At 34.4% G+C, this 144,179-nt stretch overlaps 1 protein-coding gene across 3 annotated transcripts; it reads left to right on the forward strand.

Moving 5' to 3' along the window:
- The first annotated feature begins 5,078 nt into the window (after window positions 1–5,078).
- On the forward strand, window positions 5,079–109,253 carry LOC143256662 (uncharacterized). Of its 3 annotated transcripts, XR_013031431.1 has the most exons (9): window positions 5,079–5,198; window positions 74,322–74,527; window positions 81,728–81,863; window positions 93,864–93,997; window positions 98,099–98,309; window positions 99,679–99,821; window positions 103,632–103,863; window positions 105,945–107,730; window positions 107,776–109,253. XR_013031431.1 is itself a non-coding variant. In XM_076514162.1 (8 exons), exons 1-8 carry the CDS (start codon window positions 5,156–5,158, stop codon window positions 106,025–106,027), a joined length of 1,188 nt encoding a protein of 395 aa, XP_076370277.1. In that variant the 5' UTR covers window positions 5,079–5,155; the 3' UTR covers window positions 106,028–109,253. The 3 variants fall into 3 exon arrangements, 2 of the variants coding, with proteins under 2 accessions (XP_076370277.1, XP_076370278.1); XM_076514162.1 differs by having other exon boundaries at window positions 105,945–109,253; XM_076514163.1 differs by having other exon boundaries at window positions 98,099–98,279; window positions 105,945–109,253.
- Window positions 109,254–144,179: the final 34,926 nt, after the last annotated feature.

Consider the following 144,179-nt stretch of genomic DNA (forward strand, 5'->3'; position numbering starts at 1 on the left):
AGCGTAATTGTTTGTAAGGTTATGATGTATATTTAAGAGCGCTCAGCAGGTAGTTTAAAGTAACCTTACTTTTTAAAGCTGTATTTAATACCAAATGAATTCGCATAGAGCTAGTTTACTGTGGTTAGTTATATGTACCCAGCGTTGGGTTCACATCAGAAACTACTGACTTTCACTTTGCTGGGTCCAGTGTTTGGTTAAATTAATGCGTTAAAACCGACTTTCACGCTTCGATGATATAATAGATTAAACCTTAACGAATACCTCTGCCTACATAGGTTTATATTCGTATGATAACATTTAAGTGCACTTTACCTAAAACAACATCTTTAAAGAAAATCTCTGCTTTTTTTTTGTTTTCAAATCAAAATGATATTTGATGTTAAAACCGCTGATATTTTGCTGTTAACAACAGATTTTATTTAAATTAGGTCTCATTCACTCCCTTTCTTTTAAAGAAAAAATCAGTTAAAAAAAGAAAAACAAAAATGTTGGAGTTAGTTTTTCGTGTTATGGTTAATAATGTAGAAATAGATGCCGTCACTCGTACCTCATTGAATAATAGCTTCCAAACTGTTAAATACGAAAAAACCTGAACAATATCCCTACTACAAAAGGATATAAAACACGTTATTAAACCGAAATTTTCATCGTAAATGGATATGATGTGCGACAATAGTTCGAAAGTGTTTGAAAAGCACAACAACTTTAAAACACATGATTTTGTCATTAGATTCTGAAAAAAAAATTACGAAATAAGAACAAGAAGTTATAGTTTTTGACATCACACAGTATTTAGCTCGTGACAGAAGGTGCATAATCACGTGGTCTGGATCCATATCTTTTATAGAGCTGATGACGTTAGAATTCTACCATATGTATTCTGACAGAAGTCAGGAAGTTTGTCCCTCAGTCACTTGTCGAGGTTGTTTACTCACATATCTCTTCTTTCATAGGGTTAACAAACCGATTCTTCTACATATAAATCTGATGGAGGTTCACTGTGTCACAGTGGTGCGTGGTAGAGATTATATACTCACATAATATTGTCACTTCTTTCATAGGGTTAACAAACCGATTATTCTACATATAAGCCTGATGGCGGTTCACTGTGTCACAGCGGTGTGTGGTAGAGATTATATACTCACATAATATTGTCACTTCTTTCATAGGGTTAACAAACCGATTATTCTACATATAAGCCTGATGGCGGTTCACTGTGTCACAGCGGTGCGTGGTAGAGATTATATACTCACATAATATTGTCACTTCTTTCATAGGGTTAACAAACCGATTATTCTACATATAAGCCTGATGGCGGTTCACTGTGTCACAGCGGTGTGTGGTAGAGATTATATACTCACATAATATTGTCACTTCTTTCATAGGGTTAACAAACCGATTATTCTACATATAAGCCTGATGGCGGTTCACTGTGTCACAGCGGTGCGTGGTAGAGATTATATACTCACATAATATTGTCACTTCTTTCATAGGGTTAACAAACCGATTATTCTACATATAAGCCTGATGGCGGTTCACTGTGTCACAGCGGTGTGTGGTAGAGATTATATACTCACATAATATTGTCACTTCTTTCATAGGGTTAACAAACCGATTGTTCTACATATAAGCCTGATGGCGGTTCACTGTGTCACAGCGGTGCGTGGTAGAGATTATATGCTCACATAATATTGTCACTTCTTTCATTGGGTTAACAAACCGATTGTTCTATATACAAGTTTGACGGAAGTAAATAAGCCACCTTGTTTCATTTGTCTCTGACAGAGGTTATGAACTCAATTGACGTTGTCACAACTTTCGTCGGTTTCATGAAATCAGCCTACCTGACGTTTTCTGACTAAATAAATGAGATCACGCTGTATCACGCAGATTTCTGATAGAACGTGATGTTGTCGCGTCTTTCACAGGGTTCACAAATGTACATCTTTGTTTATTAACTGCAGGTTAATTTATGTCTTCTGAAAGTTAACACGGTAGAATGTAGTCATGAAACTAAATTATGTGTCGTGAAGTGTTAGATAATACAGAAAAACTATGGGAGTTATATGCATTCAAAACAGCTTCCAAGGATAAAAGGGTTGGCAATCAGTGTTTCACCGTACAAATTATCCTGTCTTGATTTACATTGTAAATATAGTAACTTAAAGTAGTTCTTTACTCTGAAGTACAACAGAAACGACTTAGATTTTGGTTAAAATGAAAGAGAGCAACGAACTTTCTCCTCATTGGAATCAAGATAAAACCATAAGACCAAATCAATACCTTATGTGTCCATTACGATCTTGGTTACATTTTAAACATTTTCAGTGTGAAAGCCGTGTATTCTGACATCGCAGGTAAACAATGGGCCAGTGAACTAATTATCTTTAGGTAAAATTATTTTGTAATTTTCAAAATGGTTACTGTTTAATCCAACGACGAATTTCAACAATAAACATAACTTGAAGCTATAACCGCAATCCCACTAATGGTTCGATTCTAAGTTACGAAATCGGTTGATACAATACAGAATCAGAACTGTATCATCCATATGCCCATTCACATATGTATACATAGAGAACAACCAATATATTGGGAAAATGTGAGTTTATTAGGTTCTTAGGTTTTTCACTGGCCCACTTAACAATACCTGACCTTTGACCTCTTTCATCACTCGCCAGTCTTGGTTCCTATCTGGAACGTTCAGCAGTGTAGCAGTCAAAATAGTGTTCGTTGCTCAAACAAGCTGTGAGGTCGTACATTTTATATCTTCTTAGCAGATGCCCTAAATTTATATGTTTTATGTTTCTAACAAAGACCATGTGGTAACATTGTCTTTCTTTATGTTTTTAGAGGGACAATGGGGTGACAATAATCTTGCTGTATACTCTTACAGTGGCCATGCAATCGTATGGTTTTGTTATATGATCTTTCAGAGAACATGGGGTCGCATAATCTTATTATATGTTCTTACAGAGACTATTGGGTAATATAGTCTCGTTGTATGCCTTTACAAAGACAGTAATAACTACGGTGTTATACAGAATAGTCATTTCTAAAGTGGACGATGTATTATGCACATGGGGGCGGGGTTGAGCGACGAGAAGAAAGACACACCCTTGAATTAAGGTGTAGCTGCTGTGAATTTTGATCTTCTTACCAGACGAAAGTCTACCAGCACCATTCACTGTCCACAAAATTTTTATGGTCTTTTGAATTGAAAAACAGGTTTGACTGTCACTTTTATTGCGCGCCCACAGCTGAAAGCGTGCATAGTTAAAAATGGAATCACGTCTGGAACCCTGGACCTTTCAAACCGCACTTGAACATGCAAGACCACACCCGGACATTTCCTGACAGAGATCTTGAGCTCATTAAACTATTTCTTTATGTTCTTGACAACGCCTATGTTTAATCATCGTTAAACTGTTTACTTTAAAGAAATATGATAAAACCGTACTGTAGTATACTCCATTAAGAGTTCAGTTTTGGTTTACAATCAATAGCTATTAACTGGTCAAATAATAGTTATAGAGGGTTGAAGAACTGACAGTTTTCCATTTTAGTTGCTTTACTTTTCCTCATGTTATTTTAACTTTTAGCTTATCAACAGCCTTTTCTTTAAAAAACAGGCTTTATTTTCGTTCTTGCTGTGTGTACTGTTTGTAACAGGTAACCTTCGAAACAAACCGATTCTTTCTAATAACTAATGCACCTAGTGTTTGGCTAGATGTTCAATGGTTCTCTGTTTATTAGTTTCTTTTACACTATAAAAGTTTTCTTGGTGTAAACGTACACAAACTTGATACACGCACACACATTTTCCATGGTACAAACTCTTTAAAATACAAAGCAGTTTTGCAAATTACAACGATTTCTGGTTGAAGAAAAAGCAAGTTATTTTAGCGATTGCTTTTAGAGAAATGATAGGAAAAAAAAATTGTTATTTGATTGTATTATCCATCGTTATATTTGGTATATGAATCTGTGGACAAGATTGTCTAAAATTACACATACAAAATAGATTACATTTTACCTTATTCTTTGATATAAACCACGAAGAAACTCATGATTAGCGACGTTGAATGTGGTAGTCTTGCTTAGATGGAGAGACAGATCTCTGTAAATGGTTTGACGGTAATTTTTAATTCTGGGTATATAAAGAACAAAGAATGATATATACGAAAACATATCAAACAACAACAAATATGGAACAGTTAGTACCTTAAATTTGAATAAGATTAATGAGGAAACGTAACGAGTCCAGGTTAAATGTGTCTTACAGACAAACGAGTTCATATTTCTCCAATATTAAAAAATATATATATATAGTACTCGTATTATTCTGAGAAAGACGAATCAATGTATTACGTTTTCAAAACTTAAGAGAAATCTATAAATGCTTGATTGTTAAACAAATTCTAAGTTCTTAGAAAGTAAGAAATTGCATTTAATTCAATTTTTTTTTGTTTAATTTGGAAAATGAAATTAGAAACGTTCATACTCCAACCCACAACATGGCTTTTCAGTTCAGTGTCTGTTTCTTATGTATAAGTTCAGACTACTACTGTGTTTGATAATTAGTGCATAGGACTTAAACATAAGCACGTTTTCTTATGTTTGGGACGATTAGACTGTATTTTGTTTCGAACTTAAGTTACACCCAAGAATTTGATAATGTCCTTTAGCACAAATGAAAAAACAAGGTAAGACACGCTATGCTGGATCTTAATGTTGACGCATGGCATACAGTTAAAAGCAACTTGAGGGAAGTCAAATACTGATAACAAAAGTATAAGTTGTATAAAGATCAGAATAAAATAATTAACTGCTCAGAGGTTTATTATTAACGTTTAACTCGTGTAGTTAGTCTAAGTTCGAGAACTGGATTTATAATTTAGAAGCTTTCTAAAAGTGTTTTAAGCCTAATGTCAAATAAAATATTTCTAACTTTTACTTTTTACCCCTTTACTTGTATTGCAATAATCCCTTATTGAATAATTGTTTGCTAGATGGCGCTGTAAGACAAAATCATCTCGGGCGCACAGAACTAGCTGTTTTCCACTGCCGGCAGACTGGAAGTTAGTTGAGTAGCGCACACGATAGAGAACAGTTTGAATGTGATTGTTTGTGAGCCAGGCAGTTGAACACTATGTTTACTTTCTTACTTTTGATAAACACTTTCGTTGTACAAGGTAAGGAATGTTTTCGAAACTTACCTGCGAGAATTTTTTAAAGTTGGGAATTAAACATATAATATGTTACTTTATATACAGTTATAGATAAGGTCTTACTTCAAATCTAAATCCCTTGATATCAATCTGATTTGTGTGTTTTATGATCTGTGGTAAGAAACAATTTGTTCTCTGCAACTAACATTGGTTGGTTGAATCATAAAGATGCGCTTGTAAAAACAGCTATTCTGCATGACGTCACATTGCTGTCAGAAAACCATCGACTTACTTCTTAAGTTGTACGAAATATACACCACCTTTAGCGATTCTCTTTTAAACTACACGTGAAGTAAACCTGATTTTACACTGAATAAAACTAAATAAGAGAGGCTGAGTCTTAAAACGATGTGATTTTAGTAATCAATGTATAATAACACTCCATTCTAGACGAATTAGAAATGAATGGAACTATAAAGATGTGATATTTATATCGAAGTTTTGTTTTATGCTACAAATTACAAGAATGAAAAACACGATGTTCATAATAATAAGAAATTGATAAAGGTAGAATAAATATTAAAATTATATTAAAATTTAGTAATATCACTTACAAGACACAACCAACTTTAGCTTGACTGGGAAAAAGAGAAAGATGAATATATTTAAGTTGTTTTACCTAATCTATATTAATTTAGTAAGAAAATATTGTAGTCTGTCATTTGGTCGCTAACCTAAACGCTTATACAGGGTGTTTGGAAAGTCACTGTGCACTTATATATTTATTAACAGACATGTTTCAATATAGAATACAGGAGGTAAATATGAATGACAATTATAAACAATGTTGAAAGTGACCCCCGTTAGAATCAATACAGGCCTGGATCCTTCTTATTTTGTTTCTAAACACCGCTATCAGTTGCTGGCTTGAAATAGACTGAATAAAATATGATTACAAAACTGCACAGTGACTTTCCGAACACCCTCTATGAAGCTTCATCATTGTTGTTTTCGTTTCTTTCATTTGATGTATTTGTTTTCTTATAACTGTCGCGTTATTCGCGTGTTTTCATATTATGTATGACCCTGTATGACCCTATTACTTATCAGTTATGCCCAATATTTCCCCCTTTAATAACAAATAACCACTGTAAGTGAAACTTGCCTTAATTTGTTCAATACTGAAAACTAATTCGCTAACATATTTTGTTGTTCAAAAGTGATGCTCAGTAGAAGGTGATAATCAAACCTAGAGTGAAATAATGCGTTCATTGAATCCACATAATAAAATGTTTTCTTTTTTTGAGTAACTGAATTCTCTCCTTTATCAGAAACGTGTGGATTATTCATCTAATTAGAGCAATGTATGCAAACCTATGTACTGATGACTGTAATACATGATGTGTCAATAGGCACACACACATTAGTGTAACTTTTGTATTTTACACAGATATTAGTGTAACTGATTTTTGTTTTTTACAGAGATATTAGTGTAACTTATTTTTGTTTTTTACACAGGTATTATTGTAACTGATTTTTGTTTTTTACACAGATGTTATTGTAACTTATTTTTGTTTTTTATACAGATATTAGTGTAACTGATTTTTGTATTTTACACAGATATTAGTGTAACTGATTTTTGTTTTTTACAGAGATATTAGTGTAACTGATTTTTGTATTTTACACAGATATTAGTGTAACTGATTTTTGTTTTTTACACAGATATTATTGTAACTGATTTTTGTTTTTTACACAGATATTATTGTAACTGATTTTTGTTTTTTACACAGATATTAGTGTAACTGATTTTGTTTTTTACACAGATACTAGTGTAACTGATGTTTGTTTTTTACACAGATACTAGTGTAACTGATGTTTGTTTTTTACAAATGTAGTAAATGCATTTTGCAGCAAGCTTCAAAATAAGATTGCCATAGATCTTTAAAGGATGTAGCATAAATATTATAGTTAATGGTATAAAATATTACAGTTAACGGTATGTAACATTGTAGTCAATAGTGTAAAATATTATAATTAATAGTATGAAATATTATAGTTAATAGCATCAAATGTTAGTATGGAACATTTGTAATTACACTATTAATTATCAGAGATAATAGAAAGGAATATTAAGGTTGACGGTGTTTAATGTACGAGATCATAAAATAAATGTAATTTAATTTGTACAAATATCAGAGCTAATTTTATGAAACATCAGAATTACTGATAGTATGGAATAAATAGCTTAAACTGTGGGATACTGAAGTTAATTGCACAGAATATAAGAGTAACGACATGGAATGTCAGAGCTAAAAGTGTGCGTATCTGAAATACCAGGATTAACAGCAGGAATGTCATACTTATAAAGACGAAATATCATTGTTAACGACAAAGTGTATCAGTTCTAATTGTATAATAAGGAATATTAGCGCTTATGAAAGTGAAAGCTAGATAAGGATAATTATAGTGGAATTATTAGAATATTATGAAATATACAAGCTATAGGTTTGAAGTATTTGAGCTAAAGGCGTGTAATATCAGAGTACCAACTTTTAACTCTAACAAATTGTAATACCAAAAGTAACGGTTGTGATAGAGAGCTAATAATATAAATTATTTGCTATAGAAAAGCAGAATGTTGGTGGTAACGGTGCAAAATATCAAACCTAAAAGCGTAGAATGTCACAGGTAATTATATCAAATATTACCTTTAGCGGCAGAGAATGATTTCGTGTTTTACGTTGTATTCTGCCTTTTTATGTATAGTTGTTTCAAAACTTAGTACGTACAGATATTGATATAGATTTCTGTAATGATTTTTCAGGTTCTGTTATACAATGCGATTTTCACTATGACTTTTTTGTTTGTTTTAGAGCAAAGCTGCACAACAGACGATCTGCACACTGTCTACCACGGGAATCTTAACTTAATATCTGCACACTGTCTACCACGGGAATCTTAACTTAATTACACTGGGATTAAGTAAAAGGACTTAAGAGTTATCAATCGCTTGGGGTTTTCATTGTGATAAAAATTAAACAAAACGTTTAAGAGTCATTTGCTTGCTTTTTTAATAGGCTTATGTTGGTTTATATTTAAACTCAAGGATGAATAGGAAATGCATTCTTGACAAGTACAGTTATATCAGACAGATCGTTGATTTCTCACGTTTGGTAAAATATTCCGAGTTAATAGTTACTTGTAAAACCGCTCTTCACAAAAACTAAAACAAACTGCGAATATAATACATTAATGAGATAACTGAATAATTAACATGGGAGGTTCACCTGATCCATCACTACAAAATAATTTCATAAAACGTTTCTTTCTTTATTTATTTTCTTTCATGATTTGGGATATAGCAATGTTTTTTAAATAAATAAATATACCCTATACTCTGATTATCTTTGTATATATATTGAAATAAATATGAGATATATTCTTGAATGATATCAAAAAATGAATCTAGAAAGGTAAACTTTATATTCCAGTTCAATATTTTTCAAATGTATTGATTTTGACCATTAACTGTTTGATTCAAAGTTCGATTAGGCTCTGCAGTTTTTATTTGGTATATGTTACTTAGAATTTGTTATTCTAAATTTGTTTCTTGATACATGTAAGTCATTACAGATCTGAATATTAGTTTAGATCTATACAGATGTTTCATAAGATCTGAATGTTAGTTTACACCTATACAGATGTTTCATAAGATCTGAATGTTAGTTTACACCTATACAGATGTTTCATAAGATCTGAATGTTAGTTTACACCTATACAGATGTTTCATAAGATCTGAATGTTAGTTTACACCTATACAGATGTTTCATAAGATCTGAATGTTAGTTTACACCTATACAGATGTTTCATAAGATCTGAATGTTAGTTTACACCTATACAGATGTTTCATAAGATCTGAATGTTAGTTTACACCTATACAGATGTTTCATAAGATCTGAATGTTAGTTTACACCTATACAGATGTTTCGTAAGATCTGAATGTTAGTTTACACCTATACAGATGTTTCATAAGATCTGAATGTTAGTTTACACCTATACAGATGTTTCATAAGATCTGAATGTTAGTTTACACCTTTACAGATGTTTCATAAGATCTGAATGTTAGTTTACACCTATACAGATGTTTCATAAGATCTGAATGTTAGTTTACACCTATACAGATGTTTCATAAGATCTGAATGTTAGTTTACACCTATACAGATGTTTCGTAAGATCTGAATGTTAGTTTACACCTATACAGATGTTTCATAAGATCTGAATGTTAGTTTACACCTATACAGATGTTTCATAAGATCTGAATGTTAGTTTACACCTATACAGATGTTTCGTAAGATCTGAATGTTAGTTTACACCTATACAGATGTTTCATAAGATCTGAATGTTAGTTTACACCTATACAGATGTTTCGTAAGATCTGAATGTTAGTTTACACCTATACAGATGTTTCATAAGATCTGAATGAGCCCGGCATGGCCAAGTGTATTAAGGCGTTTGACTCGTAATCCAAGGATTCTGGTTCGAATCTCGGTTGCACCAAACATGCTCGCCTTTTCAGCCGTGGCGGCGTTATAAAGCGACGGTCAATCCCACTATTCGTTGGTAAAAGAGTAGCCCAAGAGTTGGCGGTGGGCGGTGATGACTAGCTGCCTTCCCTCTAGTCTTACACCGCTAAATTAGGGACGGCTAGCGCAGATAGCCCTCGAGTAGCTTTACGCAAAATTAGAAAAACAAACAAGATCTGAATGTTAGTTTATATCTGTGCTGATGTTTCATAAGATCTAAATGCTAGTTCAGAACTATACAGTAATGTTTATTGTTTCTCTCTATTTAATTAACTTAATACTCGAACTACATTTGGATAATAATCGGTGACGTGAAATTTTTGATAAACGATATTTTTCAGTTCTAAACTATTTTGCTATCCAACTGTTACATTATAAAATTACCGAGAGCGAGAAATAGGATGGAAGGAAAGAAACAGGATGGAAGAAATATGCATTATATGAAAGACGATGTGATAAAGTGCCAACAAAGTCAATCCAGTAAGAAACATTTATTCGTTTTGAAGAACAGGTTTTATGTCGTAACATAATGTTCATTTAACAGGAGGGAAAACAAAGGATGTGATTTATTCTGATTAATTTGCACCCAGCTCATTACTTTCACTACTAGGGAGTACCCCCTTTTGAGAGTAAAATCATCTGGTATCTAGCAGCTAAGCCCCATTAATAATCCAACCGGATGTTAGTGGTAAGATATACGCTGTTCATACTAGCTAATTGATGTAATTTACGAACAAAAAGACAGAGAAAGAGAGAGATGTGCACTTCATCATTTAAGCCTTTTGTGGATTGGTAGCTAAGAAAATGTTAGTTTTAAATATTAATTTATGCGAATTAATCTTCTATGATAAATTATTAGTTTATCAAATTATAATTAAGATGACTGTAATTTTCACTTAAGCTTGTCTTCCTACTTGTTAAGATTCTATAAATTCAAATGTAATGAGCTTACTGTTAAAGTGGAGACAGGAAGCAAATCTTAATTTAAATTGCTAGCTGTTGGATAATACGGTAAAATACAATTCGTATTGTGGTTGCTTGGAAGATAATACGTTATATAATATAACTGAGAGAAAGGTTGCAGGTTTAACTTTAATATCACTTACTTATCTGTGCAATCGTAAAAAATATATTATACATAAAGAGGCAGAGATTATACGAATTAATACAAGCTTTCTCATGCTCTGTTAAGCTAGACGATTATAGAAAATGAAAAATATAACTCATAATTATGTAGTTATTGTGAAGACAAGTATGAAACATTTTAACGTTTTCTTTGCGTGTCGGTAGGTAATTCGGTCAGGTTATTTTGTGAACCTATGTGTCTAGTTAATGTGCATAGCTTCTATATACTACGCAATTACTACATCGTTATTTTATATAACTTGTGTTAAGATAAACACTGGCGGTCTGTTTTTATAACGGGGTCGAAGCTCAAAGTCAGTGAGCAGAGCTCATGTAAGCAGAGCAAAAATCAGTTTTTTTTACTCGTTTGTCATAGCTTCAATCTAATGTTTGAAAGCAGTGTGAGGTGAAGCATTTTAAAAATGTTAGTGTAACTTTTTGTGTAATTATGTGTTATATAATTATGTGTTAAATAATTACGTGTTATATAATTATGTGTTATATAATGCTGTTCGTATTCTAACTATTCATTCCAACATTCCTGTTTACATATTAAACAGGCACTGCATGGCCAGGTGATTGTGGCGCTCGACTCGTAATCTAATGGTCGCGGGTACGAATACCCATTCTACCAAACATGTTCGCTCTTTAGGGGGGTGTTATAATGTGACGGTCAATCCCACTATTCGTTGGTAAAAGAGTAGCCGAAAAGTTGGAAGTGGGTGGTGATGACTCTAGACTTACACTGCGCAGATGGCCCTCATGTAACTTTGCGCGAAATTAAAAAATAACACATTAAACACACACAGTAATTTTCGAAAAACAGACGTTAGTATATAGATATTTTAATTACAACAAGATTCTATCATCTGACATAAACCTTTTAGTTTTTTGCATACAACATTAGAAATAATCATGGAAATAGTGAACAAGACAGGTACAAAATTCACATCAGATAGGATTGCTTCCCCTCTATTATATGAAAATGAAATATGCAAAAATAAGTCACGGACAGTTAGTTTACGTCACGTCATCCAACCAATCCAACAGTGCTACACCAGCGTTTTATTTATAAAAGTACAGAAAGTTATACTGTTTTAAGCGATATTACGCTTACAGCTCCAAAGAGAGAAATTCCACATGACAAATTTGCAAAACGTGAAAGATTTTAGATGGAGAGGGTAACATATGTTATAAACTCAGGCAAAAGTGACGTTAAGTAAATCGGGGCTATGTTTGTTTCTTTATCAATTTCGCGCAAAGCTACCCGAGTGATATCTGTGCTAACCGTCCCTAATTTAGCAGTTTAAGACTAGAGGGAAGACAGATAATCATCGCCACCCACCGTCTACTCTTGGGTTACTCTTTTACCAACGAATAGTGGGATTGACCGTTACTTCATAACGCCCCCACAGTTCAAATTATACGGTAATATTAGCAAAAGTACAATATCAAACAGTGTTATTACACATGTATATCTTTATTGTGTTCTTACACATGTATTGTGGTATTATGATATAACTTCAACGAATATCACAACAGAACGGTTAAAAAGCAGTTTTTCCATTAGAGTTGTTTCTGGTTATCTAAAAAGCTTGGAACATGCCCAAAAGGAAAATAGCGAATGCTTGTCAAATTATGGATTTGATCATTGTGCCCTATCAGCTGTAATGAACGATTGTGTTATAAACGCATTGGTCAATATGAAATATACAATTTATAAGAACAGTTTCCTGGTACCTAACATCCTTCTACCATATTTTATTTTAAATAATGCATTTCAGAAATCTGATGATGTCCAATGGAAATCATTGACACCAGATCATCTTTTATCTTATTCATTAGATAACTTACGGGAGCAGGTTCGAAATGAACGGTTGTTTTTGTTTGTTTGAGATTAAACACAAAGCTACACAATGGGATATCTAGGCTCTGCCCATAACGGGCATCGAAACGCGGATTCTAGCGTTGCAAGTCCGCAGATATACTGCTGTGCCACATATTTTATTACAGAAGCTACCATTGCGATATTTTATTCAGAGAAATACGTGAGAGTTGATATTTCATTATTAGTTTAACTCATTTAGTGCTGTCACAGAAATTCGTGTTCGACTCTACTACAAGGTTTCGTACTAAAACATACATTTTTTTTCTTACAAATATCTCTTACTTAAGAATTTCTTTAATGACTTCTTTACTATATGTCCGTATAAGGCACGTACGAAACTCAGTATGTATACGTTAGTGGATATCAGTTTGCTTGAAGCGCCACGACAGGCAAAATAATACCAATAAACCAAGATAACGTGATAACCGTAATACGGCTTCACTAACATTTCATTGTTTACGGTGCTATCGTGACAGTTAAAGACATGAAGTAACCTTTAAGTACGAGTAATAAACAAAAAATAAAACCAATGAAACATAGAATATTAGACAGATCCACGATTCAAAATGTTTACTTCGTAAACCGAGAGAAACTTAAAAAAATACTATCTTCCCAAAACATAAATTGTATATTTATAAACGAATAAGTGTTAACATGTGTATATGTACTAACATACGTCGTTTTAATGAAGGTTTTTCAAGTTTTATTTCAGCTTTTAAACTATTGAAGTCTTTTAAGTATAATAAATAATTTTATGGAGTTCCAAACTTTAGCTTTTTTGCTATAACAACTTTAGAACCAGAGAAATGTGATGACATATTTTTAAAAATATTAACAAAGAAAATAAAGTCATAAAAAGTCTGACATACTTCGCTACGCACATGAGTTAGATATATCTTATTTAGTGCGTTGCAACAAAATTAAAAAACCTTTCGAATGCTTTTAAATACAGAATACTGCGAAGAGGTATTGTTTGTCATGTTTCCTGTAATGCAGTGAAAACAACTGTTCACTCTCATGTATTCTTTGGTTCAGTGGAGGAAATTGAGTTTTTATTATCTGTCTTTTACTGAGCAAATTATACCTAATTAAATAATACAATATCGTAGGTGAGACAAACGGTTATGTGAGATGTTATTTATATATATAAATTGTATAATGCTAGACTCGATTTGGAAGTATTAGTTTTTGCGCCTTTTTTTTAGCAGTGGGGAAATATATGTAATGATAGGCATTTTTACAAACGTATCGATTTTCACTGTATCATTGTAACCTGTCTTATGCAAAATTTATAACTGATTGAAATTAATCGCCGAAAGAAAGATAAATGAAAAACGAAAACTGGATAGTTCGATTATAGGAGAATAAGGTTCGTTTGTATTATAACGAATCAAGATTTTATTTCAATATGATTCCTAATACAAACACAGGTGGCTTTTTAGCATGCAAAGTTTAATTTATTATCGCTTAAATCAGGGCGCCCTCTCTACTGTTTACACAACTATAACTGGTGGGCAGTTAACTCATTCTCCACCATCTATTAAAAGTTACTCATCACCTTATTATTTTTCCAATATGGGTTCGGCATGGCCAGGTGGTTAGGGCTCTAGAACTAGCAACCTGGAGGTTGCAAGTTCGAGTCGCCGCTACACCAAACATGCTCGCCCTTTCATCCGTGGGGGCGATGTAATGTGACGGTCAATCTACTATTCGTTGGTAAAAGAGTAGCATAAGAGTTGGCTGTGGGTGGTAATAACTAGCTGCCTTGCCTTTAGTGTTATACTACTAGATTAGGGACGGCTAGCGCAGATAGCCCTCGTGTAGCTTTGCGCGAAATTCAGAAACAAGTATTTAGAGTGAACAAAGTTTTATAGACCAATAACTTTATTTAGAGAGAATAATGTTTTACTGATTGGTTATTTTGTTTAATTTTTATGAGCTGTTTCAACTGTTATACTACTAAATTAGAGACGGCTACAGTAGATAGCCCTCGCGTAACTTTGCGTGAAATTCAAAAGAAACAAACAAACGAATATTCTCCAATAAAGAGCATCTATACCGTTGCTTGGGTACTCACTATTTGCCTCACATACTGTCATGAATTATTTTCCGGCTGGATCACTTAATAGGAAAACTACAAATTCATAATAATTTATGGTCAGAAGGTCTTTTTCTATGTTTGAGCATTTATAAATAATACTATTCATTTTTCAATCGGTAAAGCTTTTGTTTGTTTGTTTCAAGTTAAGCACAAAACAATACAATTTGCTATTAATAGGTAGAGCACGTTCTTACGAACGACTGATGAACAACGAACTAGAATTCTATGCTGAATATGAATGACAAAATGTTTTTTTTTTAATTTATAAAATACCCCCTTTCTCCTCTTGTAATTATTTGATTCGTATCTACCAGTGAAGAAACTAAACTGAATTATTTTCTTAATGAATACGAGTTTCAAAATTCGCAACCCATCGAATAATTTCGAGTGTTCCACATTGTGATTAATATTGATATTTTTTAAAAGGGTTATTTGTTTGAATTAAGCACAAAGCTACACAATGGGCTATCTGTGTTCTGCCCACAACGGGTACCGACATTCAGATTCTAGCGTTGTAATTCCGCAGACATACCGCTATGCCACTGAATATAAAAACTTAACATTTGTGTCTAGAGGTTACTGTTCTACTAACTAATCGAGCGATCAGTCTTCAGTGAAGAGTCCATGAATGAACATGTTCTGTATTGAAAACGAAAGCTCCAACACATCATTAGCATAGCTACACATATATTTCAAACTAACTTATTATAGGCCAAATTTCTGTTTTCTTATGAACAAAAATACTACAAAAAAAGGTATACTCCTGATGTATTTTTTTATTTGGCTAAATGATGTATATATCTATAGTTTTCAATGACTTCCACAAAGACATGCCTACTTCAACAAAATTTCCTAGTTTGTGGTTTGGTTTTGACGGTCTTCATATTAATGGAAGGCTAAGAAATATGAAATGTATATATTTTTGATTGTTGAACAAAAGAACAATAGATCGTTAGCCACATAGATTTAATATTGTTTTTAGTTTTTATATGAGTTTCACACTTGCTTTTTTACGCTGTGTGACTGTATAACTTTCCAAAAAGAAACTTCAATTTAACACTTGACTTTCACTTTCCTCTCAGAGTCTTTAGCGTGAACTTAATTTCAAGTAATATTACGATCTAGTTAACTAGAAAGTGGTGACTCTAATTGTCCTGTATTTCCACTTTGACTTGACTCATTCCATCTATAGAATGCTTAGACTCTTCCTTTACGTTTCGGAGACTATGGGAACGAGGGTATGTTAAAGGTATTATCGCGTACCACTGACGGATGACTCAATTAAATCTTGCACGTTAGGTGTACGGAGCACTTTCAAACCTCCAAATCTCATTACATCTGCTAGCGGTCCACTCTTCTCAATCTTAATTTTCACAGAGAATTACGTCTCTCCGCTGCAAAAATAGCATGAACACTTGCGTATTGGACGTTTACATGAAGTCAATTATTCCCTTGGAAAACCATTAGCTCTGATAGGCAATATTCACATGCTTTCAATATTTTAGGTCTAACGTGCAGGTGCTTTCCCGAACTTGCTATTTCTCACGGAGGCAATTATCAGAAACTTTGATCCCAGTTCTTTTCTGTTGCAGCTAAAGCTTTGTGGGAACTGTACAAATGAGTTGTTATTGTAAGCTCTTATCGTAGTATTTGACATTGTATTACTGAAACGAAACAAGGCTACAATACAAAGCTGAGGTTGAATGTGGCCTAGTGGTTACTTATGGTGGATAACGTACATAACTGTAAGCAGAAGAAACTTCACAGTCTAAAACAACACCCATAGTATTTAGTTGTCGTCGGTACGTTAAAAGTCTAACAGTCAAATCCCACTTGTCGTTCATAAACTAATAGCCACAGTTTTACTAGCTACATTCCTTCTGTATTATCGGTTCAGAGTTAGGGACAACTATGAACAAACAAACTTTCTATGATTCTGCTCGATTTATTTGGTTTGTTTTCAATTTCCTTCAGAGCTACAAGAGGGCTATCTGCACTAGCCGTACCTAACTTAGCAGTGAAGGATTGATTATAGGAAGGGCAGTTAGTCAGCATCACTCACAGCCAACTCTTGGGCTACTCCTTTATCAACTAATAGTGGGATTGACCGTCACATTACAATGTAACCACAGCTGAAAGGGGTTGGTGGAATGGAGTTTCGAACCCGCAACTTCAGATTTCGAGTCGAGCACCCCAACGGATTTTTGCTCGAAATTGTAAAGTGATAAATCAATCCAATGTAATGCTTGGTGTTTGGAATGTTTCAGGAGTGTTTTCTGTTCTAATTTACAAAGTAACGGTGATCCATGTAGTTTTAAACATTATTCTGAATTAAATCATCACTAATTTCTAGCCAGAAGTGTGCCTGTATAAAAATAATGTTTTATATTTTGTTCTTCACACAAATATGATTTGGAATTTGATTATGAAGAACATGGGAAGTAAAATTTTTCGCTGAGCGTGATGTTTATTACAAACATGAGTTCTGCTGCTTCGCCAGTTTCCCGCGTTTAGCACTACAATATGAAGTATTTTTCTTGTATTACACATAAATTAACCTGAAACAGATCAATGACCATCGTAGGTCAAGCCCAGCTGACGATAATGAACGAAAGGACTAATGATTAGCGGTTTGTGACGGACGAAGGACAACCGTGAGGTACTCCTCGATTTGAAATTCGTAATAGTATAATTAAGAGAAGTATCGAAAAACACATGCATTGAGCAGGACTTTTATCACAAACATTAATGTACTGCAACAATTGTTTGGAACGTTAAACTCTACAACAGTTTATTATATACAGTATTTGTTTAGCTCCGAACTAAACAAACGACAATCAGCACTGTGTCAGCCGCAGGATCAAAGTTTTGCTGTCACTTAGAATGTTTGGCAGTACGTTCAGCTGTACAAGTAATTAGTAGCAACGCTTTCAGTAAAACCACAGTTATCAGTTATTGCACTGTTTAGTTATTGTTATTTGAATTTCACGCAAAGCTACTCGAGGGCTATCTGAGCTAGCCGTACCTAATTTAGCAGTGTAAGACGAGAGGAAAGGAAGTTAGTCATCACCACCCACCTCCAACTCTTGGGTTACTCTTTTGCCAACGAATAGTGGGATTGACCGTCACATTATAATGCCCCCACTGCTGAAAGGGCGTGTTTGGTATGATGGGGATTCGAACCCGCGACCCTCAAATTACGAGTCGAGTGCCCTAAGCCCCTGGTCATGCCTGCCCCTCAAGTAAAGTTACTCAAGGTCTATCGAAGTGATAGATTATAAGAAAGGCATCCAGTCAACACCAACCACTGCTGACACGTGGACTACTGGAATTGAACAGTGGGAGCTGAGCGTCATTCTTATAACACCATGGCCTACAAAGTGCGAGGCGCGATTTGTTTTGGCAGTAGCGGCACTTGAGCCCCGTTTGGCCCTAAGAAAACTCAACTTTTCACTCAAGCCTGCTTCTATTATCTCATAAATAAATAACGGTCTTGTAAGAAATAAATCACTCATTACACTGGCCGAATGCTGTTCGTAAAAGCCAGTGGAATATAAATTTACCACGACCCCACGCTATCCACCAGCGTTTGGTTTTTTTTTCAAGAAAGTAAATTGGATTTCCTTTTTACCGACTAGGGAAGGCGCTATCAAGCTCAAATCGTTTTAACTTTGTCCTGATGGAACCGGTGTTCGTTGAGCCTGGGGGAGGAGGGCTTAATGATCACGTTAGTGAGGTTATCGCTTTCTGAAGACGTTAAGACCCTCCATTGTAGCCTACTATAATCTGGTTATGAACAGTTTCTCCTATCGTGATCAGGCAAACATCTGCATCAACTCCCCCCCTAAGCAGGCTTTAGATAAATGGGAAGTAGTCGCCGGATTTCACCTTACTTTACCTTACTGAGAACAACAAACGGTGCAACACTCATTAATTAATATTGGTTAACTTCTGGACTCTACCAATTTTTGTTCACGTTAATTGCTTTTATCTCTAATCTCTCACACATGCTGCAATTTAAAATAAATCCCTGTTTTCTTACAAAATGGTGTTGTGCACGCTCACACTGCTAGAATATCAGTAGAACGTTCGGTGAAGCTACTACTCTTAAGTTTCTTAGGAATTCACAGAAGGAACTGTAATAGTTCGTATTTTAAGTTTTAACTTTAAAGCTAATGCGATTTTCCTCTACTTCGTACAAACTGTGAATTCTATGAGAAAATATTCAGAATTACTCGTTCAAATAATAATGAGGATCTTGACGGATAACGAAAACATTTTGAAATTAAATATCCATCTTCAGTTGTTTGGCGAACTTTCTTTTGTTTTCTTTAATTTTATTGTACGTCTTACCTCACTGTCAAAAGTGTTCTAGTTTTCAGTGCGATTCGAAGCACAGGTTACCAATCTACTGTGTAACTTTGTGCTTAACAACAGTAGTCAGTTCTAGTTTCGTGGGAGTTAAAACTAAAACATTAACCACCACTTAATTAACGAGCAGATTTTAAACAACTATTCTAAGACACAATAAAAATATTTCAAAGTGAAATAATATATGTTTAACTTACTTTAGGGGTCAGTACAATCTAAAAGATTGTCAAACACGTCTTTCGTTTTCTTTATTTACCAGTAAATGTATCTGCGTTTCGCACGGGCTTTATTTCGCTGGTTTCCTGGGAATGGCGGGACGACGTGCGTGTGAGTGTGTACAAAATAGAGTGATCAACTGAGGAACCCGTGCTACGCACGACATTACACTTCACTTTTGTATGGTATTGGTTTCGGATATAAAACTTGAAATTACTTCCATACTCGGCTGCTTATCCATTCAAACTCGTTATTTGGGAAAGGGGTGGCGCACCTGAGTTCTTACAAAGTTCAGTTCGTCCCTTACAACAGCTTGTGACGTCAAAACGTGGTACGTCAATAAAGTATGAAACTCCAGTTAAAAAACAATCTTTATTTTTTACCTTACCCACAGTAATGATAAATATTTAATAAGATTCATTTTGAAATGATCTTCCTAGGCCTCATTTATCGGTGATTCCAGTGGAAAGTATTAAAAATATTAACATTTTTACAGCTGTAACTCACATTATATAGTATTTGTTTCGTATGAATACGCAGCACCAACATGCTCGCCCTTTCAGTCGTGGGGGTGTTATAATGTTACGGTCAATCCCACTATTCGTTGGTAAAATAGTAGCCCAAGAGTTGACGGTGGGTGGTGATGATTAGCTTCTTTTCCTCTGGTCTTACACTTTTAAATTAGGGACGACTAGCACAGATAGCTCTCGTGTAGCTTTGCATGAAATCAAAAACAAACAAACAATCTATGTATACGTAATATAAGGTTTTTTGTCGTAAAGTAAATATAAATACAAAGCATTTATCGCAACTAGTTTTCTTTGTTTGCTATTAAGCACAAAGCTAAACAAAGAGCTATTTGTGCCCCGATCACGACGGAAATCGAAAGCAGGTTTCTAGTAGTATACACCCGCAGACATATCATTGTGCCACCGGGTGGCCGTAACCAATTAATAAAGGAAACAATGAGTCAGCAATTAAATTTCGGACTCTAAAATTCGGTGTTTCTTTCCCACTGGTGGGCAGAGCAACAGATAGCTTATAGTGTATTTTTGCACTAAAACAAAGAACCATAAAAATCACCTTAACGTTGCTAACAAATAATTTAATTCTGTGTCTTAACTAAACATAATAACAAAGTAAAGGAAAAAATAAAGTTGATCACGCATCTTTCAAACTGCACGAGTCTGATATAATATAATGAGCTATTATTTTCTCACCAAATTATTTTAACATGTTTCATTGTAAGACTTTGTTTAGTTTTATTTATTTAATTTTAATATTAACATATAGAAACAAACAAACTGAGACTTCTCCTTTGTTCCGTCTTCAGCAGTTACTGTTGATTAAGTTACACTATTGGTTTGTTTTTTATATTGATAAACTTAAGGAGTTCTGAAGAATTTAAAATTTAATATTGGTATACAATTTCTAAAAACGTACCAACATTAATTACTGAGTAACTCTCTTATGGCACGTATAGCTAATGTTTGGATACACAAACACTCTCAAACATAATATTAATATATATGAGGTAGCATTTTCTCTAATTTGTTGAAACTAAAATTCATCAAAATATTTTTGTTTTACGTTTTGACGATTGAGTTAATTAAGGATATTTTTGTGGTATTTCTAGTCTTAGCTTAACATCAGTTGAATACAGACTAGTTACTTTAATTGTCCAAACAGCTTAACAGTTTATTTCCCCTCCAGTGGCACAGCGGTATGTTTGCGGACTTACATCGCTAAAAACCGAGTTTCGATACACGTGATGGGCAGAACACAGACAGCCCGTTGTGTGGCTTTGTACTTAGCTCTGAACAAACACTTTATTTTTTTATCAGTATGACACATGACATGGCTATTTGGGAAACAGTCAGGTAGTGATATTGTTTAACCCATAAACGGTGCCCATCATGAAATGATGTTGCTACAAATAACCTTCCCGCTATTTAAGATTTAATCCTTTATTATAAATATGTATATTGATGGACGAAATATATGTACATTTGAATGTTTAATTCGAACAAATTAAACAAGTTGAAGATTTTCGATGTTACTAAGCTGAATTATAATAAAGCAAAAGTTACTTTTACAGGATGTAAGAGATCCATCGTCATTTGGCTCCATTCATGTGCTATAAGAGTGACAGTTAGTTCCATTACTTGAGCAAAATAGATAGCCTAAGAAAGGGCGTTGAGTGTAAATTGATTAGTTGTCTTCCGTCTAGATTATCAGCTCGAAAATAGAAACGTTTTTGCACATTTGTTTATAAATTTTTGTATCAATCTGGTTATCTCATAATTACTACTGCCTCTCCAACACCTGACCAAGGAGAAGCCCCTATAACTTCATAACAGCATGCACACTTTAAATTATTTTTCCTTGAAAGCTCATCAAGGAAATAAAAATTCTGCATACCTTCACAATTCATTCTTTTTTGTAAGTTTTAAGACGAGGTATTCGAAAGACGATAATCGAATGAATGAATTATTACGTCCACTTGAAATATCAAACTTTTCCGGATATTCATCACTTTATGTGAGGCATGAAAAGTTTCATTTAACCTACATAATTTAACACCAAGAATAATGAAAGGTGCAGAGCTGTAGTTGAATGCCATATTGTTCTTTTCTTGGGCTATATCAAGAAACATTTGCGAAATGGTAAACATTTAGACACTATTATTTTGTTTTAAACATACCAGACACTAGTGTGTCTTTTATATTAAGATATACATGGAAAGTAGTTTGATTACTAACTAAAAGGTTAAATTGGATCGAACTTATACATAGAGATAACAGGATTAGGAAATTCAAAATGAGGAGAAATGTCAGTAACTTTTACATTATTTACACAGTATGTCATCAAAAGTCAATCTGTTAAAAAACTAAAATGTGAATATACCTGGAGCAGTATGTCATCAAAAGTTAATCTGTTAAAAAACTAAAATGTGAATATACCTGGAGCAGTATGTCATCAAAAGTTAATCTGTTAAGAAAATAAAATGTGAATATACCTAGAGCAGTATGTCATCAAAAGTTAATCTGTTAAAAAACTAAAGTGTGAATATACATAGAGAAATGTGCGTGCTTTGATCCTGATGTTGCTATTTGTGGATTATATAACTGATTCTCTCGTATATCAGAGTTGATCAGCGGTATACAACAGCACGTACACACAAAGATATAAATCCTGTTTTCTGTTCACTATCGTATGTTATTATCTAATGCTCTAAGATGTATTAGGTTTATAAGAGATCCATCGTGATTGTTTATACTTGCAAAGAAGCAAAATATACGAGATTTATCGTGATTGTTTACACTTGTAAAGGAGCAGAATATAAGAGATCCAACGGAATTGTTTACACTTTTAAAGGAGTAGAATATAAGAGATCCATCGCGATTGTTTATACTTGTAAAGGAGAAGGGTATAAGAGATCCATCGTGATATTTTACACTTGTAAAAAAATCTGGAATGCCATTTAAAATGAAGTAAAAACTTGTTAATAATTCAGTAAATTTGTTTCACTGACAACAGATTAAAATGGTGAATGTTCTAATATAACAGTGGGAGAAGATAGTGTTAAGAGTTACTAGATTTGAAATGCGAGAAGCCAGTTAAAGATTAAGGATAACGTGAAATTACTACAGTGTTTTTTAAATCATGAACTTCTTGCAGAGCGGGTTCTGTGAAATACGAGAACCATAATTTTAGTATGGTTTGACACTAAAGTTCTTGGTTGGCCCCAGCACGCATGCTTAAAAATGTTTTCGCGCGAAGTTTTTTTGACTGTTTGTTTTTAACAAAAATTAATATTTCTGGAGTTTTGAAAATAGATAAGTTAAATTATTTAATGTTCCCCCTGCTAGTGTAGCGGTAAGTCTACGGATTTGTAATGCTAAAATCAGGGGTTCGATTTCCCTCGGTGGGCTCAGCATATAGCCTAATGTGGCTTTGCTATAAGAAAATACACACACACATAAATTATTTAATTATGAAAGGTCGATAAAACTGAGTTAATTTTTTTACGAATTTTGTGTGTGTTCTTTTACAGCCAAGCCACATCGAGCTATCTGCTCAGCCCACCGAGAGGAATCGAACCGCTGATTTTAGCTTTTTAAATACGTAGATTTACCGCTGTACTAGCGTGGGGCTACTTTACGCATTAGTGAAGCCTGCTGTAGAAGTTGACTGAAGAAGTGATATACTTCTAGAATTTTCTGGGTGTAATAGTTTTCTTTGTTTTACTCATTCAACATTGTTTCAATAACTTAATGGGAACATACTACCCCATAAACGTAATTCATTATATCAAATATATATAAGTGAGTGTTTTTAATTGCTGTACACTTACAAAAACTATCACGATGGAACTTCATCTTGGTTATTGCTCACGTTAACGATATAAACTGTTCTTTAAAGTTGGGCCGCAAATTACTTTTTGTTAGTACTGTAAGTTCGTTTTTTCGATACTAAAATCCTTTCATATCCACAAACCCAGATGGTAGGATGTCCGTGCATTGTTCAATGTTTTCGACGTATTGTTGAATAGTACTGTAAAACGTGGCTCTAAATCACTGGTGCAATCATTCTCAAACACAAGTTTCGAACTTCTAATTGAATACATGGTTACTGTTAGCTTCTTTAGGTGCTTGTAATAGGTTGAATTGATTTTGGTTGGTAAATGTTCTTTGGACAAATTTTCTATGGTTTTGGAAGATCATGAGTGTTTGTTGTTGCTAACCCAATGTTTTCGATTCCAGAAAGTATACTTCTAATTTAATATGAATATATAAGTCAAAGATATCCGTTTTTACATTACAGAATATTTTCGAAATCTCTAAAAAGATAATTTTTGCTCGCCGTAACACAAGTATTAAACCCTATGTCCTTTTTTTTTGGCTTGGTACTTGATTCGTAATCTAAGTCACCTAACATGTTTCACCCTCTAGAAGAGACAGTGTTATAATGTTAGAGTAAATCCCACTATACCTTGGGAAAGAATAACCCAAGGTTTGTGTGTGCTTTTTCATATAGCAAAACCATCTCGAGCTATCTTCTGAGTCCACTAAGGGGAATTGAACCCATGATTTTAGCGTTGCAAATCCGTAGACTTACCGCTGTACTAGGGAGGGACTTCGAGGTTTGTAGATAGATGTAGCTGACTAGCTATCTGCTATCTCTCGAGGCTGTCATTTCAATATTAGGGATGGCTATTATAGATGGTCCACCAGTAGGGTTTGTTTGTTTATTTGTTTGATTTTGAATTTAGCGCATAGCTAAGACTAGAGGGAAGGCAGCTAGTCATCACCACCCGCCGCCAACTCTTAGGCTACTCTTTTACTAGCAAATAGTGATATTGACCGTCACATTATAACACCCCCCCGGCTCAAAGGGCAAGCATGTTTGGTGTGACGAGGAGTCAAACCTGCGATCCTCAGATTACGAGTCGAACCCCTTAACCGACCTAGCCATGCCGGACTCACCAGTGGGGAAGTTGAAACAAACAAACAATAATACTCTTGTTTGTCTGTTTACTTTCACAAGAGTTAACAATGACAACACTCAGAAAGAAAAGTCAAAATACGAAATAAATTTAAAATACTGAATATTTTATTCCCAAATGTTTAACATACAAAGATACTTACATGCTCATATAGTAAATAGTTACTCTGACTAAAAGTTACAAACCCACGCGAAACCATGCACGCACACAAGCACGTCAAGCCACCCATCCACACACATTTAAAAGTGTTTAATGTTTGTTTTGAATTTCGCACAAAGCTACTCGAGGGTTATCTGTGCTAGAGGGAAGGCAGCAAGTCATCACCACTCACCGCCAACTCTTGGACTACTCTTTTACCAACGAATAGTGGGATTGACTGTCATATTATAACACTCCCACGGCTTAAAGGGCGAGCATGTTTGGTGCGATCGGGATTCGAACCAGCGACCCTCGGATTACGAGCCGAACGCCTTAACACACTTGGCCATGTCGGGTCAGTTTTTAATGACGTTTCATAACTACGTATTGAAACAGATAGACATGAGAAACAGTTCATTTTAACACTAATGAAATTACTAGAAGAATATAACTTTTAACTGTACTCCATTGTGTATCCTAATCCGACATAAATAACGTTCATTGGATCACTTAGGTTATCAATAATGAAGATAAAACTGTCATAACGTCCATAGTTAAAACATTATTCCCGATCAAATACATAATCTGGTACTGATTTTTATCCAATGAAGTCAACAGAAATCACTGATGTTAAAGCATGCGCAATCGGATGGCTAAAAAATAAAGAAATACATTATAGACAATAATCAGTTAGAATATCTCGATTCTAGATCAGACACACAATGACAGTCACAACGATCTACATCTGAACCCAGCCTTAACTTCAGTCGTACTTCTCTTAGCTGGAATCCCTTCGATCAGTAGATTTATCGAAAACAGATATGTCGCATGTAGTTATTCTGAATTCCCCAGGATAAAGAACCGATTAGTCACGGAAACCAATTTTAGAAGAGTTGTATTTACGAATATATTGTTGTTTTTTTTTTTCAAATTTAATGTACTGAACAATAAAAACAAATCAGAAACCAATCATTTTGTATCGACAGTAAAAGTTTTTAAGCCATTCTAGTTAAATTATCCAAAACACGCGCTATCAGAACATTCTGAAATTCCGTTAATCGGCAGTTTTGTGTTTATTTATCTAATGTTCTTCTTTAAGCTATCGGATTAACAATGGTAATGGCTTAAAGCAATTGTTCGTTGGGGACACAAGAAATGAAGATAACATTTATTTCTCTCTTTCTAAACTTCCATTCTTCTTCTTAATTGTGTGGTAAATAATTACACCAGCTAAAATAGAAATTATTCATTATAATGATGAAATGAATAATAAAATAAATAAAGTCGACTTTTAGATAAATATATGAAATAGTTCCTTTCTCTTCCACCAGAGGGGAAATTGAAAATACAATCTGTATTCTTTGATTGGCCGTGCTCTCTGTTTGTTAAAAATAAAGTCCATTTTTATTTCTTTTGACCTTCTTCGTAATCATTTTAATAAAGTATTAACGCTTGTCTTTTTTTTATTAGGCCTTAGACACATAAACATCTAAAGGAAAGGAAAGATCAAAAGCAGTTCCTATATGCATGACCTTTTAAATAAGGAAAAATTCAATCATATATAACATTTTATTACTTCCAAGGTATGTCGAGTTCTCTAACCACCTGGCCATCATATGCAAACTGCACTGATGAAAACTTAGATAATGTAAAACAAAATCTTGGCCGAATGACTGTAGAAATTACGAGCCAATCATGGTGTATATCTTGTTTTGATATTTCTTTCCACCTATTGATATCAGCTGAATTAGCACAAAGGAGAAGTTAACTTAATCTGATCAGCCACCATGCTCATAGAATGTACATTAATACACAGGCGTATGCCCAACATACCTATGGCATGAAGACATTTTAATAATATTGGGCGCAGTTATGTAATATAATCAAAATGAAACACACTATAAACGTAGTTCGCTTACATTGTTACTATTTAATGACGTATTTATATTTAACAACAAGATTGGATGTAACACGAACCCACAACCTCGGCTAGATAAAGTAATTAGTTTCAAGCTATTTTGCGTTTATAGGCTGTACGGTCATATACTACTGTTACATATCCGTTAGTGTAGAATGTTAACCCACTATCCTATACACAACGGATCTAACTATTTGCCTATACATTCACCAAGGAAATAGAAAACAAAACAAACTTTAACTTTAGTTAAGCAAGAAAACAGAAATATTATATAATACACTTTTAATCAACTGTAATTATCCGGCGTCGAAGACGCTATTCTCCCCCTAAAATAAGTCTCAAAATTTTCCCTTGCGTGTTCCAGGCTGTTACGCTGCTCATAGTCTAGATCTATGCCTAACCTAAGCCTAGATCTATGCCTAACCTAAGCCTAGAGCTACGCCTAACCTAAGCCTAGAGGAACCGTTTCGATACTAGACAGTAATCCATGCTCCTCTCTATGACCCAGAATGAAATGTATAAATTACTTAGTATTAAATGATAAATAAATAAACAAGAACTGGCCACCGTACACAAGGTGCTGTAATATTGGCGCGCTCTTTAATTTATCAGGCTTAGAATTACCACAGATATTCCAGTGATAATACAAGGCATACACTTTCAAAGGTAGATATGACAAGCATATAGCTAAAAGAAACGAGAAGTGGGCGAGAGGATGTATGTACTGTAAGTCATTAAACAATCCACGAAACATCTTGGTAAGATTAGTGGAAGTGCTGCGACCTTATTCTTATGTTTATCTTTTTTTCAAAATTTAGCTAATCAAAATGAGGGTGGGTCTTCGAGGACGGGAAGTACGGTAGTTGCTTCTGTTAAAGAGCATTCATACAATTCAACAGTTATTGCAATTTATTTCAACTGCTCGAAGTTGAAGTACGTTATGTGTAACTTTATACGCAATTTCATCGTAGCTATGTGTAATGTTAACTGTGCAGCCACAAGTTCGCATAATTTAAGTTCGTAGTTATACACTTCACAAAGTAATAGACCTACTTGTGAGGCTTGAATTTTGTATTACCCGTGTGTTGTGACAACCGTTTCTTTTTAGCGTAGGTTTTTGTATCAAACGTTAAAGTACTCTAATCTAAATTTCTCCTGATTACCAAGTTTACCTTACTATAACAAAGCATCATTTAAGTCACTTATGATTGAATACATGACAATAAGATGTGGCTACAAATCTTATATCACGTTAAGATCCAGCTACGATATGTAATGTATTGCCTGTAGCCTCAATGTCGCGTATTCAAGCATCAGGGACTTAAAGGATGCTCTGTTATAGTAAGGTAAACTTGGTAATCAGGAGAGGTTTAATAATAGCGATTCCATGTAAAGCAAGGTGTTCTTTTATAAATGCTACCATAAGTTGGTCTAAGAAACATTTTAGGCTAAATAATGTAAAGACTGTATTCACGATTCTTTGTAATATAACCAAGAAAGTTTAAATTGTACTTTTCATGGATTCAGATTTCAAATAAATCTATTTGATTCGTACTTTGATGTCACTCACTCTAAACTTACAAAACTGTACTAAATGTGATATCTAATACAAAGGCTTCAAGTGTTAGTAACTTATTGAAGTTATATTAAAATATAACATCCAATAGGACGCTCTCAATTGTCTCGTGACTTATTCAGCTCAACTACCAATTACTAATAAACCCTGATTATATAAGGATACATCATTTTTTTCATAGCCTGTAATAAGAATACCGTGTAAGGAGAATTGGAATTAACAATTTTAAAACGGACCGTCTTGACGATCTCAGCAGATATACTCTTCAAAAAAAGAAACGCAAAAGGGATATTTTTTTTATTTTAGAGAGAAATATATGTAATAACGTTACAAGCTCAGAGTATGTGATGTTACACGTGTTAAGGCACTGATTGTCAGACCAAAATGACAATAAAAGTTGCGCACTTTGAAAACGGAGGAAAACATCGGATTTTTCGCCAAAACGCGTTCGTGTCCAATAAATTTGTTTGAGAGATCTGCATGTTCTGCAAGTGCAACATGTGCAAAATCCCTATAAAAGTGACGGGTCTCGGTTTCCAAAGCTCAGTGTTAAGCCACTGACACGCAATACAATTACGCCAAGACTAGTCAGTCTTGAAGCACAACGCAACAACGTCATTGGTCGATTGGAAGCAGGCGAATCTCGATCAGATGTGAATGTCCACCCAAGCACCATCACAAGGCTATGGAATCGTCACCAACAACATGGATCAACTCGTGACCGTCCACGATCTGGCAGACCTCGTGTGACTTCGCCCGCACAAGATCGCTACATCCGGTTACGTTACCTTCGGGATAGGACCACCACTGCGACGTCTGCTGCCTCAACCATACCAGGGCTGCGTAGGATTTCCGATCAGACCGTATGCAACCGTCGACGAGATTCTTAGGCCCCATGTGCAACCCATCATGGTGAACGTCAACGACGTTTTTCAACATGACAACGCCCGTCCTCACATAGCCCGACTCACCACTGTCTTCTTGAGACACCACAACATCAACGTTCTTCCCTGGCCCTTCAGATCACCAGATTTAAACCCCATCGAACATCTTTGGGACGAGTTGGACCAACGTCTGCGACGGCGACAACCTCAACCGCAGACTCTACCTCAGCTTGCAGCAGCTTTGCAGGCTGAGTGGACAGCCATTCCACAGGATGTGATTTGTCATCTCATCGCTTCCATGGGCAGGAGATGCCAAGCAGTTATTGATGCTCACGGGGGGCATACTCGTTATTGACGTTAAACTTCAACTAGTGAGCGTGGACTTCGCCTTTGGAGACTTTGGATGTTCAGCAGTGAATGTGCAAAGTTTCACACATGTCATACAGAACTACCCGGAATAAACTTGTTAACAATTTGTTTCAAATTTTGCCTTTTGCGTTTCTTTTTTTGAGGAGTATATTTAATAGCAGAACTTTAAACTTGTGCTAACCCTTTTATTATATTACTGTAAGGACAAATAAGATTCTTTTTAGAATAAATAATAAAATAAAACAAGTAGTTAGATGTAAATTACGACGAAGATTGACTGAAAGTGAGTACTTTTACTTTCATATTAGCACAATATTTCTAACTGCTCCGATAAGTTCACTTTAATATTGGTACAAAAATGTTTAACTGCTCCGATAGATTCACTTTAATATTAGCACAAACTATTTGTTCCGATAGGTTCACTTAAATATTAGCACAAACTATCTAACTGCTCCGATAGGTTCACTTTAATATTTGCACAAAGTTTATAACTGCTCCGATTTTCTTGAAAACAAAAAAGTATTTATCAAACTTAAAAAAGGGTTGTATTAATAAACCTTTCATTGAAAACTAATGAAACATTGCAACTTTATTTGGAACTAATAATAATTTTGTTGTTAAGTGCAAAGCTGCAAAGTGAACATCTGCGCTGTGACCTCCTCAAGGATCGAACCATGCATTTTAGCGTTTTAAGCCTTCCTAGTTATCGTAGAGCAACGGGGAGAAATAATAAATCGATAAAATATTTTACTTCAATTTTTCATTCCATTTGAAATTCAAAGTAACCTATGAAGAGATTGTTCATTTGCATATACTTATCCATGTGAACTCGTAGCTTTTTTAAAACTTATTTAACGTGTTGAAAGCGGTGCACCTTGAAAGATAGCACCAAAATTAGATTTTGTTTTCATTTCGGACATCAAATAAAACGTGTGATAACCTGAGAGCTCAAGACTATAGGAGCATGACTTATTTCTTGATTCATAACTGCGGAGAACGGCATACTAGACGAACCTGTTGCCATCGTTACGATGTGAATCACCGAAGTATTAACAAAGAAACATGGTATACTGGTTGTAATCATTCATGTTTTTTTTTCTTTTCGTATAAAAGGTTCATCTTATAAATACTGGTTCATGGTATCAAATGAAACTCATTTAACATAGCAAGCCTTTCTTTGAGGCTGCAAGGTGTAATGAAGCGACAAGAGAACTTGAGCAATTTATTTTTACAATTTTTTTTTGCTGGAACTTGGACGAAAATACTAGAAGTAATTAACTTTGCAATTTGTTTTTAAATTTTGCACAAAGCTAGATGGGAGGCAGCTAGTCATCACTACCCACCGCCAACTGTTGGGTTACAATTTTGCTAACGAATATTATAACGCCGCTACGGCTGAAATGGAAAGCATGTTTAGTATAACGGAGATTCGAACCTCCGACCCTCAGATTACGAGTTGAGCGACTTAACCACCTAGCCATGTCGGGCCTCCGCTGGAACTAATAGCCAGCTTTTGTTTTAGGTTGCAAAGTGTAATGAAGCTACAAAAGACACTTGAGCAGTTGTTTCTTTTGCTTATAATACGTTGTTGTATAAAATGTGACCTAAAGTATATTTACATAAGCCTTTTTGTCCTACATTCGTTGAAATGAAATTACGTTCATATATATTTAGATAGTAAGTTGCGCGCGCATTTTCAGAACAGACAAAAATTATTATTGCTATAATGGATAATGCATTATAAAAACGTACACGTTTGTTATGTTAACAAAAGTCACTGTGTAAAAGCTGACTTGGTGAAAAGGTAATTACCAAGACCTTGACTCTGACGAGTGTGTTAGGAAGTAACTTTTAAAAGTTGTTAAGTTGACAAAAAAATGTATGCATTTGCTATTCAGACCTTTCTATATAAAAATTTCGCTTTTAACGTTTTCGTATACACTACAGAAAGTGATGGTACATGAAAAATGTATCTCATAACTAGAGAATCAACATTGCACAGCTAGGCCTTTGAGAGACACATATAACCTGTGCTTGTACATTATTTGATTTTAATTTAATAGAATTAATAACTACCCAGTTTTAACTGAAACTTTTCAATTTACTCTTTCAAAATCCAACCTACCTGTTGTGTGTGATTTGTACAATCCAACCTACCTGTTGTGTGTGATTTGTACAATCCAACCTACCTGTTGTGTGTGATTTGTACAATCCAACCTACCTGCTATGTGTGATTTGTACAATATAATCTACCTGTTGTGTGTGATTTGTACAATATAATCTACCTGTTGTGTGTGATTTGTACAATACAACCTACCTGTTGTGTGTGATTTGTACAATGTGTTGTTCATATAACATGTAGAATATTACTCCACATTTATGTATAGCAGCCTACGTGACTCAGCTGAATTTTTTTTTGCAATTTGCTCATTGTTGTGTGTGATTTGTACAATATGTTGTTGATATAACATGTAGAATATTACTCCACTTTTATGTATAGCAGTCTACATGACTCAGCTGAATTTTGTTTGCAATTTGCTTATTGTTTTTGTTGCTGGCAAAGACATGGCAAAGAAGTCTCAAAAACTGATACCTTGTGAAAACTCAAGGTATATTGTTACTGTACATACATCAATAATTTCTATTTTGGAGTGTAACAACACATATTAATCGGTAATAAAACTAGTTTATTATTTCTGTTTAGCCTTACTAGATTTATAATCGTATGATAGAATATATAAACGATTTAAGTTGCAATAGTTTTGTATTAGTTTGCTGTAGTTTTCAAAACACTTCCTTGGTGATTATGGCTATGTTGAGATGGTGTGTACAGCAAACCTCCAGAGGTTAAATGTTGAGATGGTGTGTACAGCAAACCTCCAGAGGTTAAATGAGACAATACATACAACACACCTCTCTTCCCCTTCCTTACCAACTTAGTTACGATATTGAATAAGTTTCTAAGATTTAGATTTGAAAGTGTATAAAGTTATTTATTTAATGTGCAGATCTTGAAAACGTTTTATTTAAATAATTTTAGAGTCACATCTCGTCATTACAGTCTATATAACGGTTCGGTAACATAGATTTCATCGCAAAAGGCTCCGTCGTAAGGCTGGCACATAAAAAGCACACTACCACTCCTTGCATAATTTCTATAAGTCATTAAGTGTACAAGTTAATTGTAACAATTTCATTAGGAAGGTGTTCGGATAGAGCAGGTTCTTCAGAAAAGTTATATTTGTAAATTATTTTGAGAAAGTTGAAAGCAAACAGGAAGGGTCGGCCATATCTATCAAAACTGGCAAGCAGCTTTCAAATCCGTGCGATGCCACAAAACATTCCTTGCATTTTAAGCTGTGAATGTATTATAAAAATAGCAGTCAATCCCTTAGTGTGGATGGTGGATGGTAGGGTGCTGTTGATTGAATGCCTTCATTCTGGTCAGTAGTTCAAAGTTAGGGACAGAAACAAATAGTGTTAGTAATTGAGATATAAATAGAAAATACTAATACGGATACCTCCATGGTTCATGGCAGTGTGACAAACATTTGAAGATCAAATGTTTTCTTAAACGCATCGCTTTATGCATAACGAAAATAAAATGTTGATTTGTTTTATTTTTTCTTAACATGTTTATGTCCGTACATATGAATAAGATGTTTGATCTCACCCCTGCTTGTCTTTATTACGAGGGATAACGGAGCTCTGCCCAACACAGGTTTCGAATTCCGATTCCTAGCAGCATAAGTTCGCAGACATACCGCTGTTCTATTAGGGAGCACTTATCTTTATAAATACATGATAAACTACACATTAGTGTGTAGACTTCTTTATCCAGGTAAACAGTTATTCATTTTGCTATTTGTTGTATGTAAACACATTCTCAGACAAATCAGCTTATAAAGAGGTTCATGTTCACCTGCACACCTGATTGTCCCCCTAATGTTGTGACTATTGAATTTGTTCAAGGAAACTTGCCATTCTCATAAATCATAGTACGCAATGAAATTTTGTCACGCGATTGACGAGACATCCCGTGATGTTCGACAATACACTAATGTCCACTAGCAACAATAGACGGGCTCTACAAGAGTTAAGGTTGCCCACTATTTCATTGGTTACACCTGCCCTGTTTCCACATCGACTATCTGTGGCGTGATGAAGAAAAAAATTCAGTTTGCTATTTCAGCCAAACTTCCAGATATCGAGGCAGGTTACATTAGGCAATAAATACGCCACACCTGAGTAACTGAGTTACGATCTGAAACCGTTAAAACGAACAATACAAGTTATTATCTGATCTAGCGTAAGTTAGACTGTAATGATGACGTAGCAGAATGAAACCTTCAACGAAAACTTACTTTTATATATTCACCAGACGTTCTGAAAAATATTAGCATCGAACCTTATTTACCTATATTAGTCGTGAATGTTTGGAAAACTTATTATTTCAGTGTCCAGTACATGACTAAAGATCTTAAACTTTAAACGTTTCCAATACATTTTAACAACAGAAAGTGATCATGCTAAAACTACAAACTGCACAAAAATAGGGTGAAACTAAATTAATACTTGTTTCGAAACATTTTGAAACCTTGTAATGAGAAATTGTAGAATAATTTATAATTTTCAGCTTTAATTATATTCAGATGTCATGCAGATAAAATGTAAAAATTCGAAAATAATGCAATAGAAAAAGGCGCTTATTTGTTTCAAATAGCAGTTATTCGTTAGAAACGGCGTTTAAAACTATGGAGGTTAATTACTATAAAAAACTGTGAATAGCTTTGTAAAAGAAAACTATGGCTGTTTCATGAACTTTTCGGGCATCAGCTAATTTAGAGTTTGGCTTGCAAGCAGTAGTTCAAGTCAGTAGTTTTTTTACATGCTTCAGTTTCCCTTTCATCAGTTCTGGGAGTTCTGTTGTCATCAGAGCAGTTGTTTGAAAAATAGTTCCGGGATGATTGGAGAGGTTTTGCTATCTCATCATTTCCTTGTGGTGATTATATTCACATGAAAATCGAGGGCATTGAAACAAGTGAGCAGAAAAGGAAAAAAAAACCCGAATCAAAAGGGAATCAAAAATGAAATAAGGCCAATAACGCTTTAAGAAGAAAAACAAAAGATTAAACTGAACAAAGAAGCAAATAAAGTAGAAGTTACAAAGGCGATAAACAACACAAAGTATACACAACAAGAGTACATACATAAGGAACCAATCAACTTGAGAGTACAGACGGCTTAGAATTCTCGCGGGAACTTTAGTAACGGATTTGTTTTTATGAGGGGGAGGGTTAACAGAAAGAAGGCAAAATCTTACAGTTCAAAGAATGCTGTTCCTTTGGAAGAAAGATTCCGTAAAATAAAGAACATCTGGTTGCTTTTATTGTAGTCATTTTAAGGATTCAAAATTATTACTGGGTTTACCAGAAGGATTGCAGAACAGATCTATCATATAAGAGTGAAAATCTGGATGAAGGACCCTGCATCGTTATTAAATATGGAATACCAACCTGTGTGATCAGATGGCGAGAATTTGAAAAGTTCACTTGCGTGATTAGTCTATCGAAGCGAAGGTAAGTTAGTGAAACTTAAATTAACTTGTACCCCTTAGTAGCATGGGTTGGTTAATGTTAGCTTATCAGTCTGGCAGCTGCTTCTCTGTGAAACATATTACTACTATCTTATGGGTAATTCAACTCTGGAGGTTTTTATCTTTCAATCAGTCAGTAGAAAGCTGAGTTAATTTGAAATGGGCAACGGAAAGTCAGAGAGTAAGTAAGAGACAACGCAAGTAAAACGACTGCTGATAGAATGGAAGGTGATGGTGTAGGATGATGTTAAATTATGTGAAGTTCCTTTCCACTCGTTGATTTGAAGAGGTGTTTATGGAGAGAAAAGAAACTGAGCTAGTTTAGTGATTATTTCTTAGATTTTCCAGAGTGGAGTTCCTCAGGTTTAAAATGATGATCTAAAATCAATGTGCGATGAGTATTGTTTCAGAATGAGCCCAAAACTGAAAACCGTTTCAATAACTTTGGAGACGGATTTTGGTTTCAGACATTCAGATCTAAAAGCACTTAGTGGGTGATACTTATTCGTTTCTAAGGCAGCCTTTTTTTTTAGTTGTAATAAAAATATTCAGTTACGCAATGACATTTTATATCTGGTATATTTTATGAAAATTTGAAGTCAATAGAATGCCAAGAGAGAAAAAAGAAGACAAAGTTATGGATTAATCTGAATACTGTGTTTATCATAGAACACGACACTAGAAGTCTAACATACTGGGTTTGTCATAGAACATGACACTAGAAGTCTAACATACTGGGTTTGTCATAGAACATGACACTAGAAGTTTAACATACGTTGTTTATCATAGAACATGACACTAGAAGTCTAACATACTGTGTTTGTCATAGAACATGACACTAGAAGTCTAACGTACGTTGTTTATCATAGAACATGATACCAGAGGTCTGATGTACATATAGGAATCCAACTATGATCAAATAGCTCCTGATACGTATTGTTTCATACTGTAACGGATTTACTAATGTAATATGAATTTTAAGAGAACGTATTATGTTCAAAGGCTGTAACACCATTCTGTCATCATAAAGATAAGTGTTGCTGCTGTTTGAAGGTTTAACTTAGAGACTGACAGACTATATGAATCAAAATACTGTGAAGTGAGCGTTAAAGTAAGACGTGGGTCGTGGTGACAGTTAACAGTTCTCACATAGTGAATGGTCAAACACTTGTAAAAGAAAACGAAATATATAAAAAACTATGGTGAATGGAAGAGTGTTGCAAAAGTAACTTTCTTCCTAAGGTTCTTGCGCAAGCTATATTTCAAGTTCAGAAAATCAGAATAATGATAGAGAGTAGTGAAAAATTTGCTAATATTCAAGAGAACCGAGAGATAACTTGTAAGTAATTCCATGATTTTCGAAGAGCCTAGCGAGTCAGTATAAGTGTTACATTAGTGTACTTCTTAATTTATATATATATTATTTAGAGAAAGTGAGATCGTTTTAAACCCAACAGTAAATGTAGAATCAGTAGAGGGGATCATGTGAGAAAGTACAGAGCTCAGTAAATTGTAACTAGGCCTAGTCATTCAAACCATTCGTAAGAAACAGGACAAAAGGTTGACTTCTTCAGGTAATTGAAAGAAAGATAGTTATGGGAACAAAACAGGCCACCTTGGGCATGGTTGATTACCGGATTTATCAATATAATTTATTATCAGACTCAATGCAGTTAATATTAAATGGATATAAAGGCCACACGAGGAATTATAAATCATTTCTTTCTAAAAAAGATAACAAAGTCATAAAGGTACATGAGATGTGGCAGTGAATTGAACTGTGCATTGTTGTGGAAGAAAATCAACAGCGATCAGAGGTGAAGAGGATATTCAGAGCAGTTTGTATACAATCAATGAACTGGAGAAGTGCAAAGAGCATATCTGCAGAAGCAGTGCCTTTGATAGTACAAAGGACCCAACATTTTCATCACAGAGTTCTTGATGAGGTGTAGAATAGATACCAATATTTCACCTTAGGTTGCGAATAGAACACCCATCCACACCTAGCTACTCAATAAGATCACGAAGGCCTGCCTGTTAAATTCTTTGAATGTAAATCATCAATGTCTTGACCATCAAAGTGCAAGTTTAATCCTGGTTCTAATCATCTTGGAACTTGTTGTGGAAAAAAAGACAACTCAATATTTCTTCTGGGTTTGATGTCTGACTTGCTAGAAATGAGTATACGACTTTTGAAAGTTTATACCGTTGAAAAGAGAAGGATGTCTGTGAAAGACAGCCCATTGCATCAATAGTTTCATCATGCCAAAGAGTATTGCGCCAGTTTAAGTGTCCTAAAATAATAAAGGAAGACAAAACTTGTACGATAATATTAGGAAGACCTGTAAACGATACAGTCAATGAAGAAGTATGTTGTTCAACCACCAAGTTCTATGATTTTGTCCATCAATCATATTTTATTTTCTGCATTATGAAAACTGTCTAATAGTGACAATATAAACAGTTTTATGAAGGATTCCTTTAAGAAGATACATACAGGATGGTAAGAATTGATCATCGCTTTGATATAATACAAGTTAACACTGAAATCTTGATAGCTCCATTGTACCATTGAGGACATTTTTAGCTAGATTGTTGTGGAAAAACAGACGGGAAAATTTTCTTGTAGCTTTGTGCTTAGTTCCAACCACTAAGTCTTTAATAGAATCATACATAAGTTATAAAAACATATATGATTCCATTACAAAAACATTTAGTTTAAGGTAAGCATTTAGTTTACCGATCATCCCGGTACACAATTCTTCTATTACCCGTTACACTAAGTTTATTATGAACAAAAAGTTGAAACTTATCACAATTATATATCATTGTAAACCTCACATAATGTTGTGAATTTTCAGAGTATAGAGTTTTGTACACTTACAATTTGAACACACTTTAAGTGGAACAAAAATATGAAAACAGACGTAATGATTTACAAGATTAAATATTTGTATCTAGCAGTTGAAAATATTTTATCTGAAACATAGAAAGACGCAGAAGCTAAAAGTTGGTTTTGTAAACCAGTTATAATAACAAGAGTTGAATATGTTATTTTTAAAAGATTTTGAATATGCAAAGCAGCAAGTAACTTGGCAAATACAGCAAATTATTGTTTGGTGAGATTTAGGTAATGCGATGCCAATGAAAATTATTTGCAAATTATTCATGACCTCAATTCATGATGATTTATTCAATTGTGAATTTATAATTTATTATAATTAAAAGATAGGGATTTGTGTATGTTTTTTTGTTATAGCAGAGTCACATCGGGTTATCTGCTGTGTCCACTGAAGAGAATCGAACACATGAGTTTATCGTTGTAATTCCGAAAACTTACCGCGGTTCCACCAGGGAACAAGTAGGAATATTCTTTATCTCTAATAACATTAGAATACAAATGACTGTGGATCAACTTTGGACACCAGGATTATACAATAAGAAACCAGCAACAAGTCGTACCTCAGCTGCGGTAAATAAAGTATGCCATTTTGTAACAGATAAAAATTTACAAACCCAAAATCAGTGGCAAAATAATTTTTATGTCCCAGGCATCAGTACACAACATAATAAATAAAAATCATCATTAGAAAACGAGGCCATCAACGTATGGGCTCACCAAGATAAGGCTTAGAGTCATACCGATGTTCAAGTGTTACATACTTCAAAGAGCTGGAAAATGAAACAGGTATTTATACTATTACATGCACTGGATGCAGTGTTTACAGATGAATGTGACATCAGAGTGTTGAAACTAGGGCTGGGAACCCGTCATCCTTGTACAGTAGATAGATTAGGGAACATATGCAGAGAGATATGTCACAGTCTTACATTAGAGCATTTTACAATTAAAACTACACTGCAGAGCTGTTGTTAAGGTGTAACAACAGAGCATGATTGGACAAATGGACTGAATGACGAGACGAGGTTCCAGATTTATTGTAACTTATCGCAATTTCTGTAGCAGGAAGGGAAATAAACAACAATTAGTCAAAGATTAAAAATGGTTTAATTCTAAAAGTTGCAAGACATAGGGTGGTGACATTTATTACAGTGTTTTCTAGAAAGAACTGACAGTGGCTGGAAAAACATCAACAATTTAAAATGATCTACGTTATTTTGTACTATGAAAAGACAGGTTATACGATTCATGAAAGCTAAGTATCATTGCCTTCTTAAATGGGAGGAAACGTTTGATGTTAAAGTCTTACCTTAGTCATTAGCTCTATTGGAGTTTCGATCTGATTGTTACATAAATTAGGGTTATTACCTAGCAATGGGGAATGTTTTCATGTTTATGATCCATATAAATTATGTCATAAACCATTTTCTTTCCTCCTAGTTATTAAGAGGGCATATATCTATAATACACTATTTGAGGTTTACATACTTTTACCTCCTCTTTTCTCGGTCTCCCCCCCTCCATGAGATTAAAATCAACACAGGTATACAGAGAGTAGCAAACCTTTCTAATACACAGACAACTATGAATTAATACTCTAAAGGTCGGCGATTAAGATAGTGGGTGTGGCTTCTTTATGTGAGATATACATGATTCATAGCACGTACACTTCTCGTGCAGTCTTTATATAGTTGCGACGTATTGAATATCGTTTCTGGTAATAAAATATAGCAAATTTACCGGTGCATGTGTATCAGGCAGCATTATGAGTGTTTCGACCTTTAAAATTCTTTGGTTACAATAACATTTAACTTTGACAAAGTTGAATTACGAACGTGTCATTATCTTTATTTTTTTCAGATATCTCTAATTATTCCTAGATGTTATCAAGTGGTTAGAAACAATGAAAGTATATATTTATACATATATATATATATTCATAAAAACCAAACAAAGCTTAAAAAAAATAAAAAAGGCTGTACAAGTTGAAAGAATCCCCAGGGTACAAACTATAATATGGGATATAAAATTTATCCTTGTATTTTGAGACGACTGAAGAAGTAAATCCACATTACAGTGGGGTTACACTGTCTATCAATCTTAATTTCTGTTCGTGAGCCTCACATGAAACACAATCATAAATAATAATAATAATTTAATAATAACATAATTGAAAGAAATTAGGAGAGAGAGATGTGGGTGCTCAAGCCCACAACGTCATACATTCTTCCTTGCCTGTAGACAGTTATGGGAAGGTGACCGCTCTCCAAAGTAAAGAAGTAATATACAATTACTTGGCAAAAATCTTAAGGCCAATGAACATAAAGAAAAAATATGCATTTTACGTTGTTAGACTCAACCACTTTCTTGAGTATAGCTTTGAAAGATAAAAATAAGAAAAGGGAAAATAAAATTAAAAACCGTTTTTAGCATTTAATAGGGAAAATGTTAACACTATAAAATTAACCTAAATACTAGCTGGTCAAAAGTTTAAGACCATACCAAAAAGAATTCATAAAAAGAGTAGGAAATGCTTAACAAGAGGTCTCAGTAGTGAGTTGTACGGCCGTAATTGTGAATAACTTCAAACATTCGCTTTGGCATGGTCGATATAAGCGTTTGCAGAATGCTGGCTGGAATGTTATTGCAAGTGGTGAAGATGGCTTCACGAAGATCATGCACTGTTTGGAATTGACGTCCATTTCTATAGACTTCCCTTGCCATCCACCCCCAAACATTTTCAATGGGATTCAGTTCGGGCAAACACGCTGGATGTTCCAAAAGAATCACGTTATTCGCCATGAAAAAGTCATTTGTCCTGCAGGCATTGTGGATTGCAGCATTGTGCTGCTGGAAGACCCAGTCATTTTTATACAAGCGAGGGCCTTCAGTCAATAAAAATGCTCTTTCTAACATGCCAATGTAGCCAGCCCCTGTTTGACGCCCCTGTATAACCTGAAGCTCCATTGTTCCATGGAAGGTGAAAAAATCCCAGATCATGATGGAATCTCCTCCACTGTGTCGTGTAGAAAATGTCTTCGGTGGGATATCCTTATCGTGCCAATAACGTTGGAAGCTATCTGGACCATCCAGTTTAAATTTTTCCTCATCAGAGAACAAAACCTTCTTCCACTTTTCTACATTTCATGTTTCGTGCTTCTCAGCAAAGTTTAACCGAGTTGTTTCGTGGTGTGGAAGAAGGCATGGCCTTTGAAGACGTTTACAGTTTTGCCTGGGTTGCCTGGCAAGACACCAGCCGAATCCTCCAGCTCAACGCCGGCGAAATTTTCTTGGACCGACCACTTCTCGTTCCGTATTCCTCAGGGTCTTTTAAGAAATTTGCAACAGCAGTTTTACTACGCCCAATCTCACCAGCGATGGCACGTTGAGAGAGACTTTACGTTTGCAGCTAGACAATTCTGCTACGTTCAAACTCTGTCAAGCTTTTAGCCTTTGCCACGTTTTTACTCAATGTAACACAGGCGATGTCAGTGGGAGATGTTGACAACGGTAATGCTTGAACATAAATGACTAAATTTCGTTACGTGTTTACCGATTAACGCTTCGTTTCAGTATGCTGGCCCGGCATGGCCAGATGGGTTAAGGCGTGCAACTCGTAATCTGAGGGTTGTGGGTTCGCATTACTGTCGCACCAAACATGCTCGCCTTTTCAGCTGTGAAGGCGTTATAATATGACGATCAATCTCACTATTTGTTGGTAAAAGAGTAGCCCAAGAGTTGGCGGTGGGTGGTGATGACTAGCTGCCTTCCCTCTAGGCTTACACTACTAAATTAGGGACGGCTAGCGCAGATAGCCCTCGAGTAGCTTTGCGCGAAATTCAAAAACACAAAAGAAAACACAAGTTTCAGTATGGTCTTATACTTTTTTACCAGCTAGTATTTAGGCTAATTTCATAGTGTTCACATTTTCTCTATTAAATGCTAAAAAAGTTTTTTTATTTTTATTTTCCCTTTTCATATTTTCATCTTTCGAAACTCTTCTCAAATATGTGGTTGAGTCTAACAATGCAAAATGCATATTTTTTTTCTTTATGTTCATTGGCCTTAAGATTTTGGCCAGCAGTGTATATATAGTTGTTGATTATTAAGACATTACATTTTGTTCTTATGTATGGGCCTGGCCTGGCCTGGCCAGATGGTTAGGGCAATTGAACCTTAACCTGAAAACCGCAGTTTCAAATTTTCGTCCCATCAAACATGATCGCCCTTTCAGCCTTGAGAACGTTATAGTGCGACGGTCAAACCCGTTATTCGTTGTTAAATTAGTCTCTCAAGAGTTGGTGGTGGATGGTGATGATTAGCTGTCATTTTAAGGACGGCTTGTGCAGATAACCTTCGTGTAGCTTTGCACAAAATTAAAAACAAACCGAATTCTACGTTTGTTTGGATACACAATAGGCTATCTGTGCTCTGCTTACCACGGGTATCGAAACCTGGTTTTAGCGCTGTGAGCCCACAGACATACCTCTGTGCCACTGTGGGGGTGCGAATTCAGGTACGTCATAATCAACAATGTGCTTCAGCTCGGCATTTCTATGGTATGAAACTATATTTACGTATGCTGTTACCGTCTTCTTCAGGGACTGAGAATAGTGTATTCTTGTGGAACAGCAATAGTTTTATAGAGTTAAAATTCCTAAAATCCAGAGTTCGATTCTCTGCGATGGACACAGCAGATAGTCCAATGTAGTTTTGCTCTAGAACAAACAACATAATAATTGTGGTTTTATTTTGTATATTATGTACTTCGAGCACATCTTTTGAACTCTGGCCTATTGTAATGCATTGCGTTTAGCAATTAGAGATGGGACATCATCTAAGTTTCAGTGCTTTCTCCCAAAAATAACTTATTTTGCACAGGGTTATAACTTTCAATATTGTAGATTACTTCTAACATCACTTTGTTGTAGACCGCTTTTGACACCACATCAATAATTAGTTTCAACGATGTAGTTTGGATGAAACTGTTCCTCTCAGACGTGTACATAATCTTAAGAACTTGCTTATAACAGCGTGCCATCACAAAGAACGTATTAATGACAAAGTTACTTACGCATCTTAAGTGCAATTATCTATTCACAGAGATTGTGTTTCCAACAAAGTTATTTGCGCTTATTAGGTGCCATTATTTATAGAAACTGTATTTAAATCAATATTGCTTACGTTTCTTAAGTGCAATTGTCTTGTCACAGATATTACATTTTAAACAAAATTGTTTGTGTTTCAAAACTGTCCTTATCCATTCACAGAGGTTATCTTTTAAACAGTTATCTGCGAGTCGTAAGAGGCAAGATCCTTTCATAAAAATGTATTTCAATCAAAATTATAATTGCTTAATTAAAGCCTTTTAATTGCACAGAGTTGTCTAAGTTAAGCAATATATAATATCAGCTGGAAGACATGTTCTGTTTATTTTTTATCGTGCATCTACTGAATAGAACGTGATCTCTTTGCTACTTTAAATGTCATTATATTTTTCGTTAAGTATAACGTCTAAATACTATTATTTAATGTACAATACAGTTTTCATCGCTGTCGGCATACTGAGCTGTACAATGTACCTATTAATGTACTCGTTACTAAAATAAGATGTTAACCAAAGTCACGAGAAAAGAAAACACCTTTAGCCAGTAATTTACTAGTGCAAATAATAAGCACTCCTAGTTACTTTACGGTTAAAAGTTTGATTGCTTGTAAGTAATTAAGTGTAAAATCATTGGCGTGTCACACACTTACACTTTGCGAAGCATTAACATTTCACAGAAGTTGCTCTACCGGAAAAATTATTGACTGCTAACAGGTAATTTACCAGATAATCATAAATGTTCAGAGACTATTTATTGAAAAATTACTAATTATTTAGAGAAGCCCATCCACGGTAGCTCAGTGGTAAGCCTGAGGGCTTCTAACGCTAGAAGTTGAGTTTCGATACCCGCGGTGGACAACTTTGTACAGCTTTGTATTTACTTAAGAACAAACAAATAAACAAACATTAAAATATATATGCCAGAGAAGTATTAATTGCGTGCACCTATTTTATTTAAAATTTTATAATTTCTGAAAGTGTTTTACCGGAAAATTAATAATTGATATCAAGTGCTTTATGGAGCTGTGGGGGCGTTATAATCTGACGGTCAATTCCACTTTTCCTTGGTAAAACAGTACCCCAAGAGTTGGCGGCGGGTGGTGATGACTAGCTGCCATCCCTCTAGTCTTACACTGCTAAATTAGGGACGGCTAGCACAGACAGCCCTCATGTAGCTTTGCGCGAAATTCAAAGCAAACCAAAAAACACACACGCTTTATAGAGAACTTAATCTATCTGAATTTGATTTATTTATATTTTCTATACTCTGATGTTGTGGCGAGATGTAGTGATTGCTCTCATTCATGTTACTAAAATTATCGACTGTGTGCAAATATGTAATGGATGGTAGTTACTAATAAGTACTTCATGGAAAAACTAGTAGTGGGGCCGAGAGTAGCCTAATAGTTAACATGTCAGGCTGCGAATCAAAAACACCCAAATTATAAGCTGCAGTATGCTATTGTATACCTTCTGGACTTTTATACTTTATATTCGTGGGAAAATTATAACTGGTATTGTCATTACTTTTCCTTCAGTTAAGAGATTAGTCACGTAGGCGGCGGGCACTACCTGCTTTATCCCTGTTTAACAGTTCTAACTTAAGGACTGCTAAACTTGAGCTCTAGGAGTCTTTGTGATCTGGTCCATGATTATATAAGGTACAGTTTATGTTGGAAATACCAGTGTTCAAAAGTTTCTGAACACGATTAATAGACGACATTGTCACCCCACTTCAAGATTAATAACTGTCATGCTAACCCACTCCATGATTAATATATGACATGCTCACCCCACTCCACGTTTAATAATTGTCATGTTCACCCACCCCATGTTTAATAATTGTCATGTTCACCCACTCTATGATTAATAATTGCCATGCTCACCCCATTCCATGATTGATAGTTCTCATGTTCACCCGACTCCATTATTAATATATGACACGCTCACCCCACTCTATGATTCATGTACGACATGCTTACCCTATTCCATGTATAGTAATTGTCATGGTCACTCACTGCATGATTAATATATGACATGCTCACTCCAGTCCAGTGGCTTGTTCGTTTGCTTGTTTTACTCCTCTGTAAAGCTGCGGACTTTAAAAACGCTAAAAATCGAGTTTCGATACACGTGGTGGCCACAATACAGATTGCCCATTATGTAGTCTTGTACTCTGTTACAAACAAAACGAAAAGAAAAACAAACAACAACATTATTTTTAACCTCGCTGTAATAAAAGTGCGGTAGTTCTTCCCATACAAACAGGTCCTTTGGAATTGATTTTCCTTTGTTAGTTAATGAATACCGTATTCTACTTTCATGTAGTGATTTTAATGTGCCGTATTCTTACACACAAAACGGTGAGCGACAGACTTGTGTATATGCTTATTATTAGTTGCTACAAAGTTATTCTGATACTTCCCTCCCATATTGATTACACAACCGTGTAACTATCATAAGTTGCTACAATAACTATTCTCCTGGTTGTGTAACTTTTGATATAAGGGACAGAGTTATGTCTGTGTCACAGGCTCTCCGTTTTTTATCCACTACGGGCATCGAAACCCGGTTTCTAACGATGTAAGTCTGAATACACACCGCCATGCCACTAGGATGAGGAGTTTTTCGTTTTCTTTACTGACGTAAGGCCAGAATACTTCATACATATGTAGATGTTTATTACACTTACGTAGTTAGTTGATGGAGTATTTCAAATTGATACAGACGTCTAAAAAATTACTGTGAAAACATTTTTTTAATGTATCGAGACCTTTCGAAACGAGGAAATATTCAATAAAACTTTTTTTTTATAATAAAACTCTAATTTTACTTTAAATGTACTTGTGTTTGTTGATTTCAGCGCAAAACTACATAATGGACTATTTTTATGTCCCAACAGCTGGGAACAAACCTTGACTTTTAGAGTACGCTCTCATGCTGAATGCTGAGCTACCTGAAGCGTTTATTTTGTGATAGTTCTTGTCTTCCCTACTTATTTTGTTAAACTTACGCAAACCAACACCAGAACTATTTCCGCTAGTCGTTTTAAACTGATCTACAAAGAAAGCAGCTGCTAGACAACATAACCCATAAACCACCGACTGTTTGGATTACTTTAAATGAAATATCACGATTTGACCATCACTCTTTACCACCTGCGACTGTAAAGTGTGTAGTGCGATCTGGTGCCACCGGGACTCAAACCAGGGACAGCCGGATACACAGACCGACACACTAACCTTCAAGCCACGCCAAGCTAAATGATGAGAAAAGTAACTTAACACACATAAGCAAGGAATTTTTTCGAATTATAGTTTGAAAATATATTTTCAACTTAAAAACAACGAAAAAAAATGTTCCTCGTGTAGCTTTGCGCGAAATTCAAAAGAAAACAACTTCCACATTATCAGTACACAACAGACTTTCAACTGGAGTGTATAATATTTCTAACATGTGCTTACGTACACAATTATAGAGTAATACCTAAAGATGGATTCGTTTGAAGTATTGTATACTGTCATTTAAAACGTGCTCGCATATGTTCAGGGGTAAAAGCTACTGAACTTACACCCAATAATTCTCCTTAGATATATTCAACTCTTAAGGAATATTATCTCATGTGCTTTTGGTTTGGTTTGAATTTCGCACAAAGCTACACGAGGACTATCTGCGCTAGCCGTCCCTAATTAAGCAGTGTAAGATTAGAGGAAAGGCAGCTAGTCATCACCATCCGCCGCCATCTCTTAGGCTACTGTTTTACCAGCGAATAGTGGGATTGACTGTAACGTTATAACGCCCCCACGGCTGAAAGAGCGAACATGTTTGGAGTGATGGGGATTCGAACCCGCGACCCTCGGATTACGAGTCGATGGCCTTAACCTCCTGGCCGTACTGGAACATCTCTTATACTAGTGGCATACAGTTATACTGGAATACAGCGTTGAAATAATTCACAATATTCTAAATAAAGATAAGATTTGAGTGTTATTGAGGCGTGTTTCCATCTAGTTAGAATTGAATATCGTTATTTTGTTTCTAAGGTACATTATAAAAACAAGTGTTAGCGTAAATGAAAAATTACTTAGAAGTTAATCCCCCTCTAAAAAAATTTATGCTTACAATGATGAAAATATGTTTTTAACACGTACTGGATAATTGAACATACTGATAATTATTGCAAAATATAATTAATTTTTTCATTTCTTTTCCCTTGTTTCTAGTTGGTTTTCTTTTGTTTGACAACTTCAGTGTACACGTTATTTACTCGGAAGATGTAAATAAATGTATATCATACACCGTGTTTGGACGAATATCTGAAATTATAATCGAAACCAAACGCTGTTATAAATATGTTTTAATTTATTTCATGTTATGCAGTATGCTAGATAATTCTATCTTTTGTAACATTTTCTCCTAGCACATTTATACAGACTTTGATTTAGTTATTAATCAAAACAGTATACTGACACAACAGTTCTTTTTCCCCATTTTAATGTATTTAATCAAACTTCACTCTGAGAAAAAAAACAAAGGACAGTTTTTTCTTACCAAAACATAATTTCTAAATCATGGAACAAGACGTAATTTACTCTTTTTTTAAAGTTTAAAGTTTTCTAAATCAAACTTGTACTTTTGATTTTTAGATGTTTCCCAGTGTAAATCTCCACGTAGATTCTTGCTTCACTTACTTTTGATTAAAGGGTTCACAGCTTGCTTGTTTGTTTTTTTCAATCTTTCCCAAACATTTCATTATTCATAAATCACTTCGATTTAAAGATCTATCATAAAATAATTAAACTAAACGTCCAACAGCAGCATCTTAGATTTAATAGCAGGATTTCATTTTGGAATGAAGTCTTAGATTTTTCAGTTAGCACACTAATTAATAGTACTTATGCACTAGTATTTATCAATAACTGTTTTAGCTTCACTTATAAACTGTTCAAAGCAAAACTACCGTAATATTTAGGTAACTCCATCTGGTTGCTACGCAGCAGCGCAAAACTAATTTTTTTTTTTTACTCTTTAAAAAGTCTTACTAGCTGCCTTCCCTCTAGTCTTACACTGCTAAATTAGGGACGGCTAGCACAGATAGCCCTCGAGTAGTTTTGTGCGAAATTCCAAAACAAACAAACAATTTAAAAAGTTGGAAGAAAAATTACTGACTATCCGTAGTAATGTTTTTTTATATAAAACATATGACAACAGCGTCCCCTTTTTTCAGTATTCGTTTGTTTTGGTGAATTTCTTTTAATAAAAACGCCTTAAAAATTTAATAGCATATTGAATTAAATTTAAATCACAACATTCTAAGTATCGGAGCAGAAAACTGAAGATGAAATACTCTAAAATCTTAGTTTTCTGTACTGTGATTGGTAAGTTTTTACTTAAAATACCATGACATTTAAAAAACAGAAACTAGTGCGATTTGTACTATATTTTCCCATATCTCATACATTTTAATAGAACTAGAAAAATGCATTTATGTTTTAAAATATCAAACATAGAAGGGAATAATCTTCTATATACATTGGATTTTTGTACTTTTAATCCAAGCTTAAAATCATTAATTTCAATCATTGGTTGTATACTTAAAGAACATTTTTTGATGTAATGTTTTTTTTTTTCTCTGCCATTTTTCTCGATCATTAAGCAAACCAATAACGTAACATTTTCACGACTGGTAGATGGTAAAAACACAAGGCTATTAACCTAACAGGTAGAAAGAACCACAGTTTAATCTAAGGCACAAGTTTGCAATAAAATTTAATCTGTGCTCGTGTTTTGGGACAGTATTGATATAGGGTACTATTATTATTATATTACATATAAATTGTGGTGAAATTAGAAACAAACGTGCCACGTGGTTAATATGGTATGAATTAGACATTATAAAATGTGTCAAGCCATAACTGAATGGTTACTTTATTTCAAAGTCATATTTCCAACTATTCCCCACCCCCAAAAAAAAAAGAACCGTACCAAATATTAGATACATTAGTGGCTACAATAGTTCAGCGGGAAATGTTCTGTGATACCTAATTGATTTGCTATACTTTGATGTGAGCATGTTTTGTTTTGTTTTAATTTGCCTAAAATCGTCAATAATTAGGTTTTCATTTATCGTCTGAAACAAATATTTGTACATGTGGAAAAACCAAATATTGTTAGAAATGCAGGCTTATAGAAATATACTGATGCGGAGCACACGTGAGTAACATTACGCTATTAGGAGGGAATCTCTTAGTTTTCCTACTTTGAATTTTGTCTTTGTTTTCAACGTAGAGTAACGGTAAAACACTGATAATATGCAAAACACACAAAAGAGGGAGAGAGAGTATGGTTTGATTTTGTAAATTTCCTCTTCAGTGTTATAAGTGCTGATGACATTACGTACAGAGATGAATTGGAGAATTAACCCTAAAGACCTTCAAAAACAACTAAAGTTTGAACTAGCCCGGAAAATGTTAAAATAATAAATTTAATGATTCTTTTAATATTTAAAACAGTTTTCACTTGAAGACTATTTTATTATTGTTTAATAACAGTCGACATAGAGCAACTCTGGTAGTTAATAATATTTTATATAGTAAAAATACAATAATATTTTACATAATAAAATCAATAATATTTTATAAAGTAAAAAACAATAATATTTCACATAGTGAAAATACAATAATATTTCATATAATAAAAACAATAATTCCCCTAGTGACTCAGCGGCATGTCTATGGATTTACACTGCTAAAAATCGGGTTTCGATACCCGTGGTTAGCAGAGCACAAATAGCCCATTGAGTATCTTTGTGCTTAATTCTAAACACAACAAAAACAATAACATTTTATATAAGAAAAACAATAATATTCTATATAATAAAAACAATAATATTTTATAAAATAAAAAACAATAATATTTTCTAATGTAAGAACAATAATATTTTGTAAAATAAAAAGTAATGGTTTATATAATACATTTTTTCTTCTGGCTGACAAATACATCTTCTGTTCAATAACTGCAATTATATATATAATCTTAATCTTATATTCATTATTAATGATAGATAATAATTAATTAAACTACACGAAAAACGGTGATGGGTTTGCTTTTGATCTTGTGTTATTTCTTTGATAATATACAGGATTGAGATGTAATCATTCTTTGACGGTTTGCCGAAACCATTAGAGACTTATATACAATACCAAACGTGCTCAGCTGTAAATCTTAGAGCTTTTAATGCTAAGAATTAGATTTCGATAGTTCCGTTTGGCAGCACACAGAACACCTATTGTGTAGCTTTGCGCTTAACAACAAACAATAACTAAGTCTTCCTTTTTACCATAACCAAATACTACGCATGCGCAACTTAATGTTAAATTTGTTTTGCAAATGTTTATGAAAAAAAAAAATAAAATAAAGGTTTATACGCTTCCTACCCGAAGATTTAGTCCGTTTAGTGATATATGGCTATAAGGCTGGATGACTGTTTATTACACCGTGTCTATAATAACATGGAAATCGAGAGAACTACAGCATTTAAAGTATGAAACACCAATTTATTTTCCTTCTTTTGGTCATAATATAGAAACCATTTGCTAGTAAATTAAAAAAAAATGCAGTTGAAAATATATTGCTGAATCAACAACAGAAGCAATTCACGATACTGCGTGAAATTGTTTTTACGCTTTCATAGAGAGCTCTTACAGTTAATAAACCGAATTCGGTTTTCTACGGTACGGTAAAATCCACTGAGCTTAGTGTTAACGTTTCGGAATGATTTCTATTAACTGATTCAAAAATATGCCTTTCTGACAGCTTATAAGTTGCTGCTCATGGATTAAAGAGAGAAAGAGGAAGGTAGCTAACTATACTGCAAGTTCACAACGTAAATTTAACTTTAAAACGGTATAAAAACACAAGTAATTTCTGATACGAATGTTACGCTACCAGAGGGTTAACAACACAGCTGCTATATTTTCACTCATAACGCAGATGCGTGTTAACTACAACAATAACCTCGGTTAGAAAACACCGGACAAATTGATGAAACTAGATCGAATTATCACGAAGCAACGTTTCATAAACTTCATAAATAGGTTTCATCAATTTATTATGTTTTATTGAAAAACTTGCCTTTAAAGTTCCCAGTATTTTGCACTGTAACTTATATAAGCTCCAAATTGTGCCAACACGAACATGCATTCATAAATGACAAATCGAAATAACCTCCACTTCGAGAATGAGTAGAGTAATTGTACCGTTAATTGAAAACCAAGAAATTCATTTTACGAAGTTCAACCTTTGCATCATAAGTACTTTTATAGTTTATTTTTCAAATGAATCAGTATGAGTAAGTACAAGAAAGTGTAATAGAATAATTTTGTGAGTTTTTAGACGAACCACTTTCAAGGTGTTTTATTGGAACAAACAAAATTCATTTATACAGTGTCTTTCAAGTAAACCTCATATTTGTTTCATAAACATACGCGTCATTTTGGTTTGAATGTTTAATTTGAATAAATTTCCCAAGCTGTTTTGTGACTCATGAATAAGAAAACTTCGTTTCGAGATAGATAGATAGCTGTATGTAGTTTACTATGAGTTCGAAAGTTCTTGAAGAGAAAACTCTAGTTTGGTGTCAATTTCGCGCAAAGCTACACGAGGGCTATCTGCGCTAGTTGTCCCTTATTTAGCAGTATAAGACTAGAATGAAGGCAAATAGTCATCATTACCCACCGCCTACTCTTGGGCTACTTTTTTACCAACGAATAGTGGGATTGATTGTAACATTACAACGCCCCCACGGCTGAAAGGGCGAGCATGTTTGGCGCGACGGGGATGCGACCCTCAGTTTACGAGTCGCACGCCTCAACACGCTTGGCCATGCCGGGCCTTTATATTGAAGTGTATTATCTTTATGTTTTTAATTGGCCAATGTATTGGCGCATAAAAATGTTTAACTGTTTATTCTTTCTTGTAGAAAAAAGTTTATGTTTTCTTGAATTTTATAATTTTACATTTTGTTACAGGAGATTTCCTCTTCTAATTTACTCTGATCTATATTTATATAAAGACAAGTATTTCTCCTTAAGACGCGCCCCTAGTGTATAGAATTTTAAATTATCGTTGTATATTTCAGTAAAATAAATATTTTAGACTTAGTAATGACGTTTCAGAAGTTCGTGACTCGGCATGGCTAGGTGGTTGAGGCGCTCGACTTGTAATTTGAGGGTCGAGAGTTCGAATCCCTGTCGCACCAAACATGCTCGCTCTTTCAGCCGTGGGGACGTTATAATGTGACGATCATTCCCATTTTTCGTTGGTAAAAGAGTAGCCCAAGCGTTGGCGGTGGGTAGTGATGACTAGCTGCCTTCCCTCTAGTCTTACACTGTTAAATTAGGGACGGCTAACACAGATAGCCTTCCTGTAGCTTCGCGCGAAATAAAAAAAACACAATCAGAAGTACGTGTGAAGAAGTCTTATATGCATAAATATCCGTTTATATCTACGTATTTGTTATGCGATAAAATACACCTTATATATTGGTGTAGTATAAACTTTACTAAGTTCAGCAGTGATTTGTTTGTTTGTTTTTGAATTTCGCGCAAAGCTACTCGAGGGCTATCTGCGCTAGCCGTTCCTAATTTAGCAGTGTAAGACTAGAGGGAAGGCAGCTAGTCATCACCACCCACCGCCAACTCTTGGGCTACTCTTTTACCAACGAATAGTGGGATTGACCGTCACATTATAACGCCCCCACGGCTTGGAGGGCGAGCATGTTTGTCGCGACTCGGGCGCGAACTCGCGACCCTCAGATTATGAAGCGCACGCATTAACGCGCTAGGCCATGTCAGTCCCCTTCAGCAGTGAAATTGCAATATTTGATTTAAATATAAATTATTGCAACCAAATTATACTTGGTAAAATAGTAGCCCAAAAGGTGGCGGTGGGTAGTGGTGACCAGCCACCTTTTCTGTAGTCTTACACTGTTAAATTAGGGACGGCTAGCGCAGATAGCCCTCCTGTAGCTTCGCGCGAAATTAAAAAAAAAAACAATCAGAAGTGCGTGTGAAGAAGCCTTATATTCATAAATATCTGTTTATATGTACGTGTTTGTAATGCGATAAAATATATCTTATATATTGGTGTAGTATAAACTTCACTAAGCTTAGCAGTGAAGTTGCAAGTTTTGATTTCAGTATGAATTATTGCAACCAAATCATGTTTCATGTCTTTAACAGAAAAATGGGATGACAACTGCTTTGTAGTAGACAACAATAGTTCTTCAAAGTTCCAAACAACTCCATTCAGAGCCAACTGTTGTCGTGGAGACCGATTAACTTTGTCAACCTTCATTATTCAGCGTGAATGATAGGAAAGCCCTTTAACTCCTGTTTTTCTCACACACGAACCTGACAAACACAAAATCATTCACTCAGTTTCAACTAAATCTGTAGAAGAACTAATTCTTTGGAAAATATCTCCCCATTAATGACTAAATGAACCGTCTCTACCTTAAAGTATATTACTTCAGGAAACTTCATTAATATAATCTTCCGACGAGAAATTTTCGGTTAGCCCGAGAAACGCACGTGTTTCTTCCTTATTTGTTTCAACCAAGAATCTTATCAACGGCTATAGAACGTGAATGTCCGTGTCCTTACGTTTTAATATAATATCCAGAAGGAATCCTTTGTTACACAAGAGCTTTTGTTTCTAAATATTCGACTTCAAACTAACATGTACAGCTTGTGCTTGTGAACTGACTGAACGTGGTCACGTACTTTAATTAATATGGTTAATTTAAGCTCGTAGCAAATCGCACGTTTCTACCTTTCCTCGCGCGTTATAAATAAGACATTACTTGAAATTGTATTTGGGTCTAATTAGCTTTTCCTTTACTGTAAAACAAATGAAATCGTATATTTCTTGGTTGTAATTTTAATACCGTTTCCTCAAAATGGAAGTAACTGTTACTGTGATAGTGATTTTTATAATAAAAACAAAATAAAATACTTTTAATCTTGGCCTCCTATTCTAAACGTTCTACGGTAACTCAACAGTAAGTGTTAAGGTTTGTAACAGTAATATTCGGTATTCGATTCCCGAGAGGGGCACAGCGTGATTAGCCCACCGTGTAGCTTTGTGATAAAACAAACAAACGAACGTATTTTGAACTTCCCTCTTAGATTTCAACTGGAGGAAATATCGTGACATATCCGTTCATAAGTACTCAACACCTAAGCTGAACTTAAGGCAGCCAGAGATACAGATAAATGCTGAACTGTGATTAGAAGGTCATTTATGAGTTATAAAAACCATGCTAAGCTACACATGTTTTTTTTTTCTTCTCACTTTCACAAACATCAGTGATAACGATTCTAACTGCCTACTTTACTGTTTTATCCTCTCGGCCTTAGAGATCAGAAATGACACATTTTTCACTGTTGTATATGTATTTCAACAAACTGAAGAAAGAAGGAAGATAAAAAGATACAGAATAACGTATGAGTTAAGCTAAACGTATATCAAAACATGAAGTGTACTTTAGAGATAAACCAGCTGGTTAGTACAAGTACGAATGTTTGATTAAATATGATAGAATTAGTTTTCTAATTGGAATTTTTTCTCATCAAAGTGCAGACAGTTTTAGGAATGTTTGTGTTTCACAAACCTGTACACAATGAACAGATTCCTCGTGTATATATCTACCTGTGTATCGATAGTTTCATTTAATCGGTAAGTATGCGGATTTACAATAGTAAAATTATTGGTTCGACTCCCCTCGGTGGATTCAGGAGACAGCCAGATGTGGCTTGGTTATAAGAAAACATACATACTTTACTATCCTAAAACAATGTGCAGCAAAGTTCATTGTTCTGTGTTTAACAGTTTTCTATCACAGGTTGTTCTATTCATATACATTGTTTTACCTTGATAAACTACAGATATATCTATGAAACATTTGAGTGATTTATAGTACAAATATAAGTTTATAAAGGTCGTACGTTTTCCTTTTGTTATTTTTTGAAATAAACATTTGTAGAAAACTATAGGTAAATATAAATTTACACCAAACTAATTTGTAGAAGTTTTTAGTCAAGTATTATCAGTATCTAGTCCGGGCGTTAGTCACGCCATAATAGAATCAATAAACACTGCGAAATAATAGAATAATTATGAACGACAAGGTGAAACGTAAAGCAATCTATTGTTCTAATGTATACGTCAGTATCTTGTTTTCATGCAATGTTTTCAACAAAATTCACGCGTAAGTTTGTAGAAAGCTTTCACAGCATAGATAAAAATGGCGAAAGGCTTGGATATTTTACTATGTTATTAATATCAAGTGGTCTAATTTGATCAAGTAGTGATTTTTAATTTTGTCATCTAAGATGTTTCTTCGTTTTATACAGCTAATTTACAGGACTAAGATGTTAGAAACATAACGAGAAGGAATCCTCAAAAGCCATAGTTCTTGAAATTATTTTAGGCTGATTTAGAGTAAATTAATCTATGATTCTTCCCCCTAATTTTCTTATTAGGGATATTTTTGTGCGCTAGCAATACCAAACGTGGGGCGCGCGTGTACCTGATTTGACTTTATTACTCATCAGGATCTCTACTATCCCACCCTCAATTTATAAATTATTTTAGGCAGGATTAATCTATGAGACCTTGTATGTGGTTAAATACACCAGTCGAAAGGGTTTGGCCTCTTGAATCTAAAGCTGTATTTATATCTTAAATCGGTCAACGTTGACGAAACTATGAATTAAAAGCGTGTACTTGAAAAACAACAACACAAGAAACAACCAAACAAACTCAGAGCCATTCTTTGAGCGGTTAAAGATTTACTTACAAACTTTGAGTAGCTCATATTTAATAAGTTATTTTCTTTGTCTAGTTGTTAAAAGCAGCTGCCTTTCTACAGTTTGCTGCACAGCTAAATTGTAGCTAAGATGGTGAATATTGAGGACTGGAAAACAAATAGCTTCTCTTAATCTTACCTTTCATATAAAAAGCATGTAAACACTGGGAATTTTTTATCATTATTAAAGTGTGTATTATACATCGGTGGCCCGGCATGGCCAAGCGTGTTAAGGCGTGTGACTCGTAATCCGAGGGTTACGGGTTCGCATCCCCGTCGGGCCCAACATCGTCGCCCTTTCAGCCGTGGGGGCGTTATAATTTTACGGTCAATCCCACTATTCGTTGGTAAAAGAGTAGCCCAAGAGTTGGCGGTGGGTGGTAATGACTAGCTGCTTTCCCTCTAGTCTTATACTGCTAAATTAGGGACGGCTAACACAGATAGCTTTCGAGTAGCTTTGTGCGAAATTCAAAAACAAACAAACAAGTATTATACATGTATTTCTCCCATTAGGATACATGATAACGCCTTCTATACCTTGAGTGATACTTTTTACTTTAAAATGAAAACTATTAATATTTCATCAAAAGTATTGAACCTACTATATTGCATTAGTTAGGATTAGTCTAATTATTTTGCTTGATATGTATATATTAGTGAAATAAAACCAAATAAAACAGTATCCTGTATAAAAGTGCTCATTCTAAAACAAATAAATTAGTATTCTGTATAAAAGTGCTCATTCTAAAACAAATAAAATAGTATCCTGTATAAAAGTGCTCATTCTAAAACAAATAAAATAGTATTCTGTATAAAAATGCTCATTCTAAAACAAATAAAACATAAAACAAAAATAAAACTAAATAAAATAATATCCTATATAAAATCTTCATTTATTTACGTTTAAAAATAATCTTTAACAATGTTCGCTCTTCAGCTAGAAACACTTGTAAAAATCTACAATTCAGAAGATAAAAATACGGCAATTTCAGAAACTCGTTATGGTAAAATGCACACGACATAAAAATGTTAATAAAAATAATTAAAACAAACAAAAACTACACAACACATTAAAGCCAGAATAATACAGTATATTATAACGAGACTACTTGTAGTTGGAATTGTAGACTAATCAAAGAAACACTGACAAGGAGTTTTAGAATAATCAATATAACATATTAAGGTTAAGCCTTTTTATTATTTACATACATCTGCATGCGTTTTAGATTTCAGGTTTTGGCTTCTTTCTTTGTGACTGTTTAAAACAGCTTATCTGACATTTTCTTAATTACGGAATTTTTGTTTTAAACTATTTTTATAGCGTACTTATAAGAGCATCGCAAGTCTATTATCAGGCGTATATCTGAACTGGGAAACTGGACGTGTAATATGGTTCGTGGATCATATATCCTAGTTAAAAAATACGTTTACGAAATCTCTCAGCCAATTAAGAAAGAAAGCTTGATACTAAACTGTTGAGATAGCTAATTCAAAACATTGCGATAATAATCATCTTTGGTGATAGGAATTACGTCGTCTAATAATATGGTTCTGGCATACAAGTCAGTATTATATGAATGATAGGATATTATATCACGCATGTGACTTGACATTAGTATGTGAAGGTAACACGTTCTATAATTTTATGTGTTGCCATTTCAATAAAAACGTTCAGGGGAGGTATTTAGTAGAGATAGTATGAATATGGGTGAAAAAATACCAGGCGTCAGTTAACCAAAGTAAAAGTTGACGGTTCTTATAAATTGTCTGCAGGGTCATGGTGTTATTAAACTAAACAGCCTTTACTGTTTTTCCGTGTAGTTTAAATGAATAAATAAAAATACATGACTGTGTGTATATGCATTTTCCTATGTAACTATTTGTGTCTCTTCAAAAACGAAATATACTAATTAATGAAGCTTGGTATATAAGTATAGGTAAAGAAAAAAAAGCAGATCTAATCAGTTGCTTATTTAAGTTGACTAACGAATGATTAATGTTGATAACTTAGATGAGTTAAGTAAAATAAAATAATTCATAACTGAAGTTGTGTATGGTACTTAATACGCCCTGCTTTATTAGGGATGGTCTAAGTAAGATAAAATAATTTAAATCCAATACTATCTATGATTGTTATTACATTTTGATTTACAGGTACAAGTATAGCGTACATTATGTATTAAAAGTAGTGTTTTTGTGAAGGATTAAGCGTGTATATTGTACCATTTGGTTCAAGTTTCACTTTCACACATTCATTCAACTTCTAAATTTTAATTCTCAATGCTATATTTCATTATGAAACATTACGCTTGAATTTATTGAACATTAAAAGCAGGAAAAGTGTCAGTCATGCTACTCCTATCGATTATATTTTCATTACCTAATAGGACTTTCTTGCGTTTGAGCATATTTCTACACAAATGAATGTGCCCATTGCGAACATCCAACCCCGAATTCTAGCGTTATAAGCACAAGGAGCTGTAATGATAACACAATAATTCATTTGTTTTAGGCCCAACATGGCCAAGCATGTTAAGGCGTGCGACTCGTAATCTTATGGTCGCAGGTTCGCATCCCCGTCGCGCCAAACATGCTCGCCATTTCAGCCGTGGGGCGTTATAATGTGACGGTCAATCTCACTATTCGTTGATAAAAGAGTAGTTCAAGAGTTGGCGGTGGGTGGTGATGACTAGCTGCCTTCCCTCTAGTCTTACACTGCTAAATTAGGGACGGCTAACACAGATAGCCCTCGAGTAGCTTTGTGCGAAATTCAAAAACAAACAAGTATTATACATGTATTTCTCCCATTAGGATACATCATAGCGCCCTCTATACCTTGAGTGATACTTTTTACTTTAAAATGAAAACTATTAATATTTCATCAAAGGTATTTTGGTATGCTCACTTTGTTGTTATTCCTGGTGAGAATGTAACTCATTAGAAAGCAAATGGTGGATCTCCTGCTGTTCACATTTCTGTAACCGTAATCATCTAATCTACGTGTCTTAGTGCTTACATTTTTATGAATCTAGCACACGTAATGAAGGAGTTTATTTCCGTTGAGATATAAACACCGCACGCGCATTACATTAACTGGTAAGGCCATTTGTAAAGTATCTAAAAGCGCTTCTTGCCTAAGGTGATTGCGTTTATATTGGAAATTATTTGTAATAACATGGAAATGGAAATGTGATGGATGCTCTGTTAAAAACGTGCCTTTATGAATGTGTTGACATTTAAGCAAAAAATTCGACGTCCATAATACAACTGTATTACTTAAACTTATTCAGTAAGATAACGTCGAGAAGTTTCTCTTTTTGTTACTGACTTTTTCATAAAGTTAAAAAGATCGAGGGAATTATCCAGCCTACTTGTTATGCTTATCTTATTCCATAGCTTTTTCTGAATAGAACTGATTAAAACTTTTTCTTACGTATCAGTTCACCAGTTGATCTTATTGGGAAAGTATATTGGTTAATACACCGATAACGATATTTCTTGCAACCAACGCTTGAGACTCATTTTGAAACAAACAAACGTATTACGGAGTGAACATAAAACACTTGAACTCACTTTAATACGAAAAAACGTGTTATGATGTAGGAAAGACACTTGAGACTCGCTTCAAGCTGAATAAACGTGTCATGATTTAGCATAAAAACACTGAAGGTTTTCTTAACAAACATGTCTTGATGTATTACAAAACACTTGAAATATGATTCAAACTGAGCACTTGTTTTCAAGCTTTGAATAAAAAACGTGTCATGATTTAGCATAAAAACACTGAAGGTTTTCTTAACAAACATGTCTTGATGTATTACAAAACACTTAAAATATGATTCAAACTGAGAACACGTGTAATGATGTAGTAGAAAATGGGACAAACATTATTCAAAGAGATAGAGTTGTGTGCAGCATTTGTTTGTGTCTAGGGGTCAGTAACCGCAAACATTATTCAGTGTAATGAACAAAACAGCTTTGCTAAAGTCAGGTTCGGCATATCGAGACACAAAATGTTTCTAGAAAGGGTTTGTGTAGATGTAAGTAGTAGTGACGTTGGAATGGTTCACGTACCGATTACAATAGAACAATATAATGTGTCACATGTTGTTGACGTGAGTGTGTTTTACATTTACTATGAGAAAACCTAAACACTGGATAGTTGACGTAAAGAAAACAACTATCCAGTTGTTCACGTTGTACAGCCTCACAATAGCAGATATAATAAATCAGTTTAGTGTTCCGGATTCTGAATATTAAGCTTATTTACCTATTAACACATCTTCTCTTGAATAAGTAGTGATAACTTATGGCTTGTCAAAGTTCACTAGGTGATGTGCTGTTTTTAAGTCACAAAAACTACATTCATAGTTTTGTCTGTTTGGACGTATAAATCAACAATTCAGGTTTCTATGTTAATCCGAATTTGGCTGCTTTTAAAATCATAGTTTTACTAGTTTTATTACCATTCCTTTTTTGCCTACCTTAAAATTAACATTATCCTGATAATCATGTCTTTGATGTGTATTTTCAAGCTAAGAATTACTTTTAGAGCCTATCAATGCTAACAAATGTTGTAATCTAAGGATACTTTTCTCCGGACTTTTCTTCAATCTAAATTCAGGAATTTAATATTTACATGTATATAATAGTAAGGTACTTATTGAAATACTGTCGAAGTGGTGTTCTGCGACATAAACCTGGAACATCTTGTGTTTAGAGTAGGGTTGTCAAACCAACAATGTTATAATTACTGACAAACAAATAGTTTACCGATAGTTTTTATTTGCGAGTTTATGAAAAGTGTTAAAGAGTAGATTTGTTGTCTGGAACATTACTTTAGGATTTGTTTGTTTAGTTGTTAAACGCAAAGCTACGCAATGAGTTATCTGTGATGTGCCCAACACGGGTATCGAAACCCAGTTTCTAGAGTCAGAGACTTTCAGACTTACTGCTGAGCCAGTGGAAGGGAATTAGAGTGAGCTGCCAAACCCTAGTGCGGTGGTCAGTGTAATGTATAAGTACTTCAAAGAGATGTATATAATTGTTGTAGTTGTTGTTTTGAATTAAGCACAAAGCTACACAATGGGCTACCTGTGCTCTGCCCACCACGAGTATCGAAATCCGGTTGTTAGCGTTGTAAGTCCGCAGACAAACCACTGAGCCACTGGGGGCATATAATTGTACACTACTAGAACATAGTTGATTAAATACTATAGTACTTTTTTGGAAGAGAAACATCTATAGTGAATTTCTTAGTTTTAATAACGGCTTAGTTGAGTGTAGTTTTAAAACTTCACTCTAAACGGACTGAAGCGTTGACATTAACGATCTGTTCACGTCGTTTCTTAAAAACATAATTACACGGCATCCTTGCTGTTATGTGCTAAGCCTGATATGAAGTATTTGTAATTTATAAGTTAGTCATGCCATTGCGTTTCTTATCAGTGCTTCTCGACGTGTTCACATTAACGTAAAAAACAACAACAACAACAACAAAAAGAGCCGTTTTTAATAATTAATCAACACTGTTTTTCATTCCTCGATAAATAGCCCAGTATGGCAAGGTGGTTAAGGCACTTGACTCGTAATCTGAGAGTCCCGGGTTCGAATACCCTTCCCACCAAACATCCTCGTCCTTTCAGCAATTGTAGAGGAGTTATAAAGTGAAGATCAATCCCACTATTCGTTGGTAAAAGAGTAGCATAAGAGATGGAGGTGGGTGGTGATGACTAGCTGCCTTTCCTCTAGTCTTTCACTGCTAAATTAGGGACGGTTAGCGCAGGTAGCTCTCGGGTAGCTTTATGCGAAATTTAAAAACAAACCTCTAATGTACGCGCGGTCTAAAAGTACGAAACGCGTTTGTTTTTCTTTGATAGAATATAGATACGTAAACCTCAGACCCACAGTTAGTCGCACTAATTGTTGAGCTCCAGTCGGTGTTATCATTTAGTCTTTTCAGGTGTGACTATTAGATATGTAGTTAACGGTTTAAACTCAAAGAACTGGTGAAGCATTAGAAATCAATATTATACCGCATATACAAATAACGTTTTAGAGAAACTTTTGTTTGTCATTATCTAGCGCAACTGAAAAAGTTAATAATAAGTAAAAGTTATATTTTTTTAGAGCAAAATCCGGACTTCATTCAGCTCAGCGTTGTAAGTCCGTAGACTTGCCGCTGTTTCACTGTCGGAAGCGAGGGAGGGTTGAAAAAAACATGGACTTCATATTGTTCCACTGTGAAAAGACGTCTTAAAGTGTGATTTGTAGGAGACAATCTGAAATATTATTTTTAGACGCCTCTGATTTTGCATTGAAAATGGAAAATTTAGAGGAATATACCGCAGTCTATGCAATTTTTATCACAAATTTTAGGCCTATTCTATATACCCGTGATTGACAATATTAAAAACCGATTACTTAGAATGTTGTGTCTGTTGATCATCAGAATGTTGCTACTACTAATAGGTTTGAGAAAAAAGAAATAAATAAACAAAAATTAAACAGAGTAATTATTATTATTACGGAAATTATTTCATTTTTTTTTTTTTATCTATGGACACCACAAATAAATTGACAAACTAGTAATAAATATTTTTTTTGCCCGGTTTCAAAAAGCCTTAACAAATATTCGCCACCCCTCCTCATGTGGAGCTTTCCATTACAGTTTGGGGGCACCAAAACAAAAGTCTTCACTAAAACTTAATCAGTAGATCAAGCTGAGTGGGAGTATAGGACTATAGGTTTAAGCAAACCAAAACACAAAACTCCACTTAAGCTAAATCAATGGAACTAGAAGGGATGCATTTGAATGGGAGTATAGTTTTTTTCTCTTATCATTTTTGTGGAAACAACCATCTTTCTGGTTCTGCAGGAAGTTAGGAAACTTTTGGCTCGTGTATCTTTGTCAACACCAAGTTATTGTTTAACAATATCAAGAGATATGTCCATCTTTATAGCAATATCTTTATGAATCGGAAGATCCTCTTTCATAACTATAGGCTTCACGTTAAAGATGAGAGTTTTTGGTTACTAGGGCCTAGTTATGGAGCCCACTGCTGTCCTAACTATTCTGCCCTTGAGAGTTTTTCGCTTCCGTGGAAGACAATAAAAAAGGATATCTTATAAATATTGTGTTCTTTGTCTCCATCGTATAACAATTTCGCTGTAAACAAATCTCTTTTTGGAATGAACTGTCATTTGTCCCTCTAGTTACAGATCAAGTTTGGCAAGCGTTCTACAAACTGCTCACTGCTGTTTGCTTTTATATACCAGATTGATGACTATCACGTGACCGTAGTTCTCAGACAATCTCCTTGGAACTAATACATTTGTTTCCAATCTCAAACAGTTTTCTTGGAGCTGAAACACTGAAACTAACAGCATTGTTTTCAAGCTGAACAATCTCCTTGGGCAAAGAACATTTGTTTCCAACCTCATATAGTTTTCATGGAGCGAAAACATTCGTTTCCAAACTAAAAAAACACCAAAAAACACCTTGGAATAGAAGCTTTTGTCTCCAACTTCAGACAAAGTCCTTGGAACTGAAACATTTGAAGCGCATTATAATAGATCAATCGACAAGGAAAACGTGGCATTGCAGTGCTATCGCTAAAACTTATATACCTGGATGTCTACTAAGTACATATAAATAAGTTAACAAAATTTAATGATATGTTAACCCTTAAACAGCAGAAATGTTGTAAGTACCAACGTCAGTTGATGATGGCCGCCGTTTAAGTGTTAATCAACAAATGTTTAGAAATCAAATAATAAAACTATTATTGTAAGGAAAATAAAGTTATCTACCTTACAATGGAAGTTTCGCAAAATTATTTGAACTTGGCATTTTTAAAGCTAAAACGAATGCAGTACTATAGTAACGATTTGTTGAAAATTATGTTAAAAATAGAAATTTTTTGATGTTTATACAAGTATTATATCACGCATGATTTTGGTTTCACCATTTTATTTTTTTGAACACACATTCTGTTTGCCGACTTCTTTAATAGACCGTTTAATCATTACTAAAGTAATTGGTTTCTAGATAGCTTTTTCGTGACTCATGTTTAAGCTTTACAGATTACAGAATACAAAGAAATATACTAATATGTCACTGTTAAATTCTCCCTACACATTGGTTTATGCAAGTAACAAAGACAAACCAAAAACACGGAAAGTTTAATTAGCTAACAACTCATTAAACACATACTACGGCTGAATTAAAGGGGCGAAATAATCCGAAGAAACTGTAATTATTGATCTTGAAATATAACATTTATTATCTATAATTAATTTTGTTATGTTAAATTTAGGGTAAGCTAGAAAACTTGTGTAAGTTAAGTAGTTGGTTTTGTAGAGAGTTTCTCCACATTTCAAGAGGTAATAACTGGCACTTCAAACTCAATATAACACAAGTGCACAAATCGAATACTAATATAAACGGTAGTCCAAGAGAGTCCAATAACCGAAATCACGTTGTCAATTGCTGTCAACATGCCGTTCAGAGTAAAAACAAATGCTCTTGGCAACTGTTTGCGCAGTTTATTGCCCAGGTAATTCATTGTCATGGTTACTAAAAATATGGAAACCAAAGCGGTATCATAATTATTGTTTTGTAATGCGTTACATAAAATGTTATCAATAGTTCAGTAACTGAAGTCCAGTGAGAGTTACGTTATTTGGATCGTTCTTTCCATGACCATTTATCTCTTTCATATTCATATTATGATTAAAATATTAGAACTAACTGTTAAATTCAAGGAGTGAAGCCACGTTTATTCAAGTTCTCTTATATATATACTGAGAACCGTGGTGTCTCTCCGAGTGTTCGTTTGTCTCTCGTTTGAACAGCTGGCAAAGTTCAACATTCAACATGACAAGAGAACAGGTAGGAGTAATGTTGATGCCAAATTTTAGTTCGCTAGCAGAGTATTCTACACTAAACTGTTAAAACTAATCACGCTGTCATTCGCAGTTCAAAATGTAACGTAACTTAATACAAATATAGATTTACCACGTGTTATTGTTGAGCAGTACTCAGCATGACTAAAAGTATTCAACAATTACATCTTGCATTGGTCGGTATAAATAGCTCAAAGCTTTGGCTCTAAGTGAAACCAACACTATTAACCTTTTAAAAAAAAAATTCAATGAAATAATTTAAATTGATAGATAAACTTTAACTTTTCCCGTTACTGGGATCGAGTATATTTGTTTGTATTTAACCAACGTACTTAGATGAAACACTATAACTAAAATTACCTGTTAAAATTGAAGGAAGAAAGCCACGTTTATTCCAATTATATTTATTTAAATCGCTTGATTGAAATGCCAATATCAATACATCAAAACATTTGGTAATTGTAAGAAAATACTTTATCAAAACGAATAAAATTAAGTTCTAAACGTTTATGGATAATAATTCATATTTGCACATTATTTAGATAGTTAGATCAGAGACTTCTAAAGTTAGATACATTTGAATTATTTACCGCACAGTGACACCCGCGTCACAAGTGTTTTGTCTGCTTTGAGCAGAATGGCTGGATTGACTGTCACTCATATAATGCACATATAGCTGAAAGTGTGTAGATTGTTTAGCAGCATGGTGGTAGGAACCTTGACGTTATTTACTATTCTTTCTTCTACGTCATTGATGAAGATCAAAAATAGTAAAGGTCCTTATATTGGGCCTTTAGGTACCTCACTTGTAGGATGAATCCAGTTTTGCTGAATTCTATTTGTAAAAACCCTCTGTTTTCTTCCATACAAGCACTCTTCTATTCAGTTTGTTAACTTATCACTTATACATATAGAGATATTTTTATAAACATTGTTGTGGCACTTTGTCAAATGTTTTCTGAAAATCCAAATACACCAAATGTACACCCAACCCTCATCTACGTAAGCAGTAACCTTTTCAAAGCATGTCAAAAGGTTTTTAAGGCAATATTTTCCCTTAGTGAAATCATATTGACTATCCAATAAAATTCTCAACTTTTAAAATTTAATCTTCAAAGAATCTTTCAACAGACTTTTCAAAACGTCTCCCACGACTGATGTAAAACTAACGGGCCTATAATTACTAGGACAATTTGTACCACCTCTCTTAAAAGCAGGAGTAACATTAGCCAATCTCCAACCTTCTGGTTTCTACCAAATATTTAAAAACTAAAACAAAACTGTAACAAGTGGCAATATTTTACCTCCTTCAAACTCCTTGGAAAAATATCGAGGAATCTCATCGTTCTTAAGCTTGACAAATTTTATTAACAAGCTCAGAATTAATGCATTCATCTTGTTCGATCTTGTTTCTATCGATCAAAATTCACTAAAGTATAAACAACGTTTCTATTTGTCACTCTTAAATGAATTAAGCCTATTTTGACAATATTTGATAAGTACAATTATAGATTAAAAATAAATCCAAATACCTTTTCAACAGTTAGTACACGACACATAACTTTCGTGATATTAATATTTCGACTATACCAACTGACGTATACAGTATATATTGCTCATTTTAAACGGAAACGAACCTGCAGTAACTAAAAATATATGTTTCAATTATTCATTAGGATGTAATTTCAACAACTGACCTGTTTCAGTGCATCCTATTTTGAAAGCATACAAAATATTAGCATTAGTGTTATGTTATACCTCCATTTTGAAAGGGCACGACATCCATTTTTGTTTCATAATTTACAATTGGGTTTTACACGTAACACTCGGCATATTTAGTGTGATAGGCTGGCACAGGACTTGCAATGCAGCTCCAGGCATATTATGATTCTTCTGTCCTTCAGGAAGTATTTTAAAATAACGCATAGGATCCGAATTATTTCAGGTTGAGGATCTGAATTGGCTATTATTAAATACACGTTCACCGTGCGTAGCGTTATAGCTCTTATTTTATTTGTAAGCTTGAAAACACTTAGGATCTATGACTAGTCTATCTACGAACAAATCTATGATCTAGGCTTATTTTATGTATGAATAGGATCAAGATCCAGGACTAGTATATCTATAAACAGACTTGAGATCTAGGACTAGACTAGTTATAAACAGACTTAAGATATAGGTTTACTCGATGTACATGTTACTTACTATCAGTATTTAAGGCGACCACATTGACTCAGTGAAGTGGATTCTAATGTTATTTACTTTGTGAAGACTTTGAAAAGGTTTTATACATTTCTAATCTCCTTATATTGAAGATATAACATCTTTATCGATTAAATGATTAAAAATATCTTGAGAAGAAAACAAAAGCTGTTGTAACATGAAGTTCAATTTAAAAACCGTTGTCACGTGAATTTTAATTTAAAAAACTGTTACCACATAAATTTTAATTAAAAACTGTTCCAAATTATCGAAAAGTTGTTAAAATATCAAAGTGGAGGCAAGCTTCCTCAGCCTGTAGTCATACTTTGTTAACCACACCCCAGAGTGTGTTGACTTTTCTGCAAGGTGGATGGACCGTGTTCAAGTGTCCTGATATTGGTCGTTTCAGAAGTGACTGGACAAGTTGGGCGTCGTCTTGCCAGTTTGATATGTAAACGTTCTGTCAAAGCTTTTATTCATCTTTATAAATCAACGTATGCTGCCTTTGGTGATAGGTCGCTACATCTCTTCAATAGCTCTTATATGCAAATTAAAGTCATTAGTTAAGCCAATTAGGAAGAATAGAATCTGTAGCACGTATGGCAAAAGAAGTGCTGTCACATGCACAGCGTGATGTTATTATCAGCTTTGCTAAAATGCTGGAAATTCCCATGTAAGGTTAATGATATTCTAAGTTTGAGTGTCTATTTTCTCTTCTCGTAGAAAAGAGGCTTCATTACTAGCTTGACGAAGACTTGACTAGAAAATACGGTTGAACATTACTATGCTTTCAGAGTTGCTAGCACTTCATCCTTCCATTCTTTTCTTCACCAACTTCTGGACCAGTATTTCCTAAATAAAAAATCAAAAAGGCTTGGCAGGGAAAGTGTAAATTGTTATGAAGTATTTTCTACAGTCTAAAATGTACAAATTTATTTTCGTTGCGTCAGGATGATATCGGTTTTATTAGCTTTTACTAAAGGGATTGCTGAAGTTTACTTTATAATGTTAAATGTATTATGTCACAGACGCAATTTGCTCTAATGTAAACACAAATTAAAGTGTCTTTTCCCAATAAAAATATTTAAATTGTAATGTCGAGAAATTATCTGAACGTTAGCATTATATTTGTTTTGAATTTCGTGCAAAGCTACACGAAGGCGATCTGCACTAGCATTTTTATTCTTCACCAATGGCAGATTTAAGGTTGTATAGGCCTAGGGGCTAATATTTTTGAGGGTCCTACGTCCATGTCATTTTACATAGAGTGTAATTATCAATGGGCTCCCATTAAGACCACGAGCCCTGGGGCTGAGCCATTCTAGCTCCTACCTTAATACGCCACTGTTCTTCACAAAACTCATGTGTCAACAGCTTAAGCAATCATAAATGAGAAACCATCATGAAATACGTTGTAATAATGTATTTTGAAAAACCATGATGGATGGTGTTATAAATTTTCATAACATATACACGAAATGTCACGTTTTTAACCGTAACTTGTGTATAGAAACAATAATAAAATATGAAAAGTGGATATTTAAAGTGAGCGAAAACAAAGCCAACGAGATTAAATTTTATTAACCATCAAAACACCTAAATTTACCACAAAAATATTTGAAAGGTAGATTTCTAGCAAGGGAATCTGTTATAGCCTTATCACAAAATAACGTCATCTCTTTAACCCTAACTTTTGCTATAAATGTCAAATAAGAAAACTTTGCAAGACGTTGTACTCAAACAATTTCGAGTGAATACGTGTAATATTAATATTGTTTGTAATTTTTTTAAACAAAGAGGTAAACACTAAGGAATATATTCTTGTGTTTAAAAAAAAGCACACATTTTTTCACATAAACCCGGAAATCTATAAGTTCACTTATGTTTGGCCCAATATTAGTTAAGCCTTTATTAAGTATGGTCTATATTAGACAAAGATATAAATTAATATTGTAACGTGTACATTTGTTGAGTAAGTTTAAATAGTGTTAAACCTTATCTGACTTAATACTATCTATGAATAAATTTATAATATTATTCTACCTATTGTTAGACCTTTGTAAACCTTTGAAAAGTTTTTTTTTATATGTTGTACAAATTTTATACTAAAGTATATGCCCACCAGTAGAATGTCTATGGACTTACAACGCTATAAAACGGGTTTCGATACACGTGGTGGGCAGAGCACATATAATCCATTGTGTAACTTTGTGCTTAAATTCGAAAAAAACAAATTATACTCACATCACCGTTTGGCTGCATCCGTTGAAATAAATTGCACGCGCATGCGCATTTAGACAGTAAGGTATGCACGCATGATCAATACAGACAAAAACTGTGTATTATTATTATAGCAGATAGCTTCGTATTTAAACAGTGATGTGCATGTTTTGTTAAAGCAAAGCCAAATCGGGCTATCTGCTGTGTCAGTCAAGAGGAATCGAAGCCCTTACAGCTTTCTCACCAGAGGACTTAAACAATGATAATACAAACCATTACTACAATACTGCCGTTTAAGATTAACCATTTAAGTAGATTTGAAAGGCTGGCAAAAGCTCAGATAAAAGTATTTAGATAATCATTAGAAGAATGCGAAAATTCTTTGGATTATACTGTATTATCCTTGACCACCTCTAAAAAGAATAAAAAAAATTTAGTTTCTTAATCGCGTTTGAAAAAAAAAAGCTGTATAAAAATATGACGTAATAATTAAGAATTTTCTTTGAAATAATAGAGAGGCTGAAATTGTTTGTACTAAAAATAAATTCGGAGCCTTATTATCTCTTTACAGTCAATGTTTGTACATATAATCATGTTCTATTTGGGAAAAGTGAGCGTAGATTTACAGCATAATTCACATTGCAAAAGGCTACGTCGTAAAGCTGTCATGTACATAGCCTACAACCCCACCCTGCACGCTTTCAATAGGTTATTTAGTGTACGAAGATGGTGATTTCCATGTGTCCGTTTCAACATTTTGTTCGCTAAGAAATCAATAGGTGGCAAAATCCTCGTTTTACTCTCTAGTTACCTGAGACATGCATTGATCAAACAAATGTGTCATAAAAGCATTATTCGTCGCTTTTCACATGCTTCTCCGTAGGACAGCGGTAAGTTTACAGACTCTAAAGCTGAGATTCAAATCCCCCTAGTGGGCACAGCAGATAGCCTAACGTGGCTTTGCTCTAAAACAAACAAACAAAACCCTTTCTTATTTTTGGAGTGAAAGTACGAAATAATACAGTACCCTTGGAGTAGCCGGATATTTTAATGTGACTGAATTCACATAGGATAAAAACATATTTCATAGCGTAATAACAAACAAACACATATGGTTGGGGGAAGAATGGGCCTTCTAGACACTGAAAAATCCCCGATGAGCCAGGGCGACATCGAAAAACTTGTTTTGGTGGTTGTTGTTAAACATTGTTTAAATTTATCAGGTATCCAGTTTCCTGCTAACAACTTTTGATGAGTGATAAATTATTTCCATCTTTGATAAATTATTTCAGTTTGTGTAACTCCATGGTCAATTCCCCGAAAGGGGGCCAAATACCGTCAGGAGATGTCACCTGTTTTAACCATTCGCATTCAGTATACAGTAGTGTGTTGTCTGTCATTCAGTCAGTAGACATGAAAATGACGTCACATAAGGGTCGATTAACACTAGTGCTTGTACTTTTATGATGTCAGTAAAATATGCGCATGTAATGAATCACGAGAAGTATTATGTACTCTGTAGTCTACAACACGGCATGGCATATGAACTTGAAAATTAAGAAATGACAATATTTGTTATGTTTAATTTTAGTTTTATTAACTCTGGAAACAAAACACGTTCATGGACTCTGCGGAAGTACATCCAGTATAGGCCTATACTTTACTAAGACAAATAATGTATATTTACAGATTTTTACAATGTAATTTTATTTAAATTCTGACAGTATGAATAGTACTCGCACATATTATAAAGCTATGCACATTTAAACGCAACAACTATTCTCTCAGAAATCGTTCTTTTCTAATTTATTTAAGGGTCGACATGCTAATAATTTCTGCCTGGCAGTTTTTAATCTCTAATTACTCATGCATATGGAATCAGAGTAAATGGTTTACTGGATAATTTTGTTATACTTATTAAAATATCCGAAGTTATAGTTTTGAGAGAAAATATATTGATACAACTATTTAAAATTAGTTCGTAATAAATGTCAGTAATTGAGCTGGGGTTCGTCAGTTTTCATCTTATACATATTGTGTTATTTTTGGGCTTAAGATTCTTCTAAAGTAGGTGTTTGTGACTTGTTGGCGATAAATTCAAAAAATAAACGAACAGCGCTCACTTCACTTGTTTTTAAAATAATATATACGTTTGTTTGTTTGTTTTGTATTTCGCGCAAAGCTACTCGCAAAGATCGCTGTTTCAACAGAGCAAATAAAATGCTCCCAAATTCAAATTAGGACCGCTTCCTATGTTTGCGGCTACAACGCTCATTAATAGCCTTATTAAAAATGTAGAGTAATTAGAATGGGCCATTACATTGCTGTACTTTAAATCACGTTTCAACACACTTGCATTACTCATTCATAAGTTTCTGAACCTGAGCAAAAATGTAGTAATTGATCAAAACGTAGTCATTTAAACCTAATCAGGAGTAATTGATCAAAACATAGACTTTTTTGTACTTAAAACTATACTTTTTTTTTACGCAGTTCTTTGTTGTTTCGTTCCTTATCATCTACAGATAATATTGCGTGTTATTGATTTAAAATTATCTGAGGTAAAGAGTTATGAATGCCCAACTGTAACTCATAAAATCGAACTAGTTATACTTGTTGAAATTAGCACTTTCCAGATAGTCTTTTCGTTGATCAGTATAGAAGTGTTAAATAGAAGTTAATTTCATATTGCGTGAATGGTGTTAACAAGTTACGTTTGACCTATACTGTAGGATCTCTTAAACCAGTGAATTATTTTAAAACTAATCCGAGAAGAGTTCGAATAATACTTTTATAAACTCAAATACGTTTCCTCACGTTAATGGCTTCATTTAACTTTACTCTGTTAGACTTTTCAGATTGTTGTACTGTCTAAGCCTCAATAAGACTGGAGAATAGTAATTCAGCACTTTTTTATTCAAACAGATTAAAAAATTAGAGTGGAGGAACCAGTATTTAATTATTTTGTTGTCGATGAAGTAGTATTACATATAATCAGAATGCATTGTGGTTCACAACAACAGACTGATTCTCTTAGGGTTTTAAAAATACTTGTTAGGGTAAACGCTTTATAGCATTATGTTCATTTGTTTTTTTTTAATTACCGCAATTAAATTGTTTTGGAATTTCGCGCAAAGCTACTCAAGGATTATCTGCGCTAGCCTTCCCTAACTTAGCAGTGTCAGACTAGAGGGAAAGCAGCTAGTCATCACCACTTACCACGAACTCTTGGGCTACTCTTTTACCAATGAATAGTAGGATTGACCGTGACATTATAACGCCTCCACGGCTGAAAGGGCAAGCATGTTTGGTGCGACGGGGTTTCGAACCCGCGACCCTCAGGTCGAACGCCTTAACCCACCTGGCCATGCCAGGCTCACAGCATTATGACTCCATAACAAACAACAGTAATAACTTACGATCCCTTTCTTTCCATATATATATATCTCACATATCAAAAAGGACACAGGCTATAATGTAAGATGTGCCCTGGATTGTGGAGGTAATTGCGGAATAAAACCCACATAACGATGGGGTACACCGCCTATCGGTCTTGTTTTGGTAATCAAAATGTTTCTTCTTCACAGGTTTGGTCTTACTCTTTTTAACGTAGGCTTTTCTTTTCATGCTTTCTTCAAGTGGTATATTAGTACGTTTGCGGACATAGAAAGAAGGTGAGAAACCGGATTGCCTTACCCGTGGTAGATAGAGCACAGATAGCTAATTGTGTATCTAAGCGATTAACTACAAACAAACAAAACATTGTCGTTCTAATATTTATTTAACTGTTGAAATAATGCTTTTACATACGCACGTATCTATACAAATTTAAATTTTAAGTATATATATTTGAGAGAATAAGCGAAAACACAGGTTATGTTACTAGTAATTTATATCAGCAAGAAATTGACTTAATGTAATAAACGTCTATCAAATATTTATTGATTATATTAATGACAATAAATAAAGCAATCCATAGCTTCTTTAGTAATTTAATTATGCAAAAACTCAAACATATTTGATACGCTTCTGTTTACATATTGTTAGAACCGGTGCATATCAAAAGGGATGATTTTTCTTAATGATTGAAACTAATCCTTCAAAGTTGTCCTCCCCTGATAATTAGGTTTCGATACCTGTTATGTGCTTTAGAACAAAGAACCTGTCAAACCTGTCAAAATACTTGACAATCATTTCATTCCAGAAATGAGGAAAGTGCCACATCAGAAATCTGTTTAACCTTGGAAATGTAAATATATCAATTGTTGTTGTTTTGAATTAAGCATAAAGCTACATAATGGGCTATCTGTGCTCTGCCCACCACGGGTATCGAAACCCGGTTTTAGCGTTGTAAGTCCGCAGACATACCGCTGAGCGACTGGGGGCGTAAATATATGAACTTGTAAATTATGAAATATTTTACTTTCATTTATCAGTCATAATATATATATATATAGAAAATATGAATTTTATTAATAAATTACTCATTATATTTTCATGTTTTTTTACAAAGTAAATTCATAATAATTTTCTCATAAAACAAGGATTTTTAATTTGTTTTGTTTCACGAAATTAATTCAGTTCCATATTTCTGTTATTCTCACGTACTTATAAACTAATATTTCTATGATCAAGAAGTAAAGTAGCAAGCTTCATTTCCACAGCCGTGCTGAGCTTGAAGCTGACAGAACTCGACGTTCCTTCAGTTGTCAAACAGGGCGCACCCGTATGGTTGTATTGTGGATATGACCTGGAGGAAGATGAACTGTACTCCGTGAAGTGGTATAAGAACCACGTGGAGTTCTACCGCTACTTACCCAGTGATGAACCTCCTGGACAGAAGTACGATTTGCTTGGTGTGCACATCAATGTAAGTACGTTTAACTCAATCAAATACACATTGTGGACGTAGCTCTAACTCAATATACATAATGCGCGAACCTTAACTCAAATGTAAACAACGCACGTAGTTTCATCTTAATTCACGTATATAACTCTCTAACTCACTATACCCACGGTGATTGAAATCTCTAGCTAAATAATTAAATCTCTAACTCTCAAAATACACATTAGCAGCCGACTCAAAAAAAAAAATCAATACAAGTAAAAATAAGGTTACCTGTTCAAACATAGGTAACAAACAAAATTGATATTTGTAACCCAAACTACATCTGAACTGTTTTATGTAATGTGAGTCCAAGGTTTTACGTTTCTCAGTGTTTGTTGTCTTGTTGTAGCGTTTTGTTGACCCAGCCTACAACTTTTGATTAAGGATTGTACGGCCCGGCATGGCCAAGCATGTTAAGGCGTGCGACTCGTAATCTTATGGTCGCAGGTTCGCATCCCCGTCGCGCCAAACATGCTCGTCCTCCTAGCCGTGGAGGAGTTATAATGTGACGGTCAATCCCACTATTCGTTGGTAAATGAGTAGCCCAAGAGTTGGCGGTGGGTGGTGATGACTATCTGCCTTCCCTCTAGTCTTACACTGCTAAATTAGGGACGGCTAGCACAGATAGCCCTCGAGTAGCTTTGTGCGAAATTCCAAAACAAACAAACAAAGACTTACCGCTGTACCAGCGGGGAACGTTTAGCAAAGTGAAGCAGTAATTACACCGATTTAAAACAATGTGTCATTCCCGCGTTTCGTTTTAAATTCACGATAAAGAAAAAAGGAAAATGTCACTTGCATATTCTTTGTTGATGAATTTACTAGTGGACGCAACAGGAGAGGGGTTTTAAAAACTTGTTGGTTACAAGGGTGAATTGTGTATCTGAGGTTCCGTAATTTGCATTTGGTTACCTCGAAAACAAAACAAAAAAAACAATCGTGTTTCTCGGGTTGTTTGTTTTGAATTTCACGCAAAGCTACACGAGGGCTATCTGCACTAGCTGTTACCAGTTTAGCAGTGTAAAACTATATGGAAGGCAACTAATCATCATTTTGCACTGCCAACTCTTAGGCTACTCTTTTACCAACGAATAGTGGGATTGACTGTCACAATATAACGTCCCTACGGCTGAAAAGGCGAGCATGTTTGATGTGACAAGGATTTGAACCCGCGATCCTCAGGTTATGGGCCGAGCTCTTTAACTACCTGGCTAAGCTTGGTCTACTTACTGTTTGCTAAACCTCACTATTTGGTCTGGCAAGACTAGCACCCCCTTCCCCCATTGGCGCAGTGGACTTACAATTTGCAGCTTTGTGCTTAATAACAAACAAACAAAAGCAAGAGTAGCCTGATATTGGCTACCTCCTCCGTTGCTTTAAATTACGGACGTCTAGTAGAGGTATCTCTGAGGTCGCTGTGAACAGTAATTTGTTGAGTAAGATGACGTTTCGAAACACATATCATTTCAGAACGTTCACTATGTTGTTCTACATTAGTGTATGTTCAAAGGAAAACGATGTTTGAGATTTAGTTTTTAGAACTGATAGGATAGATATTTATAATTTTTATAATATTGACTGTAGTCGGGTGTTATTAGCTATAAAACTTGAACTATACTTAGTTCAGAACGTTTAGCCAGTCACTTTAATAATTTCAATTTATTTATTAGATAAGATTGAGACACAACAACCCCTTTACTCCTACAATAAAGGAAAACGGAAATCAAAGTAAACAAATGACAAAACATATCTCTTTTTATTTAAACGTTTTTTTTTTTCTCGCCATTTATCGGTTTAAGGTTACGAATGTTAAGGGCGTCTTCAACCATTATCAATGTGGACCGCACATAGCTTAGTAATTAGCGTGCCTGACCGCAGATCAAAAGGTCCAAAGTTTGATTTCCCCCATATGAGCTGAACACTTTGACACTTTCAAGTGCAGGCGTGTTATGAAATCGACAGCGTGTGTGCGTGTTTTTCTTATAGCAAAGCCACATCGGACTATCTGCTCAGCCCACCAGGGGAATCGAACCCCTGATTTTAGCGTCGTAAGTCCGGAGACATACCGCTGTACAAGCGGGGGGCGAAATCGACAGTAAATCCGCCTATTAATTGGGTTGAATGCGCCAATATTTGTAGCAAGTGCTAACGACAGGTTGCCCTTCCTCTAGTTACATCTCAGAACTGTGGAGTTGTTTCTGTTGTGGAATTAACCACTGCACACCTGTTTGTATTGTGGAGATACAATGGCCCTCTCTATCTATATTGTGGAGTTGCTATGGTCCACTCTGTATATTGAGATCCCTAAGCACGTTTCTTAAGCGCAACAGATGATCTTGAAAACACGAAACACGTACTTCTGAAAAGATAAATAAAATTTTATAATCTTACTTTGTACAAGGTACGTTCTTGAATTTAAACATTTTGTAAAGTAGAGTCACATCTGCGGACAACCCATATCAACATCTATTGATTTAATTATAAATCATGTTAATCAAAGACATTTTGGCAACATCTCTATATTAACCACCTTTTCGAAAGTAAATATGCATTTCTCCGACAAATGGTCGAAGGTCGTCTGGATGAATCACGTGTTTTATGTTGCAGAAGTAGATGTTACATTTTTTAAATCTGAACAGTAGGTTAATTCGACACGTGGGTAAAAGACCAAACACAGGGACCTCAAGGTTCAGGCATAGCCATCCTTGATTTAGGCTGCTGTCAAAAGAAAAGGCAGTTGATCAGTATCAGTTGTAACGTATATAACATGGCTGACTGTCACACTTGTTACGCTTTTACAGTTGAAAGTGTGCAGTGTGTTAAGCGTTAAATAGCGGCTCAAACCTTGGACCAACTGTTATACAGCCTGACATGCTAATCTCTAAGCTACACTCAGTTCATCACAGAAATAAATGCATGGTATTATTATACTTTTGAAGTTAAATATTAATATACATTTTGCCAGATGAGGGAAACAGACAAACATATTTTCAATCATAGCCTCATTTTGAAGCCAGTATCATTTTGAAAGTTGAAATTATGATACCTAATAACTAGTGGCTTCCTTAATTGTGTGTAATTAGTATGGCATAAGATAAAAGTTATTTTTGTACTTTTTTAGCACAAATATACACAACGTACTCTCTGCGTTCTATCCACCGCGGGAATGGAAACCCGAGTTTTAACAGCGTAAACACCTAGACGTATCCTTGGACAATGGGAAGACATTCTTTTACTCAGAGTTACACAATGGCCTTATTTATTCTCCTTAAGGAATCGAACCCTGCATTTTGGCATCGAGTACGGAAGTACGCCAAATAATACGTTTTAATACTTTCCACGCCCATGTAATCTCACAACTTACACACAAGAATCACATACACACACACACACACACACGCACAAATGTAAACTGGTACCGCTACATCAGATTTGACAAAGACGCCTCCCGCTGTTCTTTACATAGTTGAAAATGATTTACGTACACAAGTCTAAAGATACAAGAACTCAAATCACTCTCTTGCGAGGATTTATGATGCATATTTTGTGTTATTACATAATTACGTCCCGACTACTGATGACACTTTCAATCGTATATTTTTTATACTTTCGTAATTCAATACAAAGAGCTTATACGAAAGCTACGTTTTAAGTTTCTCTTATACCTGTTGAAGTTCTTAAACATTACTGCAGGTAAAGTCCATCCGGTGGCTCATTGTTAAGGCTAAAAATCGGATTTCCATACCCACGGTAGACAAAGCACAGATATAACAAACCTACAAATATAAAACTTTTAATCTATACTTCCCATCGGTCCGGCATGAACAGGTGGTTAAGGCACTCGACTCGTAATCCGTGGTCGCGAGTTCGAATCCTCATCACACGAAACATGCTCGCCCTTTCAGCCGTGGTGGCGATATAATGTAAAGGTAAGTCCCACTATTCGTTGGTAAAAGAGTAGCCCAAGAGTTGGCGGTGGGTTGTGATGACTAGCTGCCTTCCCTCTAGTCTTACACTGCTAAATTGGGGATGGCTAGCGCAGGTAGCTCTCGTGTAACTTTGTGCTTAATTACAAACAAACACATTCAAAATATAGTAGTTGTAATGTTATCTTACAGAAGTTATTTTCACCCATAATGCTATTTAGCAGTTTATTTAAAAACATGTTTATTCACATTTTCTCTCATAGTTATGATTCATCTGTCATAATAATTGTTGTTATTATTTTTATAATATATTTTATGCTAATAAAACTAACTTTTTAAATATATATATCTTTAAACAAATTGAATATATTTATAAAAACTATAAATTAATTATAATACCAGTTATATTTGTTACAGCATAACAATAATAAGCATATTGTATTTTTAAATTCTACATTTTTTATTCGGTTTGTTGGGAGACGAATGTATGAAAGTATTTCAACCACATTATGTACGCAATGTTAATTGCCAACAAAACATTTCGCCCGACACCAAATTGTGTTTCCTCTTTTTATTAGTCCACTTTTAAAAGGAAATGTCATAACAAATCTATGTAATTTGATTTGTTAATAATTATTAAATTACAACACAGTATATACGAAATATTGGTTAGTATTTGTAATTAAGCATAAGGCTATACAAAGGGCTATCTGATTTCTGCCCGACATGTTTCTGGCGTTGTGAGTCCGCAGACAAACTATCGTGCTACTGAGAGGTTTGTTTGTTTGTTTTTGAAATTCGCACAAAGCTACTCGAGGGCTATCTGTACTAGCCGTCCCTAATTTAGCAGTGTAAGACTAGAGGGAAAGCAGCTAGTCATCACCACCCACCGCCAACTCTTGGCGGATCTTTTACCAACGAATAGTGGGATTGATCGTATTATTATAACGCCCACACGGCTGAAAGGACGAGCATGTTTGGCGCGACGGGGATGCGAATCCGCGACCCACAGATTACGAGTCGCACACATTAACACGCTTGGTACTGGGAGGTATAGACAAAAGAATTAAATTCTACAGAATAGAAGGGAATGAAATTTCATAACTTCGAATTAGCTTACCATCCACCTCAAACTGTTCATAAAAGTCTTCAGCTTAGAAACTAATTTTATTTTTTGTTTAACTTTAACCTTAAATGGGTTCCATAAATGAATTTGTTCACCCTCAGTCAAGCAAACATTTGTCACACTTGAGATAATATTTTAACTACAAAGCTCAACAGAAGAGAAACGTTCTTTGCATAATTCGCCCAAATACTTGTATAATTAATTATTATTAACGACTCTTATTCCTCAAGAGATAATCTAGGTCGACAATGTGATGAGTAACAACTGAAGAAGATAAAATCGAATAATTCCAAAGTTTCAGTTTAAAAATAGATGCTGAATTGCTTCATTATGCACATTACTTTAGTTAAATAATCAGTCGTGATGTTGATTCACATGCATTAAACAGTTATTAACAGTATATGCTTAGTAAACAATAAAAGGACAACATTTCACAATCATATCCTATAAATCTACTACAGGTATTCCTCCAAACACTGTACGAAACACTTCTCGCCAATAGATGTCGCGTGTGGTCATTTATTATTTAATATCTTAGTATAGTGAAGTTTGTAAGCTATGATTTGTTGACACAAATAAAATGTTAATTTTTGAATATCCTGAGCATCAGAAAAAAACAGAAAAATTAGGCAGAAAAATAATTCAATTTCTCAGTTTGTTACCTGAAGGTTAATAGTTTGTACAAACAATTGGCATCACTCAAATAAAGCTGTAGCATTTATTAAGCCCTGCTGTTGTTAACAAAGATATAGTTTACTCTATCAATACACTCTTTAACAAAGGTTTCGTGATAAACAGTATTACCTTGATAATATTTCACTATTGGACTAAGAAAAAAAGATTTAATATGTATTAAGTAGGAATCGGAAAATTTTGTAAATAAAAGAGTAAAATATGCCTGAACGTTTCTTGATTTTACAATACAAAACATAAAATTTTAATTTATTTCATGCATAGATATAAAGTAAACTTTGACTAAGGACACTTACTAGTAATTTTTTTTCAAATATAACTATGTTTAATCATTTGTATATAAAGGTATTACGTTTCAATACTAAGTCAAGTAAGTTAATTTCTTCAAAATTTAAAAGGCTACTTGGAAAATAATGATATTTCGAAATAAAGTTATAAACATTCTTATTAGTTCTTTGAAATAAACAAAGTACCGTTACAATAACAACTATTGTGGTGTTAACTTCTTTTACTGGCAAAGCATGATTACAATCTATACAAATGAACATCAATGTGTTTGTCTGTATGTCTGTTCCTTATACGTTTCCACATTTCTTGATCAATCAGTACCAAACTTGACACAATGATTCAGGATGACATTAGAAAGGTCATGGGAATTAAAACCTCCTCAAATTGTGTATCTAATCTCGGTAAAACTATCAATATTGTATATCCCCCAACATTAGAATGGGCTATGTAACCACTATTGCTAGAATTCTTGAAAACATTATATATTTGGCCCGGCATGGTCAGGTGGTTAAGGTACTCGACTCGTAATCCGAGGATCGCAGGTTCAAATTCCCCTCACATCAAACATGCTTGGCCTTTCAGTCGTGGGGGCGTTATAAAGTGACGGTCAACCCCACTATTCGTTGGTAAAAGAGTAGCCCAAGCGTTGGCGGTGGGTGGTGATGACTAGCTGCCTCCCTCTAATCTTACACTACTAAATTATGGACGGCTAGCGCAGATAGCCCTCGTGTAGCTTTGCGCAAAATTCAAAACAAACCAAACCATTACATATTTCTTTTCAGTATTGGTATAGTTATGTTTCTATTGCTCCATTAATGTTTATTATGTTAAAGAAAAAATAGAAGCACAGTTTCTTAAAAATTGTTAAAAAAGAGTTTTTATTTCACTCGTCCAAGGGATGGGTACTCTGGCAAGTAATTTATGTTTTTCATAAGACAGTGGTATTAGGCTTATTGTAATTGTAAACACTATGTTCCTGTCTTTTAGGATTTTTGAAAGAAGATGATTATACGATGGTATTCTAAGCACACTAAGCCTAATACTGTTGCCTTGTGACAAATATAACTGATTATACTTACGCTTTGCTAGGGAAAACCGTTTACACATTAATAATTGTTACCAATTGGACATTTTTACATTTCTATCTAGCTAAGCAAGTCCAACCAAACGCATGTCTACTTGGAGAAAACTGATGTTAATAGTGAAGGATCATATGGCTGTGAAGTGTCGACAGAAGCGCCCTCTTACAGAACTGTGAAAGCAGACAAGAATATGAATGTATATGGTGAGCTATTTCTATTTCTGTTTTTTGGTTTGTGACTAGACGATGAATAAAAAGTTATGCAATTTTCGAGTATAATATCTGAAAATGTAACTTGATTGAACATAACATAAAGGTTTACATCAACCAGAAGTAGCTTTTGAAAATAATTAAAACTAGTTGTAATTTTCGAATTTAAATTAATGCACGAATTTGTTTTCATATAGAAATGTGGAACAAAAAGATATATTATACATATGAAGTTAGATGTTGAATTTGTTTGAGTTTCACGGTATAATATTAATGTATCATTAAAGCAACATTATTTTAATGTAAAATGAAAGAAAAATTTTCAAATTATCTTAAAATCTAAACGTGCTATTCTGTAATGAAATGTGATGCAGAAAATAAACTGTTGCTTCATTACACAAAATGGATATTCATTCGTTTTTTCATTGAAATTGAAATATCTATTATGCAATGTTGTTTAACTAAAACTTTACATTTTGGATTTGAATTGATTTTGTTTCAGCCATAAACATATAATTAGGTTTTCTTTACGTATGAAATTGCACATAAATTTAAAATTTCTAATATAGTTGAAACAAAACTTTACATTTTGAATTTGATTAGATTTTGTTTCATGGCTTTTGTTGTTATGTTCATTATTGGATTACACACACCTGCATATTTAAACTTCATAAAAGTTGTTTTGGTTTTAATAACGGATTTTCTATAATTCAGCTACGCAGATTTCGAAAATAATGTTCTTTTTTCCAGTCACGTTAGGATGTTTTTTTTTTACAAATCGGAAAATTAAAAACAACAACTATTTTTAAAATCAATTTATTATTTCTTTTACCATAATGAACATTTGTTATTGTTATGATTGGGTTCTAGAACGATGGATAAGACTCTGACGTCGCGATTGGTCTAGAGAAATCTATGATCAGTGGCTGTCAACATTTTAATCAGAACAAAAATGTGACTCGATTTCAATAAAAATTACTGACTTATGTAAAAGAACATATGACGTTTTGTGATAAAATTTGTACTTCATAAGGAAATCTAATATCATTTTCGGTTTCAGCGTGTAGGAATTACTTTAGAACATGAACACATTTGAAGAAAATAAAACCATTGCAAGCCTATGTTGTTTACCGGAATACGCAGACTTCACGTGCAACTTTTTTAAAACAGTTTCAGTTTTTTTCTTCAGATTGTTGTCACTTTTAGTTAAGTCATGTTGACTTTTACACGTTCTTTATTTTCTGAGTTTGTGATATATCAAATATTCAAAGTTTTAGAGTGTCGTGTTGCCAAATGATTGAGATGAGGAGCTGGTATTAATAACGATATAACTATTAGGACTATTATTCTCGCCTTTATTATGTTATTATATTTTTACATCGTTTTGACCAGCGAATTCTTCGGCCGTCGTTAGGTGCTATATCGGACACCCCCCAGTAGCACAGCGATATGTCTGCAGACTCACACCGCTAAAAATAGGATTTTAATACCAGTGGTGGGCAGAGTACAGGTAGCCCATTGTGTAGCTTTGTGCTTCATTACAAACAAACTATATTAGACAATTTTGTTTTTAGTGTTAGTTTGTCCATGGGTTCGGAGGTTCTGGTTGTGACACATACAAAAAAGTCTTATATAAAACCTGAAGACAGTTGGATCGAAACGTTGTGAAAATAATAACACGCATGATAAAGACGAAAATAATAGTCCTAATTATAATACCATTTGAAAGTTTCCACAACCAAGATCTGTACTAGCAGTTACAAATCATATTCTAACCATGCCTCTGTTTCCATATTACCAACACTAATACGCTATAACATATGTAAATGATGTTCCTACCATTAGGTACTATTCACATCTATGTCTATACTCAGCTGTAAATGTTTCGCTTTATTTGCCGTTTCGTATCTTTTGGTAATATTTACATTTATACTGACACTTGGACATGATTTTCCTATATTTGTATTTTTAGTATTTATATTTTTAAATGAACAGTAGCGAAAAATATTCCAACCTCGTTGGTTCTCTTGGTACTGTTTACTTATATACTGTCTATTGTGAATGGTTTTCCTGTATTCTGTCTTTTCGTATTTGTATTTTGTAGACGAAGAGGTTGGAATATTTTCCATAGCTCTTCGTGTACAAAATACAAATGCGAAAAGATAAAATACAGGAGGGCCTGGCATGGCCTAGCGCGTTAAGGCGTGCGCTTCGTAATCTGAGGGTCGTGGGTTTGCGCCCGAGTCGCGCCAAACATCCTCGCCCTCCCAGCCGTGGGAGCGTTATAATGTGACGGTCATTCCCACTTTTCGTTGGTAAAAGAGTAGCCCAAGAGTTGGCGGTGGGTGGTGATGACTAGCTGCCTTCCCTCTAGTCTTACACTGCTAAATTAGGGACGGCTAGCACACATAGCCCTCGAGTAGCTTTGTGCGAAATTCCACAAACAAAATACAGGAAAATATTCCAACCTCGTTCGTTCTCTTGGCACTGTTTACTTATATACTGTCTATTGTGAATGGCTTTCCTGTATTTTGTCTTTTCGTATTTGTATTTTGTACACGAAGAGGTTGGAATTTTTCCATAGCTCTTCTTTTCGTATTTATACTGTATTTTGGTTTCCTGTACACGAAGAGCTATGGAAAATATTCCAACCTCTTCGTATACAAAACACAAATACGAAAAGACAAAATACAGGAAAATATTCCAACCTGGTTCGTTCTCTTGGTACTGTTTACTTATATACTGTGTATTTTTTACTGATTTTTTCCTACCGTGTCCTATCAGTACTTTTCTGATTTCATCGTCTAAAACTTTCAGTCGATCGAAACTTCGTTACTGAAACCAAAAACATAGGTAGAAGAGTTGGCTTAAGGTAAAGGTAATATTTTTGTTAAGACTTGGAGGGCTTACAAATGCATTGCTAATAGCTCGTACGGTTACACCATCAACAAGGAAAAAGAGATTGTGAGAAAATGACATTGTTATACATTATCAAACAGCTGTTAAGATAAAAGTAATGTAAGAAAAAACAACTTTAAAATAATTCCATCTGAACCACTTTGCTATTTTACATACAGAACATATAAAATGTGAGGAATTTTTGTTCATAATGCATTAAAAATACGAGATTTCATAAAGGATATATAAAAACGAAAATATAAAATTCTTAGCTGAGAAAGCACGAAATTGTGAAATTTTAAAATTATCTCCGCTGACAAGTCCTTCTAGACTTTGGAGATTACTTTTTATCGTCTTCTCAAGTACTTAATTTAGTAATGAGACGAAATTTTGTGTTCGAGTTCTTTTCTCAGGTCAGTTGAATTCACAATGTGAATATCGATTTGGAAACATTTAGAACTACAAATTAAATACTAGATAACAATTTTGAACATGTGCTTATTTTACTCATAAAAATTAACATTAGTTTGAGGTTAAACAAAATTTTAACTCGTGCTAATAGTACAGACTATGAGTTATAAGAACTTAAAATGTAACATAAACTTCCGATATGTTAGTATAATAGAAGTAATTACACATGTTTAAAGGCGAAGCTTTTAAACCTATAATTATGAATGAAGTTCATGACACATCGTGGTTCAAACGTGTCCTAGCATTTTGCGTGTCCAGACTGTGAATCTGAAGGTTCATGTATTCTGAGTCATGTTTTCATCAAACTTTCGCTTCCAGCTTTAAGGCGTTCCCCGTTAGTACAGCGCTAAATCTACGGATTTACAACGCTAAAGTCAAGGGCTCGATTCCCCTCGCTGGACTCAGCAAATACCTTGAGGTGGCTTTGCTAAATGAAAACACACAAACACGCTTTGAGGCCGCATGTATACCATAAAGGTGACGATCAAATCCTATATTTGGTCAGACGAATTGGCGATGGGTGCTGTTTGGAAGTTGCTTTTTTGTCTAGGCTTCGCCCCCCAGTGGCTCAGCGGTATGTCTGCGGACTTACAACGCTAAAATCCGGGTTTCGATACCCGTGGTGGGCAGAGCACAGATAGCCCATTGTGTAGCTTTGTGCTTAATTCAACAACAACAACAACAACTTAGTCTAGGCTTTAATTTCAAACTTAGAAAGGGCCGCTCGCTCGCAACTCTGCTACCTCTGTGTAGTTTTACACGGACTTTCAAAACGAAAACTCTTAGTGACGAGAAACACACTTGAAATAAAAATGTATCTTAGAACGGCTGGTATGGGTATTAACACTTTTACTAATAAAGCAGAGAATAACCTGAAGATGACCTAGGAAGGTCGAAACGTTGCTCTCTGCTTTATTAGTAAAAGTGTTAATACCCATACCAGCCGTTCTAAGATACATTTAAACAAAAACTGTTCAATCAGATTTTTAAATCTATTTTTTCTATGTTTTCTGTACGCCATGTTGCTTATGTGTTCACGAGACACAAACATATACATATAAAACGTGAACAGAAATGCCATAAACGTTGCAAGAACTTTCAGTAAATCCTGCAACGTTTCTTATATGTTTCACAGAAAATGAGTGGTTTTACTAAATTTTATATTTTCTGTTTAATTGCAGACACAAAATCGTACTTCTAGTAAATTGTAATTTCAATGTTAATACCAGATTATTTTACTCTCGTATTTACTACAGTGGCAGAACAGTATGTCTGCGGACTTACAACGCTGGAAACCGGGTGATGAACAGAGCACAGATAATACATTGTGTAGCTTTGTGCATACTCCAAAACACACAAGCAAAAACAATGGAAGATGTTAAATGAAATAACAAAAAAGTGTATTTTATATTGTTGCGTACATACAATTTTGTTGAATAAATTTACATAAACGTAAGAGTAAGCCCATCCATGCTCATGGAACGAGACAACAGTATTGATTTGTTTTGAATTTCGCCAAAGCTACACGAGGGCTATTTGCGCTAGCCCTTCCTAATTTAGCACTGTAAGGCTAGAGGGAGGACAGCTAGTCATCACCACCTACCGCTAACTCTTGGACTACTCTTTTACCAAAGAATAGTGAGATTGAACTTCACGTTATAACGCCCTCACGGCTGAAAGGGCGAGCATGTTTAATGTGAAATGAATTCAAACCCGCTACCCTCGGATTACGAGTCGAGTGTCTTAACCACCTGGCCATGCCGGGCCTGACACAACCGTAATCAATACGGTTAAGACGTGTGACACAAGAACTGTTTAATTTTTGTAACTAAACAAACAGAATGTTACTTCTGACATCCAATCGAATATTGATAAGCTAAAATTATATCTTAGTACCCTAGTGGCAGAGCGGTATGTCTGCGGACTCAAATTGTTAAAAACCGAGTTTTGATACCCTTGGTGGGCAGAGCACAGATAGCTCATTGTGTAGCTTTGTGCTTAATTGTAAACAAACAAACAAAATTGTATTTTAACAGTGTTAAACTGTATTAAATTTTTGTTTACGTATATATTAAGTTAAAAAAAATGAAAATATTGTGTTTTCCTTATAGCAAAGCCACATCGAGCTTTCTGCTGAGCCCACCGAGGGGAATCGAACTCCTAATTTTAGAGTTGTAAACCCATGACCTTCAGCTGTACTATTGGGAGGGAAAAATTAAGCATGCTCTGGTATAAGGGGTATTCGAACCCTCAACCTTCGACTGACGGGTCGAGTGCATTAATCACCTGACCATGCCGAACCCTAAAATGAAAAGAACAAGTGAAACTATTTTTTTATTTTAATTAGGCTTGAATAACAATCCAACTTTTTCGAACTTAACGGATATGCATTAAGAACTTTATCTGTAATTACTAACGAGCCACACACACACACACACACACATTTTAAAGTACTCTAAAATCTGTACTGAAACATCAGAAGTTCATTAAATACCCGGTTACTTCTTAATTAAAGTAATATTTTTATTGTAACGAAAGCTGTAAAATTTATTTCGTACCCAATAAAAATATTTTTGTTGTTGTATCACCATGTGAAGCCTAAAGAAATGAAACTGGTAATTTAATAATAGTTTACTTAAATATCTTATCTACAGGCGAGTAAATTCTCTCTTTTTTCAGCGGCAAGTTTACGAAATTATAATGCTAAATTATGGGCCAATATTTCCCTCGAGGGACATAGCACAACCTATTGTGCAGTTTTACGCTATAAAACCAAACTAGCAAATGAATAAACCAGAGGGTAAATTTCTCTAACAGCTTTAACCGTTACAAATGTGATCCGAGTGTTGCCCCAGTGGATCCAACGCTCAGTGATTGGTGCCCCGCAACCACGAATCGTACTCTGGGACCATGTGTGCGTTGTAACGCCAACAATCAAATTCCACTCTTTGATTAGAGTAGACAGTATTTGCTATTGATTATCTGTCTTCTCTCCAGTTTATCATTTCAAAATTAGGAACGGCTAGTGTGTATATCCCTCCTAAGAATCCAAAGCTAAGAATTCAAACAAATATCTGCTTGTTGATAAAATGTTTAAATTACAGATTTCCTATCTCATAGATCTAAATAAAGAAACGATTGAAATTCATCTAATCCTAAGAGGAGTCATTTTCGTATATATTTTATTAGACAGTTCGGCGAAGCTCCGGTGACACCCGAGTCGACGATTGTAGCAGCAGGAAGTATGTATCTTTAAAAACGTCTTTCAAAAAACTACTGTCAGAAAACAACATTTCATTTGAGATTGTGGCCCATTTCATTTTTATATTCTGTTTTTTTTTATCCCTATCTGTCAAGGTGTTCCAGAGATAATCGAGTAGAAAGAAAGACAGTAAAACCCGTTTGTGCTTTGGCGTGTTCTGATTGAATGGAACTGTCATGGTTGTATATGCGAGATTACATGGGTTTGTCATTCATTTTGTTTTTGTAACATTTTCTCAAAAGACGAAGAAAAAATCGGGTAATCTGGCACAATACTGAAAAAGGCAGTTCTATTTTAGGTGTTCTAAATATACAACTTTTCTATTTATGTAATACTTCTATAAATCACTATTTTAGTATTATTGTTTAGATATTCACATCTAGTTCATGATTCGTTTATAATATCGCTTTTATTTATTTTCGAATTAAATTTGGTTTGATTTAATATTATTCATTATTGGTTAGCTAAATCTGCAACAGTTTGTTTGTTTGTTTTTTTGAATTTCGCGCAAAGCTACTCGAGGGCTATCTGCGCTAGTCGTCCCTAATCTAGCATTGTAAGACAAGAGGGATGGCAGCTAGTCATCACCACCCACCTCCAACTCTTGGGCTACTCTTTTACCAACGAATAGTGAGATTGACCGTCCATTATAACGCTCCCACGGCTGAAAGGGCGAGCATGTTTGGTGCAACCGAGATTCGAACCCGCGACCCTCAGATTACGAGTTGAACGCTTTAACCCACCTGACCATGCCGTGCCCAAATATACAACAGAAAACAGTTAAATATGAATTGGTATTTATGTTATTTTAGCCATAGTAATTTCAGTCATCTCCTCCATTTTATTTCTATGCATCTTATATTAAATCCATCACGTGATTTGAAATGCAAATTATTATCAATCGAATGTACGCTCGTAAATGGACATGTTGTAGATTTCACTTCAATACAGTGAGTGTATGGTTGTCATGAATAGAAATGGCAGCCTTGCAAATACGTTGTGTGTTTGAAATCAGAGCATTGACGTCACTATTCCAAGAAGCGTTCTTTACCTATCTTCATAAGATCTTGTGCATGTCTAATGCTTGATGAAACTCAACACCACTCCCATGAACTTCCCATACGCATGTAATTAGAATAAGGTCTGATGAGTGTCCAGACCTTTTCATTCTTTCAACCTCCTATTATTTAAGGAATTTGTCATTTAGTTTAGCATATTGGGGAGAGGTGGCGCTGTTACCGATTATACTGATGCCAGGGACAAATTCACCAACATATGTTAGCACAAAACGTCGTAAATGAGACTCCTATAACATGTGACATTAATGGTACCAGTTAGACACGATGGAATGGTCAGCACGTATGTCAGTGCTTATTCCTTCTAAAATCATACATCTAGCACCGCCATATGTGTTGCTTTGGTGCTTATTGCGGATCCTCTTCAAATGACTATCCGCCTTTTGTCCACCTAGAAGCGGACGCTATTATTCTGTAAATATTGCATTTCTCCACTGTACATGTTCATGGTCCCTTCGTACATAAACAGAAATTTGGCTTACATGTTGCAAAAAAATAGATTACTTTGGGGATACAGGCCGCCCTTATGAATTTTGATTCTAACCATCTGCATGTTGACACGTCATTCATTTCTCGCTGTGAACATCTTACCGAGTCTTAAAACAAATATCCTACTATTGCGTCGAGCTAGAATTGAGAGACAGTGGTAATCGTTTTGGGTTTCGAGCAATGGTATATGTCCTTCTTAGTTGTCTAATAATTTTTACTTTTGGTCTGTGAACAATTACACATTCTAATATCAACACGTTTAGACTCTTCTACGACAATGTCCAACAATTTGTTGTAATTAGCTAACATCCAACTGTCTGATGGGTCTCTACGTGAGTCGAAAGCTAAATTTTTTTTTACAAAAAAATTGAAACACTTTGAACACTTTGAAGTGATAAATGATGTAAGATTGTTTACATAATTATCTTTGTGGCATATTCTGAACGACCAATCATTTGTATTTCAGATGACGTTATTAATTATAAAATGCCTTATTTGCATGATAATGAAATTAAGAAGGCGATTAATAATATTTTGTTATTGTGTCTTTACCACCGTCTCTTTAAATTTACAAGTGCAAGTTATTTGGTAACGTTTTTGCAGCGTAGCTTCCAAAGAAACAAACATTTGCTGTTTTTTTGTATTTTATTAATTTTGCGCAAAGCTCCACGAGAGTTATCTGCACTAGCCGTCCCTAATTTAGCAGTGTAAGACTAGAGGGACGGCGCTTAGTCATCACCACCCACCGCCAACTCTTGGACTACTCTTTTACCAACGAATAGTGGGATTGACTGTCACATTATAACGCCCCCACGGCTGAAAGGATGAGCATGTTTGGTGCGACATAGATTCGAACCCGGGACCATCGGATTACGAATCGAACGTCTTAACCCACCTGGCCATGCCGGGCCCAAAGAAATATTTAGTTAGTACAAAGCAAGTTTTTAAAAACCCCTAAACCTAATATCAGGTATGGACTTAGTATATGCAGAAGATATATTCTTAAAATATTTTTATTAACAAAGTGAATAATACGCGGTATCTAAGCTTAATCCTTGAATTCACATATATAATATTCCCTTTGTTTATTCAGTTCTATTGTTGGGCAACAATATAAAAATAATCAAACCAGCTTTTGTCTTGAACTTTTACTATAGATTTAGAACAAAGAGCTGTTATAATACTCAAAAAAATCTTAGAAAATTGAAAAAAAAAGTGTTCATATAATTTAATGATGAACTGGGTAGATCAGCACGCTCTATCTTCTTTTTTTTTTAAATTTTCAGCTGTTTCAGAATAATGTGTGAATATAAGTAAACAGCATATGACTATAGCACATAAACTTGGAAATAACTAATAAACACCAGTACTGCTAAATCAAACTTTATCTTTATAGAAGAAACTGAAGTGTGAGGGAAACTAACGCGTGAACCACAATGAGTATTTTTAGATTTTTGAGTGCTACTCAAAGTTGCCCCTCTAAAACGGAAGCCTAAATTTAGCTATACGTCAATAAAAAATAAAAGCCAAAGCATGGCTATTTCAACACATATTTTTTGACAGTAATAAAAATTATCATTAAAATTTAATACATTAAATTATAATAAAACTATTGAAGTCAATTTTTCCTGCAATAAACATGACATGTGAGATACTTCATTATGATTTTTAAGCGTAACACAATGTCTTGTTTAAAGAGTTACAGTATCTAAAGGATATAAAAAATCTGAATTTAACTGTTGTTGTTTTTTACTTTCACCATCTACACATCTGAAAATCTTTGCTGCTTAAAGTCTAATAGATGGAAAAAGGAAGTTTAGAGCAAGTGATGGCATTTCCTATAATACAGTGTCACATTTCCTTAGTTTGGCATGTTACCTACTACTCTTTTTTGTTTCCTATACCAGCCTATAAGATAAATACACCAGTCTTCGTAATGGATGGTTTTTAGCAGCAGAAATACAACGTGCAAAATAACACACAACAACTTCGATTTTACTGTGGTCAATATCTTCATCTGGCGGCAGTGCTTCAGAATTTGACGTCTATCATTGTATGTGGAAACGGACGTTTATTCGATATTAAAAAACCAAAAATCGACAAATGCACTCGCAAAGTGCAATTAGTGCAACCATCTGCTACTAAATCTCCCCACCACTTATTAAATTCACCGTTATCCATTACGATTCTCTGCTGGATGGTTTAATATTTTTTTTAATATATTATTTGTTGTTTAAGAAAAAAAAACGTGTTACAGTTTTCACCAAACACACGAAAACATTGTTGATCAAAATTAAACTTTGAGTTATAGCAAACGTAGAGAATATATCCAGATATATTTTTTTTATATTTAATGTATTTATATTAATCAAATGTGAAATGTTGGTTTGTTCATTTTAATTTCACGCAAAACTACATGAGGGTTATCTGCGCTAGATGTTCGTAATTCAGGAGTGTCAGACTACATGGAAGACAGCTAGTCATCACTGTCAATTGCAAACTCTTGGCTTACTGTTTTACCAACGAATAGTGGGATTGACCGTACTTTATAATGCCTTCACGGCTGAAAAGGCGAACATGTTGGGTGTGATGGAGATTCGAACCTGTGACTCTCAGATTACGAGTCGAGTGCCCTAACCACCTGACAATGCCGAACAAAACGTGATATATTCAGCTAAGTTCTTAGCGCAATGAATTACACACTGATACTTCAGTTAAACATCCATACCTGTGAAGCTAAAATATTTTAGTGCCATTTGACAAATTTATTTTGAAAATACTCTCCAAAAACTTTAACAGTGAAAACTTGTTACACTAAAACGTTCAAGTTACGAAATTCTGCCAAAGTAAAATGTCAGATGACGTAGCTGTAATACACCAATAACACTCAAGTGCATTTGAATACAAGTAATGTAATAAAAAATCTTCACAGAGAAGTATTGGCTTGAAAAGTTTGGTAATTCTAAGAATGGAACTAGAGGCACGTTTAGAAATCTACTTTCATCGAAAGAGATTAACTGGTCCTTTCTGTGTAAGAACTTATCAAGAAACACATGAGTTGAGGTTTACCCAGAATTCTGTTCTTAAACTAAGCCCACGAAACTTTCTTTCATTGTGTGGCAAAATAATAACCAACATATAGACTGTTGTTTTATTATTATCGTGAAAAATGAGCGTGCGAGCGCGAGCGGTAAATGCACGTTTAAGAGTGACTAAGCACTTCGAATAATAAACTTATGTTCAAGCGTGACAACGTACTGTTGCACACGTGTACAAATGTGAAAGGAAGAGGTTGGGCTTTTTGACCGTGGAGGTTAATAATGGAATATAAGAACCAGGTATGATGGCATGAAGGTCATAACTGCTGTTGTTTTTTTATTTGGTGTTGATAATGGTGTTATAGACAGGTATATACTTTCAGCATCTCAGTATAATCCATCAGGCGCAGAAGGTCATTCATTACTATCGTGTTCTGGACAACTAGTTTGGTAATAAGTCGTAAAAGTGTTAAAAACAACACACGAAAGATATATAAGTGAACTTCACGTAATGCTCACAGCTCAAGTTCGACCACAAATATATATATATATGTGTGTGTTTTTCAATGATGGTATAAACTGAATTATGACAATCTTTGTCTCCTGTTTTCCATAAACGAAACAAGAATAGTGCATTTCCACTTTTTCTTCACTTAAAAGCTAGAATGAAAAGATTTTTGTTCGTGTGTTTCAAAGAGTTATTTACTTGTGTACCTAAATGTTTTATGTTAATTGTCTGAAACGTTCATGTATTATACAGTGTTACCAGAGGGGAAACCCATAATTGATGGAATAGATCGAATGTATGACATTGGTGAGTATGTAAACCTGACCTGTAAATCTAGACCGTCGAAGCCAGTAGCAGTGCTGTCCTGGTCAATAAACGGTCAGCCGGTGAGTAAGTTATTCGTTCTTAATATTTCATGTTAATTTAAAATGTGGACAGCGGACTGAAGCAATATATAAAAACGTACCCAACAAACAGGTATTCGGTTGTATAGTGAACGTGAATATTTTCCACACAGAAATGTATAAAATTATGAACAGTGAACAGCAACAACACATTAAGAGATAGATGAACAGATGTTTGATATTACACTAATGTGCGAACACTTGGTTGCGAAGTAAGTCGGTATTTACATTATTTCTAAGAATATACAAAAATGTTGTAAGTGAAATGTTACGAAATATTTACACATCAATGCACTAAAATGTGAAGAGTTATCTGACTATTTTTCTAATAAAAGTGTGGATAAACTAACCAATATTAAATATTTTGGCTCGGTATAGCCAGGTGGGTTAAGGTGTGCGACTTGTAATTTGAGGATCGCGGGTTTGTATCCCTGTCGCACTAAACATCCTCGCCTTTACAGCCGTAGGGGCGTTATAATGTGACGGTCAATCCCACTATTTATTGGTAAAAGAGTAGCCCAAGAGTTGGCGGTGGGTGGTGATGACTAGCTGCTTTCCCTCTAGTCTTACATCGCAAAATTAGGGACGGCTAGCGCAGATAGCCCTCGAGTAGCTTTGCGCGAAATTGAAAAACAGTTAAATATTTTTACAGCATTTTTAACGTGTACAGTGTATTAAGTGTATTTATGTAACAATGTACTAAACTGTATAAAGTAAATTGATATTCAATTACTTACAAAAGTAACATTGTTTCAAAATGTGGATACCGAGTCGATACTGAAGATAGAAGACATAGCAGGTTTTGTTTATTAATTTTGACAATAAAGTGATATTTAGGATCAACATGGCGTAAAGCTCGAATGTGGATAGGAAACCTTCTTTTTTGTATGCACACAGCAATTTTTTTTTTCGAATTGTTTACAGTAAATCAATATAAAATGTTTATCCAGCAACATTTTCGATACATCCAGAGTGACACAGTGGAATTTTGCCATTTACTTTATTGATTCACAAACATATCCGAAGAGATGGCAAACAGAAAACATACAATAGGTCAATTGCTCCCGTTGTTATATCCTTAGATCCATCTCGAGATTCCAATATAGTCATCCTCACTGGTAATACGTTCCTACACTTTCTTCCGGAGATTACGAAAGCTACGTTTTTTTTGAAGGGCTCAGTCAATACTCTGTTTGCGTTAGAATGATTGAAATCTCTAAAGTGTGACGAAGATTTTTTTTACGATGTCATAGTGAAGTTAAATAAAATAGATGAGCACCTGTTTGACCTCTTGACTTGTCCCAAATGCACACGTAAGTGCAACTGCAAAAATTTAATTTTAATAGTCGATCAATGTTTGTATTATATTCGAATTAATTAAGAAATAGCGAGTGTTGAAATGATACGGCTGCTGGTACCTCGGGTATGATGACTCAGAAAACCTAAGACGCCTCGAAAAGATCTTAGAAGAAGAATGAAACGAGTAACTCATGTAAAGAAAATGTGTTTATGTTACATTTAGGGCCTGGTGATAAATGTGAGGGTTTCTAACACTAATTACAGCTCGTGGCGGCTTTAAATTCAAAGTGATCAGAGATAGAATTTGTGTGAATTAATTTGTTTTCAACAGACACATATACAAAAAAGTGTTCAATAAAAAATATACGTCCCTAAGGTATTATTGGCACAACGAAAAGCGGAGAACAAGTTTCACACCAACAAATATAAATGGCCAGGTGGGTTAAAGCGTGCGACTCGTAATCCGAGGGTCCTTGGTTCGCATCCCCGTCGCGCCAAACATGCTTGTCCCTTTTAGCCAAGGGGGCGTTATAATGTGATGGTCAATTCCACTATTTGTTGGTAAAAGAGTAGCTCAAGAGTTGCCGGTGGGTAGTGATGACTAGCTGCCTTCCCTCTAGTCTTACACTACTAAATTAGGGACAACTAGCGCAGATAGCCCTCGACTAACTTTGCGCGAAATTCAAAACAAACAAACAGACAAATAGAAGGTTCTACGAGCTCATACACACGCAAAAGATTAACATAAAACTTACGTGTGTAACGTCTCTGTGAATCAACGGTAACTCTGCGAAATAATAACGCTAAAATCCGGCGTACGATTCCCTGTGGTGGATGTAGCAGACAACTCAGTGACCCTCTGATTCAAACAAAGTATGCGTGTGTGCTATGTTATTATAATAATCGTACATAAAAGTGAAATAAAATTGATTGTCCTGTTACATATGGTCTTGTATTTTAGATAAGAACATATCTCTCAATTTTTGTGACCTATTTAACGAGTCAGTGAATCTATTATTTTTAGAATTACAGCAGATTACAAACCGAACGATTTTCTTAATAGAAATTCCTACAGATAATTACATTTTGTTAGATATCCGTCTCTATTCTCAAAATCTATGGATTCTGAAACTAACAGAAATTCCTTCTATAAAAGGACCAATTAAGGCTTAATTGAAAATGAACCCAGCTGGTTTCGAGAATTTTCAGGAAAGTAAATAGATTTTTCTCGATAACTGCTGAATAATTTGAAATTTATACAGAGCATTGAGAAACATTCAACTTCGAATGTCCTTTGTTGTTTCGGTGTTATATAGTTTCCAAAAATCAGGGGAATTCGTCATGACCATTGTACTAAAGTTACAAAATACACGACTTCTCTACTAAGTGAGTTGTGAGAGGAATTATTAAATACCACAGGTAAAACTTCAACACTACAAGACTAATATATGATCTACATTTCAACTCAGTTGTAATTTGTTAATTGTTCCCCCAATCACATTGCCAGTTATCCTTCGGCCCGGCATGGCCAGGTAGGCTAAGGCATTCGACTCGTAATCCGAGGGTCGCGGGTTCGAACCACCATCGCACCAAACATATTCGCCCTTTAAGCCGTGGGGGCGTTATAATGTGATGGTCAATCCCACTATTCCTTGGTAAAAGGGTAGCCCAAGAGTTGGCGGTGGGTGGTGATGACTAGCTGCCTTCCCTCTCGTCTTACACTGCAAAATTAGGACGGCTAGCACAGATAGCCCTCAAGTAGCTTTGCGCGAAATTCCACAAACAAACAAACACTTATCCTTCAAAGAGTCAAAATTATCTGGCCAGTGTAGTGAGTATCCAACTGACTGTGAAAAACTGTTTCTGAGTTTGTAACACTATAACTCCGTGTGTCGCTTACTTCAGGCCTGGTGTGAAGAAGTGTGTGTACTTCAGTGCTAACAATTTAAATGATAATATATTCGAATAGTTTCGATCTCAGGTGCTGGCAGGGTGTGGTCTAGTGATTAACGTGTGTGGTGGGAGATGGAATGGTTCGAGGTTCGAGATGTAATGCATTTGTAAACGTTCGATTTTCAGCTCTGGGCTCGTAAAAAAGTGATTGTCATTCAAGTTATTTTATTTAAATATTGGGACAAAGCGGGAAAATGTTGTTGCTCTCTCTCTGGTCAGTAGTTTAAAGTTAGAGAATGAATCTGAACCCAAGGAGATTTCTGATCTGCCTTTTAGTCCACGTTTAAAACCAATATTTCAATGCAAGTTTGAAATTAAACGAATAACTTATAATGCGAATTGATTTGTCATAGGTCGCCTTCTAAACTTATTAGTGGTAACAAGTAATGAATTAACTATATATTAATTTCCGTACAGGTAACTTTGTTTTTGAATTTCGCGCAAAGCTACACGAGGGTTATTTGCGTTAGCCGTCCCTAATTTAACAGTGTAAGACTAGAGGGAAGACAGTTGGTCTTCACCACTCAATGCCAACTTTTGGGCCACTCTTTTACCAACGAATAGTGGGATTGACCATCATTCATAATGCTCCCACGGCTGAAAGGGCGAATATGTCTGTTGCGACGGAGATTCGAACCCGGGATCCTTGGATCACGACTCGAGAATCTTAACCACCTGGACATGCGGGGTAATAGGTATGGCCTATAGAACACCTAACACAAAAACAATTAAAAAATGCTACCAAACAAAAACCAACGAGTCAGAGATCTTTGTTATTCATGACTTGATCAGAACCTGGTAATTTACTCTGTTTTTTTATACTACGACTAGGTTGATGAACGTTTCTTAACACCCGTGCAAATTGAGCGCTACGTTGACGGATTGGAAAGCGCTGTCTTAAGCCTACAGTTCTACGTGACCCTCAACCATTTTAATCAAGGCACAATGAAAGTGAGATGCACGGCAACTATTTCTCAAGACTATTTCAGTCACAGTGAAGAAACAGTTATTGGTGAGCGACTGAAGACAGCGACTCCAGATCGTATGTAATGGTGGATATATATGTGTGTGTGTGTGTTGTGTGTGTGTGTGTGTGTGTGTGTCTGTGTGTATGCGAAAATAGTTTGTTTTGTATATTAGAGTAATTGCTATTATTATGGGCTTCAATTGTTTTAGATATGTGCCTGTTTTGCCTCACACGTACAATTAATTAACCTTTGTAATTTTTATATTATTTACAGAGATAGTTAGACGCATTGGAAGTTACGTTTCTTAGTTTTAACTGAGTTACTGATGTTGAATGGTAATTAGTCATTGCTAACGTATTAACTATGGATCATTTATGTTTTTGAGTTTGACTTGTGTAATTAGATTGATAAGAGAGAACGGCGAAAAACATAACACTAACTTGACGTGCTGGACAAAAACAATAAAAGGAAGAAAATAATAAATAACAAATAGGATTTTATGATAGCTTGTTCTATTTAATTACTTTTGTGATTAAAAACTGATTTAATCAAAATATCTCGAAAAATAATTAAAAAATACGCGAAAAGAACAAAATATGAGAAGATAAAGTTTATACACGTACTGATGAAGTGATCTACACAACAATAGAAAATTTTTATTCGAGGTAAGTTCAATTAAGTGTTATTTAAAAGAAATTATCGAACATATTGTCACGATTTGAAGAAAATGTATATTTGTTAATTCTCAGAACCTTTCTAGCAATTTCAGGTGGTTCGTACTTTCAGTTACAAATGTTCTAAAACTAACATAGACGACTTTTAAATGCTTGAAGGATCGCGAATATTTGATAACTGCATAAAATCCACATAAATCATGAGTTCTCTTGAAGTTGCAGAAACATACTTGAATTCACGTAAATCACAAGTTCTCTTGAAGTTGCAGAAACATACTTGAATTTACATAAATCACAAGTTCTCTTGAAGTTGCAGAAACATACTTGAATTTACATAAATCACAAGTTCTCTTGAAGTTGCATAAACATACTTGAATTCACATAAATCACAAGTTCTCTTGAAGTTGCAGAAACATACTTGAACTCACATAAATGACAACTTCAATCCACATAAAGAATTAGAAATGTAAAATTATTAATCGTGTTAATTTTTTTTACATTTGAACCTCAGATGTAACACATAACTCAGGATAATTAACAGTTTATTGCGGGCCATTAGCCACTTTCTTAAATCAGTATGACTATTTAGCTGGGATATATACACTACAGTATTGACGCATATGCGTTTCAATAAGTTTTATTTTATTTGAAACACACTTTGTTCTCAAGCTGTGACAACCTCTTTGTTTTATTAATATTCCAACCTCAAGCATTCTGTGTTAATGCTCTTGTTTTGATAGAAATATTTTCATTGACTTACAATTTGTAGCTTCGATTGTCAACAACGAAGCTGGACCCAAGATAAGCGGTGGACAAACCCGTTATCGTGTGGGGGACGTAGTGGATGTCAACTGTACGTCGGCCATAGACGTTAGACCTGCTGAGCTGCAGTGGTTCATCAATGAAAAGAAGGTAGTAATCGCACGTGCCACTTAAATTACAAGCACCAGAAGGTGCTTGGAAAATGTGTCCAGATATATTACATCCTGTCACGTTTGCTCTTTGTTTTCGCTGAACTGTCCTCTCGGTATAACTGCCACGTTTTCCTAAAAATCGATTTCAAAGGTCACGTGTAATGATGTGATAACTAAATAATACCTTGTCTTGGTTTATAACAGTTTTTATTTAACAGTTTTTAAACTTTAAAGATTTCGAAGCAGCTGTGATTTACCCTCACCTGTAAACGTATTATCCATACATTTTTCAAAATGACGTAAGCATTGCCACCTTTCTGTCACTGAGCACTGTTCCATTTTTTACGAAAATGTTATACTTTAATAATGGAATTTTTCTCTTTAAACCAGCAACGTTTCACTCTAAACCACTAGCCTAATTTATTTTATTCTCAAGAACTGGCAAGAGACTAGAATTGTAAATTTATTTAACAATTTTCTTCCAAATTATTCTAGCTAGGTAAACAGATTATTGCAAAGACACAGCTAATATTGTAAAGGTCTATTATTTTCTGAAAACGACTAATTTAATAAGCTGGTATTACAAATCGTAAAACATATAATCGGTTTCAACATGTTTACTGAATGTCATTTCTCTTGCTTTAGAATAATGAAGCAACAGATTTTCTTTTTAAATCAGGGAGAAAAAGTAAATTTTAGTGCTATGTGGTACAATAAAATAACAAAACTGTCAGAGTATTAGAGCACTGTTTAATGTGGCAACACTCTCTCGGCGTAATCTGTAATAACAAGGACTGAGACTGAAGGATTACTGGCAATATCAAACATACTAAAGGTTACTACTTCTTTATTACCTCACAAATCACAAAGAAATGTTTGCAAAGTCTACGTTTTACCCCAAAAAAATCGCCGTCAGTTTTTACCTTTCAGTTTGTTCCCCAGTAGCTCAGCGGTATGTCTGCGGACTTACAACGCTAAAAACTGGGTTTCGATACCCGTGGTGGGCAGAGCACAGATAGCCCATCGTGTAGCTTTGTGCTTAATTCTAAACAACAACAACAACCTTTCAGTTTACAGGATGTAAACGTTGACAACAACAATACACTGATTGAATTACTTTTATGTCATGTGGATTTAAAGATAAACAGTCTTCACATAACGGTTAGATTAATACCGTATAGTTTACCATTTTTTACAAGGAGAACATTGACGCTGCTTTGCATTATTCGGATTTGAGAGCGGTCGCTTATGAGGAATCAGGATGAATTACTTCGTATTGAATGAACGTCGAAATAACTAGCTTAGTTAAACATCGCTTACTTTTGATTTGAAAGTAGTCGTTGAGCTTGGATAACTTAATGTAAATCAATACAATAGAATATTCTGAACTACCTCAAAGGTCCACCCATTCATAATTTTTTAAAGTAAAATAGAGTATGTTGCTTTCTCCCAAATGATGGGCAATGAATTAAATCTTTCTGGGACAGTTCGTGCTCTTCTAGTCCAAGTAATCGGATATTTTTCAGCCTTTATTGTTCGACGAGATGCTTGGAAACTAATCAGGACCAGGGAGATATACTGTACTTAAAGTACAGTATTCAACAGACTAGACATTTTCTAATGATTATTCTATTTCACTGTTGAATCATTCTGCTCATGAAAATGCCAATAACTGTGAATATGAGAAAATATTTTTCTATAAATGGCGAAATATAAACTTATCACGTATTTCTTTCATTAAGATGTAGATGGCTACTTTTCAACAATTACAGTGTAACTCAATTTGTCTCTCTCATTGTTCCCATGAGGCAGACAGTAACTCAATTGTCTACAGTACTAAGAATTAGGACAAAAATGTATTCATTAGAACAACAAAATTTAGCTTTTACTGATATATGTTTTTAACACTCGCCACTCATTACAGAAGAAACCCAATTATTTAAAGAAGTGCGGATATTAAATATAAATTTAATAGCATTTTTATTACTCATGCTAGACTCTGATTTATCTCCGCTATGACAATCTTTGTTATGAACTCTGACTTTAAGGTATGAGAACAAGATATTGCTACTGAGCCACTGGAAAGGGAAGAAGGGCTATTGCATTTACATTATATTACACATCTATAAACATAATACTAAAAAGCTATTAGTAATAAAAATAATACTTTCTATCCTATTTAAGAGAAGTTTAAAAAATTTTTATTATTAAAAATAGTTGTAATCAGTTTTCAGCACAACAAGTGAATTCTAATAATCAGGACCCGGCAATCGTGGCCAAGTTTAAAAGCTCGACTTGTAATTAGGATCTCCACCGCACCAAACATACTCGTCCTTTCAGCTGTAAGGGCGTTATAAAGTGATGGCCAATCTCACTATTCGTTGGTAAAAGAGTAGCTCAAGAGTTGGCGGTGAGTGGTAATGACCAGCTGCCTTTCCTTGTCTCTTACACTGCTAAATTAGGGACGGCTAGTGCAGATAGCTCTCGAGTATCTTTGCGCGAAACTAAAAAGAAACAACTTCGTTAATCGTAGTGGACACGGCGCAGATAACCCATTGTGCAATTTTGCATTAAGGAAACCAAACAAATGAAAGAAACTGCATCATTTTAAAATGATGTTTCATTAAACTTAATATATTTGTTGGCCAGATGGTACCTGCACAAACATCGTTAAATCTGTCAAAAAAAAAAGAAGTATATGTATATATATATATATGTGTATATATTTAATGCAATGAAAAGTACAGTTTGCAGGCTCTAGTACCACTCGTTTGTGAACTGGTTTACGGGACTTTTTTTCCAAAGCTTTCATTTGCTTTAATCTTAGACAATAAATCATTTTAAAAGCGTTCTTTATTCCTGTTTAAGTTATGAAGTTTGCACAGCTTTGGTATATTAACGCAAATAATTCCAGTTCAGCAAATTTCCGGAATTTGTGAGCAAATATGGATAGTACACCATTTTAACATCATAAGCTCTTTAAAAAGGGTAATTTGCTCTCTACTGGTATTTTTTCATTGAAATAAAAGTGCATTAGGGATTTGCAAGCAAATTATATTTATGTTCATTGTTGCTGAGCCAATCCAATTCAGAGTTACACTTATATGAGCAATTTTATGAACGTTGGTAATGTCGCCTTGGAAATTACGGTAATATATTTTTTTACTTTCCCGTGTAAGCATTGGCGTTTGCAAGGGGGGGACACTAACATCCTGGACAAAAAATTTTGGGTTTACTACTTATAGACTTGATATCATTTTGTCACCTCTGTAATATATCCCTTGGACGCCCGTGTGAAATACAATCTGCGAGAATTTATTTTTAGTTACTATGAGTGTGTTAGATTAAGATCAGTTTAATTATTGTTTCATGAGTTCTCTTTGCTCCAACAACTGATAATTAAAATATGGCTTGGGTGTTTTAGAACCGGACATGTCCCCATGTTAACCTTAACGTGCCAAGAGTGTAGATTTATAATTTAATGACCATTGCTACACAAAAGACTCCCCGCACTTTAGAACAATAGGTGCGCTGGAAGAAAGACAGTTTAATGTTATTATTGTATTGAACAAGAGTAGTCCAATAGGTGGCGGTGACTGTTGTTAACTAGCTATCTTCACTCCTGTCTATTAGTTCAGAATTAGACACGGCTATAAACAATAAACCCTTGTAGTTTGGCGCAAACTACAAGGTTATTGGTTCTGACAAAACAATAACAACGACAAACAGAATTGGTTGTTGTAATTATTAACACTCTTACAAATCTTTGATATTATTTTATTTGTTTTATTATTATTATTTGACACAGGCTAAACCCGGATATATCATCAAATACCCAAACATTAATTACTTGGGCAGTATGGTGGCCTCTGTGCTAGGCCTGAAGTTCCGTGTTCGACAAGAGCACTTTCTCTCTGACGGCCTTCGTCTCAAATGTACCGCTACAGTCTCCAGGATCATTGGCACCAGCAGCCAAGAGCTTACCGTTGGAAATCTTCGACATAGTTCGGGCCCTCACGTGTCGGAAAATAGTGGTTCGGGTGAGAGCACTGATACTGGTATATCTGAAAACATAATTTAATTATACACTTATTGGATGAGCTTGTATGTCTTCAAAACTTACAATAATCTAACCAACGCTAAACCAGGCTGTTAAAGAAGACAGTCCCAAATATTCTGCACTTAGTTTAATATTTGTTTACTTAAATTATGGTTTTGGTTTCACTTTCTTCATTTTCAAATTTACATATTTTTTTGAAAATGAAGAAAGTGTTTAAATTAGTAATATGATTTTGTACTTAATAACTTCACTGTATGTAGATGGTACATGCTATAATAAAACATACATTTAGGTTAGTTTAAGCCGTCCTTCTCATGCAATGTTGGCCAAGTGGGTTAAGGCGTTTGACTTGTAATCTGAGGGGCGCGGGTTCGATTCCCCATCGCACCAAACATGCTCACCCTTTTAGGTATGGGGGCATTATAATGTTATGGTCAATCCCACTATGCGTTGGTAAAAGAGTAGCCCCAAAAGTTGGCGGTGGGTGGTTATGACTAGTTGCCTTCCCTCTAGTCTTACGCTGCTAAATTAGGAAAGGCTATCGCAGATAGTCTTCGTGTAGCTTTGCGCGAAACTCAAACCAATCCTGCAATGTTATAACAGAGTAATAATTTATTGACTTTTCATTGGACAGTCATGCAATTATGTGAACTATAATTCATGCAAAATTACTCCCAGATTTAAGTTCATAGTACCTTTTTTCACAACCAGTTAAGCGTTTTAACTTAAATAGTTGGAGTATTCTGACCACACACGAGAAAGTTAAATTAACTAATAAAAACAAAATATCTTCGTCAACTGTTTAAATAAAATAATATATTTTATGTTTAACTAATTGTTAAACATACACGTATTTCACATTTGATTTAATTTTCAAATATTTGTTTCACTAATGAGAGTTTGTTAATTTTAGAGTTAATGGATGTTTATTAAATACAAAATCTCGGTTTATGGAAGCTGTTTTTTATTTTTGTTTGTAAATGCAGGTTGAGTACGTTATATTAAAACGAATTTGAATATGAAAATCAGCAATCCACATAACACCAACAGTCGACATGGTTACGGTGGAATGATATATGTATATATGAACTATTCTGCTCTTGTTTGACGTTATGTAGGCAACGCGACGCCACTAAAAATTGACCAATTTTGTGATGGGTATATAAAAACTTTTAAGACGCAAAATATTCATACACTTAAATCAATAATTTAATATTTTTAAGACATATATTTCCCTTATACGTAATTCCAATAGAAAACAAAGGAATAGGGATCAGTGTGGAGCATCAAACTAATCAGAAAAAGACTTGCAACAAATCGTACCTCAGTCGTGGTAGCCAAAGTCAGGAGATTTCAAAAAGGTTCGCTAACAAAAGCTACTTATGTGCCACAGGCAACAGTACATACCATAATGAAGAAGGATCGCCTTGTTAAAAAGTAACACAAGCTGTATCCGCAATGTATCAGTCAAATCATCACGTACTTCAACTAGCTGCAAAATGAAATGAATATCCGTGCTATTCCATACGGAGCTATACTAGTCGCTGCAAAAGAAAAGTGTTGAAAGGGTGCTGGAAACCGTTATTTTAGACCATTGGAAGGGTGATGGAAAGCAGCAGGAAAGATGAGTGTGCTTCAAGCTTTTGTAATGAAAACTCTGCTGCAAATATATTGTCAAGATGTTCAATCATCAAACTGAACATGAAAGTATCTGTTGAAATAGGCTATAATGATGTGGTAAGGCTTCTATATCGTTTTAATATAACGCACTCAACCTCGGTTGTATTGCTTTTCTCCCAGTTTCTTGTTTTCCCTTATCAAATGCAGTCGAGTGCAGTTTAAATAAATGTCACGTCAAGCCTTTTAATGTTTCATTAGCTTTATCAAAAATTAAGGGAAAAATATAAGTGAATTTTACAGATTGTTGAGAAGTATTTATTTTATGAAATCGATAAAAATAATACATCAGTTATTTTCTATGCTATATAACAACTGTTATTTTCGTTTTCTCCCTAGTTTTTGTCCCTACTTATTTGTTCTTTTTATTTTTCTTGCCTCTAGCTTTAAATAAGGGTTCCATGTGCCGCGTCCAAGTTTGGCTTTTCTGGTGTTTTGTTGCAATCCTGTGTTCTGTAACTGACTAAGAAAAAAAAACATTGTCTGACATCTTCAGAGACAGGACAGTGGCTGCCGTGTCTTTGTGTTTTATTTCGTGTAGAGACAGTTTGAGTAAACGTCAGTGTGCCAGTTTCGGCCACGTGGAGCTGCAAGAACACTGCGAGACGAATGATAAGTATAACCTTCAAGAGAATCTATATTATTGAAGAATACTTAAATAACCCTAAATCGACATATTGCCCGAGACTGGTCTTAAAGAAACTTCCTTGTATCAGGAATATTGTGATAAGATTGCTCGTGTCTTTGTGCTAATGTTGCCATATTTTCAATTCACAGCTCTTGTAGAAGTAGAGAAAGAAACGCAGCCATAAGATTAAACTATAAGTTTTGTGGGGATTTCTGTGATACGTGGACATTATTTTCCGACGTTTCGCTGCTTGCAACAATAAATCACAAACGTATGTAAGAAGTTGAGGAAATTTTTTCCTAAATTATTAAGTGTTAGGGTTTACTGAGGACATCAACTTTAGTAGCTAAGTGTTGTAAGTGAAGTTATTTCTCTATGCACTTTTTATATTGTTGCACTGCTTTCAAATATTAGAAATATCGAGAAAGATAAAAAATGAACTGGTAAAAGATTAGTCAGTCAATCAACGTTAAAACAAATGGACTTGCTTAGAATAAAAATCTCCAAACGAATAACAGATATAATATTTCAAGCTTTGAAAAGGACAGCAACACAGTTTCAAAATATATGATAGGTGAATTAAACTCATTACTACTTTATTTATTATTGAAAATGTTCTAGAGCTTTCATGTTTTAACCAATAAAAATTACTCCCCTATACTCCAAACAACCAACACTTCCCTTTAAACGTAGTTATACAAACTGTTTTCTTAAATAAATACAAATGAAAGATTCTTGAACGAAGTTGCATTGTCAGCACCCATATTATCGGATAAATGTGTGTAAAAGTAAAGTTTAGCAAAGAGATTGTTTTCACTTACAGATTGCATATAAGGAAATACATTCTGAAATCGTTTTTGCTGTCAGTTCCATCAATCACGATATTTTACAGTCAGTTGTCCAATCCTCTGTTCTCAAAATTATGAAAATTTCACCAATTAAATGCATTTTATTGTTTAATATTTGTTCCTTGTGGGACCTCTTGTGAAAAGATATTCTAATAGTTAGAAGTACTGAGTTAAAAACATCATTAGACGAGGCCTAAATGGTCTTAGACCAAACTATAGTAATTTTTTACCCAATAGTTCTGTCAGTAGTCATAGTATATTACTTGCCCCTTTATTCCATTGGAAAACCTAAAAAAGTTCTCTTTTTTGCAGTTATGTTCACCCTTCTTTAATAAAACTAAAGCGTTTGCTCACCAATAATTAATTACTCAGGACAAAAGCGGAAATTCTCTCGTGTCGGTAAACAAATAAATAATGTTGTTTATTATCTTCAGTTTCTTATTGAAGATTATCCTCTTCACTTTCGAAAGTTTCCATTTGTATCTTTCTTTAGCGTATCTTGTCGTAAATATTCTGAAGTTAACATTACTAATCAGGGTATTTTTTAACCAAACAACGTCTATTTTCAGTTAAATTTCACGAAGGTATCTTTACTCAATCAAGATCTATTCTTAGTTGAATCTTTCCTTGGTATCTTCACTCGAAAAAGTGTATTCTTACTCAAATCTCTTCAGGATATTTTTATATCAACAAGGTATATTCTTAGTTAAATCTTACCAGAGTGTTTTGTACAAACAAGGTATCTTCTTAGTTAAATCTTTCCAATGTATCCTTATTCGAACAAGGTGTATTCTTCCCCAAATCTTTTCAGGATATTTTTATACTAACAAGGTGTATTCTTAGTTAAGTCTTATCAACGTGTCTTTACCGAAAATTTTGTATTCTTAGTTAAGTTTCACAAGAGCAATTTTATTCCAAACCAGATGTATTTTTGGTTAAATCTTATCAGGGTATTTCTATCTCAGGAAGGTGAATTCTTGGTTAAATCTTACCAAGGTATTTTTATCCAAACTGGGTATTCTTAATGTTTTATTAGAGTGTCTTAATTCAAAAATATGTATTATTATTTAAATATAGAATCCGATATTCTTCCTCAGAAATGTGCATTACTGGAAAACCTGGAGTAAACACACACATACACATAAAATATTCTAGTATGGGAAAACGACATACAGGCTATTATTCGATAACTTCAATCAGATTTTAAAACAACACGTTACGTGATTATTTGTTTATGGCAATAGTTAGTGTTTTGAGAAATAATCCATTTACAGTTTTTATGCCGTTTTAATACTAGCTCAAGGGCTCTAATCTTCCAATGCTGAGGTCTTCTTTTGTTTTCACTCACGTCAGCAATCTTTTTCTTTTAAATATGAACTCGAAATATATAGGAAACAACTCAAGTTGAAACAATGACGATTTTGATCTAGATGAATGAGCTACAAACGAAAGAATTAGGAATTTACTTGAAAAAATATAAAAAATCCCCAAGTCAAACAATCCCCAAGCTCACAGTATAGTAATCTGTCATTCTTCGAATTTTTTAATACAAGTCTTATTTGTTTCTTTTATTGCTTATCTCTTGCTTTTCGAAATAAATCAAATAACAACAATTTATGACTAGAAGAACAATACATTTTTAAGCAGTAAGTGTCAGGGTCCTTTATGTTTTTATATTTCTCTTGCTAAAGACAGTAAGTGAAACGTCCAAATTTTCTTACGTTCATATTACGTCTGTAAATCAGTTTTTTATGTTTTCTGACATAAACTTGTGTTGTAAGAGTAAACTATGTGAATAATATGTTTTTTTCTGGGTGTTTACTACTTTTTTTTTACAAATTACAAGGATTCAGTGATACTTGTTATAACACTTAGTTAGAACATCTTTTTCAAAACGATTCGACGACCATCTATTGTTATTCGTGAGAGACCACGGTTAAATGATTAAAATTATTACAATAACGACAAGTTTAACTGTATGTTCTATTAAAACAATTTGTTTTCTTTAATGATATTAAGATTGAAAGAAGAAAAAGTGTAATATATCTGTTAAGCCATAAACTAAGTATTTTATGTCGTTTTATAAATATCTGTTGTAAACTTGATGCGTACTGGCAAAGCTTGGATTGGTGACCAGCGAAATTGAATACATTATTGTAAACAAAAATCTAAAGCCAATCGAATGTCTATTAAAATATATATGTAGAAATTCTATAAGGCTGTGTTTAACAGGGTGAATTTTTGAAATATGAATTTAAAAGGAGAGAAAGTTATCTAGAAATATGGATTGTTTCACAACAGAAACGTCTAGCAAACTCAGTATCACGTTCTACAAATTAGAATTCATAACATGAATTTTTATCATCTTCATCTGCTAACAATAACAGAGGATATAACGGAGCGTTAATACTAAAACAAGCTCCTTTCCAGGCAAGTCAAACTTCTCTGCTAATAAGTAAATAAATTCGACGTGCTCGAAAACTAAGAAACACTTTGTAGTTCAGCGTATTTGTTTGTAGGATAGTTGGATAAAAAATAATCCTTCGAGATTTGGAGTTCAAGCATTCACTAGATGTCTTCAGTATAGAATACGTAACCAATAATAAAATATGTAGTCTAACACAATTTAAATTCTGACAAAGGTTTAGAGTATGTCATCTTTCTTTCTTTTTTTATACAGGTTTCTTGAACACGTTTTGAAGATATCAGTTTCCCAATATTTTAAAGTAATTTATGATCTATAAAGCCATGTTTTTTTCTATAAGGACGCTTAATTACACTAGGTTTATTGTGCAGAATTAGGAAATTGTATCTTTATTACACTTGTTTTTGTAATCAAAGCAACAAATATTTTACATGTGTTTATGCAATGTTTATATTTTCCAGAACATGCATATTATAAACATTCTATTAAACGTACTGAAAATATTAAAATATTCATTCCTTTAGTTTGCGAATGTAATTTTAAAAATTCGCTTATTTCCAATTTAAAGCATAGAGTTAAAACGCTACATTAGAGAAGGCGCTCATTTTTGAAGATAAAATACGTATACCTTCCAAATTTGTTTCATTCAGTTTGGGTGTCAGACGGTAATTTTTTAAGACCAAGAATTTTTATACCGCAATATATTATTATATATTATTTGTGGTAATTTGTGCTAATTTTGATTACGTACTATAATCCTACGTGGTTATTTTGAAATTGGAACAAATTTCTAGGAAAACTGTGAGGTCAAACTTTAACTTATATATCTTGCCGCGTTAAATACCAATTTATTTAAACAAACCAAAGGCCCAAGTGCTCATTACAGCTGCATCAGGAGACTTGAAAATTTTGTGGTCGAAAAGGATGATGTTATTCTAATGTCCTCGACCATCTTCTTCCTGAAAAGATCCGTTGGTTACTAAATGTGAAGGAAGTTTACGAGCCTCTGTCTACTTGTATCTTTGTTTATTATGTTGTTAACTTTACCTGGACTCCAACTTCATCGGACTTGTAAAAAAGTCGGATGCAATTCTCTTTCTTAACTGTAACAATCCCTTTACAGAGTTGAGGGTGTTTCTATGGACTGAACTGAAGTTAATCGTGCTTCCATTCACAACTGTGCAAGTGTTTTCACTTCTTTGGGATACATAGAAGGATCCCTTTTTCAGAAAATATTCTTCATTGGCTCTGCAACGTGCAACGTGGCCTATTTGCACAGTTTTAAGGATCTCGAAAATCACCAGAATTTCGTTTTTTTACATACGCACTGTTCATAAATCTCGCAAAACGTAACCACATTTTCAAATTTTGGTATACACACTTCACTAAACCTCATTGGCTGTTACCAGAATTTCACAATTTTGCAGCCAGAAGCTTCTATGTACTGCAAATAAGAAGGCTGTAATCAAGCTTCCATTGTATATTTTTTCTCTCCCGGATTTCGTCAATTGTTAAAAGAAACAGTGAGTGGAAGAGCGACGGTGTCTTTCTAACTTTTGTCGACAATGAGAGCAATATTATGTGTTTATTGGGAGTCTAAGTTAAACACATTTTAGGCTTGGGTGATTTTTTGTCACTCGCATAATGGATTTCAGCAGACGTACGTCACGCTTCACTCGCTACTTTCACGAGCAGTTGCTAGTGCCAATAAACAGAATTTGAATTGAAGCCAGACAGGCGGAAGGCTGTGGTAGAAGCGAACAGATAAGAAATGTCATTTCAAGAATATTATCTGAACTAGAAGAGAGATTTGGCACCAGGTATAAGAATAACCACACATAAAAATTTAAACCTCTAAAGTGTTTTACTAATACCTATCTCAGAAAGTAATCATCCCATGTTAGTGAGGCTCATTAAACGTTACCTAACATTCAAAATGCATGAATATAGATAAGATTACAAATGCCCTTTCAAAAACACGTTTAATCTACGTTTTATTTCGCGGACTCGTTAAAATGGACCGTAGAAAATGTATTACTTGAAATTAATCAATTTAATATAGCACGCGCATTGTGTTAATAACCCGCTCAGATAAATAGTATTTATGACGCACTTGTTTTCGCTTTGCTAATGTTATTGCTAGCCTCCTACAAACAAATATTAAAGTCATTGTTTAAATAACTTGTGTTTTGTTTTCATCCAAATAGTAGGGCAAATAAGATATCAGAAGATTATAAAACATGTTTCATCCATTCCTTAAAATATTTACAATTAAGTAAATCCAACCAGTTGAAAAAATGTTATCCAAGCGAACATAACATTTAAACGAAGAAATGTTCCACATAATTATTATTATTAAACGATCCAGAACTCTTTTAATGATTTCATATTAGTGAGTGGAAGAAATGACAAATGTTTTGTTTTAATAAAAAGAGACTTAGGTTTTTGCCGAATCTTTCCTATAAGTCCCCCAATGGGACAATGTTAATTATTCTGATACACGACACTAAAATCAAGGATTCGATCCCCTCGGTAGACGTAGCAAATTGCCCAGTGTGGCTTTGCTGTAAAAAAACATAAACACACTCTTCCCTAAAATCCCGTCGCGCCAAACATGCTCGCCCTTTTAGCCGTGTGAGCGTTATAATGTGACGGTCAATCCCACTATTCGTTAGTAAAAGAGTAGCCCAAGAGTTGGCGGTGAATGGTGATGACTAGCTGCCTTCCCTCTAGCCTTACACTGCTAAATTAGGGACGGCTAGCGCAGATAGTCCTTGAGTAGCTTTGTGCGAATTTAAAAAAAACCAAAAAAACAAACCCTAAAATCAGAAATGGCCAACCTTATGACTACTAGAGGGCAAGGGAAGTTTTTGAAATATCTTATAAACAATATTGAAAAAAATTGAAAGAGGAATGTGAGAACTTACTGGTGTTCGGTAAATAAACTAAAGAAGGAGAGAAGGATAATACCAACACTTGCAATTGTCAAAAAAAAAAGGTAGAAAAGAAACAAAACAATCTCTTGCTAGTGATCGAATAAGGAGGGGGGGGCGATAATGCTTGCCACTAATTGGAAAAGAATGAGAAGTAAAGTGATGTCGAAAAATACACAAAGTGTGGCCCAAAGGGAGGAAACCAGTCCAAGGCACCCGCCGTCCAAAGCGGTTACTCTTGACCGAAGAGCAGGATTAATGGTCACTCTTATAACGCACCCAAGTTGAAAGTGCTAAGTATGTCCGGTAATACACGTTTCGAACATTGTACTCTTAGTCCTAGAGTACGATACGCTAACTACGTTCCAAGCACATATCAATGACAGCGTTTGGTCATCAAAATAAACAAAAGTAAAGGACAAGAATGGGATGGACACTAGTGGTCAGTGGAATACAAAAAAAAAAAATTATACTAATAAAAAGTTAATTTTTAAAAATTCAGTTACTGTTTTCATGATCTTGCTCTATTCTTATTTAAATATTTCGTTTCTTTATCTTCTCGTGAAAGAAACTGACATTAGCGATATACCAAACTAAATTCAACAAATTTAATGTTCGTTCAAGACATTTTAGATATAATAAATATACGCTAACAGATTCTTCTCAATATTTAACGAGACACGTCCTTCTTGATCAATAAACATTCGGGACTCATTGTACAAAATTAACTTATCTCTTATAATACTCTCTGTGTGCACAAGGAGAAAAAAAAACATAAACATTATACACTATCGTATCAAAAGAATGTAGATGGCGTTCTAGATTTTAACAAATAATTTACACAATTTTGAAATTCAAGGATGAGATTAATTGAATTGAACTAAAAATGAAGACAAGATTATTCGATTACGGGAACAGTTTTTCCTCGAAACATAATTACTTCTGACAAATAATTTTTCCGAAAGAAAAGAGTAAACAAATATTAATAAATTTTCTAAATCAATTTTGGTTAATGTCACGAAGTGTTTTGATTTCATTCGTTTATCAGAGAAATTTTAACAGTTTTGAAAAATTCTCAACCAAATTTTGTTAGTATCTGCAATCGCTTTGAAAATGGGTTCATGAAATAATTCGTCAATCACAATTAAGCGAATGATTGAAAAGAGAACACACGCACATCTTTATTAGCTGAAAGTTCTGATACCATAGTAATCTATTTAATTGAAATCTATTTATTAAATTTTCTTTATTTCCATCACTTAATATATTGTTTTCCATAGTTTAAATATCCATTAGATTTAGTAAGAAGTTAACGTTTGAGGTAGACAATTTGAGATTTTTTTTCCCATATACTAGAAAGTTAACATAAAGGAAATTACAAAATTTGTTTTAAAAAAACTGACATTATTATTTCATTTTCCGAAGAAAACCATTTAAAATAAATTTTAAAAGAATGTTTTTGCAGATATCAAACTTATATCTAAATATAAAGGAAAATCTTGGGTTCAAAAATTATCATTTGGTACCTTATGCGACAACAAAACTGAACAATTTGTTTTGAATTTCGCGCAAAGCTACACGAGGGCTATATATCTTGGTCGTCTCTAATTTAGCAGTGAAAGACTAGAGGGAAGGTAGTTAGTCATTACCACCCACCGCCAACTCTTGAGGCTACTGTTTTACCAATAGGCTGAAAAGTCTAGCATGTGAGGTATGACAGGGATTCGAACCCGCGGCAAATCAGATTAGGAATCGTGTGCTTTAACAAACTGGCCATACCGACTTAAACTGTAGGGATATATTCAACCTCTAATTTAAAATTACTGACTACAACGTAAACGACCAGTAAACCGTACACACCATACATACAGCTACTGTTAATCGAAAAGTGAAGCTGAGTGACATAGTTTATTATTGAAAGTACAGAACGTGTCTAGTGGTATCTAAAGAAACGAACGTTAGATCTTATGAACCGCAGACACCAGGCTAACCGACAAACATTCGCATAACATGAGCAAAAAATAAAACAACATTTATAAATAACAGTTAGTCGATGTTTTAGAAACAGTTTGCTAACTTAGTAATTTCAATTTGTATAAAACTTGGTCTTAAATATTCTCAAAGGAATACAATACTTTTTACTACCCTATTTGACAAACCTTTCTAAGCAGTTACATTTAGCTTTTCAATTTATATTTGGTATGTAAAAAACATCACCTTTAAAACGTTTACTGCTCGAAAGTCGTATGCATGCATAGCATAAATATAAATGTGCACACATACAATTTAAAACATCATAGATACAACAGTCAGGCTGAAATAATCGATTTGCATTTGCTACTTATATAGATGGCTCGAACATGGCCCAGTGTTGTGTTTATAGATCCAAGAGTCTCGGATTCTAATAACGCTACCAAACAGGTTAGCACTTTCAGCTTTGGATGTAATATAAGGGTGACAGTAAATCTCACTATTCGGGTACCTTCCTCTGTATCCGCAGTTCAAAGTTAGAAACTACTATTCTTGAACCATAGCTGTCCCATATCTGCATGATTAGCTCATATGGGCCCGGCATGGCCAGGTGGGTTAAGGCGTGCGACTCATAATCTGAGGGTTGCAGGTTTGCATCCCTGTCGCGCCAAAGATGCTCGCCCGTGGGGGCGTTATAATGTGACGGTCAATCCCACTATTCGTTGGTAAAAGAGTAGCCCAAGAGTTGGCGGTGGGTGGTGATGACTAGCTGCCTTCCCTCTAGTCTTACAATGCTAAATTAGGGACGGCTAGCGCAGATAGCCCTCAAGTAGCTTTGCGCGAAATTCAAAAACAAACAAACTTGCTTAGCTCACGGTGTTTACAAAGTGTCGTCGATGGGATCAAACAAACGAAACTTAAACGTCGTAATAGAGTCCTCTTTAATGTAACATAAATCCCTGTTAATTAAACCACTAATTATAATAAATATAAATCCATATTTACGTAGCATATAGCTGATATAAGATCAAAATTTGTCTCAAGTTTCGTGATTAGTCTTTCAAACTTTATTGTACACTTAATTGTATTTTTTATTAGTAGACGTAAGTCATCTTATCATTTATTTCCAGACATATTTTCCTATCTACTTCAAAAACATTAAAAAAGCGTTTCTAACTACACTAAGTTATTTAGTAACATAAACACTGGTTTCTTAGTTTGCTGCCACATCATAAATGGATTATTTCCTCTGAAATGTTTTATTTGAATGTATTTCAATTTTCAAAGACTCGACGGTAGAGTTACGAATCCTGTTTGTGTCTTCTTTCTATGCTACCTTTGATCACGCATGCGATTATTGTGTTCTGTACGGAAGCACACGCCCTTAATGGGCATGTTGAGTTTACTGGAGCAATATACATACCATCAGTTCAGTGTACCATTTGCGAACTATGTGACATGGGTGATCGATTGGGAACGGGACATAATGATCAATCATTATATGGTGCACTACAGTTCTTGATGAGAATCACTGTTACTGTTTTTTTAATTAAACATGCTCACAATGAAAGAAATAAAGCGAGGCCACTTGTTGAGAATCAGGAAATCTATAACCTAACATCTAGAATTAACTTTTCAAGGTAGCCTAAGAAAAGTCTCATAGAATTACGCATGGATTTTAGATGGAGCATTTCAAGACATTGATACTTTTAAGACTCAAACAAGGCATAGTTCGTAAGTTCTCTCTCGCGGGGAACATTATCCTTGTTTCTTTATTTTGTGGAATTTCGTGGAAAGCTTTTCGAATACTACCTGAATTAGCTGTTCCTAATTTATAACTGATGGAAGACACTAGTTAACAATACCAATTTATGCCTATAAAAAGTGAGATTGATCGTAACATTATAGCACTTCTATGACTGAAAGGACAAGCATGTTTGATAACTGGATTCGAATCCGCGACCTGAAGATTGGGAGTCGAACGCCCTAACCATCGGACCATTCTAGACCATCATTATCCTATCCGAACAAAATGTTAACAACCGACTAAGAAACTCTTCGGCTGCTCTTGGAATGTTATATATTTAAGACTTGATAACCCTGAGCATTCAGTTGTTCAACAATTCTTACAAAATTCCCACTTCAAACGTGAAGAATGCAGCCTTCACCATAACATCCCACTACAACCTTCCATGTTGAAACAATACGATCATCTGTTCATTTTTTGTCTTCTAGCCCATGATTGGCTATTACTTCGAAAATATGAGAAGTTACTATTATTACTTCACAAATTTCATGACATACTGTCAAAATTACGTTATTAACAGGCTCTCACAAAAACCAGACACATCACGAGCATTTTTTAGAAACGATAAACGTTTCGTATATACCAGCCCTTTCAAATAGCTCACTGTTGCAGGCCTAAGTAATGATTCACAAAAGACTAGAATGGACATATTAAAGCAACTAAATTTGTTGTAATTTTTATCATTTTCCACGATTCTAAAAAGTGTGTGTCCCATGGTAGTAGTATAGCGGTAAGTCTTCTGTTTTACATTGCTAAAATCGAGTGTTCGATTCTCCTTGGTGGACACAACAGATAGCCTCATTTGACTTTGCTATAAGAAAACACACACTTCTAAAAAGTAAATTTTCTCATGCTCTTACAACAGTTTTTACCAACCTAAACACTTTTTGGCTGCTTTGACATAAAATTCTTGAATGGTCTCAGGACATTCATGCATTAAGTCTGTTGCTTACAGATGTAGAAACTTCAAACATTTAACATCTTATATGTTTTACTGTTATGTTCTTTAATTCAATACGATGTAATGTCTTATACAAAAAACACTCTTAACTTTTTATTTAGTTTGTTTTTTAGAGCATTGCAGCATTGGATTACTTGTTGTGTTCTCCGCGCGGAATTGAGCCCAGGAATTTCTTTGTAAGTCTGTAGAACTAATGCTTTTTTTTCTCGGCATGGCCAGGTGATTAGAGCGCTCAACCCGTAATCTGAGGATCGCGGGTTCGAATCCCAGTTACACCAAACATGCTTGTCCTTTCAACCGTGAGGTCTTTATAATGTGACAATCAAGCTCACTATCTGTTGGTAAAAGAGTAGTCCAAGAGTTGGCGGTAGGTGGTGATGACTAGCTGCCTTCCCTCTAGTCTTACACTACTAAATTAGGGACGACTAGTGCAGATAGTCCTCGTGTAGCTTTCAGTGAAATTCAAACCAAACGTATTCCTTTGTCAGATTAAAATCAACGTAAACGTAACTGTAACCTCAATGCAGGCTTTTTTGTTACTTAGTATTACGTATCAAACAACGATCTGACACTTACAGATAAGAGCAAATAGGAATTTACTATTTACGGCTAATCAAATTCAACTCCGTTTTTTGCTGTGGGACCGTAATTTTCTTTCTTTCTCTGTATTAACGTTACAGAATGTTGGCTGACAGTATTCGTGCAAAATATCAGTGTTTTATTGTGTCATGAAATTAACGATTCGTTTAGCTAAATACTGTGCTGGAATATGATTACATCTTTGTAGAATGTGCTATATCTACGTAGTCTGTAGATACAGTGTTAGCGGCTGTCTAGCTTTCCTTATTCATAAGTCTCGTACTGAGAATAAGTTGATTAGTTTGAATATAGTTGTCGTGACCATATTGGATGAATATTAATACAATTGATAATGAAGCTGTGATTTGATACGAGCAAATGTGAAGACAGAAAACAGTAGATCTTCGGCTAAGAAGTGCTTATGGAACACTTACATAAGTAGTTTCTGCTTCAGTCGTTTTCGTCAGAGAGATTTTCATTTGTGTAAGTAGAGAGAAAATGAACATGGAGTTTTTTTGTTACAGTTCTTGCTCATAAGCAAATATTAATCATCTCATATTAATTTGAATTTTTGTTCATCGGTTCTGTTCTATTGCACACAGCATCTATCGACTTCCCAGTAAAGCGAAACGTTTTATACGCAATTTGACAAACACCATTTTATTATTTTGTCATGATTCTCAAATGCTTGACTGTAAAACCTACTTTGAACAGAAATCGGGTTTCGATACATTTGGTGGGCCCATTTTGTAGCATTTTGCTTAACTACAAACAAATAAACAGACACAAATAATTCTACCATGATTTAGAATATTGAAAATACCGAACTCGTTTTGATTTCATTTATAGTTTGATGCTAAAAAGTGGATTTATTCTATACTGCCTTTTGATAAACTATTATTTAAAGTTAATGTGTTTTCAATTTAGTTTTTGTGACTAACCACATTGAAACATAAAATATGTTTTTTTTAAAAAAAACCAGTATTTCAGCATTCGAATCATAAGAAAATTTGGTATCCTGATATTTCAGTAATCTTACAAATTTTATGAATCCAGTTTTCACTCCCACTCCCACGATAAGAAAACCTATTTACCTGACTTTCAGGAATTTTGCCAATTTTCTGGAGCCAACATTCTCATCAGCCATAAGAATAAAGTCCAGTATCTTGGTATTTTAGCATATCAATCAATTTTCTTGACATAACATTCCCTCTAATCATAAGAAAGTCCGGTATCCCATTATTTCACCCAACTAACCAATGGTCTGCAGATATCATTCATTGCAGTCACAAGAGAATCCATTATACACGGGCATTTTGGTTAACGCTGAAGGCAACCTGTACTCCAATCATTAAAAAAAAGCTATTTTTGACATTTCAACATCCTTGCCAATTTTTTGGAGCCAGTCTTTGCTCCAGCCATACGAAGTTTTATTATCCCAACATTTCAACAGCCATGCCATTTTCCTCGAGCCAGTCCACGCTCCAGCAATATGAAGTTTCATATCCAAATATTTCAACAATCTTACCAGTCTTTACTCCAAACATGTCAAAGTTTGGTACATTACTATGTTGACTAATTTGACTTTTCTGAAACAACATGTCATTGAGTTTGTAAAGTCAAACAGTGTAAAAAAAGGAAATAAGTATATTCTTATTTGCATTTGACTTTAAAAATGTGGATTTATTTTACCATCTCGGACCTTGTATGTAAAGTATTACACTATAAATGTTAGTCAACAAAACAGTGCATACACTAGAAATAATAGATAAAAGTGTTCAGTGTAAAGCTATGACATCGTAACACGAACATTTATATCACTAAAACCTCAGATAAGTTTTAAACACAGAAAAGAGAAATAAGTAACAACCAACAGCGAAAACAAAAACAGTTACTGGTTGAAACATCCTAAAACTATATTAATGATAAAAAATTTAATAATTGAAACTGAATTTAGTCGTTCATTGGGTTGTGCTTTACAGTGTAAATATATGGATGTGTTTTTGGTTTCCAGTGAAACGTTAGGTCGTAACCCTCTAGTTCAGTAGTCCGTGGTTTACAATGTTTATCAGGACATGTATGTATTTTCCAGTAAAATATTAAGTCACAACCCTAATGTCTTCATAAACTACTGTCAGTTAAATCACCAACTTTTGTTTTGTTCATTTTTCTGCTATATTTTTCCTTATTCAGACAGAACTTACTTTTTGGCATAATCACTGCTAAACACGTTCATGAAGATGTCTGTGTTGTATCTGATCTATAACACAGACATTATTTTTTATAAAATAAATTATACAGGGCTACTTAACTTAAATTGGAAATATTTCCACTAAAGCGATTTGCATATTGAACCACAAAGTAAACAAACGAAGATAGAAATCGCAATTATTCTCTATCGTGCAATATACGCATTCAATAACCCACGTATTTGTATTTCAAAGTGAAAGGAAGATAAAAACGGTATTGCAACTGATTTTCCAAATAAACCAATATTAAGTTGCATTAAAAGTTACAAACTAAATGTGTTAACGTAACCATGACTTTATAACAAAAATAAAAATGATTATAAAATTTCTGAATTCAGTTTAGAAATCATTTGTAAGACAAAAGAAACAGTAAATTAATTTATTGTTACTGAACTTTCAACTTTACGTGTTTCTTATTCAATAAACTATTTACTTGGTAGAATGCAGCTTGCTTAAAACCCTGTAATTTTTTTTCCAACTGAAAAAAAACTTTAAATATCACTATGCACTTCTGCGAACTTGATTTACTCTGATTACATCAACCGTTTAATATATAACAGAAACATAAGAGTCACTTTTAATGCATACAACATTACGAATGGCTATGTATATTTCAAGTTCATTGCACTTAATTCATTAAGTGCATCATTTAGCTCTACCAATACACATGACGACATTCCATCTATCCAATAATAAAACGAAAGTGTTTAAAAAAATTATAATTGGTATATCGTTATTGGGATAAAAGGTTTTTGCAAGTCCTTGCAGGAAATGACAAACAATGCTCTGATTTGGAATACAAAACAATTATTGCTTTGCAAAAACAAATTCAGGCAATGAAGCAAAAACAATTAAGTTTATTAAATAATATCTTGCACTAGAACAAACTAAAAATCAGTGCCACAGAATACTTGTCTTCTATATTGTAGAATCAGTGTTATAGACTACTTATCTTCCTTATCTTTAGGTCCTGCATGGCCAGGTGAGTTACGGCGTTCGACTCGTAATCTGAGGGTCGTGGGTTCTAATCCCCGTGGGGGCGTTATAAGTTACAATCAATCTCACTATCTGTTGGTAAAAAAACAGTCCAAGAGTTGGCGGTAGGTAGTGATGACTAGCTGCCTTCCCTCTAGTCTTACACTGCTAAATTAGGGACGGCTAATTCAATTTAAGTGATTCGTGTAGCTTTGCGTGAAATTCCTAAACAAACAAACAATCCTTATATTGTAGAATCACTGCCATAGAATACTTGTCTTCTATCTTATAGAATCAGTGTCTTAGAACATTCGTCTTCTATCTTATAGAATCAGTGTCTTAGAACATTCATCTTCTATCTTGTAGAATCAGTGCTACAAAGTTTTATTAGGTAATGAGATTTTATATGAAAACGGTTGCGGACTGCGGACCAGAGATGTTTTAACTGTGTCTCATACTATGCAACTTCAATAACAAATAATGTAAAATACGATAAAGGTGTAACAAAATAATAAGAGAAAATCCAGACAAACTTATTATAAAAAACGAAAACAAAAATTTGTAATCACACTTAATTACCTAATGTGTAAGATAGGATATATTCATTTTTGCTATAACGAATATTTCTCATTTGTCAAATCATTAAGCCTAATCACATTGGGTGACAGGCTAAAAGAATGATTATATTTAAGATATACATAATATTCAAGTTTTTATAAAACGTTGACAAAATGATTCATGAACAAGATGAGACTCAATAAACGTGACTTTAAGTAAAAAAAACAACAAAACATGCCATCAGTCATGCAGAGAAAGAATGCTGTATCACGCAAAACGCTTCTTGGTGTACTCTAGCAAAACTAGCACTTCTGAAGTAAGACATTGACGAAGCGACATATTTACCTGTTGTAAAACTTTCTCCATTTATTAGCAATTTGTTAAGTTTTAGAAAATGAAAGGTGATAAATTAAACTCGTTGTTGAAATATTTCAACACTTTGCCAGGAATAATAAAATTGTAAGCACTTTTCCTACATCCGATAAGATTAGGATATTAATGAGCTACAATAAGACAGACAGGAACGCACAAGTATGATTTTTATTAATCAGGAAGGAATTCGACATTTCAGTTTCCAATCTGGTCGACACCTTATTCTCAATTGTATTTAACAGAGAAGATTAGCTTAGGGTTCATGTAATGCCATCTCTAACTTCAAAATATTGACAGCTATCAGTCAGTAACACCCGCCGCAGCAAGATCTTTGCCTGGCTCTTCAACCGAATACCAAGAATGACTATTGTTTTTGTAATGCTGAAAGTGAAAAATGTTTATAGCGAATCACATCTAATACCACAGGTAGGTTACGTCCAACCATGAAAGGGAAGAAAAGAAAAATTGGTAAGAAAAGTTTGGCGGTTCGGAACAGGTGAGTAGAGTTCACAGATACAAAGGTCTGTAATAAATATACATTTGTTTGAGGCAACAGTAAACAACATAATTAAGAAGGATCTGCCTTTGGAAACGAGGCCAAGATAAGTGGTTAAGTTATACCTTCTGCTCAACCATTGCACCTGTCAAACAGCTGGAAACAAGTGATTATGCCATTCAATATGAAGACAAACCAATAAGTTTCTGTGCTATCATTCTATTAAAACAGGCACTAAAAACCCGTCATCCTCGTACATTAGGTAGATTATGGAAAGCATCAAAAGCAAGTGGTGTGTTTGTTTGACAAGACAATCTTTTGCAATGGAAAATATGCTGCAAAGCTTTCGTCAAGATGAACAGGACGGGATTTGACATCATAAACTGTAACAAGGTGGTGAAACTACGATTTCTTTTAACATAACGTGCTTATCCACTGTATATAATTATGTGTAATACAGCAGAAAACAGGGTGTTACTTAATTGCACGATATAAAGGTTGTGCATTAATCGTTATGTAAATTAAAGATTGTCATTCATGAATATTCATTTGTCTATGTGATGTTGTGTGATGACAACAATTAAACTAGCATTAATCTCAGACAAGTATCCGTCGTTTCTGATGTTCATTAAAGAATTTTAGATGTCGACTGAACATTCAGGATAGTTTTATGTCGAAATTAAAAGAAGTGAACACTTGTATATTCAGGTTTAATCCTCGAATGAACTACTCGATTTTACATCGTTCCACGCGATGGGAGTCCACGTATTACATCCTATAGATCACTCTTACGTTTCTACCACGTACGACACACACTATAAAGAATGGATTAAATAACCATTTGTTTGTTTTTGAATTTCGCGCAAAGATACACGAGAGCTATCCTCGTTAGCCGTCTCTAATTTAGCAGTGTAAGACTAGAAGGAAGGCAGCTAGTCATCACCACCCACCGTCAACTCTTAGGCTACTCTTTTTACCAACGAATAGTGGGATCGACTGTCACTTTATAACGCCCCCACGGCTGGAAAGGTGAACATATTTGTTGCGACGTGGTATGCGAACCCGCGACCCTCAAATTACGAGTCACACTCCTTAACCCACTTGACCATGCCGGGCCGCTTAAATTGTTATAAGTATAAGTCAGTTTTATATTTAAAACTAGTGTTTAGTTGAGTGTATTTCAGTATTATTTAATTTTGTCTTTGGGTGGTTTTGTGTGTGTAAATCGCATTGATAGAGGGAACCTGTAACCAACAGAGACAAGATTCTAAAATCAAACTGATGCATATGTTGACTAAAAACAAACCGTTTTAAAACACGATAGGCTCTATACAGGTAGCTCTAGGACTAAAAGATAAACTTATTTTGCGTGAATACATTATAAAATAATGAAATATTAGCACACTCTATGTTATTTTATGTAATGTAAAATATAAGAGAGAATTCTTTGTTTGTTTTGAATTTCGCGCAAAGCTACTCGAGAGCTAACTGCGCTAGCCGTCCCTAATTTAGCAGTATAAGACTAGAGGGAAGGAAGCTAGTCATCATCACCCACCGCCAACTCTTGGGCTACTCTTTTACCAAAGAATATGAGATTGACCGTCACATTATAACGTTCCCATGGCTGAAAAGGTGAGCATGTTTGGTGCGACGGGGATGCGAACTTGTGACCCTCAAATTACGAGTCGCACGCCTTAACCCACTTGGCTATGTCGGACCATGTGAGAGAAGTTTGTATGTTACAGATCGAATCAAGGTTAACATGTTTTTACTTCTTGTGACTCTCTGTTCTTATGGTAATTTCTCAGATACTGAACCGCTAAAAAAAGAGAGTAGGGAATTGTAACCTAAGTTTACCAAGCTGTATCCTAGTAACGAAGAAAGATAAACATCTTTATCGACATCAGGGTATCAAATTTTTCTCACTTCCTTTTGAAGTTTTCAGATAATAACTCCAGCTCTTTTACTTTTACTGTCGGCTAAAATCTTTAAAGAGAACCATCATCAGAATATACTATGAGTCGGAGCATGTGTTTATATTGCAGAGTATTAGAGTTTCACGTGTTTCTGTACGTCAAAACTGAGATGTCTGACAAGTGTAAGCTTCTCGCAGACATCAACCCCTTCCCCCCTGGGATGACGACGTGCAAACTATTAAAGGCGAACAATGTGTGGTTTTTTTAACGATAAGGAAAGTCGTTTTGCTAAGAAGTAGGAGGTAATGAGTCTACAGACTACCATTTTGTGTTAGATGCAAATATATACAGTAAAAACGAAAGTCAAGGCTTTAATTTTTACGAGTAGAAATATTGTTTCAGATTCCTAGTGAAATAGCCAAGTAGTTTTACATAATCTGACAATTTAAAAAAGTGCTTACGGCTAATAATGTTGAGAGCTTATTCCTTATATTTTTTTATAGAAATTCTCAGTTAAGTTACACGTAATATGAAGATGAGTGTCTATCCACGGCTCACGAAGCAATTTGTATGTAATCATAATCCAAAAATCCGTTTAAAATTATCTTTCTATAATTATGTCGCTCGAGATATAGATGTGGTTTATACTAAGCCTCTAAGTGGCACAGCGGTAAGTCTACGGATTTTACACTGCTAAAATGAGGGGTTCGATTCCCCTTGGTGGACTCAGCTGATGGTCTGATATGGCTTTGCTGTAAGAAAAACACACCACACTTATACCAAATAATAGAATACGTCGTATTTTTATTTTATGGCAGATATTTGTAAAATTCGCAAGAACATAGATTTTAGAAATACTTGTTTTGTTTGTTTTGGAATTTCGCACAAAGCTACTCGAGGGCTATCTATGCTAGCCGTCCCTAATATAGCAGTGTAAGACTAGAGAGAAGGCAAGCAAGTCATCACCACCCACCGCCAACTCTTGGGCTACTCTTTTACCAACGAATAGTGTGATTGACCGTCACATATAACGCCCCCACGGCTGGGAGGGCGAGCATGTTTGGCGCGACCGGGGTGCTAACCCGCGACCCTCACATAACGAGTCGCACGCCTTAACACGCTTGGTTTAGAAATACGTTTATTTGTTTGTTTTGAATTTCGCGCAAAGCAACTCGAGGACTACCTGCACTAATTTAGCAGTGTAAGACTAGAAGGAAGGCAGCTAGTCACCACCACTCACCTCCAACTCTTGGACTACACTGTTACCAACAAATAGTGTGATTGACCGTCACATTATAACGCTCCCACTGCTGAAAGGGCGAACACGTTGGGTGTGACAGTGATTCGAACCTACGACCCTTGGATTACGAGTAGAGAGCCTTAACCACCTGGCCATGCCGGGCCTTAGAAATGTGTCGCTGCTCTTCTTATGAAAGTATTTTTACTTTTGTTTGTAGAACTTAACACAGACAATTTGCTCTATCTACAAGCGTTTCGAGATTCGAAATTTAGATATTTTTATTTGCTTTTCTTAATTGGAAGATTCAGAAGAGTTGCCCACCCCACCATACCTACTGTTTGGCACAGTTTTATTTATATATAAGCGAATTCCATTCATACAAAAAAAACAGAAAAATTGCTACAGACATACTTACATCTTACATATTATTTGCAAAGAGTTTTTAAGTCTGTTTCCAAAATTATCGTATTGAAGCCATTTTGTTTTTATTATCATTATATTATTTTAAACACATTTTTATTTAGAAACCCCCATCCTCTTTCTATATCGAATCTCTGGATCTCTACATTATTATTTTTTTTATTTCACACACACATTCAGCAGACTGTGCTAAATTATAAATCCCTAGTGGCTTGGCGATAAAATCTGTGGATTTATAATGTTAAACAAACAAAAACAAAAAAAGTGTATTGATACCCTTGGTAGAAACAACACAATTAGTATATTAGATAGTTTTGCGCTTAACTCTGAACAAAGTTAACTTCTGAAGTCACTGATTAGATTTATTTTGTTCACTTCGAAATTTTGAATTTACGATATACGTTTTTTAACACTGACTGGAGTTTATTATTAGACACAAGTTCTAAAATACATACAATACTTTTATAATGATAATATTTGCAGAATAAAACTACTGAAGAAGTCGTGAGGAGAAATTTTGGTTTGTTTGTTTTGAATTTTGCGCAAAGCTACACGAGGGCTATCTGCACTAGCTCTCCCTAATATATGAGTGTAAGACCAGAGGGAAGGCAGCTAGTAGTTGCCACCAACTGCCAACTCTTGGACTACTCTTTTACCAACAAATAGTGGGATTGACCGTAACATTATTATAACGTTCCCACGGCTAATAAAGCGAACATGTTTGGTGTGAGGGGGATTCGAATCCGCGACTCTCGGATTAAGAGTCAAGTGGCTTAACCGCCGGACCTGGGAGAAATTTCAGGTTATACTAGGAATGGTATTCTAGAAATAGAGGTCGTATCGTATCTATTTCAGAACAAACTATTTGCCATATAAAGCCTTTAAACTATAATATCTAATGATTTTTTTTAGTAGATGCAAAACATTTCAAGAAAAAGGTTAATTTTGGATAATATTAAGCTTTTACCCCATATCAACAGTTTGCTTTAAACACACTTTTGATGCTGGTTACTTTGAAAAACTTATAGTTTTAAACGATTTATCAAAATAATACTACATGAAATGGGCTTCGAAGGTGTGCACCTGGATATTGTTATTCATCTACGAGCAACATTTTATATGAAAAAAAAACACATAGAAAAGAAACTTTACCTCCGTAGTTCCAAGAGAAAAGAACCTAGAACATAAAATTTTGCACCCATGCTAAGTGGACTTTGAGGGTGTGCACTTTGGTATCATTTCTTGTCCTAGCCACGTGCGTGCGAGCATGTGCATCTTTTATAATGGGGCAAGCTAGCTAAAAAACACATAGAAAAGAAGTGGTTTCTTATATTACAAATAGAAAGCACAGAGAGACACTTTCCACTACTAGGTAAAAAAATTAACTCCCTTAACATCTCTTATTTTTAACTTGTAGAAAGTAGCTTGCGTAGTTTATAAAATGACAATCGTAGCTTGAAGTTGCAAAGTTTGCTAAAGAACAGACTAGGCTTAGTAATGAGAGATTATCGTAGAAACCTCTGCCTAAAGTAAAACTGTACAGAAGTAATTAACCAGCCGTCTTTATTTCATTGATTCTGAGGTACGATGAATGCACACAGCATCTTACATCTTATCTTATTATCCGGTAACTGTCATTGTTTATAGATTTTTTTATTTAAAATAAAAAGTCAAAATTATCAGATTGTCATTTTTGTTTAACGTTGGTTCGAGGTTTTTCCAAGATTTGCTAGAAAGTTATGTTGACAGTTGTTTACGCTTTTATAGTTCTAATTTTGTAAGTTTTATTTTTAAGGTGCGCATTTTACTCTCCTTTCGTTTGCTGTTTATGTTAATACAATATGTTTTGTTGTTTGTGTGTGTGCGTGTTTTATTTGTTCATTGTACATTGATTAAATTGAGAGAATGACTTTTAAAGTCTAAAATCAGGTTGATATCGTAATGATTTATACCAAAGAATGCAACTCACAATGGACTATGTGAACATATTTTCAGGAACGTCATCCTGAACGGCCATAACCAAGTCACAACACCACTAGCACAGTTATAGCAAAATTTCTTCAAATCTCTAGTGTGGTTTATCGAACTTCTTGAAAAAGATCACAAAGTGAAATTTTCCAGATAGTTCGTATTGCGGTAGTGCTGTAAAATCTTTAGTATTCTACAAGCGAACAGATCACAAGTGGACGGGTCAAAAATCTGTAGGGTTAGAAACAAGGATATGAATAAGTTCCATTCATTCAAGTACTAACTGAACCAAGGTGGTTGTGCAGAAAGTGTCGTCCTTTTTAAATGGAGAACTGAACCAATAATTGCCAATACTGGAGTCAGAAGAACAGACATGCGATGAGAACGGGCTAAACACAACATCCACAAAATGTTAACCTTTGAGTTGGTTTAGCGTGTAACCGTATTGTTAGCTCATCTTGTCTACTTTATATGACAGTTTCCTGGAATGCGAACTTGAACTTTATTTTTAAAAGGATTGTTTTTCTTCTCCTCACAAAATGGAGATCATCTTAATGATGTGCGTATCTCTGTTTCGACGTGTTGCCAAAAAGGGACATATGAATGCTCGCCACGTCCTACTGCCCTCACTGTTTCACACCTAGCAATACTTTTGAAGAGCTTGAGCATTCTATCCTCAACTGTATCAGTTTCATGGAAATTATTTTCTAGGGTTTTAATACAGCTCGTAGTGAACATGGAATTTTGCTTCCATCTGTTACATGGATTAGTCTTTATCAATGAGGGGCCTGGCATGGCCTAGCGCGTAAGGCGTGCGACTCGTAATCCGAGGGTCGCGGGTTCGCGCTCGCGTCGCGCCAAACATGCTCGCCCTCCCAGCCGTGGGAGCGTTATAATGTGACGGTCAATCCCACTATTCGTTGGTAAAAGAGTAGCCCAAGAGTTGGCGGTGGGTGGTGATGACTAGCTGCCTTTCCTCTAGTCTTACACTGCTAAATTAGGGACGGCTAGCACAGATAGCCCTCGAGTAGCTTTGTGCGAAATTCCAAAAACAAAACAAATCAAACAACCTTTATCAATGAAAAATATGATGTCTGACTATTTAACACTTAGGTCCTGGGAGTCATTAGTACACTCACTGGGAATCATTAGATAATATGATTACCTGACCTTTTATGGGCATTACTTTGATGTAAAACTGCCTGATTGGCTGGAAAAGATAGTACTTGTATAAATTAAAGTCACATGACTGAATCTGGTGCATCTAATAAATGAGTAAGCATGTGATAGTTGAGTTTTATGGTTATTTCAGTCATTCTCCGTATTCGTAATTATATCTAACATTGTATACAACCACCTTGTACCGAGTAACTTAAGGGAAAAAGAAAATAAATTATGATGTTTCTAAGCTAGAGTATTTTTACAATACTGTGCAATAACTATCACACATATATATAAATGTTTAAATTTAAGATAACTTTTTAAAAACAGTTTAACATGTGTTATTAACTTCTGTTTCATAATGCGTACACATATACACATAAATATAGACATGTTATCTTTCCTTCATGTAGAAAATTTAGTGATTGTGTTGTATCTTTGAAAGTAACCATTACACAGCTAGAAAATGTTTTCACACAGTTGATAAGGGTGCGAAACAGCCTTCATAAGTAAGACTGTAGATTGGAATAACAGTTGTCAGAGAAGCATCGTGGCGTTCTCAAACGGAAATGACGATAATTTGCTTTGATAGGACGTAACTTTTATCAAAGATGTCGTTAAGTGACGAACCAAGAGCTAAACTGTTTATGATGCGTCGTTAACTTATCTTTGAAATTAAGTAAGTCAAAACTGGAAGAGACGCTGAATTAGATAAAAACCTTTATATAAACGCACTCAAGATAAATATTGTATTGAAACGCTTGCGCCTATGGCTGGTCAAATTGTATCCTCACCAATTATTCTATCAGTAGCAGAAAAGAAATGTGAAACTTGCTTTGTTTGCATCAGATTTTCAGCTGATAAAATGCAGAGAGAGAGCAGCTACTTAACAGCACACACCACCAACTCTTGAGACATTCCTATATGGTCGATTTCACTGTTTCTCTTATAACGTACCCACAGTTCTAACATGCGGAGTGCTTTTACGAGACAATGGGTCTCAAACCATAATCATCATATTAACAGTTCTGGCAAACTAGATATATAGGCAATGTTCGGCTATATACGGTTCATTAACTATTGTTATTTGATCTAAATTTACCATTACATATTTCCAGATTTTATTTTTTGTATTGAAGATTATGACTTTACACGCATCCAGCTGGTTCGTAATTTTGTTTGAATTTAGTATATTATTACAAATGAGAACAACCTATACTTAGTGTATTAAACATTACTGAACTTAAGTGGCTAGTTATACATATATATTAAACAAGATATGTTGTTGAGTTAGGCTTGAAATTGTATTTGTTATTGACAACTCATTTAACACGCTGAGGTATCTTGTATGTCTGCGGACTTACAACGCTAGAAACCGAGTTTCGATACCCATGGTGGGCAGAGCACAGAAAGCCCATTGTATAGCTCTGTGCTCAACTCCAAATAATCACTCAATCAATTACACAAAATTTATTTATAACATAACTTGTTATTACAGTGTTCATTATTACATCACCCGTATAAGCTTTAAGAGCTCAATATGTATATACTTAAAACATGGTATACTCTGTGTGATGGTCAGGGTGACTGTGTAGGAACTGGTAGTAAGTAGTCAAATTAGTATCAGTGGTATTGCTTTCTGTCACCCGCTTTCAACATCCTCCCACAATGACTACTTGTTGACTGTCATTGCTTATAGCAGTGCCTGTTTTACAGGCTGAACTTGAAAGATCACAGGTCAAAATAGGAAGTGAGTAAAACTCAAGAAATGACTCTTCATATCAGCCTTAGGATGGTGGCTGATCATCGTCCGAGTTTATGTAATATGGCAGTAGTGGAAGTCATTTTTAATTGCATTCCTCCTCAGAGAGTGCAATCTTTGATACATATGATTTATTAATTTTCAAATAGATATTGGGTGAAATAACGTAAAAAAGAGCCAATGATTATACTACACCTACATACGTTAGAAACTTCTTCAAGAAGATAATGTACAGTATTTAGTTCTCTTAAATCATAAGATCTGAATAGACTGCATATTGAAAAGAAAAAAAAAAACGCGTGAAATATGGATAATAATTAACTAAATATTAATCGTCCATTCTCTCTCTCTCGGGTTTGGGTATTATATGTACCCTAGAGGGTCAGGTGCTCTTTGACCTCTTCCTCCTTTATTTACTTATGTAGTCTATTGGTAATTTGTTTGTTTGTTTTTTTAACTTAGCGCAAACCTACACGAGGACTATCTGTGCTAGCCGTCCCTAATTCAGTAGTGTAAGACTAGAGGGAAAGCAGCTAGTCATCACCACCCACCGCCAACTATTGGTCTAGTCTTTTACCAACGAATAGTGTGATTGAACGTTACTTATAACGCCCCCACGGCTGAAAGGGCGAGCATTTTATTAGCAATAACTAGTTATATATATATATATTTATAATAGTGAAGCACTATAAAAATCATCATTACATATGAAAATAATATAAATATATATGATTAAAAACTAAATTCCGAAAAAGCGCGAAGTTAAACGTAAATTTTAAAAAAAAATATTTCAAAATCAAAATTAAAATCGCAATGTTTAAATAAACAGCTTCGTTTTGAGGTTACTTAGTAACTAAGTGTTATTTTATTACAAGTTACGGCTTTTACAGCAAGGAATGACCCCCAGTGGACTTACAACGTTAGAAACAGATAGCCCATTGTATAGCTTTGTGATTAATTACAAACAAAACGGTAAGGAAGATTCATTTTTAGATCAAGTGCGACGTTTCGTTCACTGATGTCATCATTCTCATTCTTTTCTTTCAATCCATTAAAACTCGTGTATTAGAGAATGATCTCACCAGTGAACAAACGTGTTCTATAAATAAATCTTCCTTAGAGAATGATCTCACCAGTGAACAAACGTGTTCTATAAATAAATCTTCCTTAGAGAATGATCTCACCAGTGAACAAACGTGTTCTATAAATAAATCTTCCTTAGAGAATGATCTCACCAGTGAACAAACGTGTTCTATATATAAATCTTCCTTAGAGAATGATCTCACCAGTGAACAAACGTGTTATATAAATAAATCTTCCTTAGAGAATGATCTCACCAGTGAACAAACGTGTTCTATAAATAAATCTTCCTTAGAGAATGATCTCACCAGTGAACAAACGTGTTCTATAAATAAATCTTCCTTAGAGAATGATCTCACCAGTGAACAAACGTGTTATATAAATAAATCTTCCTTAGAGAATGATCTCACCAGTGAACAAACGTATTCTATAAATAAATCTTCCTTAGAGAATGATCTCACCAGTGAACAAACGTGTTCTATAAATAAATCTTCCTTAGAGAATGATCTCACCAGTGAACAAACGTGTTCTATAAATAAATCTTCCTTAGAGAATGATCTCACCAGTGAACAAACGTGTTCTATAAATAAATCTTCCTTAGAGAATGATCTCACCAGTGAACAAACGTGTTCTATAAATAAATCTTCCTTAGAGAATGATCTCACCAGTGAACAAACGTGTTCTATAAATAAATCTTCCTTAGAGAATGATCTCACCAGTGAACAAACGTGTTCTATAAATAAATCTTCCTTAGAGAATGATCTCACCAGTGAACAAACGTGTTCTATAAATAAATCTTCCTTAGAGAATGATCTCACCAGTGAACAAACGTGTTCTATAAATAAATCTTCCTTAGAGAATGATCTCACCAGTGAACAAACGTGTTCTATATATAAATCTTCCTTAGAGAATGATCTCACCAGTGAACAAACGTGTTCTATATATAAATCTTCCTTAGAGAATGATCTCACCAGTGAACAAACGTGTTCTATAAATAAATCTTCCTTAGAGAATGATCTCACCAGTGAACAAACGTGTTCTATAAATAAATCTTCCTTTGAGAATGATCTCACCAGTGAACAAACGTGTTCTATAAATAAATCTTCCTTTGAGAATGATCTCACCAGTGAACAAACGTGTTTTATAAATAAATCTTCCTTAGAGAATGATCTCACCAGTGAACAAACGTGTTCTATAAATAAATCTTCCTTTGAGAATGATCTCACCAGTGAACAAACGTGTTCTATAAATAAATCTTCCTTTGAGAATGATCTCACCAGTGAACAAACGTGTTCTATAAATAAATCTTCCTTAGAGAATGATCTCACCAGTGAACAAACGTGTTCTATAAATAAATCTTCCTTAGAGAATGATCTCACCAGTGAACAAACGTGTTCTATAAATAAATCTTCCTTAGAGAATGATCTCACCAGTGAACAAACGTGTTCTATAAATAAATCTTCCTTTGAGAATGATCTCACCAGTGAACAAACGTGTTCTATAAATAAATCTTCCTTTGAGAATGATTTCACCAGTGAACAAACGTGTTCTATAAATAAATCTTCCTTAGAGAATGATCTCACCAGTGAACAAACGTGTTCTATAAATAAATCTTCCTTAGAGAATGATCTCACCAGTGAACAAACGTGTTCTATATATAAATCTTCCTTAGAGAATGATCTCACCAGTGAACAAACGTGTTCTATATATAAATCTTCCTTAGAGAATGATCTCACCAGTGAACAAACGTGTTCTATAAATAAATCTTCCTTAGAGAATGATCTCACCAGTGAACAAACGTGTTCTATAAATAAATCTTCCTTTGAGAATGATCTCACCAGTGAACAAACGTGTTCTATAAATAAATCTTCCTTAGAGAATGATCTCACCAGTGAACAAACGTGTTCTATATATAAATCTTCCTTAGAGAATGATCTCACCAGTGAACAAACGTGTTCTATAAATAAATCTTCCTTAGAGAATGATCTCATAGTGAACAAACGTGTTCTATAAATAAATCTTCCTTTGAGAATGATCTCACCAGTGAACAAACGTGTTCTATAAATAAATCTTCCTTTGAGAATGATCTCACCAGTGAACAAACGTGTTCTATAAATAAATCTTCCTTAGAGAATGATCTCACCAGTGAACAAACGTGTTCTATAAATAAATCTTCCTTAGAGAATGATCTCACCAGTGAACAAACGTGTTCTATAAATAAATCTTCCTTAGAGAATGATCTCACCAGTGAACAAACGTGTTCTATATATAAATCTTCCTTAGAGAATGATCTCACCAGTGAACAAACGTGTTCTATAAATAAATCTTCCTTACCTTAAACGTTGTAACTTGTAATAAAATATAATGCTTAGTAGAAACAAAATACAAATACATTATCAAAATTTAACAATTATCGTACCAGTAACAAAGGCAAATCAGGATAATTAAAATGATAATAATTTTCAGGAAAGTACAAAGGGTACACTTTTTAAATAGAAATGCCCACAACGCTAGCTCCATCTGCCAATTATAATTAGAAAAAGCAGATGAAAAAAACAGCAAAGATAATAATATAGAGGCGTAAGCATAAGGGACAGAACTCACAACGTCTCAACCTATTCTGAATAAGGTAGTAACCCTAAAACAATATTAATGTAATATGACTAATAAAAGGAATGTTAATCTTATAATTATGGTTAAAAATATTTGTTAATAAAATAGATGACATACAAATAAACATGCCACTCCTTAATAATATTTATATATATATAAAATTGTAGTGTTAAACGGCTTAGCTGGTAAAAGAAAAAGAAATGAAGCCTAGTTAGGCTTAACAACTGTTATGAGATGAAATATAGTTACTTTTAAGTTTCTATTAAAATCTGTGGTTGGAAGTATCAATACAATTCTTTTAAGAATTTAGTCAGTTTACGCTATTGTAATTATATAATGAAACATATTTCATATTAAATTTAAATTTAAATGTTTCCACATTACTTCCTATCAATCACAGATGTCATCTGAACCTTGTAATTTTATGTAATCTCGTTCACAGTTTATGCGCATCTGCGTACTAAATAATACAACGGTGTTTCATATCAGTAAAAATTGTTAAGTTTCAATGTAAAAGTGTAAATTTACAATGTTACATGTATATTTCCATAGTATTTGATTTATCCGTATTGAATGAGAAAAACAACAACATTGTATATATATATATAAGTTTTTTCCTTAAAACCCCAAAATTAACAAATTCAATACCAATATTTTGCGACTCAGGCAGGATAATTTATAACTGTTGGTAGCTGTAGTTATTCATAAATTAAAAAAAAAAAGATATTTCTTGTGACACATCTTCTCATACAAATAACAATGTAAACAAACAAATGCGATGTGTACATGTGCTCTGTTCACCATGAAGAACCAAACCCCAGGTTTTAGTGTTGTAAATTCTTAATCTTACTGCTGACCCACTAGGGGGACAAACAAACTAAAGATGAAACTAATCATAATTTACCATGAAATATCGATAAAGAGCATTCCGCAAAAGACACTATGAGGAGACTAAATTATACGTTTGTTAGGACTAAATATGCGAGCTTTGGATTAATCGTAAAATTATTACAAATATTACATCTCTTTTTTGATGTTCCCAGATAACTATTACATGAAAGTTTCTACTGAATACTCTAACATTGAAAGGCTAAAGATAAAAGAAGTTAACAAAACTAAATAAACAATTATATAACAAAGGAAATTGTCAATTATTAAATTATAAGCCATACACAGAAAGGTCGTTAAACCTAAATTGCCACGACGACATTGTGTAACAACGACATTAAGAAAGTACATGCTATGACGCCGTGACCTAGTGAAACAAATACAACAATGCTTTGTTCCTAGAAAAGGTAAACATAAGCATAAGAAAATTCAATATTCAGTTAAAGAAGCTTGTACATAACAGTAAAATAAAATGTGAAAACAAAATTTTAAAATGCACAATAAACCTTTAATGGGCCACGAGCCAAAATTAAAATGTCGTTGATATTTCTGTAGTTTTTCGCTACCATGATCAAGAAATATGTAAAATCATTTTTAATTTCGACTGGCCAGGTGGTTAAGGCACTCGATTCGTAATCCGAGGGTCGCGGGTTCAAATCCCTGTCACACAGAACATGCTCGCCCTTTCAGCCGTGGGGAAGTTCTAATGTGACGATCGATCCCACTATTTGTTGGTAAAAGAGTAGCCCAAGTGTTGGCGGTGGGTGGTGATGACTAGCTGCCTTCCCTCTAGTTCTACACTGCTAAATTAGGGAGGACTAGCGCAGATAGCCCTCGTGTAGTTCTGCGGAAAATTAAAAAAAGATTCAGAAGAAAAAAAAGAGAAGAGACAGTCAGTTTCGCTAAATGATGTAAAGAGAGGCAGAAATTCCTTGTTGCTGACTGGCTATTCTTCGTCTATTCAGTTGTTCAAAATCAGGACTTTCTACACCCGAGCTTTACCATTCTTTAGATTGGTTGTTTGGTTTAGTTGTCGCTCAAATTTTAAAATTCAAATCCTAATGAATTTTAGACTTAGTTCCATTTTGTGTAAATAAATACGTTCTAAGTAACTATATTTTGTGGAATTTTTAGTAAAATAACCTAGCTGACAGTATCGGTTGATCATGAGGGTATCTTTTCAAAATCTCTTGCAGAAAATCTGCTTAAAGGTCACGCAACTTATAGAACCACATTATTCTGCGTACAAATGTTTATAAATTACTTTCTATCCATCAAAGTTGTCACTTAAGCCTCATTATTTTATGAAATCTCACTCACAGTTTCTGCACAATTGCACCTTAAATAATTGTATTGATTTGCGTCTCATAAAAGAAAAATTTCAAGTTATCTCAGTGAACGGTATATTGTTACTGTTGAGTATTTATACTAAATTGTTCAACTTTTCAAGATCGAGAGATGTGCTAATAAAATCATACGGCTTGTTTTGAAGTTAAGCACAAAACAACACAATGGTCTATCTGTGTTCTGCCCACCACGGGTATAGAAATCCGTATTCTAGCGTTTTAACGCCGGTGACATACCGCTGGAGGGCAAAATTTTTGATCTTTCTTGAAGCTGATCAAAAACGTAATAAACGTTTGTGTTGTATTCTCAAGACGACTGATACGGATATTAAAACATTCATTAAAATAATGTATTTTCATTTAATTAAAGTTTTAATGCCCATACCAGCCGTCTTGAGAATACATTTTTGCTTCAGGTAGGTTTATTGTCATCACGAAAGTTTGTTTTTTTCTGCGTTATGTGGGGAATCACAGAATCACACGTCTTACGTGTTTTGCAAAATTATCATGATTAACGAATGCTGTGAAATCAGTAAGTGCAAAAAACTCGTAGCTTATAAGAGTATACAACTCATTTATAAATGCACTAGAAACTCTATTAGATAAAAAAAACACTATTAGATTTATTTACTCACTCTAATAGTTTTTCTATCATTATAGTAGATTTTTCTTCATAAAATATTACAAAAATCAAATAGATAATCTTTCTAGCTCGTTGCCCTCAGTAGCTCACTGGTACTTCTGAAGGCTCAAAGCACCTAAAAACTAGGTTTCCATCCGCTTATAAGTTTGACTCGTAATCTGAGGGTCGTGGGTTCGAATCCCCGTCGCACCAAACATGCTCGTCCTTTCAACCGTGGGAGCGTTATACTGTGCACTATCAATCCCACTATTTGATTGGTAAAAGAGTAGCCTAAGAGTTGGAGGTGGGTGGTGATGACTAACTGCCTTTTCTCTGGTCTTACACTGCTAAATTAGGGACGGCTAGCGCAGATAGCCCTCGAGTAGCTTTGCGCGAAATTCAAAAGTTCTTTTTTCTTTCAAAATAATACAATATTCAAATATTTTGGTTGTTTTTATTTGTTTTGTATCACGAAACGACATAATGGACTATCTGCGTTCTGTTCACCACGAGAAATCGAGCGACGATTTTTGGCGTTGTAAATCTATAAGTTAACTACTGAACCACCAGGTGACAACTACTTCAAAAAGATGTATCATGCAATGAGATACAAAATCATTAGAATTTCAAAATAAATCTAGAAAAGATACGGAAAACAGTAAATAAGAATTTTAAAAGAAATCTAGGTAATTAGGCTTAAACTATGGAATCTGAGTTCTGTACACAAAAAATACAGAATAGTTAAATATTGGTTTTATAAAAATGTTTTTATCACGAAGCTTAAAGTAATGAAAATTTCTACGATTTGGATAAAATATACACATTTAGGGAAGTACATTAATTGTAATGTATGAAACCTTTAGTCAAAATGCAAAAAAACAAAATCTTGGAGAAAAAGAAACAACAATAATTAATACGTTCTAAACATCCAAATGCTATTTTTAACATAATTATATGAAGCAAAAGAAGCTGTTTAACGGTAAATTTGTTTACAAAATGCTTATCACCGAACGATATAAACTTTTGAGATAATTTATACGGTACGACTAAATCTAACTTTAGACGATGCATTTTGGAAACGGGTATTTACTCTTGAAAATGTTTAAACATTACATGGAAATTATTCGATTTTGAAAGGTATTATTGTAACTAGATTTGGTTAATTTGATATTTTAGGAAAAGTTATAACATTGCTCTTATTTAAACGAAAAGAATGGAGGTTCATTAGACATCATATAACAACATAAATTAGAAAAATAAATGAATATTTCTTATTTATCTACTATTTATATGTAGGCACTGCTAAATTCATGAGATGTTTGTGTGTCCTTATACCTCTACACAACACTATATAATTTGTACTTTAGAAAAAAAACACTATATTTCTATTTAATCCATCAAAATCAATGGACACATTACTTGAAAGGAAAACAATTCTTCTCCGAAAATCGCGATTTTCGTCCCAATGGCGACTATGACGTCAATAGTGTCATTCTGCAAGGTTGGTTATATAAGTTTCTTTGTTGTAAAATAACTTTCATTGTGATGAATAAACTCGTTTAATCTCGAAATACACTCATTTCATTTAGCTAAAATGCAGTTTGAAATATTACCATTCGTGAGCTTTTGTGACAAAACTCCAGCTCACGATAATGCATGACTTTGATTAATTATTGTCTTTGTTCATTTCCTATAATAAAAAACCTAAACCTTTGTTGCTAGGTCTACGTAGAAGCCTTATAAGTATTATTGCAATAATGCTAATTCTCATTATAATTCCTGCGTATCTATCTCAAACATTAACTTATAGCTTCCTATCTATCATAGTAGGCGCTAGAAGGTGATTATTTTATTAATTCTTGTTTCCAGTGTGTTCATAGCTGCAATCTAAATACGTTTATGCACTCGTCCATTATATCAGTGAGAATTTAAGATTTCATGGAAAACATGTTGTTGTTTCTTTTACGTTAAATTGTTTACTTGAAAGTAATTTTGATCAAATACCAAGTTGCGTGACTTAAATACACATTTGTATTCCCTCCTATCGATCTTTTAAGTTATTTTGTGGAAATATTAGTGTCTTTGTAAAATAACTTTGGTATATACATATGAAGTATATGAGTGAGTTACGGGCCTCCTAGTGGCTTAGTGGAGAATCTGAATGCATATGACGCTTAAATTCGGGTAATGATACTCTTGGTAAAGAGATTATACTGTAGTTGGCTACTTGAGTAGCTTTGTGTTTAATATAACATAAGGATAAACCTTCAGACACTTGGTTTTAAAGCAGAAGTACACCACCTAGGATTTGATAGGAAGCTATTACTGAACACCAGTTTCTAAGCTCTAATTTTTGAGGTTCTAACAATTAGCGTACAACTACAACTACCCATAATTTTTGTTATCTATTTATCTTGTTGTCATGACCTATTACAATATGTTAAAAGGTATTACTTTATTTTAAAAATATATACGCGTAATTATGAAACATATTATACATAAAGTTGGTTATTTGTGGATTACTAGATTATCTGTAGCACAGTTTGTTTGACCGTCACATTATAATGCCCCCACGGCTGAAAGGTCGAGTATGTTTGGCGCGACGGGGATGCGAACCCGCGACCCTCAGATTACGAGTCACACGCCTTAACACGCTTGGCCGTGCCGGGCTTCTGGAGCACCACATTTCGTTTTTAGTATTGTTTATTTGTTTTCTGAATTTCGCGCAAAGCTACACGACGACTATCTGCGCTAGCCGACTCTATTTTAGCAGTATAAGACTAGATGGAAGAAAGCTAGTCATCATCACCCACCGCCAACTTCTTTACCAACGAATAGTGGGATTAATAGTCACATTATGATGCCCCCATGCCTGAAAGAACGAGTATGTTTGGTGTGACGGAGATTCGAACCCGCGAACCTCAAATTACGAATAGACCGCCCTAACCATCTGGCCATGTCAGGCTTCTAGCACTGAGAGGTCATCTCGTAAAACGTATATATTCACATTGCATATACGTTCAACAACGTAATCACACTAAATGGATGATGTTAGCCCCATCTGTGATTTTCATACGTAAATAATTTATTATGTATATAACATTGCTTTATTTATATTATTTTTTAATTCTTTGATTATTAATGAGTCCAGTTCTTTTCTTTTGTTGTGGTTTTGTCTAAGTGCAATATTTTTACATTGTTGGAATTGATGTTTTTGTTGTTTTACGTCTGATTGTTTCCGTTGTTTCATGCAACTGTTATATTTCCTACTTTATTGAAACTTCCACAACCTATAAGTTTATCTTTGTACATTATGCCATCACAACACTTTTTCTTATTGCACTACTTTGGGTAGAAAACTTAACATTGGGTTCTGGTTTAGATAGAATTTTAGTCTTTACTTTTAAATTGTTTTTTTTTCTCTTACTAAGGTTATGATAAAAAGTATGGAATGTTACCAGAATGTTCCTAAATGTAGGTTTAACTTAAACATTCAGTAAGAGAACTTTTAACTTTACAACTAAATGCTCTAATATTCAATTTCATAGGATTCAGATGTAATCAAGTTAAAAGGCCAATAAGTATGGGGCATCTTGTAGCCCCAGTTCTTGCTAATGTACATATTCTCAGAACTGAACTGCCATTTAATATTCCCTTTACCTATTAGGTGCTATTTACAGTCTGCAATAACATCGACACTACTGATAAGTTTTTCTATAATCCAAACCAAATCTACCCAGATTATTCTTAATGACGGCATAATAGCTGAAATGGCAAAAGTGTTCAGTGAAAGGTTTTGATCTCGAAACCCACAGTTGCGAGTCGAGCACCCAACTACGAGGCTAGCGACAAATTGCCTTTGTTAAACATTATTTTCTGTTGCTGTTGTTGCTAAGCGCAAAGCCACACAATGGGCTATCTCCACTGTGCCCAAAGCCACTATCGAAATCCAGCTGTTAGCGTTTCAAGGTCTAAAACTTACTGTTGTGCCAGTATTGGAATGGGCCATGTTCAAAGAAAAACACTTTCTTTCAAACTGTCATAAAAACACAAACACGCAGGTCTGTATTAAAAGTTAAGGTTTATACGCTGAAAACCGGTAAAATACTGAAAAAAAAACAATAAGCCTAAAGGTTACTATAAAAGGAAGGTAACTACAGATGTTTTCTTTTCACATTGTAGCTCGAAATCAAAGGTGTAAGCTGTAAAAAATAGCATTTCTGATTTGTTTTTTATCTCCAACATGTCTTTGCCCAATAAGATATTCGTTCAGAACGTTCACTTATCAACAGAGCTGAATGATGAAAGACAAAATATTCTATAAAACGCTATTTTGATGTGCAACATAATATATTAAAGGTTAAAGTTTATAGAATGAAAGCAGCGAAACATCAGAAAATCAATACGGCTAAAAATTGTTCTAAAAATAAGCTATCTCCAGACGTTTGTTTTAACACTTAAGTTATTCATTAAGACTCAAATCCAGAACAAAAAAACTTATTGGAAAGTGGCAGGTGAGATAAGAGGCCCGCCATGGCCAAGCGTGTTAATGCGTTCGACTCGTAATCTGAGGGTCGCGGGTTCGAATCCCGGTCGTACCAAAAATGTTCGCCCTTTCAGCCGTGGGGGCGTTATAATGTGACGGTCAATCCCACTATTCGTTGGTAAAAGAGTAGCCCAAAAGTTGGCGGTGGGTGGTGATGACTAGCTGCCTTCCCTCTAGTCTTGCACTGCTTAATTAGGGACGGCTAACGCAGATATCCTTCGAGTGGCTTTGCGCGAAATTAAAAATAGGACTTTTTTAACACTTAATTTATTCATTGTGACTCGAAACCAGAACAAAAAACTTATTGGACAATGACATGTAAGATATGAAATACTAATTTTTTACACTTTACCCAATTCTGATTTTGAGTCACAACGGACAACTATTGATTAGATTACATTAATAATACAAAGTTTTCGTGCGTAAGCCGCATTAAATTTTAATTGTTTGATCCAAAAATACATGTTTAACATACGACGTAAGATGCTTTACATAATTATAACATGTATACTTTAAATGCAAATAAGTGAACAATCAACAAAAGTACAGAAAGACAAAGAGTCGTTTGATGTTTACTACAAGTTGTAAGTTTAAGTAGAAGTAGAAGAGTCGTATTTAAACATCTGTTAAAACAAACAACATTTTAAACAGAAATGCGTGTTCTATCTGACAAAACAAAAACTCTGAAAGAAACATCAAAAAACCTTTCACCATCAATCTTGAATCGTAAAAATGTTCAGTTGTTGTTGTTTTTTCTATCATGTTTCGTTTACACTGGTACTTTAAAGGAATCTCATTAAAATAAATACACATCTACGTTTCTAAAATTGAAACATACAGACAAAATAAAATATGGTTATCGTATTTAATAACGCTAAACATGTGAGACCCATTATATACAGTTGTAATAACACTAAATGTACTAAACCTATTACATACAGTTGTAATAACATTAAATGTACTAAACCTGCTACATACAGTTGTAATAACACTAAATGTACTAAACCTATTACATATAGTTGTAATAGTATTGGGTATTTTCGACATCAATGTCTTCTTAAAAACATCTAGGATAAAGAGCTAAGTGAGAGACACCTAGAGTTCAAGTAGTATACAACCGTTCATAATTTGAAACTACTGGTCATAATTAAAATAGCCAATCAATAGCGTTTGCCGCCACAAGAGGTTTGTCTAATTTTAAACCGCGAAATGACATTCACTATCTTTCTTATAAGTGGTGAGTATATTTAGCGATTTCACGGCGAAAGCATTAGAACTTTACATTTGCAGTCGGTGGTGAAGGAGCAGGCCACACACAGTCTATTGTGAGAGTGGCCATTCATAGTATGATAAAGAGGGAAACTTGTTTATTATTAACGAATGTCATTTAGATGAAAAAAACAACAATAAAACGTGAAACTATTGTATGAAATATTGTAAAAGTAAAATGGTGAAACTGCAATATCTTCTTCAAGTGTTTTGGTTGTTGTTAAACGTAAAGCTACACAACTGGTTACCTGTGCTCTTCCTATCAATGATATTGAAACCATGTTTTTAGCTTTGTAAGTCTGCAAACATACAGTTGAGCAATTGGGGTTGTTTGTTTGTTTGTTTTGAATTTTGCGCAAAGCTACACAAGGAATCTCCGCGCTACCCACTCCTAGTTTAGCAGTGTAAGACTAGAAGAGGGAAGGCAGCTAGTCATCATCACTCACTGTTAACTTCTGGGCTACTATTTTGCTAAAGAATAGTGAGATTGACCGTTATATTATAATGCTTTCATGGCTGAAAGGGCGAGCATGTTTAATGCGACGGGGATTCAAACCCGTGATCCTCAGATTATAAGTTGAGCGCCCTAACCACCTGACCATTTCACCATTTCAGGGCTTAAATGACTGGAGGGTGGCCTTCTGAGATGGGTAAATAAAACGTTTCTTCTGAAGTTGCCATTCAAGCTCTAGTACGGTCAGTTACTTTCACAAACACCATAGTTAGGCTTAGGACGTTTGAGTTTGTTGACATTTACTTACTAGAAGATAAATGAGAAAAAACAAACCATGATGTCTCCTCCAACTTCAAAAAACGTAGCTTTAAGAAAAAAAAAAGAAGATACCACTAAAATGTGGTTCCCAACCAGGGGTGCGAAGTAACATTTCAGTTTTTTTTTGTTTATATTAAGGGTACTGTCCTATATATTCAAAAATTACGTTCGATTTTTATTTCTTATTTTTCTTGTTACAGACGTAGCTTTTTAC

This window comes from Tachypleus tridentatus, chromosome 7, assembly GCF_004210375.1.
Source record: "Tachypleus tridentatus isolate NWPU-2018 chromosome 7, ASM421037v1, whole genome shotgun sequence".
In the NCBI taxonomy this organism is placed as follows: Eukaryota; Metazoa; Arthropoda; class Merostomata; order Xiphosura; family Limulidae; genus Tachypleus; species Tachypleus tridentatus.

Excerpts from the sequence above, each read along its gene's own strand:
- LOC143256662 (XM_076514162.1), top strand. The coding sequence starts at position 5,156 with ATGTTTACTTTCTTACTTTTGATAAACACTTTCGTTGTACAAG. Across the intron at positions 81,864-93,863 it reads CAAGAATATGAATGTATATG|TGTTACCAGAGGGGAAACCC; the intron begins GTGAGCTATTTC and ends TGTATTATACAG. Across the intron at positions 99,822-103,631 it reads GGTTCATCAATGAAAAGAAG|GCTAAACCCGGATATATCAT; the intron begins GTAGTAATCGCA and ends TATTTGACACAG.